Source organism: Centropristis striata, chromosome 13 (genome assembly GCF_030273125.1).
Source record: "Centropristis striata isolate RG_2023a ecotype Rhode Island chromosome 13, C.striata_1.0, whole genome shotgun sequence".
In the NCBI taxonomy this organism is placed as follows: Eukaryota; Metazoa; Chordata; class Actinopteri; order Perciformes; family Serranidae; genus Centropristis; species Centropristis striata.
This window is the reverse complement of record NC_081529.1, coordinates 3,794,058-3,938,236: the sequence shown is the minus strand read 5'-3', so window position 1 is coordinate 3,938,236 and position 144,179 is coordinate 3,794,058. Positions and strand designations below refer to the sequence as shown.

General features: G+C 37.8%; 1 protein-coding gene across 1 annotated transcript; it reads left to right on the top strand.

The window, feature by feature from the left end:
- Positions 1-36,908: 36,908 nt before the first annotated feature.
- LOC131982901 (alpha-1,6-mannosylglycoprotein 6-beta-N-acetylglucosaminyltransferase B) lies at positions 36,909-141,870 on the top strand. The gene is made up of 18 exons (XM_059347494.1): positions 36,909-37,335; positions 39,042-39,154; positions 58,190-58,334; positions 66,615-66,724; positions 70,034-70,107; positions 74,754-74,921; positions 81,020-81,184; positions 89,116-89,285; positions 108,653-108,784; positions 112,588-112,721; positions 114,296-114,432; positions 123,881-123,883; positions 125,135-125,290; positions 126,073-126,219; positions 126,362-126,478; positions 130,194-130,268; positions 138,335-138,600; positions 141,396-141,870. Exons 1-18 carry the CDS (start codon positions 37,268-37,270, stop codon positions 141,592-141,594), a joined length of 2,379 nt encoding a protein of 792 aa, XP_059203477.1. The 5' UTR covers positions 36,909-37,267; the 3' UTR covers positions 141,595-141,870.
- Positions 141,871-144,179: the final 2,309 nt, after the last annotated feature.

Below are 144,179 nucleotides of genomic sequence, written 5' to 3'. Positions count from 1 at the left end.
TTAATTATTGTGATAAAGTTTAATAGAATAAGAAACCTAATTTTCACTGTACACCAGACTGAAATTAAATTATGTCCAGAGGTCCAGAAGCTAGTCAAATTAACATTTAGTCTTGCATGGATTTTAAAATGAAACGAGGACTGTCGAATCAGCGTCTTTAACCTTTCTTTTGAGTTTCATCTCTGTCGGTGGACACGCATGAAACAGCGTGATCAGCGCATGCAAATGAAATCAGCACAGAATTAGCATAAAATAGGCTGTTAGGAGGAAAGCTGAAGGTGGGGGAGATAAACGTCTGCTGCTGTGGCATATAGATGACCTACCCCTGCCTGTTTGTGTTGTCTGCTTATCAGGCTCGCACAAATGTTTCACATCCACATGAAAAGAGAGAGAGAGGCAGAGAGTCAAGTATGGTATAGTGTTTATTTGCTGAAAATGTTTTCGTTAAACTCCTATTTTAATGCCTGAATACTAAAAGCTTAATATGTGTTTTACGGAGTCATGTGCACAGCAAGAGGGTCGCTGTCCGACTCCCACTGTCCAAAAACATGCACCTTTAACCCATTGAAGCCTGGATAGCGGATATGTCGTTTTGTAGTATTTGTATAAGCTCTCAAATACTTTTTGAATTTCATTTCTATCTGCTACAGAGGCTGAAAAATCTATTATTTAGTAGAAGCGTTGACACTTCTGTTGAATTTCCAGAAAAACTTCAGGTTTTAGGGGCTTATTTTAAAATCGCCCAGAGGTGTTACAGGCGTTTTAGGCGTCAATGGGTTAAGGTTTAATTGGTGATTCTAAATTGCCCATAGGTGTGAATGAGAGCATGAATGGTTTTCTGTCTCTATTACCCCTTTTCAACCGAACCAAATTCTTTTACTGGGCTGGTGCTGGAGCTGGTTCGCAACTTGTGAACCATCTCAGAACCTGTTTGCTTTTCCACAGGCTTCACCACTTTAACCCTTAATAGGGCATGCATTGAAATACTATTTATAATACTATTAATAATAATTTGAGAAAAAAGTTTACAAGATTAAAGTGGCAAAAAAATGCATAGATTTATGAGATTTAAAGTGGTGAATCTGGCAGAAAAAAGTTGCTTTTTCCCCACTTTTTTCTCGTAAATCTGCAACTTTTTTGCGCACAGATTTGCCACTTTAAATCTCATAAATCTGCAACTTTTTTCTTGTAGATTTGCCACTTTAATCTAGTAAATTTGCAACTTTTTTCTCAAAATATTACCTGAAGTTAGCAAATATAGTTCTTCACCTGATAAAGTGTTAAACAAATACATTAAAATAAATGATACACGTTTTAGTTGATCTCATTGGTCACTATAATCCCGCCCTGCGACAGCCCTGTGACAGTCTGACAGCCTGTCCAGGGTGTTCCCAATCTCTTGCCCAATGTCAACTGGGATCAGCTCCAGCCAGTTCAGATAAGCGGCTTAAGATAATGGATGGATGGTTGACATTGCGTAACAGTCCCAGTTTGGTTAGCTTTAGGATGGGATAGTTTGGTGTAAAACAACTACTGCCAGACATGAGTCAGTTATGGTCAATAAACAACCTGGTCTCACAGGAATCCGTGAAATAGCCACGGATTTGCTTAACTCAAAATCTGTGGAATAGCCACGGAATCACTCAAATTTCCGTGAAACTGACACGGATTTCGCTACAATGCAAGTTAATGACAGTCATATCCCGTGGCTATTCCAACATACAAAGTGATTATGTACATTCACTGAGTGAATATTTAGAAAATAAAACATATATTTCTCGCTAGAAATGTGATCAAAATCCATTTTTATGCAGAAACTACGTCAAAATATTGATTTTTTCACTAAAAATGAGAGAACTGTCCGCCATGTTTTTTGTTCTGACCGCCGGGACCTTAACAGTCACGTGACTTGGAACAAACCAATAGGAACAAATATTAACTTGCATTGTAGCGAAATCCGTGTCAGTTTCACGGAAATTTGAGTGATCCCGTGGCTATTCCACGGATTTTGAGTTAAGCGAATCCGTGGCTATTTCACAGATTCCTGTGAGACCAGGTTCTCAATAAGATAGTTATGTTGATGACGTAAAACAGGACATAGAACGTGTCACAGCTATGTACGCAAGTTAAATTACATACCTAAATTAAAATAAGAATTGTTACACTAATCAACAGGGTGAAAGCCTTATGTGTGTTTGTGGATTTTGTCATTCTTTATACTCGGTGATCTCCCTTTTGTCTTGGCTTTTAGACTCTGTAACCTCATTTCGGACTTATCTTCCATCACAATAACAACTGACACTAATAGTCTAGACGGAATTATCCAAAAAGTGAAAGTGAGGAGCATTTATGGGTACATAAATGTACAAGGTACAATATTTATATATATGCAAAATACCAACTTTTAAGGTGAAATTAAGCATTATTTGTGTGTGTTTTTTTAAGGCCGACATAAATATTCAATCAATATCACTTTTAAATGTTCCAGTTGGTATTTTGCATACATATATATAAATAAAAAAGGCACTGAGCCTCCACTATATCCTTGCTCTGACCCTAGACTATAGATTCAGAAACTTAATTTCCTCATCTTGATTGCCTACTTACAAAAAAACTAAGGGGAAATGGTCCAATGACTGTGCAAGATGGGCAATTGGCCATTTGATATACAAATTAGAGGGTCAAAAACTCAAAATTTCGTTTGGGAACCATTTTTTTTTGGACCCAGCACCCTTGAGATATGTAAGGTAGGCCGGTTCCTGACTTGTACCCATAAATGCTCCTCACTTCTTATAGGAGGCCTTTTTTCTGAAATCCATCTGGACTATAAAGGGCACCACCTAGCAATACACATACATATAGGTCTTAAGGTTGCTGTTGAAACAAGATATGGGGTGGTTTTTCTGCCATGATTGTGTATTCTGTAACAAAGGTGTTATTTGTGATTATAGTTATTCTGGTGTGAATAAGCAGTTTTACCTCACTGAGAGAAAAGCTTTTACAAGGAAATAACACCTCTGCACCTGACTTCCTCTGAGCTTCCTTATCTAAAACAATAACAAGGAAAAAACACTGCCAATATGCATGAAATACTAACTTATTCATGCAGAAAAGCTTGATAATGGAGTTTTCTCTTATTGACATTTTTAACAATAAGAAAAAAATGATCTATTTTTCTTATTTACATTAGAATGTATTCACTGTATCAGTCAAAACATCTTTTGATCTGTAGTGAATCCTTTTTTTTCCTTCTTCTCATACATATTGTACACCTGCCATTCATGAGTAGTAGTTAATAATTCTTCTTTAAGGTCAAGAATCATTTCATCATATACTCAGATCTCACTGTGTTGTATAGGTGTAGGTATGTGAGGTCAGAGCCATGCATCAATTATGATCTCTAATGAGAAATCATCCCTGTTGGGCTGGTTTAATGCTCTTGTTATTCTTGTCACGAATCAAGCTGTCAGCCGCGTTAACAAAGGCTTTCTAAGATTCAGCCATCAGTCGTCTGGATAAGAGAAGATCTGAAAAGTGTGCCAGTGCTTTATTCATCAGTCATAATGGGAAGCTCACCTCTGTGGTACTGTATAGATGTCAGTCTTTGTTAAGAAGACGACAGTATGGATCAGATGGCTGCAAAGAATCGCAATGATAAAAGCTGCCTTTATGTGTTATGAGGCCAAGGACAACTCTTTCAAAGTCAGCATCTACGGCTACGTTCAGGCTGCAGGCAAATGTGACCTAATTCTGATGTTTTGCTGATATGTGACTCAGATCCGACTTTTGTTTTGACGGTCTGAACAGCACAGATCAGATCCAGGCCACAGGTGGTCCTAAATGAACCTTTTATTGTGCAGTCAGATTATGACCTGGATGATCTTTTCTACCGATCTGTGTTTACAACCTGGATCCCAAACATGTTGTACTGAACTGTACGAAGACACTGCACAACAAGTTGCAGTTAACCCTTTATCAGGTAAAGAACTATATTTGCTAACTTCAGGTAATATTTAGAGAAAAAAGTTGCAAATTTACTAGATTAAAGTGGCAAATCTACAAGAAAAAAAGTTGCAGATTTAAGAGATTTAAAGTGGCAAATCTGCACGAAAAAAGTCGCACATTTACGAGAAAAAGTGAAAAAACAACTTTTTTCTCCCAGATTCACCACTTTAACCCTTAATAGGGCATGCATTGGAATACTATTTATAATACTATTAATAATATTTTGAGAAAAAAGTTTACAAGATTAAAGTGGCAAATCTACGAGAAAAAAATGCGTAGATTTATGAGATTTAAAGTGGTGAATCTGGGAGAAAAAAGTTGCTTTTTCCCCACTTTTTTCTCGTAAATCTTGTAAATTTTATATTCAAACTGATAAACTTTTGTTTGTGTAAATATACACTGTGAATTATGAATTTCAGGCATTCTGTTTTAATGAATCTGGAATACTTTGTTTATCCTGCTGCCCCTGCGACCCGGCCTGTTATCAGTGAACGAAAATGGATGGCTGAATGTTTTTCCTCTGTTTGATTAATTTTTGTTTTCTTTTACACGGCACAACATTTCTTTGTTTACTTTGGTCAATATGCTCTTGTTTGATCAAATTCTCATCATTGGTTTTATTTTTACAAGACCCTATAAGGAGTTTAAAACACCAAGCACTCTTCTGAAAACACCCAGGTCAGCTTGTTTCTATGATGCAGAACAACCACAGAATACAACCCAGATGAAGTTGGGATGCTCTGTTAAATGTAAATACAACAGAATGCATCAAATTCAGAACTCAGAATGTATACTTACTGAAACAAAAGTTTATTCGGTTTGAACACATATATTGTCTTTGGGCAGTTCAATTTAATATAATATATGTCACAAAGATCAGCAAATGATTGCCTTCTGTTTTCCTTACTGTACACTTTTATTTCAATTTTTTGTAATTTGTGTGTAGGCTGAGAGAAAGACGAACCTGCAGGCAGTCTTTGTGGCAAATGTCTTCTCCGTTGTTGCATATGACGGTTGGTCTTTGTCTTTCACTGTGATGGAACAGCTGGATGACAGTGATCAGCAGCCACAGATGCATTTCTCCCCCAAATTGTATATTTTGCATCTCTCAACAACCAGAAATAAACACCAAATGTGCAGTGGTGAATAGACGCTCAGGGCAAACACACATAACAGGGCTCCCATGTAAAAAGATTTAAACATGCTGGCTTCATGAAAAACAATGGTAACATCATTTATAAACGGTAAACACATAATTTATTAATGTTTAACTCACTTAATCATGTATAAATGGCAAATAGATGTATATTTAACAATAAACATACATGTAATAAATAAACATGTCTATTAATGTACGTTTATAGTTACTTTACCATTAACAAACAAGTAAATTATAATTAATTCTTTATAAATAGTTTTAGTTGCAACCATTTTAATATTACTACTCCATATTAAGTATGTTAATATGGTATGTAAGTATGTAAGTATGTTAATGATTTTGAAATGATTCATATACCTTTAATAAATTGGTTGAAAACATTTAACGATTAAATATGTAAAGCACTTTGTAAATGGTTAATAATTGGTTTATAAACCATCTATAAACGTTATTTAGTTGGTTATTGTAAAGTGTTACCAAAACAATTTTTGTGGACTGCCAGGTAGTGTGCTCAGTGGCTTATTTAGCTAATCTTGTGATAACGTGCAGATTTGTTCAACCAATCAATTGGTTAAAGAATTTACCTATAAAAGCAAGAAGCGTGTGTGTGTGTGTGTGTGTGTGTGTGTCTATGGCATATCTCACTGTATGTGGATTTTGTATGTGGCTTGCGCATGGCACGAAGGTGTGCATCCTTTATTTTTAAGATTTTCTTAATTCATTTTTCAAAATATCATTATTTACATAGGACGTGTTGCATCATTGCACTGTTTCGCATCGGACACCAACTAAGAACGGCCATGCACCACCACCACCACCCACAGGATCGAGAAAGAGCTATCAATCTGTCAATCCTCTCCGTGTCAGGGCCGGGTGAGGTTTCCAGTGTTGAGTCAAATTAAGCCGCAGGCTCCAATTCACTCTGGATTTCCACCCTGACTCATCTCATCTCTACATCTATTTAGCCTACCTACACTGTAACAAATTGCTGTAAGAAAACAGCCAAATTGTGACAGTAACATACTGTTTTTCATTAAAATTGTATTATACTGTAGAAAACAATGCATTCTGGGCAATATTTGTAGGAGGCTTGCCGTTTGCCATCAAATACATGATATATATATATATATGTGATATTTTCTAATTCTCTTCTTGTCCACATTTTTAATGGCTGTATTTTACTTAACTAACTCATTCAGTATATGATATATTAAAATTACTGAGGTTACAGTGAAGACAGCGCTTAATTAATGATAATTGGCTTTCAGACAGTAATATGATGAATATGATCTATTTTCAAAAATGACTGCATTGTATACTGCAACAATATTGCAACTAGCTTCAGCATTAAACTGTGTTTTAGTCTACTGTAAAAATCAATGAAATGCAGGATTTTACTGTAATTCAGTATGTGGTTTTATCTCAGTAACATACTGTAAAGTAAATAACAGTAGAGGAACTGTAGAATTAACAGTAGAATGCTGGCAACCCTGCTGCCAGTATTTTACTGTTAATTTACAAGACAATTGTTTACAGTGTATCTTTCAGAGTTGTAAAGTGGCTACAAGGTTCGATTTTCCAGTAATATTTGAATAGTTTCCAGCGAATATCAATGTTCAATGTGTATGTTCTGGATGGTGTCGAACCTTATGATAAGTAGGTGTTTTATGGAGTTGCAGACGTTGTAGTGTGGCATGTAATGTATGAATACATACTTCCTATGGGCACTGCACTAGTAGGTATAATTTCAGTTGACCAAGATTCTCTTTGGTGGACTACAGTCCTGCTAACAGGCAGAGGTGCTGGTGCAGGTTTTGGTCAACATGATCTCACAGAAATCCGTGAAATAGCCACGGATTTCGCTTAACTCAAAATCCGTGGAATAGTCACGGATTCGCTCAAATTTCCGTGAAACTGACACGGATTTCGCTACAATGCAAGTTAATGCCAGTCATATCCCGTGGCTATTCCAACATACAAAGTGATTATGTACATTCACTGAGTGAATATTTAGAAAATAAAACATATATTTCTCGCTAGAAATGTGATCAAAATCCATTTTTATGCAGAAACTAAGTCAAAATATTGATTTTTCACAAAAAATGAGAGAACTGTCCGCCATGTTTTTTGTTCTGACCGCCGGGACCTTGAAAGTCACGTGACTTGGAACAAACCAATAGCCACGGGATATGACTGTCATTAACTTGCATTGTAGCCAAATCCGTGTCAGTTTCACGGAAATTTGAGCGATTCCGTGGCTATTCCACGGATTTTGAGTTAAGCGAAATCCGTGGCTATTTCACAGATTTCTGTGAGACCAGTTTGGTTTTGGTACATCATGTTGCAGACCAATAAATGTCATTCTATCAATACAAACATTTTGTTGGACAAATCTAATTTTGTCACATGGAATAATATCGCAGACAGCTTGACAGTCCAAGGAGACGGTTGAGAATAGATGCACTTATTGTAGAATGGAAAAATAACACAAAGACAAGAGATGGCACTTTTGTAATCCAAAATATTTAGTCATCGACAATTTATGCAACATGCTACCTTAGGGAATGTGAGTAATAAATCACATGGGGACTATACAGAGAATTATTCCGTAGACTATTCTTCATCTCTAAGCACATTCTGCCCTGTGCAAGATAAACATGCTCTCTCATCTATTGTTTTGAAGCATCTGAAGATATTTTTCAAGGTTAGAAGCCTCAGGCAGACAGCAACCTTGGTTAAAACTTACATCAGTGGTATTGTTTCATCTTGAAATAGCACTTTTGTCACTGTTATTTGACAAATTGTTAGTTCATATAGCTTATATATATATTTTTTTTTTTAAAACATATTTTGGTAACACTTTACAATAACCATCTAAGTGATGTTTATAGATGGTTTATAAACCAATTATTATTAACCATTTACAAAATTCTATACATATTTAATCTTTAAATGTTTTCAAGCAATTTCTTAAAGGTATACGAATCATTTTGAAATCATTTACATACTTAATATGGTGTTAAAAATGTTATAATGACTGTAAAGCTATTAATAAACTAACAATTATGTTTGTTTATGGTAAAGTAATCTATTTGGCATTTATAAAATATAGTTCAACATTATTACATTTTCTATTCACCATTCTAAATGGCCTATATACGGTTTATAAATGATGATTAAACATTAATAAACTATCTGTTTATCATTTATAAATGGTCTATTTACATCTATAAATGATGGTTATTGTAAAGTGTTACCCATATTTTTATTGCACATTTTGTTAATTTACAAACGGTGAACAACATAGAACAAGAAGGCACATACAAGAAAAATAATAACAATAATGATAGCAATAATTATGATTAAAAAAAAATTAAAATTGATAAATAAATAACTGGGGAAAGAAAGAGAGAGAGAGAAAAAAAAGAGGGGGGGGGGGGTGGGGGTGGGGGGGGGGGGCTATATAACCACAAAATAAATAAATGAAAAAATAAGTAAATAAATATATACATACAGCGAATATATTTTACTCAATAAATCCACGATTATTTTTTCAAATCTTTTTTTTTTATGTGTTTAACACACTGAACCATTGGGGTTCAATAGAGAGAGCTCCACTGTTTGTACACAGAGCTGACACTGTTGAATCAGCAGTGACATGTTCCTCTTCACCAGTCAGTGAGTTCAACTCTGCTGACCTCTCGCCTGATTTCCCAGTGTAGGTCCTATAATGTTAGTGGGCTGCCAGCTGCAGACTGCAAACACACACACACACACACACACACACACTCCAACACACACATAGCACTCCGTCTCCAAGGCGGAAGTGTGAAAACTCTTGAGTGTCATGATCCTCATCAAGAAGGCGCAGTTGGTGGCTTTTTGTGTTTGGGTTCTGCGGCACATGAGCCGAGGCTTTGTTTGACTGTGTAATGCAGCGAGATAATGGATAGTAATGTGATCAGCCAGCTCTGCCAATAGGACGACTGTATTTGACCCAGCACACCTGCCTTTTCTCTGATAGTGGTGCTAGCAGCTTTCTCTCTATTTATAGGTATATTTCAAATAAAGATTAATATAAGTACAGTATGGCAGTTGCTGATTATTTAACTGTACAATGATTGATTGATTGATTGATTGATTGATTGTCTTTATTTCGAGCATGCAAGCAATAAAAAAAAACAAGTGTAAATATTAATAGATGAAAAAATAAAAAACAAAACAAAAAAGCAAAAAAATTGAAAAAAAACAGACACTTTCTGCAAGCTCGAAAGGGGGTAGGATCCCTGAAAAATGTTATTAGTTTGAACATAAATGTATTGTCTGTGTGCAGTTTTCTTTATTGAATATACAGGATGTCACAAGGGAAATTATTGCATCCTTCTGTCCCAAGTTTTCTTGGGACAGGCAAGGCTTGGTGCAACATCTGCCATTCGCTGGAGAAAAACACATATATATGTATATATATATACATATATACACACATATTTGTGGATATATATATATCCACAAATATGTGGACTAATCTGAGGCGGCACCACCTCGAGGCCTAGAACAACATACACATTGTTTGCTATCCAACTGTTTTGTTTGTTTTGTTAATAAATGTTTATTTTTGTTTAAATTGAGACTTGTGTAACATTTGATGTCATTGTGTCATTTTATCATGTAAATGGAGGGAGAAAAGGCAATATCGGCTTCAAGAAACGGCCCCAAAAAATCGGCAGCACATATCGGGGATCGGTTAAGACTGATGTCATAAATCAGTATAAAAACGACCACTAGTTTGTAAACATTGTTTTGAGGAAAACAAACTGTTGTTGAATTAGCCACATGTGGCTCCTATAATTAAATTAATTCAATTGGACTCTAAATAATCTTCCATAAAGGTTATTAGAGAAATTCATCTTGCGTTTTCTTCTTTGTTTTATGACGTATGTCATTACAGCTGTGTTCTTCTGCACAAAATACCTGTTTTAGTTGTTCCCATCTTGAGCAGTGATTGTGATGATTCCATAGAAAGCAGGACTTATATACAGTATTGCAGTAATATACAAGGCCACACTGAGTAAAATGTAAAAAGAGCAAACAAGCTCCTGAAAGAGCTTGGGGTCCATATGGTGTAACACAAAAGCACACTCTAAACTACTTATATCAAGATAATATGATTTGTCTTTTCTTTTCAGCTACTTTCCTCAGCCGGAACACTTTAACCTAGCAGCTGTTTCCTTGAAAATTAAGTTTCATCTGAGTAGACCCTTGAGATGAAATAATGATTACAAGATTACAATGTATTTTTTGTCTTTTTGGATCCCTGAAGGTTGTTACCTAACAACATTTGCTTCCTTGGGTCAATACCAAAATTACAGACGGCATAATTGACGTATGTTTTGTAACAAAGGGACCTATTTTAACCCAAACCATGATCTATTGCTTAACCTAACCAAGTACTTTTGTTTCAGTTCACGTTAACCACATCTAAAAGTTGCCACTGCAATATGGGAAAAAATACATTTCACTCAAAATTTCACTTTAACCCATTGAAGCCTGGAAAGCGGATACGTCGTTTTGTAGTATTTGTATAAGCTCTCAAATACTTATTGAATTTCATTTCTATCTGCTACAGAGGCTGAAAAATCTATTATTTAGTAGAAGCGTTGACACTTGTGTTGAATTTCCAGAAAAACTTCAGGTTTTAGGGGCTTATTTTAAAATCGCCCAGAGGTTTTACAGGAAGTTTTAGGCGTCAATGGGTTAAGAGACAATGTGGTTGTGAGTTTGTGCACAGTCAACCTTGTGTATGATGTGGTGACGGTGCTCAGTGTCCACAGAAAACCAGGGAATCAGAGCAAAGAGGAGGAGCCTGAACCACGACAGTTACATAAAATAATTGGAAGGTTATATAACTGTTCAATGTTTGATGTCGGAGGTTTTTGATGCCGCTCCTGCGGCAGAGCTCCACTTTTACTGTCAATTAAGAGCATTTACTGATTGCAGTTTACAGTTCATCTTCCCACATGGGCATATGTGACTCATAAAATACTGCCTATAATGACTGTCAAATTTATTTCAGGTAGAAGCTGAAGTGAAATGACTTATATTGTTGAGATGCATTAAATGAGCAGGTGCATTAACAAGCACAGCAGGGGTTGACAAAGGGTTTTGTTACGTCAACCACTGGCGTTACTGAAACAGTGTTTTTTTACATGGCTGTTTGACCTCTTAAGAAGAGAAAAAGAGGTTGATCTCCCCCAGAAAACTCTGAGTGTTATTAAGTTCTTTTTCTGCTTTCTGGTAATACTTATATGTGACCAATTTGTAGTGGGAAAATTAGAATTTAGAGTGTGTATATTCAAAAGAAAAGTTAATCATTTTGAACATTTACCTCCTAAAACCAGCCTGAAAGAGTTAGGAATATAATTGATGATTGGGTCAAAGAGCTGTAACTTTTAAATTTGAAAGGTTACATCTAGTGCAGATCTGCTTGTTTAGCATGTAGCTAAAACACAACCAAAATTACCAACATGATCTCACAGAAATCCGTGAAATAGCCACGGATTTCCTTAACTCAAAATCCGTGGAATAGCCACGGAATCACTCATATTTCCGTGAAACTGACACGGATTTCGATACAATGCAAATTACTGACAGTCTTATTTTTCTGGCGAGATCTTCGCCACAAAGTGATTATGTACATTCACTGAGTGAATATTTAGAAAATAAAACATATATTTCCATTTTTATGCAGAAACTAAGTGAAAATATAGATTTTTTCACTAAAAATGAGAGAACTGTCCACCATGTTTTTTGTTCTGACCGCCGGAACCTTGAAAGTCACGTGACGTCGAACAAACCAATAGCCACGGGATATGACTTTCATTAACTTGCATTGTAGAGAAATTTGAGTGATTCCGTGGCTATTCCACGGATTTTGAGTTAAGCGAATCCGTGGCTATTTCACGGATTCCTGTGAGACCAGGTTCAAAACTACAGTACATCATTTGAAAAAGAAAAATAAGGGTTGTTTTTTTTGTCCAACCATACCCCTACCCTTACAGGTGGGTTTTAAGAGGTTAAATATACAGTCTTTGTACAGGTTTTAATAGAATATATGTCACAAAGGATTAGCAAATTATTGCAACTCAGGGTTGTTTGTTATTCTAAGTGGGCAGTTCTTATCATGGAGTCCACACAACTGTTTGGTCTGAAAAAGCCTGGGGTGGCAATTTCTATTGAATAAAGCACAGAGTCAACAAATGTCTTTCTGTCAAGTTTAATGTAAGCTCTGCAGAGAACTCAGAGCACAACACAAAGTATGAGATGTAGGCAAACATGAGCAAAAGATAAGAACGAGTGATTACTTGTTCACAGTCCATAAGAGGAGATTGTAATAGGAAATTACTTCACATGATTAAACAAATTGACAGGACTTGCACCAACTTAAACGTCTTGCAGCATTTGATTAGTCTAATTCACACGTGTATGTTGACCCACAGCCGGTTTCCACAAGGGGACGGGAGTGGTGTGTTTATTGATCTATAGCTCTATTTGTTGTGTACATTTTACGACATCACAATCACAATTCCCAATTTGGCCTTGGGGGCCAGGATGAGATGCATATGTCAACAGTGATGTGTTATAACAGCTGTGTGATCTGGGAGTGACCATGTACTGTGTAAAAGAATGCCACATAAGAGACTCTTTAGACTTGTGTCCTTTTTTATTAATTTTAATAAACCACAAAGACCATTCTCCTGTTGTCAAGTCCTCAGTTCTTCAGAAATTTCCACGAAAAGATCATGTAAAGTGTCATGTGTCAAGTTATTGTGCATAGTCATGATTACATGAGCGTCATGAGATATAGGTCATCACACTTAAGAAACATAACTTCAACTTCAACTTTATTTATATAGCCCTTTAAGACAGCGTTAGCTGATACAAAGTGCAGGACAGGCAGGACAGACCAACAATAAAAAAAATAAAAACAAAGAACAAGCAAAAAAAACAGTAAATAAAAGTGGGTTTTAAAATGAATCTCAATTTTAAAATAAATCTTATTTAAAAAACCCCCACAAAGAACAAATAAAAACAAAAAATAAAACAGAGCAAAGGCTCATGTTGAGTTAAAAGCCAGTGAATAAAAATGGGTTTTAAGATTCCTTTTAAAGCGGACAGTGAGGAGGCCTGTCTGATGTGCAAAGGTAAATGGTTCCAAAGGCTGGGAGCAGCGACAGAGAAAGCCCGGTCCCCTCTGAGCTAACGCCTGGACCTCGGTTCCCTAAGGAGCAGCTGATCGGCCGACCGGAGGAATCGTGCAGGGGCGTAGGGGTGGAGGAGCTCAGAGAGGTAGGGCGGGGCGAGGCCATTTAAAGACTTAAAAACAAATAAAATGAACCCTAAAGTGCACCGGCAGCCAGTGGAAGGAGGCCAGGATCGGTGTGATGTGCTCCCTCTTTCGTACTCCAGTTAGCAGACGGCGGGCAGCATTCTGAACTAACTGGAGATGTGCAAGGACTGGCTAACTCCAAAATAAAGTGCATTGCAGTAATCCAGCCGAGAGGTAACAAAAGCATGGATCACTGTCTCAAAGTGTTTGTGTGCAAGAAAAGATTTCACTTTAGAAAGCTGCCTGAGGTGAAAGAAAGAAGATTTCACTATTGCACTAACTTGGCGGTCCATTTTAAAATCACTGTCCATTTTAAAACCCAGGTTTGTGACTAACTAACCTGTTATTCATCTTGTAAATGCCATTTCAGACATATAAGCAAAACTTTTTTTGAAGTGAGGTTGTATGAGGTACTTACCCACAGTCGATGTATTCTGTGTAGTAGATGATGGTGGTCTGTGTGTTCCCAGTTTGGAGAACCAGACACACGCTCCAGGCAGTAGACAGACTGCAGACGGGGCCTGTAAGAAAAAGTTTTTTAACCAACTCAACAAAGGCGCACCTTAAAAATGTTATACCCATTCATGTGTAGGCTATATTATAGATATGTCAACCGATTTTGTCCACGTTTCACTGGGCATTCATTTTTCTCAACTGTAGAACTTCCATGTTCCTACGTGTAAGCTCTGCAGATTGGCTGTTTTGGTCCAAATCAAACAGAACCAAGTCCCACTCATGGCAGCAGAAGCTCTCCGGGGGTGTATGAATATGTTTACAGTTTACACAGCAGCACCAGCAGGTAGCTGGGGCTCTTTATTCTTCTTCTTGGTGTCCACCTCTCTCTCTTTCATCCCATTCAGTCTCCATCTGCAAAGGTTCTTCTGTATATTCAGATTCATAAACATATCCTTTTGTCTCCATATTTAATGTCATTTCATCGTCGCTGTCATAATCACTCATTTTTATTTTCTCATTGGTTGTCTCTTATCACATAAACGGGTATAACATTTATTTATTGTTGTTTGCACTTAAAAAACATACAATCATTAGAAAGTAACAGTACAAGAAACAGTAAAAGAAAATGCAGGATAGATCAAAAAGCCCAAAGGGCTTATACGCGACCCTCCCTCTTAAACCTATAAGTAACTATACTTTACTTAAATTACATAGCTAGATGAAATTAAAAAAATACAAACAAAATTTAAACAAAACAAATACAAAGGTGTAGAACATCTATAGGGATTTTTTGAGCTTGGTCTTAAAAGTATTTAAAGAGGAACATGATTTTGTTAGATGTTTTATGTCATTCCACAGCACTGCACCTTGATAAACAAATGAGAATTTGGCAACAGAGGTCCTACAGAAAGGAATATGTAATGTCATTTTGTTTAGGTGGTTAAAAAATATGTTTTGTGACTGGCCCCGTCTGCAGGTTCTCCAAACTGGGTACATGCAGACCATCTACTGCAGGTAATACATCAACTGTGGGTAAGTACCTCATACAATCCCACTTAAACAAAACAGAATTATTCCTTTAACCATTTCCTATTCTTTCTGTTCAATATTAGCAACAGATCTACACGCCGTTACACACGACTATTTTTCCTTTACATGTATGAAATAGGAAATCATTGCATATGGCTGATAAACTAAACCAGTGACAAAGATACTGAACTCAATCGCTGTCACTGTTCTATTTTAGTTTATGCTCACATGTCTCTGCCTTTTTCTCTCCACTTCATGTTGCATGGCTTAATTGTTCTGTCAAAGGTTGCCAGCAGATAAAGAAGATCCGACTTTAATGGAACACTCGGCTCATCCTGAGGATGTGGAGAAGAGCATTATTCTGAGAATCCATTTCTACTCACGTGACAATAAAGGCAAACAGGAGCTGTGAACTGAAGTCTGAGTTCACCTTGTCCTGTGACCATTATCATGTCATCAAATCTTCCCACTTAAGCAGCTGGGCACCTGTGCACTGCTGAGCAGCCTGTTTGAGTTGAAATGTCCAACAGAACAAAGGACGTTTCAATACGGGAGTAATAAGAGCTGCACAATTGGTAACATATAGGGTGTTGAATGACTCTCACAAAACAACAAAATATATGTTTTTTACTGAATAAAAGTGTCCTTTCTTATTATTTTCCTTCTCATTAGTAGAGGACAAGATCTGCCACATGATTCTAAACAATATCTGGGATTTGCGTCATTGTGTGAGTCAAGCGCTGCATGGATGCCTATCAGCAGGAGGTGTCTCACATGGCTGAACTGTCGGTTACTAAAGAAGGAAATTGGCCAGGTATTTGTGTCCGTGGGGGCGTGTTCTTCAACATAAGTTTGCATTGTTCAGCTGCACTCTGTTTTCTCTGCAGGGAGTGAAAGTTGACAGTTGTACTGTATACCTTCGCTTAACAACAAGTGTGACAAAATAAGAATTGAACAGAAAACATTAACATAAATAGGGCAATTAGTTGACAGTATGAAACCACTATCCATTTATGCTTTCCATGAACTCATTACATCTTGGCCATTGAACTTATAATATACATGACTACAAATAAAAACAAATGCAACTGATCAATCAGACAAATATCAGACAAATAATACCCACAGATGTACCAGGACATTTGTTTGCTCCAAGCTGGAGTGCCTTTCCAAGCCAATCGTATATTAATTTTTTAGTCTTCTATCAAATTTTCTGCATCAAAAGAAGAGTCCAACACATTAGAAAAGCCAATATATTGTCTTCGCACAAAGGCTTCAGCAGCTTCAGCTCACCATGGCAACAGTGTTTTAATCTAGACGGGAGAACATCAACTCAATCCTGTTGAGTCTTTGCACATCCAAAGGTTGATATACAGCAAAGCCTGGAAACCGCTTGAGGATATTTCACAGTGGAAATGGAAAGTTTCTTTTCTTTCTGTAAGATAATATATGCACTGTGGACTTTCTGTTGGTGGATAATAGTGTTTTGCAAACAAACACCTACACATGGCTCTGGTAATTAATAGAATATCTCATTATTTTGGACACCCCAAGAGGTCAACAACATTCTCCACTGACAAACAGTAATTTGCATATATTACTGATTAGATTTCTTATTTTAAATAATAGTGGGGGAATATTAATTGATCCAATTAAAACAAACTATCCACTACTTTCTGTACGAAACTTTCTAGCAAGAACAAATCAATATTGTTCCTGTTTCAAAAGGCAAAGTTGAACATTTCTGAAATACATATTCAGCTTCTTGCTGAGAGCTAGAAGACAAGATTGATGGCACTCATGTTTGTACGCTAAATGTGAAGCTAGAGCCAGCACCTAGCTTAGCTTAGCTTAGCTTAGCTTAGCATAATGACTGGGAACAGGGGGGGACAGCTAGCTTGGTTTTAGCATCTCTAAAACTCAACAGTTAGCATTGTATATGTTGTTTGAGAAACTCATACAAACACCAGAGTGTAAAAATAACATGTTTGAAGTATTTGTGCTGAGTATTAGCTAATGTTAGCACTAGCTAGCTAGCTTGATTATCAAGGCGCTTCAAAATGAGCAGCTGACAACTTGGAGTTTCTTTTAATGCAACTGAATGCTGAACTTTTCAGTCAACCATATTGCAATGAACTTTCATGAAGTGAAAACAAAGGGTAAGAGTTCGAAGACAAAAACATGGAAATGTACACTGTGCACAATGATAAATGCCCTGAAGCCAACCTTGCTTTATTTATGTTACTCTAAATGTGACCATAATTTACCAAATTAACATTGTACTATATTGAAAAAGACTGTTATGGCACTGTTAGTTTCTGTGTCTCCTTTAATAGTTTACACATTGTCTCTGTTTCAGGTTCCTGCCCTCATGTGTTTTCCCACCTTGTGTGATTACCTGCCCCGCCCCTGACTGTGTTCATGGTACCAATTACCCAGACTTCCTTCTGTATTTAGTCTCTGTCTCCTCTTGGGTCTGTGCCAGTACATTTTGTCTCTCACCAGTAAGTGTTCCAGCCAATTCCTCATGTTCTCATGCATGTATTTAGACTAAATATTTGCATTTTATGGAGTTTTATCTCATCTACTGTTTTTGAACTACTCTTTATTCTGCGTCATGCATTTTGATCTATTTCCTCTTTTATGTTATAGAAAATGGAGATTTAAACCATAATCCCATTAGGGAAATGTTTATTGAGGTAATAAATCAAGTTGGAATCGGAGCAATTTTCTCATACACTTCTTTACAGTCAGACTTCTTACCAACTAGTGGAGTCGCCCTCTGTTGGAATGCAGGTTAAAGGCACCTATGCATTGGTTTCACTTTTCAGACCTGGAAGTTACTGCTTGATTCTGATCTAACTCTTGGCAAAGTACTCTTTTAAGTGTTCATAATGGGACTCTACTCTTATACTAATGAATAAACTATGTGCATTTCCACATTAAGACTTATATAGTATGTAATGAATCCATCATTGACATATTAGGCCTGAATGATTATAGGAACTTGGTCTCACAGAAATCCGTGAAATAGCCACGGATTTCCCTTAACTCAAAATCCGTGGAATAGCCACGGAATCGCTCAAATTTCTGTGAAACTGACACGGATTTCGCTAGATTAAATATGTTGTTCTCTGAGAGGATGTACTACTGATCTGCACTAAATCCAGTTTTGAATTTGTTTTTCTAGAGCCAATAATCCTGTGTGTCTCTCCTCTGTGTTCTGTCCTCAGTAATTAACCTGCAGTGTGTATCTGCTCTCTGCAGGGTCTACTGAGGTCATGTTTTCTTGACTTTCCTGCTTCAGTAGCTTGGTTTACCAACTCCACACCCCTGTGGACGGATGTCTTTTGTCTTTCTGTCTCTGCGATGCAGCAGCAGGTTAGACAAGAGCTTTGCCTCTATTGCCCTGATGCACCGGTCTTTCCATTCTTGAGTTACTCTGATGTTTCTCTTTTGCTCCCGCTTGTGTAAATGTGTTTACTGTGATTAAAACCACACAAAAGAAAGTAACCTGCACATGTCCTCACGTGTTCTCTTGGCATACGGCTTGTTGATTTTAAGGGCAGTCATGTCTCAGCGGCTCATTTATGTTTCTTCCTGCTGAATGTTATCTATTCACTCATGCAAGAGACTTCATCAGGTCTACTGAATGTAGGTGGTACACTTTTATAAAAGAAGAAATGCAAACCAAAAAATGCAAAGAAAAAACTGTTTGCTCTTCATCTGAGGTTAAAACTTTGTTAAAACTAACTCAACAGAAAACCCCCAAACTAAAACAGCAACACATTATGTTGTGCAAAGTGCTGCATTTCTGTGAATTTCTAGCCTGGAGACAGTCTGAGGAGATAGTTACTGCACTTGGCCATACCTCAACATTTCTAAAGCAACTAATTTTGCAGCGAAGTGCATGGAGGAATGTACAGAAACTTGCATTACCAAACAACCTAACCAAGGACTCATAGCCAGACCAAAAATTAGCAAACACATCCGAACAGAACAGAAGGCTTTGCCCCATTCAAAGGAGAAGAAACGTAGCTGGAGGAAAACTGTGTACAAATCCTAAAAAGGGAGGATGTACGGTTTGAACTAAGTTTAAAAGAAGACAAAGAAGAAGATCACTTTACATAATACATTTTCTCAAAGCTTACCTAGATACATTTTTTATATATTTCACAAGTTTATGCATCACAAGTACAAAGCAGATAAAACACCCAAACAATCCTAAATACACAACATCCACCAGATTCTCTCTTGACAAGATTTACATCATCACTACTGAATGTCAATGAAATACACATCTTAAAAAAAAGCACAACAGAAAAAACAATTTCATTCAATCTAATTTCATTGTAATTGCCCGTCAGGTAAGTGCTAAACCATTCACATGAATTATATCTGTTTTAAGGATCTTTGCAAATTTTTTGCCAAGTAGTCTCCTTCAGTGCAATACATTCAGAATACTCAATATTCCCAATATGTGAGAGGTGTGTAGAAGCTGTAATTCAGCTGTCCTCATTCAGTTCAGTTTAGTTACATGGGAAGACTGCCCCCCTGTGGCCACCAGGATGAAGTAAAGGTTTAAAAAAAGTAATGGTATTTGACAAACAAAACACTGCAAACTGTATTTTTTTCCCAAAGCATTTTTCAAAGAAAACTGTACATTGATTACTCTTATTTCCCAGGCACTAGTTTTGAGAGAAAAAAAAAAAAAAAAAAGCTCATAAGAGTTTAATTCATGGTTTTCTTGATAATGATTTTGGTTATTACCAAGAAAACCATGGAAAATGGTGTGTGTAGCTATATATATATATATATATATATATATATATATATACACTACCGGTCAAAAGTTTTAGAACACCCCAATTTTTCCAGTTTTTTATTGAAATTCATGCAGTTCAAGTCAAATGAACAGCTTGAAAGGGTACAAAGGTAAGTGGTGAACTGCCAGAGGTAAATAAAAAAAGGTAAGGTTAACCAAAACTGAAAAATAATGTACATTTCAGAATTATACAAGTAGGCCTTTTTCAGGGAACAAGAAATGGGTTAACAACTTAACTCTATGGAGTCTTGGGCTATTTTGTCCATTTTTTAATTCTTTTCATGTCTTTGTAAGTCATTTTGTGTCTTTTTTAGTCATTTTGTGTCTTTTTTTGGTCATTCTGTGTCTTTTTTTAGTCCTTTAGTCCAACATAAAATGTGATTTTGAATCTTTTTTTTACTTTCAAAACACTATCATGCTCAATAAAGAATTGTAAATGTTGCAAATGTGCATTCACTTCAGAGTACACTGAGACATTAAACTGCATCATTTTCAATTAAATTCTGGAAAAGTTGGTGTGTTCTAAAACTTTTGACCAGTAGTGTATATATATACACACACACTCACTCTCTGGGAGAGCACATATGTACAAGCCTAATTCCCCAAAAGTTTGGTCACTGTGTAAAAGCAAACCTATCTAGTTTTCTGTTTTTATTCTTTTTTGTTTTTTCCACAACATCCCACCATCTATAACTCAGGGCTGTATGACTGAGGATCATTGGACCCTATGAATACAGGACTCTGGTAATGCCGCAGGAAAGTGGACAGTTTGTTGAAACCAAAACTAACCCACTCTGGCAGTATTGTAAAACAATTACAATCATATATATGTCAATACCCATATTCTTAATAACATCTTGCCTCAATCATTGGCTCCATTTATTTTCCTTTTTTCCCTCAAGACCTGAATTCTCTGTTTGTTTCCTTTATGTTGTAAATGTCACCATCATGATTCCCACCATTATACACATCCACTGCAGTGTGACCATGCCTCCTGATGAGTTCAGTCCCGCTTTCAGATATAGATCTTGACTGTGGAGATACTTCCCAGCAGAAGGTATCCACAGTGAGCATGTATAGCTCCCGTTTCTCTTCTGTACCTGTATTGTACTCGAGACATTGTAGCGTCCATGTTGGTCCACCTCTTCCTGTGTGCCGGTACTTTCCGTTAAGTTTTCACCTCCCTGGAACCAGTGGACAACACCAGTGGGGTAAACTCCACCGAACCAGCACTTAGCATGAGTGTCAGTGATGGAGGAGCCATTACTCTTGAGGCAGTCTGCAAAGATCAAGGACTTTTAGAAAGATAACAGATGTCAATGAAAAAAAGAGAATAAGTTATATCTCACCTTGTACTATGACTTCAGTCTTGCTAAACTTTGATCCGTGTTTGGAGCGTAGTTTGCAGGTGCAATTTCCCTCGTCCTTTGGCATCACGTTGAGTAGAGTCGCAGTGAGTGTGTGGTGGTTAGAAGACTGTGCTTCACTTTTACACAAAAGTCGAGGGTCTGTTTGGCTGTTGTCATGTGAACACACACGTCCGTTACACACCCAGGAAAGTTCTATCATATCAAGCATGCCTGATGAGTTGGCATCACATATCAGTGTTACGTTTTCTCCACACTGCGCTGGGTACTGAGGAACGGTCTGCAGCTCCACACCTTGACTGACTGAATTATCAGAGAGAGAGAGAGATGACTTGTTTAAAGAACATAGCATGGTCATAAGCAGGGGTGGGCAATTAATTTTACCAAGGGGCCACATGACCAATACCACGAAGGTCGCAGGGGCCGGACCAAAACTCGGAACTAAATTCTGCTCAATATTAATGTTATCGCTTTATAAAATATAGTAAATTATCTGGTTTTGAGCTGCTACTGATAGGAACACATGTTATGATAAGGTAAGTTAATGTGGAGTAAATCAAATAAAGCAGTAAAAAGTAATAAATACTCCAATCACTATATCACTTTTCCATTTATTTTAAACACAACTGTAAATGACCTTTAGCAAGGTTCATATTTATGTTTTTGTATTATATAGCTTGTTTTTCATGTTTGTACATTTTCAAGGTGTTCTACAATGTTGTGATGCTTTTATTTTGAAAAGGTGCTATCCAGTGTAAAACGGGTGCTTTAATTTTGAAAGGTAGTGACAGGAAATAACTGGTAGAACGGTTAAATGAAAAAACGAACGGTAAATAATAACAAGTGCGTAGTAATTCATATAAAGTTGATATAAAGTATCAAAAGGCTTCTATAGTGGCTGGCTGACAGGAAACAAGGTTTGTTAAAGTTTATTTTATTCTGTCATATATATTAGTGACTATATTTGTTGTCTTAACTATAGTGAAAGTGCTTGTTAGCTCTAGTGCTAATGATAATGTTTGCTATTTTTTTTTCAAAATAAAAGCAACCTCACGCGGGCCGGACAAGGACAGCCAATGGGCCGGATGTGGCCCGCGGGCCGCCCAATGCCCAGGTCTGGTCATAAGAAATTATTTGTGCAAATGATTTATGTCCTTTAGGTACATTTTTACTATATGTATGTCTGCAGCTAACTCTCATACTACTGGATCAGTATCTCATGTGGTCGCAGTGATTCATCATTTTTTAATAAACCTCTTTTGTCGATTGTTTTTAATCAATATTGTTGACTTCTCTTCTTTTAATCAGCTCCTCACTGCTTCGGCTGTTAGGGGTTGCAAATCAACAACTGCAATCTGCTAAGCCCAAAAACAAGCCTTAACTAGTCTGTTGCAGGCCATATTTTGGCTTATGCAGCCCTTGTGTGTATCACTGTTTATGCTTTTAACTTTAACCGCAGGATCACATGTGGCTATTCATGTTACTCACATGAGGCGTGACAGTGTAAATAATGCAGCCATTTATGTTACGGTACTTTCCATCATCAATCGTGACCAAAAAACCCACTACTGCTGCTTTGTTACTGTTGTGGAAGTCCCAGATACCAAATCCTGTTATGGGCATTTGTTTACTCTGCACCTTATGCATGGAATATACGCCAGAAAGAATGGAAATTAACTGAATTTGTTTATTTGAGCACTTTTAAATGCAAACTAAGAGTTATTGAGGCCAATTCCATAACATGCACTTGTTTCTCATGACGTGTTTAAGGTCTGTATGTTATGTAAATATGTAACTGTATTCTGTGTTTGCTGCCTCTTGGCCAGGGCTCCCTTAAAGAAAAAGAGGTTCTTAATCTCAATGGGATATTCCCTGGTTAGTGGCAGTCATCCAGACGTAGTTCCAGCAGAATTCACAGATCTGTGTGTATCTCCAGATGATGCTATGGTTAGTTGGTTTTCTAACATATCTATCCACGTAAAGAAATGGCGCAAAGAAATGTTGGTATCTACGCTCGAACATCTTACACAAGGGCAAACTTTTGCAGCGTATGTTGAACTACATCCAGATAAAATAGATTTAGGATTATAATAAAGGAAGAGTAAGACATTTTGGGAAATGCATGCTACACCAAAAGCTAGACAGAAGGATGGGCAGCTCTCGTCTCTGGAACTCTCTACCCCTTGAGGTCAGACAGGCTACATCACTAGCCTCTTTTAAATCCCTACTGAAAACTTTCTTTAATCGCAAAGCCTTTTTATCTACTTAATCTCTTGGTTGTTGTTTTCTCACCCAGCTTGTGCCACTTTCTATGTTTTGTCATTTGTGATTCCAACTTGTCTGCATTGCACTTTACTTTGCTTTGTTGTTTTATTGTAATTTTATTTTTATTTTTTTCTGTCGTCCACTATGTTTTTATTTCTTGCCTGTAAAGCACTTTGTAACTTTGTTAAGAAAAGTGCTATACAAATTTTATACAAAGTATAAAGTTTATACAAAGTTTATTATTATTATTATAATGTCTGTATAGGCTATAATAAACATGAAGCTACAGCCAGGTAGCTTAATTTAGCACAAAGACTTTACTGCCTACCCGCACCTCTAAAACTCACTACTTAACACATATCATATTTGTTCAATCCATACTAAAACCAAAACATAACAATAGAGAGGTGTTCTTATTATTATTCCTTGAAGTCCCAACGTGAGGTTAAAGATTAGAAGTTTACTGGAAAGGCAAGAGAAACTGAGTGAAAAATCAATGTAAGACTGACTGCTGGAGGTCCCCTGATTGTATTCATCTCTTTATGAACTTGTATTATGTGAAAAGGGTACAACCATTATAATGAGCAGCCTATTGTTCAGTAAAATGCCCTGTATAAGCTTTGAACTTTAAATTCAGTTTTTCACAAAATGTTGAGATAAATGTGTCTTTTCATGCACAAAACAAAGCCTCACCAGCAACGCCGACTGCTGAAGTGAACCAGATGAAGGAAACCCAGCCAAAAACATGCCGTCTGCTCACATCAGAGGAGAAAATCATCTCTTTCATCTAGATTGAAATCAATATTTATCACATTAGATGAAGCAGATAAAAGCCAAACACAGACAGTTAACTGCACAAAACAAGTTTACTCACCATGCACACACACAGCTAAGAAGTGTCTTTCATCCAGTGTAGATTTCTATGGAGTTAAAGTTTAGGTGCTTGTGCTCAAGAGGATTGATTGTGGGGAAAAAACATGCACTGAGTCAACCTCATGTCATGTGGTGTCGGGTTTTTACTCGAGCAGGACTAGACATGCCCTGGAATGAAAGGCTTCTGAGGAACAGAGAGTAGGAGTGAAACTTTTGTTTCCCTTTGGCTTCATATCAACATGATCTCACAGAAATCCGTGCCAGTTAATGACAGTCATATCCCGTGACTATTCCAACATACAAAGTGATTATGTACATTCACTGAGTGAAGATTTAGAAAATAAAACATATATTTCTCGCTAGAAATGTGATCAAAATCCATTTTTATGCAGAAACGAAGTCAAAGTATTATTTTTTTCACTAAAAATGAGAGAACTGTCCGCCATGTTTTTTGTTCTGACCGCCGGGACCTTGAAAGTCACGTGACTTGGAACAAACCAATAGGAAAAAATATCCATGGAATAGTCACGGGACATGACTGTCATTAACTTGCATTGTAGCGAAATCCGTGTCAGTTTCACGGAAATTTGAGCGATTCCGTGGCTATTCCACGGATTTTGAGTTAAGCAAAATCCGTGGCTATTTCACGGATTTCTGTGAGACCAGGTTGCTTCATATACCCCTCAAGACCTTTATTTTGATACTCACAGTCCACTACATGCAGATTTTATTTTGCAAAGTGGCAAAAAAATTTGTTTTTATTATTGATATGTAGATCTTTTCTCAAGTTAACGCTTAATTCTGCCTGAGAACTTTATTATTTTATCATATTATCTTAATAGGTCATAGTCATATTTTAGCAAATATACATGTGTTATTATTCTGTTTTCTTCCCCTTTACTCCAAAGGATAAAAATCATACTTATTTATTCACTGAAAATCATTTGTTTTCCTTCACTTCTAAAACCCAGAGGCCACATGAATATATTTTATGAGGTTTTCTCGGTCAGTGTTGGCGTTTCCATCAGAATCTGACCTTTGCCCCCACTGTGCAGTGTTTGCTATCTGACAGTAGGAGTTCAATTTGGCAGTTTCCATCAGTAAAAATGAGATCATTGTTTTCTCTTCAGAAAGTGTGATTTTAGTGTTCGAGGCGCCTTAAACTCGATGATTCATATATGTCAGAAACACCAGCAAAAATAGCTTCTATATTAGATATTTGTTTGTTTTTTTGGATTTCTTGCTGAAGCTGTCATTTACAATTACCTATTGACATGACTTTTTATGTGCAGATCCTTTATTTGGGTTTTTGGGACTACAATAGTGTAAATGCTTCTTTTTTTAATCACCCATTTATGATTTAAACCTCTCTGAATCTGACTAGAACACGTGCCAAAGATAAAGATTTTACTCTGGATATGAATTTACAGACTACATTAAATAGCATCAGCTGTATGGAAGACCAAGACTGTTTATTTTGGTCTATTAGAATGACATACATCTCTCTTGGCCCTATTGTAAGAGTCGTTCTGTACACCAGTTTATTTATTTAAGATTTATAGAAGATTGTGAAAGTTTATATTATGCCTCGTCTTTGACTCACTTGTGTCTGAGATGCCAAAAAGGTGTGACTCACTGCTGGGAGTGCTGGGAAAACTTCAGATTGACGTAATAGCAGCTTTTGTGCATTTGAGTTTAAATCTCCATTATCTAGATCTATCTATTGTTTGTTCAAGGGCAGGATTTGCTGCGGAATGACTTTTTAGCTGAATGTTGCTGAGTCGTCGCAGTTTGGCCTGGAATTTAGTTTTAATGCCAAAAGAACAAACAGAGTAGGCTGTAATTGAATAAATAAAAGACAAGAATAAGAGGCTGATTTTAACAATCCTGCTGCTCCTGCACACTAGTTACACATTTCTTGGTGCTGTGCGGATAGAAAATCTGATATTTTTGTGCAGTAAATAATTCATATAAATCATTATTATGCCTCTCTATATATCACAGCAACAATTGCTCTAGAGATGTATTGGATTTGACATTACTTTCACCCTCTACATTTTAAAACTACATAGGGCCCACCCACATTGTGAAAGATTGTGAGAAAGAGCTGTACAGCGTGTGGAGAAATGTGATTATATCAGCTAGAAACAGAAAATATATCTGTCCAGGCATCTCCAAATACCTCAGAGGCAAGCATGAAATTACACGTTACTCTTTCCCGCAATGAGAAATACGCATTCTTAACTTGTATTGTTTATTCACGAAGAGGCCAAGTTGGGTCACATTTCAATTTACTTGGTAGATTTTTTTCCCCCGAATGAGTTCACGTTTTAAAGTATAGCTTACATCTGGCATCTGACCATAACTCCCAATGAGCCTATTCATCTGGATAATAACACCTGATCCCTGGGACTTTGTGTGCACACCTGTTATTGAAATTATGATCACAAATACAGTGCATTCACAAACGAGACATTTGCAGTTTGAGACAAGCACATATTCTGTGTCTAGTGCTTTATTAATACCCAGAGGGGAGAATCTTTCTGATGGAGGAAAAATTGGCAGGAATAATCCTAATAACTGCCAGCAGGTTAAAGTAGCTGTAATAGGATATGAGGGAGCAGCAGAAGAGAATCTGGCACTGAGGACACCTGGTGGACAGGTGAGGGATGACCTGACAATTACAGCTGGACAAAGACAGAACCAGGCGGCAACCTCCGGGTCTGAGCAGGGAGGCAAACCAGGAAGTGCTTTAAGCTGCATTCTACCAAAAATACCAATGGGGTTGCAGAAGCATTTCAGTCCTATTTGTCTCAATACAAAATGGGAAAACTTCTCACTTGATTTATTACCTCAGAATTTTTTTCGGACTCTATGGTCTCATTTGCTAGTAAAAATATTCTTCAAGACAATGTAATGTTAATAGTGTAAATAATGGACCCATTAAGGAGGAAATAGATGATAAATGGACCTTTGATTGACAGTTTGATTGACAGTTGGCTAACAAGACGAGCCGTCATCAGGAGAGAAGAAAAGCAATGCGTATCCACGGCAACGTGTCAATAAAGTAAAAAAAAAAAGGGACATTTACCGGTTTTGTCTCATAATTTTGACCCTTTCACACTATATTTTCATTTAATTTGAACATTTTGTTCATTAAAAATGTCTTGTTCGGCCTTTGGTTGGACTAATAGACACTCCAAGGAGTCGCTGTTCATTATTTCAGGTAAGTAACGTACATTTTGTTTTTCTGCTCGCCAAAATGAACATCCCAGTTAATGTTAACATGAATTAGCAGCAACTTCTCTCAGTCAGGTTGCTGGTGTAGAAAGGCGTGTAGTGCAGCGTTGTCAGTGATCAGATCCCTCTCGCTCATCCGTAGTCCAAATATGGTCGGCTCCCATTTCCTGAAAACAAGATGGCAACATATGACAAGAAAGATGGCAATGAGTGTAACCCTGAACTCAATGCTTCAAACGTGCAGTCCACAAACCAAGGGATGACCTCACAGTCACTACGTCCATTACTTATATACAACAGTAGTTCTCAACATTTTTGAGTCGCGACCCCCAATTTAACATGCATGTTGTCCGTGACCCTCGCTCACTGAACACAATCTCACACGCACAGTTCAGATCACCCAAAACAGAAACAAAATGACCAAAAAAAGGAAACAAAATGACCAAAAAAGACACTAAATTATTAAAAAAAGACACAAAATGACTAAAAAAGACACAAAATGACCAAAAAAAGACACAAAATGACCAAAAAAAGACACAAAAAGACAAAAAAACAACACAAAATGACAAAAAAGGAAACAAAATGACCAAAAAAGACACAAAATGACCAAAAAAGACACAAAATTATTTTAAAAAGACACAAAATGACCAAAAAAGACACAAAATTATTTAAAAAAGACACAAAATGACCAAAAAAAGACTAAATTACCATAAAAAGACACAAAATTACCAAAAAAGACAAAAAAACAACAACACAAAATGACAAAAAAGACATTAAATTACCAAAAAGACTAAAACACATGAACACTTTAACACAGTGGAGACAGAGCTGACTTCCAAAATGATTTGGCGACCCCCAGAAATCATCTCGCGACCCCAATTGGGGTCGGGACCCCAAGGTTGAGAATAGCTGATATACAGTATATGAGACAGACAGTGGTGGAAAGTGGTATGATGTGAAAGTGCAATATACAACTCTTAAAAGTTAGAAGACTGTTTTTAGATACGTGTGAGAGTTGAAAGCAGCGCTGCTCAGTGTTGCTCAGCGTGGGATCATTGTCAATGTGTTCCTCTCAGGTGAAAGACCTGATCAGCTCTGAACCTCCAGGAGACGTTTCCTTTGATGTGTCAGGATCTTATCTGTACAAAAGAAATGACTATTTCAGACTGCCAGCACTGATCTGCAAAATGATTGGGGGAAGAAAGAAACTGAAACTGGTTCTATTTCCTCAAGAGTACGGCATGGAGGTTGATCACACAGGTGCAGTCTTACAAACCTTATATTTTTCAAAGTGCTTTTCAGTTATCTATTTAAAAAGTTCAGCATTTTCACTTGACAGGATGCATTTAAACTTGATTATGATATGGTTTAAATCACATTGATACACTCAGATTAATTTAATCCTTACATTTCCTCATCTTATCTTTGAATTAAATGCCATGTGATGTCAGATAAATCCACTTTAAAGAGTTCAGGTGTGTGCAGTGACTTTGAAGGTTTTTCTCCAGACATCTTAGGGACAGATGCTGCACAGCCTGAGGCCTAACCCTCCATCCTAATTGGATATAAGGCTCCAGGTGCTCTCATCTCTCGCCACTTTGCTTCTGGTGACAGTTACCTGCAAGCAGTGTCGTACCATAGGGATGAACTGTGATGTCCTCCAATACACTGAGATTATTCCTCTAAGTCAGGGGTTCCCAAAGTGTGGTGCGTGGACCCCTGGGGGTGCACGGGCTGCTGCTAGGGGGTGCACGAGATGAAAAATATAATGGCGGTCTGATAATTACACAATTAAATTTTTTCCCCCACACAATAAAGAAGTGTAAATACACATTTCCTTTGTAAAATGTAAAATCAAAAACTGTAATATAAATTAATAAATAACTGCAGGCTATTCATAATGCACTTCATCTTAAAATGAAGCGTAGAAGAAGTTATCTTCTTCCATTTTCCCAGCCTGTGTTATGATGACGGGTTGTTTAGCTCCACGCTCATTTAAACTTGCTGCAATTTTTGTTCAACGCGGCTCAAAATATTATAACATTTTCCCAACTTATGTGCTTTCTGCCTCTGATCCTGAGCCTGTCATCATCCTCTTTGCTCTTAAAAGTGGAAGCTTGTGCATCACTTTGTTGCATTATATTGAAACTGTGTTCAGGTTAATTCAAATGTGAGAGCTCATTGTTGTGATCGTGATTATTTTATTATATGTGTTCTCATTTGAGCATGATTAAACATGCCGCCTTCAATATGGCTATAAAAAAGCTTATTGCATTTTGTTTTTTTTGAAGGTGTGGGGGATTGGGGGTGCGTCAACACGGTTGGGACATAGAAGGGGGTGCACGGCTAAAAAAGTTTGGGAACCGCTGCTCTAAGTACTTTAAACATGACATAGTCTTCGCCCATTAAATTCATCATGTGGTTGCATGTTTGGATCCAGATCATGTTTAATTTTGCACTGTTAAAAGCGTCAGTGCTACTTGTGTTTTGCTTTTATCCTCACCGCTAATACTCCAGTGTTAATGATAAATAATCCAGTTTATAGTGTTAAATATAGTACAAATTAAGTATTTATCTCTGAGTAATTAGTAAAAAACTACATGCTGCACTCAAAAAATAACTCATTGGATGAACTCAATTAAATTGTGGGCAGAATTTCCATCCAACAAATATATGTAGCCCAAACTCAAAACAAGTGCATCGATGCAATATAATGTATTTGAGTTAATGTAGCTCACTTTTTTTTTTTTTTTTTTTTACATTTGGTCGAACTCAAATTAAAAACATGTATGTATTGTATTTAAATTGAGTTACCTCAACTTATTTATGTCAAGAAGAGCTAAAATAAGGAAATTGTGTTCGTTCAACCTAAAAACATAGAATTGGAAAACTGAAACTCATTCTTTTTGGGTTGAAGGGAAGGACAGGAGAGTAAATTTATACATTTTAGGTTACACTTCTTAAACTACTTTTGATTTGATTTTAATTGATATATTTTCATTAGATAAACAATACATTAATGTGTGACATCTAAGAAGGGCTTGAATCATTTTTTTGAGTGTGTGACCCCTGGCGAGCAGTCAGACAAAACTCCCCAAAAACTTGAACTGGGATTTTTTCGAAAATATCCAAATTATATATGTCTCCAGCTTTTCTGCAAAGTTTGCCTGTAACGCTAAGATCTGTCACAAAAAGTGATCTCATACCTGTATTTATAAGTCCTCCATTTTGACAGATGCACCTGATTTTGTGCAGGCTGGTGTGAAGATGGCGAAGAAAATCTCAGAAACTCTGAAAGTTACTTGTGAGGTGTTGCTCTGCAGGTACAGTCCCTGATGCACACACATCTTCATACCCTGGCTGTGTCACTGTGTTGATTGAAGAGGACATTTTAAATATTAATCAATCTTATATATAGTATGGCAGTTCATATTCTGATAAATTATTATGTAAGTGTGAAAGCCTCTGCAGAGGGAGACATAAAGCTGCACTTTAGTCTCTAATGCATCCCAATCTTGATGGAGGTTTATAAATGAACATTAAGACGATCGCTACATTTTCAGCACATTAGAGCGTCACAAGTGCTGTGCCATCACATTAATGGTGCTGGACACTTATGGCAGTGTAAAGCAGGTTATCTATCTTATGTACGGTCAAAAGTCAGCTGAGATAACTCATCATGTGCAGCTGGTGAGTGCAGCAGGCGTAAGAGAGGAAAAATTAAGGAATTTAAATCAAATCATATCTTTTTATGTTTCCATTGTTGGAGTCAGTCAGCCAGAAATCAGTGCAGCTCAGTTGGAGACTGGCATTTAATTGCAGTTTTTAAAAAAATGGCAGCTGGTTTCTCTACTTGTAACATGTTGAATGATGTGGTTTGACAGCTATTTAGAAGAGTGAAATACGACTTAATGTGGAAGTTAAAGAAATGTACCATAATTTAACCACCTTGCTATGAACTATGATCTAATGCTACAGCAGTGTGGTAAAGCTAGCTACTCTGAGATATGCTACTTCTGTAATTACCAGGGGGTAGCTGGGAAGACTGTGGGGTCAGCTAGCTAATTTTAGTTAAATAAAGACTTAATCTGATAACTAAGACAAGATAAGATTTTTCAAACTAGTAGCTGCTACTAGTAACACAGTAGCCTAGTTGACACAGTTGGCACTAACTGCTAGCTATAAATAATAAATAAACAATGCAAATAGGTAACTAGCAAGAAAATTATTGAAATAGTTAAAGGTAATGGCTAAGCAAAACAGTTAGCTTAATTATAAGTTAAACTAATTATTAAATGGTTGAAATAGTTAGCTAAAAGTAATGGATACATTGTTTAATTTGATTAATGAATTGTTTAATTTAAACATACTGCATAAGTTGTTTAAATTGTCAGTTAAAAGTAATGGATAAATGGTTTAAATTGCCAGTTAAAAGTAATGGATAAATGGTTTGAATTGTCAGTTAAAAGTAATGGATAAATGGTTTAAATTGTCAGTTAAAAGTAATGGATAAATAGTTTAAATTGCCAGTTAAAAGTAATGGATAAATGGTTTAAATTGTCAGTTAAAAGTAATGGATAAATGGTTTAAATTGCCAGTTAAAAGTAATGGTTAAATGGTTTGAATTGTCAGTTAAAAGTAATGGATAAATGGTTTAAATTGTCAGTTAAAAGTAATGGTTAAATGGTTTGAATTGTCAGTTAAAAGTAATGGATAAATGGTTTGAATTGTCAGTTAAAAGTAATGGATAAATGGTTTAAATTGTCAGTTAAAAGTAATGGATAAATAGTTTAAATTGCCAGTTAAAAGTAATGGATAAATGGTTTAAATTGTCAGTTAAAAGTAATGGATAAATGGTTTAAATTGCCAGTTAAAAGTAATGGATAAATGGTTTAAATTGTCAGTTAAAAGTAATGGATAAATAGTTTAAATTGCCAGTTAAAAGTAATGGATAAATGGTTTAAATTGTCAGTTAAAAGTAATGGATAAATGGTTTAAATTGCCAGTTAAAAGTAATGGTTAAATGGTTTGAATTGTCAGTTAAAAGTAATGGTTAAATGGTTTAAATTGTCAGTTAAAAGTAATCGATAAATGGATAAACCTTTAGCTTATGCCATGGTAGTAGCTAGAAAAAAATTACCAAATTAACCTAGTTAAAGAGTAACAATTAAGTTGTTTAAAAATAAATGTACCTCACAATAAAAGTTTGATATAATCAGCAGTCTTTCTGGATGTAACGAACCTAGTTAAATGGAACATAAAGTGGCACTTGAGTTATTCAGTAAGAGGCTATGAGGGTAATGATACATCAGAAGAGATTGGGAACCACTAAACACCAGAATATCAACTCTGTGAAAATATTTTATGTTAGTAATGTTACCCCAGGAGATAACTGTTTTACTGTTTGTCTTCTGATGGTCCCCTATCAAGCCAAACATGCTGGTATTTCCACCTGCTCTATTTTTACTTGCAGTTTTCAGGTTTTTAGACAATATTTCTTAAGCAAACTACTGTAAAATATTTCTTTTAGTTGACTTTGGGCGGTGGAGTCCAGAGAAAGACACTGGAGACAGGAAGATGTTTCTTTCTTCTAAAACTACTTCTCATTTGCCTTTCAGCTGCTTTGAGTGAAGTTCAGCAGAGAAGGAAAAGTTATGTGGGCTGAAGTATTGTGAAATGTCCTGCTTAGGATTCAGTTGCAGTATTTCTCCAGTGTTCCTGGCAGACAAACACTTCTACAAACACTCGATGTTCTACAGATTCAGTATAACTGGGTTTTACTTCTACTGTGATCAAAGCTACGATGCTTAGAGCTTTTGATTTTCCACCCAATTTGTAGCACATAAGCCTGCATTTTCCACTTCCTTTTCCCAGATGTACATTTCCCTGTTAGATGCAAATACAGTTTAGTATAAAGAGGATGCTTTTAAGAGTTGAGTTCTTTGTCCTTGGGCGTCTGCTTCTGAGAGTCCTCAGTAAAGCAGAGGGAGTCCAAACCAAACAGTGGGAGGGAGAAAGAAACTGCAGTGAGAGGAGATACTCGAGAGACAAGAAGATAGACAGAGACAATAGAGAGACTCCGACAGAGGCAGTCAGGAAGATAACAAATATCCGGGAGAGTGTAGTGGTGAAGAGGTCAACATGAAACAGGAAGATGGGAAGAGGAAGAACAAGAAGAAAAATAAAAACATCTCAAGACTGGAGGAAAGGCAGGAAAAGTACAGGGAAGGAGATGAAAAAGAGGACATGAAAGAGAAAAGTGTGAGAGGTATTCTGACAGGATGTTGCTCACAGTGTCCTTGGTCTCTTTAGGTGCCTTTTATATTAGTGATTCATCTTCTGATGGTTTGATTGCTTATCTACAGTGTTTTGCTCATTTGTGGGGGAAAAAAACTCCACACACATTCTTGTACTTCTGTCGTTGTGAGGACACTCAACAAAATGCATTTTGTAGCCCCTTACCCTAACCATCACAACTAAATGCCTAACACTAAGTGTAACAGTAAACTTAACACCAAGGCTTAACCCTCAATCAGGTCTTTGAAGAAGTGGGGACCAGCCAAAATGTCCTCACTTTCCAAGAATGTCCCCATTCTGGTGGTTAAAAATGTGTTACGGTCCTCACTATGTAGGCAGAACAAGAACACACACCTACACACACTGCTCTCAATTCAATTCAATTCAATTCAATTGGCTTTATTGGCATGACGTAACAATGTATATATTGCCAAAGCAAGCATCAGAAAAAAAGATAACAAGATAAGGAAAGCAATATTTACAATAAATTATTATATTTAAAAGAAAAGAAAAACTAATAACAATAAAAGAAAGCAATATTTGCAATCACTGAATTACAATCAACATATAATTTATACAATCTAACTGCTAGCTCTCTCTCTCTCTCTCTCTCTCTCTCAATTCAATTAAATTCAATTAAATTCAATTGGCTTTATTGGCATGACGTAACAATGTATATATTGCCAAAGCAAGCATCAGAAAAAAAGAAAACAAGATAAGGAAAGTAATATTTACATTACATTTCTCTCTCTCTCTCTCTCTCTCTCTCTCTCTCTCTCTCTCTCTCTCTCTCTCTCTCTCTCTCTCTCTCCAGTCCTGTAATGAGGCCCTGCAGATATAGTCAGATGAACCGGTCATGTTGTCATTTTACAGTAAGTGAATGTGAGCTGACCAGAGAAGCATTTTAAATCTCAGCCTGGGCTCGTAGTGTCGGCAGAGGAAGTCTCTCTGGGCTGCAGGCCAAAAGGCAAAAGTGGCAAGAAACAGAACCAAGGCCTGCCATAGTGAGAGTGAAAACTGTTTCCATGGCAGCAGAGGATGCTGCTGCTCGCTGTCCATTAGGCCAAAACTGGTTTGGCCCTGAACTGCTTTTTGGGTCAGTTGATTCCCACTCATTCCTTGATGGTTTTAATGTGGTACACCAGGTAACCAGAGGTCAAGCAACAAACAGTGAAACCAGTAATAACTGAGGGACTAAAAGAGAATGCACACATTTCATTAAATTGTTGTTGAGATATCCATAATAGCAACTGTGTTTTCAATTTCACAATCTTATAGGCATAATATGCAGGAGTTATCACTTCACTCACTGTTTTTAAACACAACATTCAAAGTTGGATGAAAGAAAGAGAAAGCAAACCCCAGAGTCACTCTTGGTTTGGAACAAGCTTTGTCTACTTGGTGTTTTGACTTATTATTTGCATTTTTACTAATTTTTTTGACACTTTGTCCACTATTTTTGGTGATGCCCCAGGAATGTCCCAAAATGAAAGGAAAATAGAAAATACAGGGAGGGAGCAGGGTCTCTGCAATAAATGGTCAAACACTTTAAGTGATGATTGAGAGGGATCATTTTGTGTGAGTCTATACATCCTTTAAAAACATTTTTTTTTTTTAAGGAAAATCTTTTATGGTGTACCTTTTTACTTTTCAATATTGCAATGAAATTCTCTTTTAAATGAAGTCAAAACTGATCAAGCCAACGTTTTAGTTATTTTCTCCACGGCAGACGTCTTTAATAGATCATGAAGTGTGACAAAATTACCTTTTTCCCTCGAGAGACATTTATCTATGAATAAAGATTAAAGACATTTTTTTCCCCCACGAAAATAGATGACTACCTTTAAATTCAGCAGAGCAGTCAGTGTATTCTGTGTTCAGTCCGCTGGGTGTCGCTGCTGAGCTGCTGTCTGCATGAAGAGTCCCGGCAGAGCTGTCCACGGTGCTGAAATGTGTCCCTGTGACCTAACAGGGAACAAAATACTGTACCATTTTAAACATGGTGCTGAATTTTACAAAACTGCACGTCACTGATGAGGATTATGTATTGATCTGTTTTGCTGACTCAATATGCCATTGGATCAGATCAGTTCATGTCATAATGAATAGTTCAGTGGCATTAATCTAGTACTGAGGAGGACTTATTGTATATTAGGTCTGTTATTACCCATTACCATATCCTGCTAACGCTGACATTAACTTCACTTGTCGCTAATATAATAAACTGATGTTTTTTTCTTGTTCTTGTGTGTAGGGGTTTGTCTAAACACAAAGCTGAAGAAATTTCACTCAGTCCAATAATATGGCTGAAAAGTGAGTATTTTTTAAAATAATATATCTAAATCATGTTTCTATTATTTCTTCTCATATATATATGTAAATGATATTTATAGTGTTTTTATCATATGTAAATTATACTTCTAGCTTTTCTTATCATATATCTTAATCATATTTCTATTTTTTTCCACATGGGAATACTGTTTTTGCAACTGCCTCCATTATAAGAAAGAAAACGAAAGAAAAACGTGGTCTAATGCGCCCAAATACTAAATATTGATAAGAAAATGTCTCAGAAATGACACGGAGCAGAATCAATTTGCAATCTATGGACTCATAACAAGTTGGAATTCAAATATATGCACACATACCCATTCAAATAAATATGGAAAACATTTAATAACACAGTGTTAGCAGGTTCTTATTCAAATATCCTGACATTGACTATTGTTATTTTCATGTGATCTTAAAATGTCTGGGCCTACTGTTAGATATCTGCTCAAAGTATGTCCGTTCCAAATTTCAAGCCTTTCAACCAATCAGAGCTCAATCAATGTTTTTATTATATAATTTTCCTTATCATTTAAAATGTAGTCTTTGGGCTCAAACGGGTTAAACACAGAGAATAATTGTTAGCTTTTAGTTTACGGTAAGAATCGTTAGATGGCGCTATCAGGAAACGAGCCACAGCGAAAGATCTCTTCACAATAAGAGACGAGTCAGTCAGAGCTTCATCCACTCAGAGGATTTCAGAGAACTCAGCAGTCATGTTTTAATGCACCTGGTGCATCTCCAACAGTGTTCGGGATACAATCAGAACTGATTAAAGTACAGTCACAGTTTTTATTTTAAATATTTTTCTTGTGCAGAACCGGAAAGCAGGTCTAAAAAGAGCCGCAGCTGCTGCAGGACGCACCGGCGGGATTCCCGCTGAAGTTGTTCAGCACAACACGGACAGCTGCCGGGCTGGGAAGTTGTCACGCACTGACTGTGTCAAACCTCGGGACTCTGGTGGTTGAAGTTATGGTTGTGACCAAACAGACTCGCACAATGTTAAGGAGACCCGGCGCTTTGTACGTGAGTGGAAAATGATTGCAGCCAGCAACGATCTTTTCATTATGGTGAGGAGATGTCTTCTCACTTTCAAACCATTCAGGTAAGAACATTTTCATCTTAAAACCCTTTCTGTCATCACTGACATATTAAATGAACCACACTGTCTGGCTGATTAGGCTACATGCTGCATTGTGTTTTTAAAAAAAATATTATTCTGCACCATAAAAATGAAAATAATCATCATGTAATTGAAATGAAAACAAGAAAAAGGTTGTTCTTTGATTGCCATGTCAATGTAAACATTTTATGCATTTTTTCTTTCTCTGCAAGACTTTGCAAGTTGAGGCTATTGGCTTTAATTGGAACATCAGGATGCCTGCTGTGCCATAATTAACGTTTGCTTACACAGCTAAAACTTTCACCAGCAGCAGCAGCTGGAGAGGAGTGAAAGCAACTCAACCATATATAAACTCATTAGAACTTCCCCGTTTGACCAGATAGGTTGTACACAAGCTCGAGGGCTCATTAGCATGAAGAAATTAGGAATCACCACAGTAGTGATGGTGTCCAAGCCAGTATGGTGAGTCAGTCTTTGAGGCGTAAAGTTCCCTGATGTTTTACAGCTTTCTGAGTGAATACAGCGGTGTTACACATTATTCTCTCCAGATCTGATTTAACATGCCAGTGCTCACATGCTGTACAGTTCAGTGGATGGTCTCACTGAAAAATCATTTACTTGTGTTTCTCACACAGCGTGCATGCTCCCCTGAACACCAAATTCCTGTTTTTTTCACATATTGGTTAGTAATATGGCACTATCACTCACTGGCTCTGGCTGAGTGACTACAGCCTCTGAGTTGTCAGTTTTCTGCCTTATAAAAATTCAAGCAAGCAAGCTGTGGTGTACAGAATAGAAGTGCGACAATCTGTCCTGCAGTTCCCCGCTATAAAAAAAGGATTGTTTCCAAACATTTTCTCAGCACGACTCCTGGAGCGAGCCAGAGGAGCCAGTTTTCAGCTAATCGCTCCAAAGCATTTGTTTTTCCAGAGCTTGAGAAACTTGTTTTGCTGTGTGTTCACTGTTCTCGCCAAAATGCAACCATTGGCCTGTAATTTAATGCTTTTATTTTGGATGCTAGCTCACTGAGCACAGTGTGATGCACAAAACTCATTCATGGAATGGTTCATTTGAGATGACACAGTCAAGCAAGTACACAATGCTTTTCTGTGGGTTGATTGCTACAATATGAACAAATATGGAACACACTCCACGAAGCCTAACAAAGGACTTAGAGCAGGGGTCTCAAACTCAAATTACCTGGGGGCCGCTGGAGACAGTATCAAAATGACAAAAAAAAAGACACAAAATGACCAAAAAAAGACACAAAATTATTTTTAAAAAGACACAAAATTATTTTTAAAAAGACACAAACTGACAGAAAAAGACACAAAATGACAGAAAAAAACTAACTTACTTAAAAAAGAAACAACATGACCAAAAAGAGACACAAAATGACCAAAAAAAGGACACAAAATTACTAAAAAAGTAATTAAAGGGACCTTCCACACACAACACGGTAGTGTGCCATTCATATAAAACTCATATTAAACTTTCATATCAAGGTGGGGGCCACAAAATATCGTCACAAGGGCCGCAATTGGCCCGCGGGCCGCGAGTTTGAGACCCCTGACTTAGAGTGATGTTGTCCCAAATGTCTTCTACTTTCACATCCTGGTCTTCTCTTTTCTCTTCTCACTAAGCTTGTGCCACTTCACCACCGTCTTGTCTCTGTCTATCTCCTGCAGGATCTTTGTGGTGGGGATTGGCTTCTTCAGCCTGTGTTTTCTAATGACGTCCCTCGGGGGCCAGTTCTCGGCCAAGAGACCAGGAGATTCCCCCTTCACGGTGCGCGCCGAAGGTAAGCCTGCAGTTACTGTACACGTCAGTTCTGCTTGGTTGCCTCTCACTACAGTGGCTGTGCCCCTGCGCTGGTAATGAACAGGCTGTGAACATGCTGAGAGCTTCGTGGGGTTTCCTTGATTGCAGCCAGGGGGCTGACAGACCGGCTCATCATGGATGCGTCGGGGGGTTCATGTCGCCCAGAGAGGCTCCATCTTCTTTTACTCCCGCTTTCATCTCTGCTCAGTGCTCACATGACCATGTTCCGACCCTCAGGAACTCTTTTTTTAGTAGTAGCACTGGTGGCTGAACATTAGTGGAGGCTGAGGTTATCGTTATTGTGAATCTTTATATGTTGGTTATGTTGACCTTGTGTATTTTCATGTAGTGCAGACACACTAAATGTATCATGTGGAGGAAGAAATTCCCCAGTGGTTTCCTCTTGTAAGCGCACTAAAGAAAAGTTATTACAAACGTGAAATACTCTGGCAAGGAAGATTTAAACCTTATCACAAGATGTATTCTGTTCATTTTCAACTTCATATTTGTGTTTCCAGGTTCTACTAGAAAATGTTTACATGCTTAAATGTTCAAAAAACACATTGTTTTTCTTATACTCTCTGTTAGGATATACCTCTATTCACCCTCACCCGAAGCGCTCTGTTTTCACGCCTGTCTCTTTAAATCTTCCTCCAAACAAAGCACAGTCTGCCCTAATTGGTCAGTGATTTCTGTTCTTCCACATCTGGGCTTTAATGACTTGGTGGGAGCAGCAGAGGCCCCACAATACTATTTTTTCCCGATACTTGAGTCACGATACAATATTATTGCGATTTTAAGCATTTTGCGATATGTTGAGCATTGCGATACAACATCTACTACTTCAGTCAGATACTTCAGTCTTTTTATTTCTCCACAATGAGAGTCAAACCCACAGACTGACCAACAAAGTATTCAGTCAAACTGAAATGAACTGATATCAGACATGTATGGGATTAGAACACTGACATAAATCGTGCACTCGCGAGCTATTTTGTATCCTGCATCTCTGCTCCCTAGAGCAATATTGCAGCCCGCGAGGAGGAAAACGCGATTTGCACGCGTGCGGATCCGCTCTCCTCCTTTCACTTTGTCCTAGTGGAGCTGCCGTACCTTGCTGTCTAATCAGCGAAGTCTAATCAGTGAAGTCTAATCAGCGAAGTCGCTCAACCAATCATATTCGGTACAATGGTGATTGGCATGTCGGCCCTGGCCCGCCCCCTTACTGACAAAAAACGCCCACTAAAAAAACACACGTGCAAAGCGTGTTTTTCTCCTCGCAGGCTGCAATATTGCTCGAGGGAGCAGAGATGCAGGATACAAAATAGCTTGCGAGTGATTTGCAAGTGCTCGAAAAAAATAATATGCGCGTGCGGATGTCTGATTTGCGCGTGCAAGGGTCTCATTACAAGTGCACGATTTATGTCAGCGTTCTAATCCCATAGACATGTATGGACGACAGCATTTTATCAAACTTTCCTCAACTTTAATCTTCACTGCTCTGAATTTTTTTTGAATGAAACATAAGTGGGCCCAATACGGCGTCTGGACAAACAAAAACGGCTAAAATACTGACGTATATAACATTATTTGGCGGCCATGAATCAATATAATATTGCCACGCAAAATATCACAATACTATGCTGTATCGATTTTTCCCCCACCTCTAGTAACTGCACTGTAGCAGCACTTGGTACCTATTTATAAACAGGACTATAGTTGTGACGTCACAAACTAACATATGTCCTGATGGCTCGTTAAAAGGCACAGTGACTGAATTACGGGTTGTGTGCATTTCTCATTGGATTGACCATTTCGATACTTTCAAAGTATTTATATAGCACCTAGATAGACACGACAGATATATCAGTTGACAGATATTATCCGCCGATATTGGCCTAACAAAGGCCTATCAGTATTAATGTATATGCTGTCCAATATGTGCCGTTATGGAAACTGTTTTTCCACAATATATAATGCAGTGATTTTTTAAAATTGAATGGTCAACAATTGAGTGACGCTGGACAGTAATGGTGTGTATTTAGCTATTTATTTTATTCCTGTTTATTCTTTGTTTTCTCAGTTATCATTTATTCAACTGGCTGACAATGTAATACATTTTTTGAAAAATTTATAATTTGCAGAGCGGGGAAAAATCGGTGCACAATCCACATAAAAAGGTTTGTTTTAATTCCAATTACATTTTTTATTATATTGGCCATGGTTATCGATTCATTTTTCCCTCTAAAATCAGTATCGGCATCGGTCTCAAAAATCCCATATCAGTCAGGCTCTCCACCTAGAACTGCTTTATGATAAAAAAAGATGTGGAAATCTCACTTTTTAAAATATAGGGCCTTTAAAAGGGAATGTATTGTACTAATACTATTAATATTATATGCAATATGTATAAGTAAAACCGTTCTAGAGCTGTTAAATGTGAAAGTGGTGCATTTTTCCTTAGTGACAGCTGTATGTTTCAGTTGGTCATCACAAAGCACAAGTGATCATGTTTTGGATATAGAACAGCATCTTTGATAACCAACTTTTTTTTTTTTTTTATAGATATATCTCATTTTAAAGCTCCAAATGGCCACTCAGATGTAGCCACCATCATTGACCGTGTCTTCCCATAGATCAAACAAATCAAAGCCATGAAATCAAAGCCAGAAAAAACAAATCCAAACAATTTGAGAGACAGCATCCCTGAGAGGAACTTGTTATCTTTCTCAGCACGTTCTCTGTGTTTGCGCTATGTGCCTCTGCATATAAACCACTACAGCACAAGCCATTTGGGAGAGTCAGTGTTAGCTTTTGGACTTTTGTCTCTCACCTTTTTTATCGCGCCTGGCACAATGTTGACACTGCATGTCATGCTCCGTGACGGATACCAGCTGGCACGGGGAAGAAGCAATGCAAATGAGGCGAGAGTAATTATTTCATCCCTCCTGAATAATACAGTCCATCTTTGAGCCAATCAGGGAACAGAGTGTTGTTTGTTGTGCAAGATGTGAAGTGTTGAGGATTTTTTTGACGGACTCACTTGAGTGATTGTACTTAGTTATTAAAATACTGGCTCACAGTTGAATCACTTCTTTGGCAGAATTAGAATGATTTTGAATAAAGTGTGGTAATGCAGGAGATGTTGTGGGGAGCTCTATCAGGTGTACTCATGGGAAACAATTTCAAGGCTCTCACCCATAAAATAGTATATGCAGAGCTGGTTTGGGGTGAAGGAGTGAGAAACAGAGGGGGGTGGAAGACAGAAGCGCTGTCTGATTAATTAACCACTCACAGTCAAGGGAAGGCATTCGGCCTCTACCTCATTAAACAAGCCTTGCTGCTAACCAGAGAATCCAGCTATGTAAATCATCAACCTGTATGTGTGTGTGTGTATTTGTGCACACGTGCACGTTTTAGGGATGAGGATTAGCTGCACGGGGAGTTATTGTAATGAATGAACTGTGAGGAATTGTTCAGTGGAGCAACAACTTGATAATGCTTTGGGTACACACACCAGCCCAGCTTATACTGGATTTTGTGGCTGATGCCAATACAGATATTCATGAGTAAGATAACCTTGTGAATTATTTGTATTCAGGTAGAGGACCTGAAGTAGGCGCATGTCACTTTAAATGGAACAGAAGTAGTATTTTCAAACCTTGTATTCTTTGGCATGTAATTGCACTGCCTTCAAAGCATCACATTGATTTAATATTGGCATACAATTATTGATGAAATATATTCCACATCCTCATGCTATATCTTTAATTTATCTCTTTTTCTCTCTCTGTGCCTCTCTCTACTTACTTTAATTTTTAACTAAACCATGTTTTATGAACCGTCTGAACCCCACCCCCCATTTAACTGAGGGACGCGGAACAATCACAAACTAAAAGTTTCATAAATGGTAAGATTCTGCTTTGCATTGAAAATAGGCACTATTTACAATTAGGTTGTATCGAAAAATGTTCTTCAATTTTCAATGCTAATGATGCATTTATTTATTGACAATTGTATATTTATAGACAATTTAAGTGGTTATGACTACACATGCCCCATTGATATTGATTGTTTTTGTTGTGGTTTGATGAATGAGGAGAACAATCGTTGAGGTGGTTGTTCAATGCACGTTTAATCCACACGACGTCGCATTCAGACTGGCGTGAAGAATCAAATTGACCCAAAATTACATAAAATTAAGCAAGAAAGGACACAAAATGGCCAAAAAAGGACACAAAATCACAAAAAAGACACAAAATTACCAAAAAAGACAAAAATCGTTGTCCCCCCCCACAAAATTACCAAAAAAAGTCATTGGATGACCAAAAAGACTAAAACACTTCAACACAGTGGAGACAGAGCTGACTTCCAAAATGATTTGGCGACCCCCAGAAATCATCTTGCGACCCCAATTGGGGTCGGGACCCCAAGGTTGAGAATTCATCCTAACATATATGGTTCACTAATCCACTCAAAGTCAGTTGTTGAATTTGAAAAACAAATATTAACAAATATATTATTTCTTGTGTTATAGCAGGTAAATTCACATACAAAAAACAGCACAGGACATAATGAAAACCATGCGACTACACAGCTAGTAAAGGCTCCACTGCCTCCTCAGTTCTTATGTTTTTTACAAGCAAAATACATGAAGGTGCACTCTCTCAAAGTGACAGCATGCCATTTTCAAACAATTAACAAAATAGCCTTCTTAACATTCTTAAAGTTAAATGCATTGACGAAGCGAATAGAATTAGAAAACATCTCGAACATATGTTGACTGGGCTTTTTTTTAATTGGAACTCATAAAGGCTACAGCCAAAAACTGCATGTTCTAAGCTTCATTTCATGTATAGGTTGCAGGGATTTGAAAGCAATCCAGCAGCCACACCAGTGTTTTGTCTTGCTACTCCTGCACAGGATGCCTCCTCATCCTCGCTGCGGGAGTTTCGACCCACAATAGTCCAGCAGGTTCTGCAGGTGGGTCAAAACGTGATAAAACAGAGACCTGGGCGGACCTGCTTAATGAATAACTAACAGAAACATTGCATGCCGCAGTCCACCTTCTCTCCGCCTCTCTGTTAGTCACTCTCTTTCAGACACACACACACACACACATGGCCCTACCAGGCAGCCTTGGACAGGCTGCAGCAGTCACTCCAGTGGTGACTGGGGTGACTACACAATGAGCGTGATGCACAGACATATCAATCATGTTTTTTTTTTTATTTCCCAAATAATTAATGGCAAGCCCAGGTAGAATCAATATTCGTTTCCATCACTTTGTTTGTGCTTTTCCGAAAAATGTACTGCTACATCCCTAATATACACTCACCAGCCACACACTGGCTGGTCTGAGTATTTCACAAACTGCTGATCTAACAATCATCTCTAGGGTTTACAGAGAATATTCAGAAAAAGAGAAAATATCAAGTGAGCCTTGATGCCTTGTTGATGCCAGAGGAGGAGAATGGCCAGACTGGTTGGAGATGATAGAAAGGTAACGGTAACCCACTCATTATAACCAAGGTCTGCAGGAGAACATCTCTGAACATTTGTTAGGTACACCTTGCTCACTAATTAAGTGACCGGTGAGGGTATATTTACAGTTTTAGGCTACGTTTACACGAGGGCGGTCTGAACAGAAGACGCAAAAGTGGCGTCGCGTCTTCACTTTTTATTCCTCGTTTAGACGAGCATTTTCGGGAGGAAATCTGCTGCATACGGTGACGCAAAAGTGTGTGAAATTCGATTGTATGCAGCCAGGCAGCATCACTTAAAGCCATAAGAGCATCTTTGGGTATGTGGAAGTTTTCACGCCACACATTTTCATCAGCTACTCCTTCCACAAAGTTCCACAAAGCCTCCGACGAATTGCTGCATCCAAAATGTGATAGAGGTAATTAAGATCCTTCTCTGTTCACTAATACTATCTGTACATATCCTGTACATTTGGTGGAAAGACTGTCAGAGCAGCTTGAAGGTCCGACGCATGGAAATAATACCACATGTTTGTTGTAAACACATACGTGACGTGAGCTAGTTTACCACAGTGACTCAGTGTTCGGTAACACTTTACAATAACCAACTAAATAATGTTTATAGATGGTTTATAAACCAATTATTAACATTTACAAAGTGCTATACATATTTAATCTTAAAAAAATTTCAACCAATTTCTTAAAGGTATATGAATCATTTAAAAAAATCATTAACATACTTAATATGGTGTTAAAAATGCTATAATGAGTGCAACTAAAACTATTAATAAACTTAATTATAATTGAATTGTTTGTTAATGGCTAGTAGTTAGTTAAACATTAATAAATGATGTATTTACCATTATAAATGGCCTATATATGGTTTATAAATAATGATTAAACATTAACAAACTATCTGTTTACCATTTATAAATGATGGTTATTGTAAAGTGTTACCCAGTGTTCTTGTCCTCTGTGACATCGAAAACTACCTCTGAAATGCAAGCTTTGATGGGTAAACTGTGTTATTGCACCATTTTAAAGTTACACTGTCAAATATATTCCGGACTCATGTATGCATATTTAGATATATCACCAATCTTTCTCTGAAAGGGCTTTGGCTGACATATTATTGACTTGGATTTTGGCTTCAGTTTGCATCCATCCAGCTTCTGCTGTGGAGAGCCACAGACATTTACACACACACACACCCATGTTGTCAATGTGTGTGTGAGTCATACATTCATGAAGGAAATGTACAAATCTCACAAAAGCATGGCAAAAGCAAAAGCACCTTAAATATGCACAGTGTTTTTAATCTGAAAGGGTAAACAAAAAGGCCATTCTGAGCCGAGAGAACCACCTACCATGTTTATTGCTCGTCTTGTGAATGGCAACGATTGCCTGAAGAGCAAAAGGTGTGAAGAAAAATATGTAATTATCGTCGTGCCACCTTCTGTTTCTCTCTCTCCGCTCTCTGACGTCCTGCCTCTCTCTACCTCTTTCTTTTTATGTTCCTCTGCAGCTCAGTCTCTCTCATCTGTTTTTGTCTTACCTCAGATGCACCAAGACTTTTATACCTGCTTTTCAGGTTTGCACACGAAGAAAAGCAGCCTTTGTTTCCTCACAGATACCCATGTATAAAATAGTGTTGCAATCTTTGACACTCTAAAGCCAGAGAATACCAGTGAGTTGCTTTTGGAAACTGAGTAATGTATCCAGTTTTAAAATGCATGCATTTCCTTCATTACTTCCTTTTGAAGGTACAGGAAGCTAATGATGTGGAGAAGAAGTAAGAGGGGGGACAGAGGGAAGGGATTTCTAGCAGAGTGGGAAGCATGAAAGTCGGTAGCGTTTGATCCTAGATATCTTAAAGGCTCCAGAGGTCTACTGGTGCTTTCTAATAAGCTCTTTGAAGACCACCTTCACAGTGTGTCCTTTTACCACAGGGGTCTTATTGCGGCTTTGCCACAAAGGGAGAAATGGGCCTAGGATGCTTTCAGGTTTTACCTCGGTCAGAGGAAGACTAAATGGTTCAGATGTTAACGCATCCTTTATTCCTACCTGCAAGCTCCATTACCGGAGTAGTTTTTATGTGTGATTTGCTGCAGGCAAACAGATTGTTGTTTCAGATTGTGCCTATATTTATCCCCAAAATGTGTTAAAATTGGTCCGGAAAGAATAATAAAGCATCTACTTTCAACTACATTTTGGTGGTTGTACTACTGAAACTCTAAAGTATGAAATATAAAAGAAGCCCTGCCTTTTCCACAAAGTTTTAATCCATCACTGAGTCACGTAGCAGAGCGTCAGAGGTGTGGAAGGAGCATCATGTTCAGTATCCTGTTCACTGCGATCCTTTCACAGACTCTGACAGAACTTTTTTTTTATTTCATGGCTCAGCGATCCTCACGATGTGATGCATGAAAATGAGTCTTCCCTGACATCGCTCCGTGTGAGGGTGTGGCATTTGCAGGTCTATCAAAGCTGTGAACTGCAGTACTTTGTTTGAATGAAAAATGGGATAAGTAATCTGCTTGAAATAGAAGTGCTCCCCTGCAGAGTCTGTAGATGTTATGAATAAAACAAACTGACCTTTGCTACTGATGCAACTTCCCCGGTAGTTAAAAGGAACTGGCAATGAATGCGAAGCTGACTGCCTGCCTCTGTGCTTGACAGAAAAAAGAGGTGTGAATAAAAGATGGCTGATCATTGTTCACTTCTTCACAAGCTCCTGTCACCTGGTGGAAATAGCAGTGATTTTCTCTTGGATTGTGAGGCAGGCACGACAACAGGGGCTTTACTGATTGCTTGTATTTGCCAAGATGAGCACTTACCAGATTTAACTGCAAACATGTTTTCTGTCTCAGATTGCTCTATTGTTTACAGCTTTGTGGCATTCCAAGCGTGAATTGATAGTGATTTAAGACTGAGACTTATTCATAACACGGCACCTTTTTCTGGGTTTGGGTGCTATTGTTTTGCATAAAAGGGGACACATTTTAGATAGAGATTGTTTTCAGTACTGCTTTCAACAGCCTGACCAATATGGGATTTTTGAGACAGATGCAAATACTGATTTTAGAAGGGGGAAATTCATTGATCACAGATATGGTGGCTGATATAGTAATTATTTGCCATTTTTCACCATTCTGCAAATCTACTGAGAGAGCTACTTTCCCAAACATAAAACTTTATAAATAAAAGTGTATATTGTTAAACATATGGAAACAGTATATAACATTGTCAATCTATCTATAAAAGCAAGAAGGCTCTGTGTGTGTGTGTGTGTGTCTAGGGCATATCTTGCTGACCGTTAGTCAGACTGACCTCAAATTTCGTATACGGCTTGTGCGTGGCACAAAGGTGTGCGTCCTCAATTTTGAAGATTTTTTAATTCATTTTTCAAAATATCATTATTTACGTAGGACGTGTTGGCACTGTTTCCGATCGGACGCCTTTTAGGGGAGCTCCGCCCCATTGTGTGATAGCATTGGCTTTTTAGCCTAATTATCTTTCAGAGTTTTAAAGTGCGCTACAAGGTTTGATTTTCCAATAATATTCTAATAGTTTCCAGCGAATATCAATGTTCAATGTGTATGTGCTGGATGGTGTGCATACCTTATGAAAAGTAAGTGTTTTATCTGCTTAATCTTCCACTATATGAATACATACTTCCTACGGGCACTGCACTAGTTCTGTAAATGATAACAGAGAAAATAAAGAATAAATAAGAATAAAATATATAGCATTATAAACATCTTTACAAAAGGATTCTGAAATGCTCCCAGAGTGATATAAAGCCAAGCAGTGGACAGAAGTAAAACAACAGTCTGCATTTTGTTTCAACCACTCATGAGGACCAGGATTTGGGTTTTGCCGTGTTATTATGGATTCCACTGCAGTTACGAACAAGACCTGCCCTGTAATGATATGATTGGTCTGGGCCGTACCTTACGTCCTTGTGGCTTAATATTGATGTTAAAAAGTGTATGGGAGGATGTTTTTGCCACTGGCTGGCTAGCTCAAGTCGGAAAGCATGGTGACCATGGATTCCACATCCTATCGTGGTAAAGGTTGTTGATTGATTGGTTGTTTGTTGTCCGCGACCCCCGCTCACTGAACAGAATCTCGCACTCACAGTTCCGATCACCCAAAAAAGAAACAAAATGACCAGAAAAAGGAAACAAAATGACCAAAAAAGACACAAAATGACCAGAAAAGGAAACAAAATGACCAAAAAAGACACAAATTGACCACAAAATGATAAAAAAAAAAGACACAAAATCATCAAAAAAAGACACAAAATGGCCCAAAAAGATACAAAATGACCAAAAAAATACACAAAATGACCAGAAAAGACAGAAAATGACCAAAAAGGAAACAAAATTTACACTTTAACACAGTGAAGACAGAGCTGACTTGGCGACCCCCAGAAATCATTTCGCGACCCCAATTGGGGTCCCGACCCCAAGGTTGAGAATAGCTGGGTTAGTTAGCAAAATATCACAAGGTGTGACTTTTTTGTAACTGCAAATAATAACTTGGTTTCGACTTGTCCTCCAGTTTCTGTCTTGCTGTTACAGTCCCTTCTACTTGGTAGCTTTTCTATTATCTACCATGAACAGGAGCAGCTCTTTAATTAAAAACAAACAAACAAACAAACATAAAAAGCATTCAAACACTGATTTGGACGCCGGTAACTATGGCGACAGTCCACGCTTTGAAGCATTCGGGTCAGCCCTAAAATTGACTGTTGGGAAAAAACTGTGTGTGTTGATTTGATTTGATTTGGTGTGTGGAAGTGCTGGTGCAGACCTCAGTTGATTAAATTGTCTCCTGGGGGGGAAGCTGTGAGAAATTAAGTACTACAGTTCTGATTGTTTGTGTAAATTAGCTGCTGCAACGTTATTACCTTTATCTGAGTGTGGCCATGGAGTGTGTATGGACACGCTATACACAAAAACACACTCATTTTCAAAGTAATTTCTTAAAAAGTGACAACACCCTGTGCGCTATCACTGTATTATATTATTATATTAGCTTTGAGTGAATTTGGTATGCAGGGAGTTTCTGTATGTTGATCAGGCTTTGCCAGCTGTGTAGGGTGAGCTGCAAACTGGGTCAGGAAGTTCACTTCCAGACTCGGTTTACTGTAGGTAGCATTTTCTATTCTTGTTGTTTCTTTTGCATTCATGCAAGATTTTTTCTGTGTGAAAACAGGAAATATGTTTATGCAAATGCTCATCACATTTTTATGCTCCGGTGCAATCTGAATATTGGGAGCATAAAAGAGAATAAAACTAAACTCCCGTCCTGGAAAATGATTGCATGCTGTGACACTTGTGTGTTCCTGGGTGAATTTCTGATGTGTGTGTTTTTAATATTATTAGCAGACCGTGGGCTCTGTGTCTGAGTTTGCCTTTATAAATGACCAGGTTTGCTTGTATCAAACACCAAATGATTGGTGGAAACACTGTGGTAAATCAATAAATGTAAGGCTGCTGTGTTTTTTTTAAGTGTTCAGTATAAAAAAACATCACCATGCTTTCAGCTGTAGTTTGCTCCATGTTAGTCTAAGTCTGCATACTATAGAATATATAGGTCTTTATTTGTCATTGTCACATGTACAACGAAATTCAAAGTGCTCTCCAGTAAGTGCAACATTTAAGAGTGTCTAAAAATATAAATATAAAAAGAAAAAAAAATATGTACAATTCAAAATACCCAGTTTAGACAAACACATAAACACACCCAGACATACATGCATAGTCGCACAGGAAAAAAATAAATAAATAAATAAATAAATACTGTGAGGAAAGTCATGGGCGGTAACTCAGGAAAGAGACAGATTCAGGTTTTAATTGAAGCTACAGAGAACCACTTGAAAAAAAAAAGAGCATGAAGCTTCCTCTCTTCCAGACTGTCGGGTACAATAAGAGGCTGTAACTGCACAGAGGATAAGTGACAGAGTTTTTCTGCTCTAATAGCATCAGGACCTGCCAGTTGCCCCCGTGCCAAAAGGAAGAGGGAAACTCAATCTCAATCAGACTTTCCTGGAATGAATATTTGAATTGAGGGTGAGAGGACATCTGTGCATGTGTGTGTAAGAGTGCGGAGCAGGTGGAAATACATGATACATGAATATATCCTGACAGGTGAGATGGAGAGGTCGGACCCTGGGGCCCCTCACTGCAGCCAGCATGCATATCAGGCATGTCACATTGTATTTATTCCCCTCTGAATGTGGACGAGAACTATATATATATATTTAAATATATATAAAATATATATCAGACATGACAGAAAGGCAGCTCTAATCAATTGTTTTGTTGATGAATAAATTAGACGTAGAAACACTATTTCCATTTTATTGAGCTTGTTGTAAAATAAAATGTTATATGAGATGTTTTAAAGCTGTGTCTTTTACTGGATTGTCAGTAGCCATTGGACAAAATATTTCTATTACGACAACAATAAAAAACAAGAATAGACTCCAACATTGGCCACAATGTTAATTATCAGTTAATTTGAATATGGGAGCTTTTTGTTCTGGGAATGTTGGTCACTTTCCTGCAGTAGAAGGTGAGATTAGTGTCACTGCAGCAGCTTTATTGCTTCTTTCTTGCAACTATCATTTTGCTATATCGTGGCATTTTGCATAGGCTTTTATTGTATATAGGCATAGTGTGTACCTCGGTGTGGTGTGTCTATGTTTGTTTGAAGTACCACTCCTTGTTGAAAGAAAATGTTAATTAACCCATTGAAGCCTGGAAAGGGAATACGTCGTTTTGTAGTATTTGTACAAGCTCTCAAATACTTTTTGAATTTCATTTCTACCTGCTACAGAGGCTGAAAAATCTATTATTTAGTAGAAACGTTGACACTTCTGTTGAATTTCCAGAAAAACTTCAGGTTTTAGGGGGTTATTTTAAAATCGCCCAGAGGTTTTACAGACGTTTTAGGCGTCAATGGGTTAAAGCAAAATGCTAATTCAGTGGGCTTGGGCAGTATCATGTTATTATGGTTACTTTACCACATTATTTAGAAAACCCAATGGTATGACTTTCAATACTGTCAAAATACAGATAATTCTTGTTGATTGTGAGATGCTGTATTTCAGTGATGTATTGTAGTTTACAAAACACACCACCAGAGGTCAGTCTCTACTGATGGAACAGGCATCTTCTATCGTTTTTACAACCTGCTTTAGCTAAAACCAAGCCCGATTCAACATGATGAATGTCTTGATGCAGCATCAACAGCTGCATAGATGAATTTACTGTTAATTAGCTAGTACGCTAGTTTGTCTTCTGTCGACTCTACTCCCTGTAGAGTCGTCTCCTGACAACAGGTTAAACCCAGCTAGCCACCCCGCTGTTTGTCTAAAGTTCTGTCAGCAGTGTAGCATTAAACATAGATACTTTAACTAGCAAAAAGCTGAATAGCTAACTTGCTAACGTCATCATGTTTTCATGCTACACTAGTTGGAAAAAATTAGCTAAACTAAATTGTCAATAATCTGGCGTGAGTAGTGTGCTGTACGCTTTGTAAGAGTGTGAGGATGAAACAATCAAATTGTTGTATTTTACTAATTTTTAGCAAAGAACTCATTTAGCGGCTGGCTTGTTAGCACGCTAACTTGCTGATTCCATCATGTTTTTCATGCTATTCTGGATGACTCGGAGCTCCGGGCTCCATTCGTCTGCATTCGTCAGTGACACACAGATGGTTGAAAATCTGATAAGTTTCCCTTCAAGTATTTTAACACAACAAGACTTGTCTAAGTAGGCTAATTGCAGATTAGACACACAGCATTTTAGGCTCGACACATGCTCGAGTGATTACTATCATCAGCGGCTCAGCTTATATGTTGTTGTTTTTTATGCACCTTCCGTTTAAGTGATAAAATAAATTTGTTGTGAGATTAAACCCATCATCAGGATTTTCAAGTTGCTGCTGGTGTTGTGAGACACTATTCAGAGCCTCACTCTGAGATAAGGTCAAGCAGCATCACAAGGTGGTGAGATGCTCTGTGACTCTTCCTTGTAAATAGGATTTTGTTCGTGGCTCTCTATAAATCAATCGAGTGCCACTATTGAAGCATCTAAATCAAAGCCTCCAACTGCAAGACTTACTGACTGGTGGGGGATTTTAATGAAATATACTCAACCACAGAATCTGATGAAAGATACTGTGAATGCAGTGTTGAGAGGCCAAATCTAAATGAACTGTTGACTGACAGATCAATAAAAGCACAGGCACCTCTCACTGTTTGACTTGGACCTATAACACTTTTATGTAAACCGATGTAGTCTGGGGAACTTATGATAGCTGATCAAAATATTAATCTGTCAGACATGGTTCGGGTGAGGACTCAAAAGCACAACCCATGGACAGAACTGCTAAGGTCATTCATCAGAGCAAAATTCAGCAGAATAACAAGAAAAAAGACTGGAACTAACATTTCCACTTCAACAAACCCATTTGTTGCCATCCTCTATCTGTCTGCCAGATGCCCTCTGACTTTCCCTCCAATCCAAGGCTGCAGTCGAATAGTCCCCTTTGCGTAGAAAGGTTGCTAAGTGAGTGAAAGGACCTGGTAGTATCTAAGTGGCAGCCATGGTAAGAGTTGGTCAAATTTTCTAAATGGTAAGAAAAGGTTCTTCAGTGCTTCTTTCATATCTCCATTAGGAGTAAATCAATACATCCCTGCCTGGACTTGGTGCATTTGGCCCCTTCACTTGTTGCCTTACACTCTGGCTTCTATTGCTCGAGGGCAGGTGCAAACTTTCCTGTTGAGCTGGAACTTAGGAGCAGGTGTGACAGTGTGAGGATCAGGTGATGGAAAATGAGGGTAAGACCGTGAGAGAATCAGCTGAACTGACGGACAAATAAAAGTATTAAAAGACTGTGACCATGACATAGCCAGAGTGATCTGAAAGTAGTCATAAAAGCAGCTTAAAAGCATCTTCAGTTTTTAGTAGCCTGTTAAAGTTAAAAAATGTTTCTGTGTGATGTTTTATACAATCTCTGGTGATAACATGTAGCCAGGCAGTCTCTCCTAGGGAACTTGTTTACAGCTACTCGGCCAGTGCTTCGCCGTGCACACAGCAGGCTACAGTACAAATGGCGATCTAATTGGAATTTGTTCATAATATCGATTGTGCTGTGGCACTTCCGAAATTGAGTCGTTAAAGGAGATTAGCTGCTGCTAAATCGGCCCTTTATTAACCAGCAGATGAGGAATGACACAGTGGAGGCTCTACATTAGCACACAGATACTATCAGCCCCAGCTACACCACTGTCAGCATGCAGGACTGTGCACTGGGGGAAAAAAAAACACATTATCCAATGTTTCCCAAGAGGCAGCAGAAAGCAAGAGTAAAAAGCAGCCTGATGAACACTTGATTGCAAACATATATAAGGTTCAGTTCTAAAAATGTACTGCGTAGGAAGGGTGTTGGGTCTTGGTAATGGTGATTTACGAGCACAATGTGTGCGAGGAGCATTACCGTGAAGATATGTGAGTTCTTCCTACACTTTCGCCCAGAGGCCTTGTTTAGATTTAGTGCGGCAAGTACACTGGAGCTGAAAGAGGAACCTCTAAAGTAAGCAAATAGTCTGAGGCCAACAGAAGAAAGGTATAATCATTGTTTTGGTGATTTTGGTGTCCAAGGTTTGATACTACAGTTACATGTAAGAATTCAGACAGTTGGTGGGCAACAGTGGGCAGACTGTATTTACTTGGACAATTGACATATCCTACTTTTTTTTGCTATCCTACTTTTGCTGTAGGACCAAGTTACCACCACTGGGGCCTGAAAAGTGAAGCCAAAGCGGAAGTGACTTTCAATTGCATTCTTTCTATTTGCCAGCAGGGGGCGACTCCACTGGTTTGGAAAAATGAAGTCAAATTGTATGTCAATGGGAAAATGACCCTAATTCTCACTTTTGAATATTGCCCTATGCTAACCAAACTGTCTACCTAGCATGAGGTAGACAGAATTGGAGTCCACAAACCAATGTATGACTTTACTGTGACTGTGTCTATTATTTTGATATAGTATATGGGTTGGACAAGCTTGACAAAAAGAAACATGGCGACACGGATGCCATTTAACAAGGTGCCGCCATGTGTATTAGTTTATGGGGGTCAGGATTGAAGATTGAACAGTAAGGACTGCTTCACCTGTTGGGATGCTATTTGTCGGGTTTGTCCAAATAAATAACACAAAGTTACTTTGCGTGACTCATTGCCCTACAAAGGTAAACAAAAGAACATTGCCTCATCTTTAAATCTTCTTCAATTATTTTTTCTTTTCATCATAAGTGTAACAGGTTATGCAAAGTTCTTTCTCTACTCTTATAGAAGCGCCGAGTGTAAAAGGGGCAGGACTTAGGATTCATTAGCGTAGTAATATATTACCCTGCAGTGGTTTCCTAGATCTCATCTTCATTCCTATCCTGTGCCATTCTTCTTTTAAAATGTTGTTAAACTGCTGCCATAAAGCTGCAAATCTGAACAGGAATTAATATAGTCTCTTTCTGTCTGTGGAAAGAAAAACTGTTGTGTAACTGCTGAATTATTCAAAGCGAGACGTCTTTAGGCCAGTTTGACTGAGGATATTCTAGAAATGAGGGAAACAGAGCTAAGCCAAAGAAGAAATACAGCACAGGCAATAAAGATAAGAGATTTAGTGGGAATATCTTGGCTCTGGACTTGTTTCTGATGCCAGGTGCTTCTCTTCCTTTTTTAAAAAATCTGATCAACACACACATAGACACACATGCACACTGACGGATAGAGGTGGGTGGTTTTTCCTTTGGTTCTTATTTCATTTACTGGTGATGTAATACAATTTCTTTTCAGAGAAAGGTGACTTTCTCTTGGGCAATGATAAATGAACTCTGACAGGAGAAGTGAGTCCCACACATTGCAGTTTCAAAAGCCTAATGCAATTGATGAGGGAACACTGAAAGGTGAGACTTTATTTTCACTCACAGTCTCTGAGAACAATATGAGGCTTTTTTTTGTATTTTCCACAGGAGGCTCAAACCACAAATAATACACTCCCAAGTCCCAAAAATGTCATTATTCATCCTGATTCTTTTGATTTTGGTCTGTGCACATGAACCTTTTGGTGATTTTGAACTCTGCTGATAATTACGCTCGGCATTGAGTGTAGAGCTTAAAGTGATCAAAGAAAAGGAGTCCGGGTCAGGACCTTGAATGATAAGTGGTGCAGTCTGCTGACCTGCTTTGCCCTTATTGTCTGTAGCTGCAGGCTCATTAACTGACTAGCAGTTCGTTCAACGCATCATTCTGGTTTACCACCTGTCAGGTCTTTAATAATTTGAGCCAAGCAGGAAGGCAAAACCAATACTGTCAGACTAATTTGCCTGTTCCTGTGTTTTTGCTGGAAAGCTTGCTCCTGGCGAGCTGCTGCTGCTGCTTTAGTAACCAAGGACAAAAGAATGCAGGATCTAGAAAGTGGTGTTTCAGACTTATTAAGTAAATTAAGTAAATGGATTTCAAATGTGGCCCTGAGTGAGTCCGTGCTGCATTAGTGGATTAAGACTGCAGTACACTGAATAATTTCGGAGAAGAAAATATATTGTAAAAAAAAAAAAAAAAAGCTTTGTTTTTCTCATGACCTTGTTTTGTACATTACAAGAAGCCAAATGTGGTTATATAAAATGTGACTTAAAATAGAAACAAACTTTACCATGTAGGGCTGGTACTTAATATCTTTAAGGCATCAACCAAAATACCCCAGAACCACGTAGTATTGAAACTTACTGGATTGAATCCTTTATTGTACCCAAATCAAGAAACAAATTTGTTCATTTGATTAGATTTGCTCGCAGCCAATCACAGCGAGTGTTCTTTGATTTAATACAATTTGTTATTGGCCAACTACTGCAGGAGCTCCAACCCATCCAGTCTTTGGTGGTGTGATGTCATGTGTGGTGAATTTAGCAGAACTGGCAGTTCAGTGTGTAATGTAGGAAAAAGTTAGCCTGGCTAACGCCAGACGATATCACAAATGAGATATAGTCTGGAGACCACCTATTCATTTTTCCGTAGAGGAGGCGTGGTTTACGATCATTCAGATCCGTTTATTGGGCGATACGAATGTCTATCATAAGCGTCTGTATGTAGCTCTTAGCCAATCGTATTATCGACCGGGGTCTCGCTAAACCCCATTAGTTTAGCCACTTACAGGGCTAGTTGGTAGATTTAATCTAGACGGATTTCAGAAAAAAGGCCTTCTATAAGAAGTGAGGAGCATTTAATGGTTCCCAAGCGAAATTTTGAGTTTTTGACCTTCTAATTTGTATATCAAATGGCCAATTGCCCATCTTGCACAGTGATTGGACCATTTCCCCTTAGTTTTTTTGTAAGTAGGCAATCAAGATGAGGAAATTAAGTTTCTGGATCTATAGTCTAGGGTCAGAGCAAGGATATAGTGGAGGCTCAGTGTCTTTTTTATGTATATATATGTATGCAAAATACCAACTGGAACATTTAAAAGCAATATTGATTGGATATTTATGTCGGCCTTAAAAAAAACACACAAATAATGCTTAATTTCACCTTAAAAGTTGGTATTTTGCATATATATAAATATACATAAAAAAGACACTGAGCCTCCACTATATCCTTACTTTGACCCTAAACTATAGATCTAGAAACTTAATTTCCTCATCTTTGATTGCCTACTTACAAAAAATGGTGGGGAAAGGGTAAAATGGTCCAACAACTGAGCAAGATGGGCAATTTGGCCGCTATATTGATATGCAAATGAGAAGGTCAAAAACTCAAAATTTCGCTTGGGAACCATTTTACCCATAAATGCTCCTCACTTTCACTTTTTGGACAATTCCATCTAGACTAATTAGGCTTTTGCCAAATCCTGTTGGACGCAAGGCTAAAACATCCTTTTTGGTGGTGATAAAGGAGTGTAAAGCCAAATGTTGTTCTTCTTTTAAAATAAACTTTCACTCTAAACTATCTAGAACACTGTCTACAGCTAGATTGAAAGAGTGCTTCACGTCTGCTGCAGCCATGTTGGATCTGTAAGCAAACTGCAGGCTTCCGTCTGTCCAATAGTACGCGTCATCGTCTTGCCGTCCCTCCCCGTTCTGTGATTGGATACCAAAGCAGGGCTAAGAATCACCATGGACACCATGCCGCCTTGCAGTTGCACTCAGAAATTGAGTGTGCAAGGCAGCATGGGTATACCCAGGCTAGGAAAAAGTAGGAAAAAAAAAAATAAAATAAAGTGCTATATTGGTATCAGTATCACATTAAGGGTACTGGTATTGTATTTTTTAATGAAACCCAGCTCTAGTACCAAGCCATAAAATTATATCTAATTTATTTTCTAACTTATCACTACTCTGTCCACTTTTCTGTAAAATGACTTTCTGGCCACTTTATTCCTCATCCTCACTCTCCTATCTCTTTGATTTACTTTGGTAATATTTCTCTCACACTATCTGTTTGTGTCTGTTGGTTTTTCAGTGCTCGGTGGCCAAGAATCTCGCGGGGTGCTGAGGAAAATCAGTGACATGCTGGAGGTCATTATGAAGAGGATGGATGCTCTGTCTAAACTGGGCAACACCACAGACACCCACAGGCTGGATGAGCTCAGCTCGGCCCTGGACAGGTACAGCTTCTTGGTTTCTCAAGCCTTTCTCATGTGTTACACATTAAATATAGATAATCTAAGAGGTGACCTGCTGTCCGTGCATGTTTTTGAGCAGGACAGCACACCAAGGTTATTATAGTTAACGAAAACTAACGAAATAACGAAAACTAGAATTGAAAAAACATTTTTGTTAACTGAAATAAAAATAAAAACGAGAGTTTTTTAGAAAACGATAACTAACTGAAACTGTATTGTATGGTCACAAAACTAACTAAAATTAGAATGAAAATGTCCTTAGTTTTCGTCTTTGTCAACTTTTTTCATACATAATCCAGTGTTTTTATTTGAACATGCAACACATGGTAAATATGTTTATGTTTGTATGGGTTAATAACCTTATTGGGGCTGAGATGGATAAACCAAAGGAAATAAAGGCCAAATTTATTATGACCTCTTTGAATCTTGCACCCAACACATAGCCCATTACAAAAAAAACTAAAACTAACACTAAAACTAATAAAAACTAAACTAAAACTAAGCATTTTCAAAAACTAAAAATTAAGCTAAAAATAGCAAACTCACTCTAATAACTAATGAAAACTAACTGAATTTGAAAACAAAAATTCTCAACGAAATTAAAACTAAAACTAATGAAAAATCCAAAACTATTATAACCTTGCAGCACACCTCATGCAAAAAATCACTGCAGGTCCTATGTTCTTGTAATTCCTTACGTGTAACATTTGGCTTTCACTTTCTCAGCTTATCTCTGCCTGAGGAGCATTTTTCAAAACCTGTATATCGGGCATAGACACAAGAGGAATGGAGTGCAGTGGAGGGTGGTGTGTATTTGGATCTTTAATGTCAGTGTGTAAGCCCCACTTGAAGGGGTCACTGAGTACAATCCCTCCACCAGAAATGATTGTGTTGCTTCAAAGTTCATTCTTGACCTTGAAAACAACAGTTGACTTTACAAAACAATCTCACCACAAGGTTCATTTTCTCGCAGTTCAGAAACTTTGCATCACCTCACACATCAGCAGACTCTGCACAGTTGTCTTTTATTTTTCAAAGCATTTTATTATCTACAATTTACACATCTACAATTTTTACTTTTTTTTTTTTATCGGTACAATAAAACTTTAAAAGAAGTCAAAGGTCAATCTGACAGTGTGAAAACATATAGACCGATTTGTGATGCGACATGTAAGATTAGGTGACCTCACCATCTGGAGGCAAACTCCAAATGTTGATGAGGATTTATGTGTTACGAGCGAAAGATCCCGAGCAGCTTCTTAATACTTAATTAATACTTTTAGGCATTTATATTATTAATTTAATTATCTTTTTGGGGAAAAGATTTAATTTTAAAGCTGTCAATGCAGATTCTTTGAATATTAATCAATTTAGGATGCTTATTAAACGTTATTTTGTTTTGGAAGGTTATATTGCTTATAGGAATGGTGATGTTGGACGGTATTTGGAAAGGTGGGAAAGATTTATTGAAGTGGAAGGCTGGCATTTAATTTAACTTAACCCTTTTTTATTTTCTCTTAGTTAGAAGTTAACTGATATACTGTGTGTTTTATGTGGTAATTATGTTTGATGTATTTTTGTGTGTGTTTGTGTGTCTTGTTTTAGTTTTGATGTGTTAAGGTTCTTGTCTATTATTGTGGTTTTATTTATTTATTTGGGTTGGTTTTGTGATTTTGTTGTTGTTGTGTTTTTTGTTTTGTTCTTGTTTTTCTCTGTTTGTTCATTGGTGATTTGTGTTGTGTTTTGTCTAAATTAATAAAAAAAAAAAAAAAATACTTTTAGACAGTCAGTCAATCAGACAGAGCTCTGAGCACCAAAGTCCTGACCCTATCTGTAATTTAAAAATAATTACCCTAAATCTTGAGTACCGCACTAACTTGCCTCCAGGCCAGCCTGCTGTTTTCTGTTCAGTTTATGGTAACTTTGGTAGCTCCAGGGTCCACGAACAGCTGCTACTAGTTTGTTGTCCACTTGTTGTTGTCCCTTCCACAGAAAGCTCGACTCTCAGTGTAGCCAGTTGGTCAATTGGAAAAACTGAAGTTAAAGTTTTTGTTGTTCAGAAAATCATGAGGGCCTCAGCATTGCAAAAGCAGCAATTCTCATTTAAAACAATAGCTGGAAAAAACAAACAAACCATGTTTATGTGATCTGAAATATCTTCTGGTGTTAAAGTAGCTTCCTTAATCATGACTTAAGTATTCAGTTTGCAGTACATGCTGAACAGCTGTATGAAGATTATAAATATTCAGGTGTTATGGCTTGTACAGTGTTGTGTATGTGATCCAATTATTATGACAGCCTGCCAAAAAATAACTCTCCTTTAACTGGCCTAGGAAAATTCAGTTTTGCTAATATAAAAAAGTTAAAATGCATTTTTTTTCCAGTTTTGGAGGTGGTCACAGTGTTAGAAAGATGCAAGAAATAGTAATGCTGGGAAAGAACAGCAGCTCAAATCTGTCAAGGTTAAACTTGAGGTGGTCTGCAGAACATTCTGGCCAGAGGTGAATGTAATGGTAAGATAAAAACATGGATGCTGAGGACGACCTGAGAGATACCATGTGAAGAAAGAAAGAAGGCCAAGTATGGAGCCCTGAGGCATCCCAGTAGAACAGGTCCGTGCTGTGAAAAGAGCCTCGTGCTGCGGAAACCTGGTGTTGAAAAAGATGATATGCGTTAGAACAAACACCATCCCTCTCCCTGTGGTGAAAGAGACTGAGTCTGCGGTTGCCTTGGCAACAGACCTTTCCTCATGCCCACACCTGCTCAGGGTTAGAGGAGAGGAAGCTCCATACTGTGCTCTGCCTTTGCTGTGCGTTTCGCTCCTGGACATCACCTCCCTCTTCCTCACATCAGGGCAAATATCTTGTCTGAAATCCACTTCAATGCATTTCACTCTTGCTCACACTATAATGTGCAGTAACCATTTGATAATAACTTAAAAAAAGGTATTCAACATTTAATATCTACTACTGATGAGTGCAAGTGATGACAGAAGAGGTGCGACGTCTCACCTGACCTGCTTTTTATAAGCCTGGGGGGGTGATATCTACTGGCCAAAATGCTGCAGACATTTTTTTTTATCTGCAGTTTTATATTACATTTACAGAATTTATTTTTCTACAAAATGCCCAGTGGATTAACTTTCTGTCATATAGTTTTAACAATCATTTAATTGGCCTCTCAGGGACTAAACTGGGAAAATGTTACAGCGACAAAGGCCAAACAGTTTTAAAAAGGACTTGGTGGTAAAATATGTATCTCAAACTGATATGTCTCAGCTTCATTGTTACCTCATTCAGGTGATTAAAAAACTGTGCATGGCTCAAGGTCAGGGGTTGACCCTGGAGATTAGTGTGAGATCTTCAGGAAGGAAAAACTTTGCCCACCTGGTATATCGTTAAAAAAGTAATTAGGTTGTCCTCTTGCTCTTCAACAGCCGATAGCCCCTCCTGGGTCAGAGTCACTTCAGGATCTGAGTGTCACTACAAAATTCTGTTCGCACCAGTGAAAGCCTCTGTGCCACTGCATAGAAATCATAACTCTGTATGTGTGTGTACTTTACCGTACTGTATGTCAGTGTGTCTGTGTAATTGCCAATTAATTTGTGCTGACCTGCTCGTGTAAAGTACAGAAAAGATGGTTTGACTACCACTTGCCTCGGAGGGAACACATGGAAAGAATGAAATTGGAGTTTAGGATTATGTTAAGTTATGCATATAAGCACTGTTAGACTGCTTTCCCCATGGTGCACACACAGAAGTACATGCTGCCTCAATGAAATCTATGTTTTATTGCTTGATCTGCACCCAGCACACTACTTTTCCATTATTTTTTTGTGCGTTTCCATGTTCACAGCTCTGTAATGAGCAATGCAAATTCAAATAAATTCTGCAACATAGCAAGAGAGCTCATTAAAATAATCCATTAATGTGTTTGTTTTCATGTAAAACAGGGCAATGATACAGTAGTTCTGAATGTTGGTTCATTGTATCGCATGCAGCATACATTTTTAAAGTCGTGTGCTAATGTGCAATAGTTTGAAGTTAAGATTTACTTTTACTTCAGATTTATCAATAGTTTAATGAGATCCACTAGTAACTGTAAACATCAAGTATTTAGAAGCTTTGCCTTCTACAAAATACTCTCTCCAGAGCACGTACAGTTAGAAAACAAGATGATCAGTATGTGTTCCCTCTAATCACCAAACATTTACAAAATACTCCAACTCTAGCAATGCGCTAGCGGTCCAACTCACAGCAATATAACTTGTAATGCAATATTAAAACTTAAAACCCGCCTGCCCCACCTGCCCGGGTATGTTTAGGGGTAGGGTAAGGGTTAGGATTACATCACAAACAATGTTAAGCTAAAGCTTAAACATAACAAATGTAAGGTCAAAATACTGTACATGTTTAAAGCCTCATCTTAAAGGTAACATATTCTAATGTTTGAAGTTGTGCTGTTTAGCATTTGGCTAAAACACAACTGAAACTACATCACCTACTGTCAGGCAGGTGGGTTTTGAGAATAGAAAAGTTTTATCTGTCATTGCACAGAAGTGCAGAGAAATTATAAAGAGTAGCTCTCATTTATTATTCTCTTATTATTCTTTTTTATTCTCTAATTTGTTTTCTCATAGTGCAACAGAATACAATAATTTAAACATAATAAAGAAAATATGAGAAAACCTATTAAGGAAGAAAGAAGAAGAAGGGGGAGCAGCAGGCGGGGATAATTATAGGCACATAATGAGTTATTGCACATAAAATAAATAATCTGTATGTATGCACATGTGTGGGCATGTATGTGAATGTATATTGTATGCTCTATTGTTGTAATGTGAATATACCTATATATATATATATATATATATATATATATATATATATATATATATATATATATATATATATATATATATTGCATTGTTGTTCCACAGTATCAAGATGTTTTTTATTTATTTATTTTTTATTTCTTGGAAGTGTTCAGGGCAATGACAGCTCTCAGGTCGAAACTGTTCCTGTATCAGTTTGTTTTAGTCTTTATTGCCCTAAAACACCGTCCTGAGGGTAAGAGTTGGAATAGGTGGTGACAGGGGTGGGAGGAGTTGCTGCAGGAGCTCCGAGCTCCCCTGAGGCAGCGAGTCTTGTAAATGTCCTCCAGAGATGGCAGAGTGCAGCCGACCTTTAACCGCCCAGTCTCTGCCCAAGTCTCTGGGCGATTAAAAGTGGTTAAATATGTTGTCTTTGCACAGTATTCAACAGAATTTATGGCACAAAGGATTTGCAAATTGTTGCATTTTGTTTTATTTGCATATCAGACAACATCCCAAATAAAAGTCTCCACCGAGCAGCAACCTCTTGGTCTGAAAAATGAAGCCCATGCTGAAATACCCTTAAACATGCATTCTTTCTAATGGCCAGCAGGGGGAGACTCCTTCCAAAAAGAAGCCTGATTGTATAATAATGACCCTACCTCTCACTTGATGAGAAGTAGGGTGTGTATTGAAGTCTTCTTCAATACAGCAACATGTTAAATTAATAAATGATGTTCCCTTTTAGAGTAAAATAGACGATAAAGCAGGCTATGCTTTACAGGGTGACTACTTTGTGATTGACAGGTCAACAAGATGACAACATCTACATATGCACCTTGCTAACCAAGCTATTTACTATTTCCTGACATAAAAAATTTGACATATTAATTGATAATTGAAGTGGTTGAAGGAATTGATGTGGCTACAGCTACAATAAATGTATTAATTGGTTGATCAACAGAATATTAATCAGCAACAAATTTGATAATCTATTAATCATTTTAGTTACTTTTTAGTAGTATTTCAAGCAAAAATGGCAGAATATGAACCAGTTCCAGGTTCTTAAATGTTAACATTAGTCTTTTATGGGAGCAAACTGAAGATAAGAATATGAGTTTTTACTATTTGCTGATTTTACAATTTTCTATTTATTTTTCTTTCGGACATCAGTAGGAATATATTTCTTTCTCTGAGGTCTTTCTCAAGAATATTCAATAATTCATTGCATAGATTCATTAACCATTCATGGAGGTAGTTGCAGTGCATTCCTAAGGTGTTGCAGCAAATGCTTAAACATTTGGCTTATTTCCTTTGAAGGTTACACAGGAAGATAACATTTTTATGATGTCTCTTTTTATTCGGCCTGTAGAGCAGATATAGTTTTGGATTATATTTTGAAACACTTATTTTCAATTTCAGATTTTCAGTTTGTGTAAAAGTACTTGAGCTAAGGTTGCTCTTAAAGTTTAATCTAAGATGGCTTAGAAATAAACAAATAGGAATCTTAAGGGAAGACACTTTGATATTTAAGTACTTCCTAAAAGTTGCTAGAATGTCCTTAGTGATCATTACCCTCAGAAGATGTTAAGGGTCCCATACTAGTCTTTAAACTAGACTTAAACATGATGTAATTTGATGAGGCAGTGACGGAATTTATGGGGACTGAGGAGAAAGAGGAGATACCAGCACATTTTCTGGGACATGGAAAACTATTAGCTATATTATTATTTATTATTATTATTTACATATTTCTAAACCCCTTCTGCTTCTATGTATGAATTATGGTTGGGTTAAGATTACTTTATATTATGTGTGTGCTCTTTCCATATTCTTCAAGGAGACATTCACATTCTCATCTTCTGCCCAGGTTGTCTTTACTTTTGTTTTTGTATTTCCTGTGTTTTTGGAGAAACTAAGCATTTAACATTAGAGCCCGACAGATCTATCAGTGGACAGATATTATCGGCCTATCAGTATCTGTGTATATACTGTCCCATATGTGCTGTTATGACAACTTTTTTTTACACAATATATATTGCAGAAAACCTAGTTTGGGGCAACCTGGTCTCACAGAAATCCGTGAAATAGCCACGGATTTCGCTTAACTCAAAATCCGTGGAATAGCCACGGATTCGCTCAAATTTCCGTGAAACTGACACGGATTTCGCTAGAATGCAAGTTAATGACAGTCATATCCCGTGGCTATTGGTTTGTTCCAAGTCACGTGACTTTCAAGGTCCCAGCGGTCAGAACTTAGTTTCTGCATAAAAATGGATTTTGATCACATTTGTGGCGAGAAATATATGTTTTATTTTCTAAATATTCACTCAGTGAATGTACATAATCACTTTGTATGTTGGAATAGCCACAGGATATGACTATGTCATTAACTTGCATTGTAGCGAAATCCGTGTCAGTTTCACGGAAATTTGAGCGAATCCGTGGCTATTCCACGGATTTTGAGTTAAGCGAAATCCGTGGCTATTTCACGGATTTCTGTGAGATCATGTTGTTTGGGGTGATTTAGAAATGGTGTTAGCTATGAATTTTCATTTTATTTTTTAAAATAATCAGCAATTGACTGAAACTGAACGGTAATGATGTCTATTTAGCTATTTATTTTATTGCTGTTTATTCTTTGTTTTTCTCAGTTATTCATAGAATTTGCTGACAGTGTTGTACATTGTAGCTAACATTGACAATACTGCTGTCAAGTTTGATGATGTGAGGGAAAGTTCATGTGTTATATTATGACAGTAACTCCTGTTAAAGCCTTAGTCTAAACACTGAGGCAAGGAGACAACCTAAGAGGCTTTATGTCTTTATTATTAGACATAAACTTGAGCACAGACAGGCCGAGATCATTTGCTATTGCTTCGTTTCTCATAGACATGTTATAGCTTTTTAAAAGCTCTTTGCACTATAGAACTATACATTGCAAAGCCCTCATCTTCTCTTTATTCTCTCTGTGTTTCATTCCCATCCTCATTGTAAATATTGGTCCCTGATTGTTTTGCCAACAGCTTAGAGGCCACAGAGGTCAAGTGCAGTGAAACACATTTGCTAACAACCTAATTGTGTTCTGTTTTTATTTCCCCCCAGGGACACGCTTTAATATGCCAAGTAACTTTTTTTTTTTTAATCTTAACAAATAAATTATCTGTCAGTGATTTAAAAAGCTTTTTCGATTTCATGCCTCAAGTTCTACAGAATTAGCATTTCACGCTCACTGTGAAGGCTGGAAAAACAACAAATACAGCTGGATGGAAGGAAGGAAGGAAGGAAGCTATAAAAGAAATATAGTGTCCTCTTTCTTTTCAAGGCGCCTGATTGCAGTTTGAAGAGAATTCGGGTCAGTACAAGATACTTGTCGCTGGAATAATTTTAGATATTCTCTTTTTTCTTTGCTTTGTGTGTGTGTTGTGTGTATGTATGTGTGTGATCAGGATTCAGCCTATAGGGCTGGTGGAGCGGATTCAGGCCATAGCCCAGAATATGTCTGATATGGCGGTGAGGGTGGAGCAGATCCTACAGCGGAGCCTGGCCAACAACAGAGGTAGGATTTAAAAAACGCACACTTCCCACTCACACACCTGGAGGATACCAGATATAGCCCTCCAGGTTATCCCCTCCCCCCTGTCTATTTCAAATCCATCCAATCTTTTGTACTTAAGTAAAAGTACAAAAGTATCAGTATCAAAATGTACTTAAAGTATCAAAAGTAAAAGTATCAGTATCAAAATGTACTTAAAGTATCAAAAGTAAAAGTACTCATTATGCAAAATGGACCCACTCACATTGTTATATTTACTCCAAATATATTGTTAGATTATTATTATTATTATTATTATTGATGCATTTATGTAAGCGCTTTAATTTTGTAACGACAGGGCTCATTTTAACTACTTAATATACCGTTATGAGGCTTAATTAAAAAAAATGTCTAATCACTTTAAATTGATCATTTTTTTATGTTAAATCTCGACCTGAAAAGTAACTAAAGCTGTCGGCTAAATGTAGTGGAGTAAAAAGTACAATATTTGTCTCTAAATGTAGTGGAGTAGAAAACGCACACTTCCCACTCACACACCTGCAGGATACCAGATATAGCCCTCCAGGTTATCCCCTCCCCCCTGTCTATTTCAAATCCATCCAATCTGAAGACGCTTTTCCCCTTAGCCCACATAAACCCGACAGCCTCACACTTGAATGCACAATCTATGTCTAACGTGCACTTGCTGGTTGATCATATAGAACATGACAGACATTATTCACGGCACATTACACGTCCAAACAGCAAGCCCCCCTGTCTGTGTCAGGGTGTAAGAGCTCCTGTGCGGCACAATACAGCGCTCCATTGTTGCTGCCACATCATAACCAAGCTACAACAGGATGTTTAAATCATGATGATAAATTACAGCCCTGTTAATGGGATCCAAGTCTGTCAGCTTTCTTTATTAGCCTTCACTCTCAATTTCTTTATTGGGCGTAGAATAGAAAATCGGACAGCACGGTTTAATTCACAATTCCACTCTTGTATCCGCTACACTGCACTTTATGACTGAAACTATTCACCTCACTGTCTCATTAAAATGTATCAGATAATTTGCCTGTTGTCATAATGTCTGATATCATTTAAATAAGGCTGGCTCTGAACCTGGCTAAGTTTTGACAACGGCAGGCAGTAGCACTTTTCATCGTGAGAGGTCCGCCGTTATCGTGATAATCAGACAGAATGGCTGGCAATTATTTGTCTGTGATTGTGCTCTTCGACGATTGGCAGGATGCTGGCGCAGGAGCTGCAACCGCTCCTTTAATTAGGCACACTAGCACCGGGCTTCGAGGAGAAGAAAGGAGGGAAGAGGAAGGAGAGGAGAGGCAGAGAGAAAGAGGGAAGAGCGAGAGCAGCGGAAAGAGAGACAGGAAAGATGGGGATGGGGATGAGGAGGAAAAGGGAAAGAAGGGGGGAGATTATGATTTTTATGAATCACACTAATGCCGTCTATCTATAGTAAATCCAGTGAGTGGGATGGAGCAGAGACTTGGCCGTTCAGCAGGGGAGGCCGAGCTTTTACAGGAGCTTGTTAGCTAGCTCTGCTGTCTAATTTATCTCTGTTCATCCCAAAGGCAGCAGGATATATGCGGTAATGCAAAAGGCAAGCAGACCTAAAGCCCAGGGGAAGCACTCTAAAGACCCGTTTGATCAATATAAGCCTTGTTTAAGCATTGGGAGGTCCAAACCAGGGTTCGAGTCATTATCTGAGCTTTGTGGCGGTCTCTAAGATAACTAATGTAAAGGGCGAAGTAAGAGATAATTAAATATATAAATGTGAAAGAGAGGTGGCAGCATAATAATCTATACTACAGCTTTCTATTCGATCTGAAAAGATAATGTTTATACACATGTTGTGTTTTTTTCTAGCGAATAGATGAGAATGGCTGCTCAATATCCCACTGTGCACCATGGTGGCTTGCCATACTGCCTGTTTATCTTCTTCATTTAAATAATATCATTACATTAATAATGTAATGTATAAGCATCCCTCACAGATTAATGATTTATTGCTTTAATGGGAGCTCAGAGTCCTCATAATGGGGGCCCTCATGACTCGAACCCTGGTCCAAACCTTGTGATTATTTATACATGTAAGCAGTGGTGGAAAAAGTATTCAGATCCCTTACTTTAGTAAAAGTATTAATACTACATTGTGAAATTATTCCACTACAAGTAAAGTCCTGCATTCAAAACTTTGATTGATTGATTGATTGATTGATTGATTGTCTTTATTTCGAACATGCAAGCAATAAAAAAAACAAGTTTAAATATTAATAGATGAATAAATAAAAAAACAAAACAAAAAAGCAAAAAAAAATTGAAAGAAACTTCTTGGAAGAAGTAAAAAAACGTATCTAGTCCTACCCTTTAACGGGTCAGTATATACATACATATATGAATAATCAATATAGTCACATACAAATATTATAAATAATTATATATATACATATACTATAAACAATTTATACTACATTGTGAATACCTATACATGTATATTGTAAATTACTATATATATATAATTATTATAAACATAAATACAATTACCATGTATATTACAAAATTACAGTCTACATATGTCCATGTTACAGTTACTTAAGTAAAAGTACCAAAGTATCAGTATCAAAATGTACTTAAAGTATCAAAAGTAAAATGACTCATTATGCAGAATGGACCCACTCACATTGTTATATTTACTCCAAATATATTGTTAGATTATTATTATTATTATTATTATTATTGATGCATTTATGTAAGCACTTTAATTTTGTAACGACAGGGCTCATTTTAACTACTTAATATACCGTTATGAGGTTTAATTTAAAAAAATGTCTAATCACTTTAAATTGATCATGTTTTTATGTTTAATCTCGACCTGAAAAGTAACTAAAGCTGTCGGCTAAATGTAGTGGAGTAGAAGTATAAAGTTACATAAAATGGAAATAGTCAAGTAAAGTCCAAGTACCTCAAAATTATATTTAAGTACAGCACTTGAGTAAATGTACTTACACTCAACCACTGCATGTAAGTTATATGTAGCTATGTATTTCACTGCAAATTAACACTTACTTAAAATCTGATATATTTACAGAATTTAAAAAATGATGATGATTGATGTAAAAAAAAAGAAAAAAAGTATTTTACATCTCCCCAGCATGTTTTTATAACCTTCTTTGTGTTTGACTTTTGTGTCTGTGCACAAAAAAACCCCAAACGATGCAGCTTTTTCTGCTGATCCGTGCCAGTGTGGTCTATTGTTGGAGCGTGTGTGGATATGCTTTGATAAATACCCTGCATTTTTCTTTTCTCCAGTCAGGGATGGAACATTAGGACAATGTGAGATCCCTAAAGATCCCCGTTATCCAGACTGCACCAGCAAGATGGATGTAAGTCTTCATATCTCACTTAAGTCCAAACAATTTCCAACAGAGAGTGAATATCACGTCGTCCTTTCTTGGCGACTCACCTTGGTGCAACATAAATTTTCTGTAATAAGATAAGAGGACGTATAGAGGGCTCCATTGTGATGAACTGGGCTGTCTGAGCAGCAAAGAAAAAAACGGAATACTGAAAAGAATAAAACAAAGTATGGTTCAATAAACAAGCTGCATATACACATTGTATGGATAGCAGCCTGTAGCAGCAGTAGGCAGAGCAGAAAACTGCAGTGTGTACAATAAAAGCATAAATAATGCAGCATGTCAGGAGTGTGCTTCTTTCTGGTGTGAAAAACTAAAAGAAATAAAAAAAATATGCACCTTCTGTTCAATATATAGCTGGAGCTAAGACGTAACATGTATAGAAAAACACATGTGGAAGGTGCACCATTGTCTGTATCACAATCATCTTTATGCATGAAGTAGACCTCTATAAATATGCCAGGCAATTCCACACCACATGAATGCACTGTACACATATAATATACAAATTAGAGACAGTTTGTGTGGGCTGCAGGCCGCCTGCTTTAGTATATTCTCACAGTTTCAAGTGTTTTTGAACACAAAACAGCTCAAAATCCCCCTCCAATGACGTTTAATGTACACTACTGGTCAAAAGGTTTAGAACACACCAACTTTTCCAGAATTTAATTGAAAATGATGCAGTTTAATGTCTCTGTACTCTGTACTCTGAAATTAATGCACATTTGCAACATTTAAAATTCTTTATTGAGCATGATAGTGTTTTGAAAGTAAAAAAAAAGATTCAAAATCACATTTTATGTTGGACAAAATGACCCCAAAAAAAGACACAAAATGACTTACAAAGACATGAAAAGAATTAAAAAATGGACAAAATAGCCCAAGACTCCATAGAGTTAAGTTGTTAACCCACTTCTTGTTCCCTGAAAAAAGGCCTACTTGTATAATTCTGAAATGTACATTATATTTTACCTTTTTTTATTTACCTCTGGCAGTTCACCACTTACCTTTGTACCCTTTCAAGCTGTTGATTTGACTTGAACTGCTTGATTTTCAATAAAAAACTGGAAAAATTGGGGTGTTCTAAAACTTTTGACCGGTAGTGTATGTAAAAACATTCTGCTATGATTAATATTGAGTTTAAAATGATTCCCACACATGAAGGAACTAAAAAAAGTACAACTACTCTATCTCCCTCAATGAGAAATTGTAGATCTGGACTTGCGCCACTAATGCTCACACTAGGTTGACCGGTGAAAGAGCAGTGCAAGCCACTCGTGAGCTACAGGGCAGTTTTGGCATCTGGTGAATTTTCTCTGTTAGAGGAAACATTGGAGAGATTCAGATCGATGTTTGAGCCTCTGCACTCCAAATATGGAGTCTGTTGTGCACAAAAATCAGTAACAGACATGTAAGAAAAGAAGGTGTAGTTTGGGATCTCTTATTTGTTTCAGTTGTTTTTTTGGCTTGTAACTAGCAGCAGCTGACAGTGTGTAAATATAATACAGGCTATTTTTATGAACGGTTCGTATGATTTCTTTTATATTTATAATAGTATTATAATTAATACTAATTTTATGCACTGGAATTCATAGTTATCCTGCAGAATTTTGTTGTGACGTAGAATTAATGCCTGAAATAACAACATGATCTCACAGGAATCCGTGAAATAGCCACGGATTTAGCTTAACTCAAAATCCGTGGAATAGCCACGGAATCACTCAAATTTCCGTGAAACTGACACGGATTTCGGCTGACCGCCGGGACCTTGAAAGTCTCGTGACTTGGAACAAACCAATAGGAACAAATGTCCATGGAATAGCCACGGGATATGACTGTCATTAACTTGCATTGTAGCGAAATCCGTGTCAGTTTCACGGAAATTTGATTCCGTGGCTATTTTGATTTCGATTTTGAGTTAAGTGAATCTGTGGATATTTCACGGATTCCTGTGAGACCAGGTTCCAAATAACCTGAAGGGAAGGTGGGAGGGTCAATGGATGGATCAATCAACCAGAAGACCAGAGTCTGTGTCCTATGTTCATATAAGTGTACGAATGTACTTTTTAATCACCTTATCCCTGTTCATTTCCCCCCTAACCTTACCCAAGTAGTTTTGGTGCCTAAACCTAACAAAATAGTTCAGTTTTACAATATGAACAATGTGATTAAAACAGTTGTCGTCACATTTAAAAGTCCCACTGAAGATATCATACTAATTCCAGTGCATTACTGCTATGATGTCACAGTAAGTTTTCTCTCTGTACTTACAAATCCGCGCTGTGCTGGAGGTTTCAGGTGTCTTGTTGACTTTTTAATTGGCTTCTGAAGTTATGATGTACTGTACCTATAATTAAGCTTGGCTATCTTAGATTGTTAGGTGCACAGAAATCTCCCCCTTCCGTACAGGAATATGAAATCACCTCTCTAGTGACACACTTTGCACAGATACAAGTCGTCAAGGTCAGACATTTTAGGGGACATAATTATGAGAAAAAACACAATTCTGAGTGTTCAGTCAGCAAAAACAGAAGCCATTCTACCCTGGAGGGGAGTAAGATGGATGTTCCTTTTGCTCCCTACAACCTCATGATTAATAATAATGTTAGTTCAGCCTAATAACAGAACCTATCCTGTCTGCTTCCTCTCCTTGGATGCACACTCTTTGCAGCCTACACTGTAAAAAAAACCTGTTGTTTTTACGCTAAAAAAACGGCAGCTGTGGTTGCCAGAATTTTACCGTAATAAATAGGGTAGAACTTTTTTTAATATTACGGTAAAAAGATATTTGCACTGTTGATTTCACGTTTAAGATTTCCATTTTATTCCATTTTTTACTGTATGAATAAGTTTTTCCATCAAAAGAAACGCTGTTCTGCCATATAATTGACAAGAAAATACTTTATAAATGCCACATAAATTAAAGATTTTACCATAAAATATTACAGTATATTTATGTTAGAGATATGGTGTTTCGTATATTTAACATTGAGAAAAAGTATTTTTTTACAAAAGAGAAATGCAGAAATTACAGTGACGCATATATATATATATATATTTAATACATATTACAGTGTATTTAACATTGGAGTAATGTATTTTTCAAAAAATAAAACTGTAAAAAATACTGTTTTGGCTGATATATACATTTACAGTGTTTCATTGTTACTAAAACTGAATTAACCCATTTATCATTTTACGGTCACTGTAAAATCTACAGACATTTTTTTTTACAGTGTACAGTGCATGTTGGAAAAATGAGTTGAGCTGAAAATCTGGAACTGAATCTGCTCTTTCTCTAACTTCTTTATCACGTTAACCTGCTGGATGACCTCGTCATGCTGTTTTTCTGACTCCACCTCGGAGCAAGAAGCTCTCTTGTCAATTATCTGACCCCAGAGCATCAAAGGTCCATGTTGGCAGCTTAACCCAGATCTTATTAATAAAGCCACTGGCTCGTAACTCACATAAAGGACCAGAGGCATCACATTGAAGTTGAAGAATGTGAGAGTGGATGAGAATGACAGCAAAGTGCCCATGGGCTGCTCCACGTCAGTTTCAAATTGACAAGAGGACATAAGGGATGAATTTTAAAGCGGCCTCTGATGACACCTTTACACATCTTTGGTCACGTCAGTGGTTCTCAACCTGGGGGTCGGGATGCCCGAGGGGGTCACAAGATAATTCCTGGTGGTCGCCACATGGTTGTAAAAGAAATAGAACATTAAAATATATATATACACTACTGGTCAAAAGTTTTAGAACACACCAACTTTTCCAGAATTTAATTGAAAATTATGCAGTTTAATGTCTCAGTGTACTCTGAAATTAATGCACATTTGCAACATTTAAAATTCTTTATTGAGCATGATAGCGTTTTTTTTTTTTTTTTAAAGATTATGTTTTTTTGGCATTTTGTTGCTTTATTGATAGTGAGAGATAGAAAGGGGGTCATAGAGGGGAAGACATGCGGCAAAGGGAGCTCAGGCCAGATTTGAACCCGGCTCCGCCGCAGCATACGGCATACATGGTTAGCGCTCTACCGGTGTGAGCCACCGGGACGCCCAGCATGATAGCGTTTTGAAAGTAAAAAAAGATTCAAAATCACATTTTATGTTGGACTAAAGGACTAAAAAAAGACACAAAATGACAAAAAAGACACCAAAGGATACAAAATGACTAAAAAAAGACACAAAATGACCAAAAAATGACACAAAATGACTTACAAAGACATGAAAAGAATTCAAAAATGGACAAAATATCCCAAGACTCCATAGAGTTAAGTTGTTAACCCATTTCTTGTTCCCTGAAAAAGGCCTACTTGTATAATTCTGAAATGTACATTATTTTTCAGTTTTGGTTAAGCTTACCTTTTTTTATTTACCTCTGGCAGTTCACCACTTACCTTTGTACCCTTTCAAGCTGTTCATTTGACTTGAACTGCTTGAATTTCAATAAAAAACTGGAAAAATTGGGGTGTTCTAAAACTTTTGAACACCCCAATTTTGTATATATATATATATATATATATATATATATATTAGACTGTGTGAGTCAGACACATGGCAGAGTGCTTGCTGCTCTAAGAGTATCTTCCTGATCTTTCCCTTCAGTGGATGCGTGCTCGTTGGACCTCAGACCCTTGCTATGCCTTTTATGGTGTGGACGGCTCCGATTGCTCCTTCCTGGTCTACCTGAGTGAGGTAGAGTGGTTCTGCCCCCCACTGGCCTGGAGGAACCAGACTGCTACACCCACCTTGAAGCCTCCTCCCAAGAGACAGGTAATGCTTAGATAATGCTACATGACTTGAGCATTGAATTCCTACATGCATTTGCAACACAGACCAAAGCTGCACCTCGAGGAAACTCTATAAATAGCAAAGACGAGTGAGTTTATTTATTGACAATGTGTGCCAATGACAACATCAACGGGTATGACTACAATCCATTCTTTCACCCATTTTATTTTCTTTTTCTTCTTAGTTTAGTTGCTGCAAATCAGCAAATTAACAACACATATTGCTCGTTTCTGCAAAACATCCACTTTTGGAGCAGAAAATCATGTCTTGTTTACATAGTTTCTAGTGTCACTTCTGTGAATGTTGGCATTGTATGTTTCTGCAAACCACAGGCACGTTGATATGAAACGATTAGGCAGCCTTTAACTTTAGCACATAAGTAGCTTTTCTAACCCAGATTGTTTACATAACCAAGAGGTTTTTGTTGAATTTACAGTATTGGCCATGTTTAAAATGTTAATTTTGCTAATTTTCCCATGGAAGGGAATGAAAACAGGCTGCAGCACTTCAGAAATGCTGAGATTTTACATATCTGTGTATCAAAAAATGCTTCAAATCAACGTATCTATGATTTGCAGAAATGTACAATGCCAACATTTATTCTGGTGAATCTTTATTTTAGCTTATTTAAACATCTCATTTAAGTATATTTGGAAGATACAAATACATTGATTTAAATAATGAGACTTAATGTACACATTCCGGGTTCCTTTTGTGTACAATGAGAAATTGTTTGAACAAAAAAAGGTTAGAATTGTTCCATTGTTCATCGTTATAAATAATTGATCATTTTATTATTAATTTGACACAGGGGCCACAGCAGGGGTCAAAGGTTTCTTCACAACTTAAAGACGATCGATTAGAAGACAACGAGTTGTGTAATGTGAACAGGAACATCTCCTTGTTATTAATTTTAATTCCACAACCACACAGTTAGCTAAAGGTGAAAAAAAGGGCACCGAGCGCAGGGTAAGAGTTTAACTTCCAGGTAAAATAATTACAGCTGAGACTTTAGTCCAAGTTCCTGGAAAGCACAAGCAGCCAGGAACACAGCTGCATGTTTCACACCCCTTTTGTGTGAAGAAGAACCGAGGGAGAAAGTTTGAAACTCTCTTAAAATTAAGCCGGGAGTGAAAAGAGCCAGCTAACAACAGTGGAGGGAGACACATGGGAGTGTTCGCTTTTCACATGCCAGAAAAGGTGTCCTCCATCATTTAGCAGTGACAAGGAATATATAGTGTAAATTGAAACTAAATTGACTAAATTAGTCTACTGAGAATTGAGAATGAAGAAGAAAAATATAAATAGCAGAAAGCTATAAAGTGTCACGGTGCTGCCGCTGTAGATTTGATAGCTTGACACTGATGATGAGTGTTTTTGACTTATTCCCCAAGTTCAAGCAGAGCATTTATTACTTCATATTGTGATCAATAGCTCCTGGGAGAATCCGGATACTAAACTGCACGCTGTCTCTCACAGGGCTGCTGCCTATCATTCCTGCTTTTCATTGCTGTTTGCCTTTCTGCATCATTTGATTTTTATTTTCGGCATCAACACATGATGCATTGTGCTTACAATCACTCCTCAAGGTCTATCCCACCGTTCGCCCCCTCATCCCCTCCCTCTTTCTCCCCAGAGTAATGTACAGCCGGCACGACGTTCCCTGATGCCAATTCATTCTGCAGTTCTACCTTCTGCTCTAATTGCCAGCCTGTATTCACTGAAACTAATCCCAAGGCTTCCCCTGGGTACTCTGCATTTTGCTGTGCCGCACACAAGTTGCTCTTGAGAGCAATAATTCACCTGCACAGTGAGAGTACAGTACTGCAGCTCTGCATATTGATTTTGTCTTTGAGAAGACTCAGTTTCTTTCATAGCGTGAGTGTGTTTGAGAGAAACAGTCTGTGTTTGCGTGCACCAGTTTCTCTCCTGTATATTTTTAAGTCCTCCTTGCTCCCACATGCAGTTACTCCATTGATTAATACTCGCATGATGCAGTGATTATAGTAGGCAGAGGAGGAGATGTGAAATGAGAGCAGACTATTTATGAGGATGATTCAGAAATCCCTCAGGCGACCTGTCTGAGAGGCCTAGCCTCAGGGCATGAGCACATAACAGGATATGACAGGTTATCTGTGCTCCATGCAGACTCCTAATAAAAAGAGTCCCACTTGTAGAAAACAGTGTTATAATGAAGTTTTTTTAGCATCCTACACCTTCTGCTTCAGGCCAAGTTATACATCTGATTGCCAACCTGTTCTTTAGTATGTTTTGATGTAGAACATCTGTGCAATGTCTGCAGAAAGAAACTAGAAAAGAGCAGATCTCTGCCAGGTGTCTTCCTCTACCCTCCCAAACAAAGATGAGTTCAGTTTTAATCAGTTGTCTGGTTAGAAGAGGTGTGATTACCTGGACAGAATTAAAATAATACTTTAACGTGCACTCTTTGGTGGATTGTGCACGACTTGTACAGATACAGTATTGTTGTATAGATTTATGATGATTTTAAACTCTAAGCTATGGTGGTGTAATTGTATATTGGATTTTTATAGTATTGTGATTTTGTATGTAGTTGTAAAAGCCCAACTAGGGACGGGAGTTGAAAATTAGCTGAAGCTATATCTCTGTATGCAGCACATCAGATGCATGTCCTGTATCTATGCTAACTGCATTGTCCCTATCAAATAAAATACATTAAATTAAATTAAATTAAATTAAATTAAAAATGGTGGAACTCATTTTTTCAGTGCATTTGGCTGGTAATTAAAGCTGTGTTGTTATTTTCCTTGTTTTTGTAACAGAGTTCTGCTGATACAGACATGCTTTAATATTCTTTTCACTTCATTTGTTGACTCCATACTTCTGGTTAGTACAATCCTGGAATCTGCAATTTATTTTTTGACCCAAATAGAGGGTTGCCATCAAGCTCTCACCACCTGCTCCCACCCACAGCAAAGTTAAACCTCCTGCTGCCACGAGATTTGTGCTATCCCACGGGATCACTTACAGTCAGGATGGCAGCACAGAAAACAGAAAGCAATTGTATCATGCCTAGCTGAAGTGAATCTGGAAATATAACCATATATGTTATTTGTTCTTACTCTCAAATATGATCCATTGGAGCGTTTCAGACTTAACACCCTCACAGGTGTCAGTAAAGCAATACGTCCCTATACCTAAACATTAACATTGTTGTTATTTATGATGTGAATCAGTAGCAGCTTTCTCAGGTTTACATAACAAAAGTACTTCCTTAATGTTAGAGTAAAAAAGAACATGGTTAGGCATTTCAAAAGATAAATTAAAAGTAAAATAAACAAGTGCTGGAAGTATGATAGTTAGATAGATAGATAGATAGATAGATAGATAGATAGATAGATAGATAGATAGATAGATAGATAGATAGATAGATAGATAGATAGATAGATAGATAGATTGATTGATTACTTTATCCATCCCAGAAGGGAAATTCGGTTGTCACAGCAGTCCGGTATTCAAGTACAATAAAAATAAAATACAGTAGAATAAAATAAAATAAAAAATACGTCCCTATACCTAAGCATTACCATTGTTGTTATTTATGATGTGAATCAGTAGCAGCTTTCTCAGGTTTACATAACAAAAGTACTTCCTTAACGTTAGAGTAAAAAAGAACATGGTTAGGCATTTCAAAAGACATTAAAAGTAAAATAAATGCACACAAGTGCTGGAAGTATGATAGTTAGATAGATAGATAGATAGATAGATAGATAGATAGGTAGGTAGGTAGGTAGGTAGGTAGGTAGGTAGGTAGGTAGGTAGGTAGATAGATAGATAGATAGATAGATAGATAGATAGATAGATAGATAGATAGATTACTTTATTCATCCCCGAAGGGAAATTCGGTTGTCACAGCAGTCCGGTATTCAAGTACAATAAAAATAAAATACAATAGAATAAAATAAAATACTGAGGTAGCATAAATAAAAACAACAATAGAAAAAAACACAGAATAGAACAGAACAAGGACACTTAAGAAGTTAAAAAAAGCAGATCAGTTGGTAGGATGGTTCACAAGATGAAGGTAATTATACTGATGATGTGATGGCAACAATGCTATAGTGACTAGACGGTATATAATAATAATAATACAGTATATAATATATAAAATATAATATAATATAATATGTAATAATAAATAATAAACAATACAAAATAAAATGAAAAATATAAATAAAGTAATTATAAGTAAAATAATATAATTATAAAATAAAATAATATGATATATAATATATAATAATAGTAATAATAATAACAAATAAGTTAACGCTGGTGATGTAAAGCCAGGCACAAGGAAGTTAAGTTGCATTGCTTTAAACAAATTTACTATTAGTTTCACACAGGACACATACGATAACTCTGTGTTTGTTTTATTCATTCACCCTCCTGACCGCCCTCAGTGGAACTTGTCATTTTCTATACTCCATGTCCTCACTTCCCCCTTTCATTTTACACTCTGTTACATCTCTTCTGACTTGGTGTCCTTCATAATTTGTAAGGGGACTAGAGAGTGCGAATTAAAAATATATATATATGGTTGGTAATAAGCTGCTTCAATTGCCACATGTGGTCTTGTTTTTTGGTGGAGAACAGTCTGAATTAATCTGCAGAGGCTCTGGTTCTAAAGGAGTAACTTTACAATAGATGCCAGTTTTTGAGGACAAAAAAAGGTTAAAAAAAAACAAAAACCTGCAGCCTTCACCGTTCAGTTGGGAGGGTTGAGGACTCAGCAGTCAAAGATAGTAGAAAACCCTCAATGAAATAGATTTTTCAAAGACTCTGAGTCACCGAAACCACGAAAGGTCCAAGACAACAACAAAACCATGGCATTTTCATTGTACAGAGTGGAGCAGAGTGTTCTAAAAATGGTGCACACGTCATGATACATACACGTACGGTTCATGGCCTTTAAAAGAAAGGCTGCAGTTTTGTTGAATTTAGCCTCCAGAACCACTGATCTTGGTTTAAGGGGAAAAATCCTGCAAAGGTGTTATAAAAGACAGTTTAAACAGTGAAAAAATGTTCGTAAATGCCTGAAGTGACATAGTTACGTAAAAACATGATTCAAGCAAGTTCTGTGATGTTTAAATTACATCCTTTACTTTTGTTTACACATGGGACATAATCCCCGTTTTCCTGGGTGAAAGTCCAGTCGACTCCCGTCATTTACACTCTGAATCGTGGTCATTCATAGTTATTACGGTCGATAGAGGGCGGGGGAGGCAACATGATCTCACAGGAATCCGTGAAATAGCCACGGATTCGCTTAACTCAAAATCCGTGGAATAGCCACGGAATCACTCAAATTTCCGTGAAACTGACACAGATTTGGCTACAATGCAAGTTAATGCCAGTCATATCCCGTGGCTATTCCAACATACAAAGTGATTATGTACATTCACTGAGTGAATATTTAGAAAATAAAACATATATTTCTCGCTAGAAATGTGATCAAAATCCATTTTTATGCAGAAACTAAGTCAAAATATAGATTTTTTTCACTAAAAATGAGAGAACTGTCCGCCATGTTTTTTGTTCTGACTGCCGAGACCTTAAAAGTCACGTGACTTGGAACAAACTAATAGGAAAAAATATCCATTGAATAGCCACGGGATATGACTGTCATTAACTTGCATTGTAGCGAAATCCGTGTCAGTTTCACGGAAATTCGAGTGATTCCGTGGCTATTCCACGGATTTTGAGTTAAGTGAATCCGTGGCTATTTCACGGATTCCTGTGAGACCAGGTTCGGTGGAGGACAGTCTCAAACGTAAAAGTGAGTCGTATTTTGCTGCCTGTACAAACGACTAATGGGGTCGTTTTTGAGGGGAGACCAGTCTCGTCCTAGAGCGTGTATTCATAAATATGCACAAATAATATTAGGGTGATTGGTCCGGTAGTATGTGAGCTTAACTGTGGACAGACAGACCGACATATACTTACACAAACATGACCAAAAGCATGAGATAATGAAGCAGTGGATCAGAATTTCTCTACACTTGTGATCCTTTCCAGTGACATTTATTGCTCCTGTCATTCAGGCTGTTTTCCAGTCAGACATCGGGGCTTTGCTGGAGCAGGTGGGCACCGGGAAGGAATCACTGAGCTTCATGAAGAGACGAATACGCAGGATGGCAGCACAGTGGGCTTCTGCTGCGCGACGGCTGGATGACAAGCTCCGCAACCACTGGAGAGAGCAGAAAAGGGTGAATATAAGGCTCAAACGAATATGCTTCTGCACACACTGGGGGATAAAAGTGTGGGATAAGAGAACAAGTCTGTGTTGTGGGTTTCATCTTTTCAAAGCATCATGGCTGCAAACAGACTGCAGATGACGAGCCAGCAAAAAGTGCTTCTCAGATATTCAATGGATCTTCTTACTTGTTTCGCTCAGTAACTCTGGATCAGTATCTCAGTATTCCTCAGCTCCTAATTTGATGTAAATCCATCTGTTTAGGCTTTAAAGAGAGGAGAAAAAACTCTTAGCGCAGGATTTTTTGGATCAAACATCAGAAAGGCAGACAGTCCTTTAATGCCCACATGCTAGGCTGCTAAGTTGCCACAACAGCTGTGAGTTTGTTGGACTAACATCTTTTCTTTTATCTTCAGCTCCTGGGTGTGAAACACACAAAAGTAGATAATGATGCAGAGAAACTCCTAGCAGGCATTGATTGGCTTTAGTGCATTGTCATCACTGACATTTAAAGGGACATTTCCACAAAGTGTCACAGAGCACTGGGGAAACATCTGATGATTATATTAGATCCCTTTTGGCGTGTATGTCAAAACCTTAACAAGACACTATAACTTGCAAGGAATTAAGGTAACACTTTACAATAACCATCATTTATAGATGGTAAATAACCATTTATAAATGGTAAACAGATAGTTTATTAATGTTTAATCATCATTTATAAACCGTATATAGGCCATTTAGAATGGTAAATAGAAAATGTATTAATATTGAACTATAATTTATAAATGCCAGATAGATGGTATATTAATGTAAGTTGATAGTTACTTTACCAACACAAGTACATTATAATTATTATATTAGTTTATTAATAGTTTTGCACTCATTATAACATTTTTAACACCATATTAAGTATGTACATGATTTCAAAATTATTCTTATACCTTTAAGAAATTGTTTGAAAACATTTGAAGATTAAAATATGTATAGAATTTTGTAATTGGTTAATAATTGGTTTATAAACCATCTATAAACATCACTTAGATGGTTATTGTAAAGTGTTACCGGAATTAACCCAGAAAAGTGGAAATAATCTGTCAATGTCGATCACTCAGATTTATGTTATTGTGCAGACTTCCCACACTCATTGTTCCAAACTGCTACACTTTCATCCCTTGATTGCGGAGTTATTTTCGTGGCTGTTTGATATGTTGATGATGATGTTGAAATGTTCTTGTCTTGCTGACAGTGGGGTGCCGGCAGTTTCTTTGGCTTTGAGCTCTTTTTTTTTTTAGTCCAAAATATAGCGGTAAAAATAACCTGGTGTTAAAATCTCACACACAATCCATCAGTCCACTGTTTCAGAGCCAAAGAGAATATAAGAGTGGGGAACAGTCTGGAATAAATCGACCACAATGCATGCTGCCTTAAGTGTGTTTTTCTAGCTTTTCTACCATGTATTTACATTTAAACACAACATAAGGTTCCTTATCACTGCCTGACATGTGGAAATATTTCTGCACTGATGAACATATGACTAATACCAGAAAATCCTGGCACACACAACAACATCCTAGGAGCACCACTATTTTAATACCCACGCTATAGTAGAGCAGTAAATGAGAGCATAAAGGAATGTGAAAGATGGAGAGACCTTCATGTGCCCTGTTGAACACATGAAAAGTAATGTTTGTACAAGAGTATTACTTAGAGAATATATATTAATATATACAGCATTTCTATTGTCCGGCAAAAGGCACACTTCACCCGTTTAACACATTCAGCTTCAGCTTTGTGAAGAAAAACCCCTAATGATGTCACAGTGATGTCAGCAGTGTTATCTCAGCATGGGCTTCAACTTTTTTCAACATTTTTACTTTAATAAGTTAACTTAACATTTGGGGTTTTAAAGAAGTGGGCAATCATGGCAGCAAATTCCACTACGTCTTCTCCTTCAGGTTTCCTTAAAATGTTTTCTTAGTTATGTATGGTTTCTTCTCCTTATCATGACCTTATAGTCAGGCGGCTTAGGACCAGATTTAAGAAGAAAGGGGACACGTCAGACAAAAACACCACATTTTTTCTACATGCTCTCTATCACCAGAAGTTTCCATTTTTGGCAGGAGCCACTTCATCAAGATTGTGAATCGGAGAATGGCAGCCATATAAAGTCTATGAGAACCAATCTATCTTCCAAGCCACTTAGAAGGTCAATCTTGGTGTCAAAATCTACATTTTCTGTTGGGAAAAATGTATATACAAGATCTGACATGAGATTAAAGCTTTACCTTGATTTGTTTGAGCAGTGTACATGGCAGCTAATCCGCACTCAACTCAGGATTCCCTGTTGCAGCACTTACCAGACCTACCAGTCTGGGTAAAAACGAACATATCTATTTGATCAAATAATCATCTAGTGATATTCTCAATAGCTTTAAATGATTCCTTGACCCAGAAAATGTAGATTTTGACACCCAGATTGACCTTCTAAGTGGCTTGGAAGATATACTGGTTCTCATAGATTTTATATGGCTGCCATCTCCAATCTGTAATCTTGATGAAGTGGCTCCTACCAAAAATGTAAACCTATGGTGATAGAAAGCATGTGGAAAAAGTTTGGTGCTTTTGTCCGACGTGTCCCCTTTATTTAGCTAAACCGCCTAACTATTATACTTAAGGAATCACGTAAAGTTAAAAAAAACCTTACATGCATAGTGGCTTTTCAAAATAAACTTCCACATTGGCAGGAAATTGGCAATAAAACCGGCTGACTAAGATTAGGGTTATGCTTAAAACAACTACTTCTGCACTTAACTACTAGAAACATTTATGCAGGTTGACTCCAAATAACAACACTGACTCTTGGTTTCCCATGGGACATGAAGACCAATCTCCTGGGTCAAAATCAGGGGTGAGATGACCCATTTTCATCGGTTTAAAAAAAAATCCAACAAGCCAGAAAGTTTTTTCCCCTACAGCAGAATGATAGTGGGTGCAGCCAGACCATCCTCAATCACGACAGTGCTCTCGAGACATAGTCCTTATAGCCCTTACCTGTCTGCTGAGCATTGTAGTGAAGTGGAGTTCCTGTCAAAACAAGCGAAGCATTTGACACTTCATAAATGTTGACATCTTTCCGTGTGCTTAGTGATGAACGCAGGGCAATAATAGATATCACAAGCACAATTGCAAGAAAACAAATAGTTTCCTTGGAAACTGCAGAATATCACCATTATAAAAACCTCTTTCAATGCAGCAAATGCCTTACTTTTTTATTTTTAACTACGGAAACCTTTTGAGGGATTCTTTCCCATCAACATTATGGAGATACATATAAATCATGAATAAAATTTTGACCGAGACATTTGACCTTATAATTTTAATAATTTCTCTTCATTGCATGTTGCTCCACTCCCTTCAATGTTAAATTTGATGTCAAGGTCAGCACCCTACTAAGAACATACTGCATATTCAAAACCTAATGTCGAGCAGAACTGCAGGGTGAAAATGTACAGTATCTATTTCCATATTTATAAAAATGATTCATTATAAAAGCGGAAAGCAACCTTACCTGAGGCACTTCATGTTGCTTTAGCCTGAAGCCCCATTCAGCTTTGACATGTAACATTTTTACATGCACGTTAATGAGCTGAGTCATTATATGAAGTGTTCTTCTCATAGTTAAGAAGCTGGGGATAGGACTGTAGGTCTCAGTTTCACCATTTTGTTTCAGTCAGAACATGTAGACAGCTCTTTACAAATCCCTTTGTAGCTTAAAAGCAGCTTGATACTCTAAAAGCTTAAATGGAACACAAGGAACCAAAGACTTTAATTTGTAGTGTTTTGCTTTTTGTAAACGAGCTGACAGCATCCTGGCGTTCTGCCGTGTGTATGTGGTTTCCTTTTTCATCAGTTTTCAGTTGGACAAATAAAATCCCGTTCTGTTAATAACAATTCACTCTTCCAAAGTGCCTGCTTTTTCCCCAGTGGGGGGAGGGCTTTGTTTATTGTTATGCTGTGTTTGACAATAATAGTTACTGTCCATTAACCAGACCCTGCAGGCTTGGCTTCCATCGCTGAAGCACAGAGTGCTGTAGAGAAAACAGAAATAGACGTTAGAGATGTTTCATGTCCGTGTTTTTCTGCTTCCTGTTCTGTCTTGCTGTTCTTACATAGTTCATGCTGCGCTTTTAGCAATAATGACCCATGTTCTGCTACTACTTTACCCTCTAATTGTGTTTTCTTGGTATCAATATGATTTCTGTTTTATGCATCATCTGAGTTCTGATGGATGTGTCAGGTTGTACAGACAGTGGGCGCACAAAGACTTGAGCATGGTGAGAAGTAGCCGAACAAACATTGTACAGGAAAAAGCGCGCTGCTAATGTCACTTCGTAGGCTAGATAGTTAATTAGCTGCACAGCTTATTAAAAAGCATGTTCTGTAAACAAACCTGAAAATGTCACCTTGGTGCATTTGGATGCTTGTGCCGTTCTACCTCTGCAGTACCACTGCTAACAACATACAGTCTGCCCATGGAGGAAGTTTGTTTACTTTGTCTTTGCTTCTCCTGCTGGTGCTGGTATGGCTAAAATTTTAACAGGAGCGAGACACTATCCAAGAGGGAAAGAGACTTCGACACAAGACTTGTTTTCAGCCTGCCAGCTGCTGTCAATCAACCCCCCACCCCCTTTCCCACTGAGAGCAAAAGAAGCATTTCTAATATTTCCTCAAAAGACTTTTCTTCCCTTCCTTCCAATAATAAAAACCTACTGCAAACAATATAAAAAAGTGGTATTATTTGAGCTACAAAAAGGAAGAATGTTTTTTATTCTTTCAAACAGAGTAGACAAGTACATGAAGTAAACATAATTGTCTATTAAATCAGATATGTGATAATTTAGTCTTTGGTGCTTAGACTCTACAGGTAGATTAGACTCTTAGACTCTATGGGTAGATTAGACTCTGAGACTCTACAGGTAGATTAGACTATGAGACTCTACAGGTAGATTAGACTCTTAGACTCTACATGTAGATTAGACTCTTAGACTCTACGGGTAGATTAGACTCTTAGACTCTACGGGTAGATTAGACTATGAGACTCTACATGTAGGTTAGACTCTTAGACTCTATGGGTAGATTAGACTCTTAGACTCTTCAGGTAGATTAGACTCTTAGACTCTATGGGTAGATTAGACTCTTAGATTCTACAGGTAGATTAGACTCTTAGACTCTACAGGTAGATTAGACTCTTAGACTCTATGGGTAGATTAGACTCTGAGACTCTAAGGGTAGATTAGACTCTTTGACTCTAAAGATAGATTAGACTCTTTGACTCTACAGGTAGATTAGACTCTTAGACTCTATGGGTGGATTAGACTCTGAAACTCTATGGGTAGATTAGACTTTGAAACTCTACAGATAGATTAGACTCTTAGACTCTACAGGTAGATTAGACTCTTAGACTCTCTGGGTAGATTAGACTCTGAGACTCTACAGGTAGATTAGACTCTTAGACGCTACAGGTAGATTAGACTCTTAGACTCTCTGGGTAGATTAGACTCTGAGACTCTACAGTTAGATTAGACTCTTAGACTCTACAGGTAGATTAGACTCTTAGACTCTACGGGTATATTAGACTCTGAGACTCTACAGGTAGAGTAGACTCTTAGACTCTACGGGTATATTAGACTCTGAGACTCTACAGGTAGAGTAGACTCTTAGACTCTACAGACAGAGACTCTTAGACTCAGCGAGACAAATCTCCCCATGGAGTGCAGACACTGGTGGTGGTGGTAGCTCATTATTCTGCTGAGATTGGGCGATGAAAAGGAGGTGAAGCGGCACGCATAAACACAGCATTAATGTACTAACGGCAGAGAGAGAATAATAAGGTTAACTATCTAGGTGTGTCATCATTCACAGCCCTAGAAAATGACAGCAAGAATGCATGAGGAGGGAATGGCAGGATATATAAGTAATACAAAAATATATATATATCACAAGCCTAAGCATGCAAAAGAATAGTCTGCCTGACTGAACTTTAGTTTGAACTTTATTTCCTTTGAAGGAGAAAGAGTCTTCTCATTGGCTTTAGAGCCAAAACATTGGTGCCCTGTGTAATTTCTCTTGATATAAAATTTGCTCTGTGAACTCCGTTCCCCTTCTTAATTTAAATCTTCCCAAAGGGAGATTTCTGCCCAAACACATTTGGAATGGTTTTCCTGGCATTAAGTTTTACATTTAACATATGGGGCTGAAAATACAGTTGGTACAGAGCCATTTCTAGTTATAATCAGAACCCAAGTACGGTTTATTTATCAAGTAGGTTTTTAGTTCAATGCATTTTGTCCTGGTGATTGGTGCCTACAATAAGAATAATCATTAATAATAATATTGAATAGAAATTTACCATAAAAATACTTTGAAATAGGTAGAAACTACTATAACAAATATATCTAATCCAACATTTTTAGAGTGGGTTAAAGCTGGATAGTTATAGCAGAATGTGCAAACAAATTTTATCAAGGAATGTTCAAGAGTTTATGGTCTAGAGCAGTAGTTCTCAACCTTTTTGAGCGACCCCCAATTTAACATGCATGTTGTCCGCGACCCCCGCTCACTGAACAGAATCTCACACGCACAGTTCAGATCACCCAAAAAAGAAACAAAATGACCAAAAAAGACACAAATTGACCACAAAATGATAAAAAAAGACACAAAATGATCAAAAAAGACACAAAATGACAGAAAAAGAAACAAAATGACCAAAAAAGACACAAAATGACCAAAAAAAGAAACAAAATGACCAAAAAAGACACAAAATGACTAAAAAAAGACACAAAATGACCAAAATAAGAAAACAAAATGACCAAAAAAGACACAAATTGACCACAAAATGATAAAAAAAAAAAATAAAAAAAAGCAAAATGACCTAAAAAGACACAAAATGACCAAAAAAAGACATTAAGTGACCCCAATTGGGGTCCCGACCCCAAGGTTGAGAATAGCTGGTGTAGAGGACATGAGCAATGTCCAGGGATAATAGTCAAGATGTGGGTTAATGTTTGTTACCTATAGAGACAGATGCACCCATTTCTGACCAGCCAGTGAAACACTGGGAGAGTGAATATAATTTTGAGCCTCTCAAAACCTCATGACATCCTTTTAATGCAGGCCTTGTTAATATGAAAAGAAACATGAACTTGCAGTGCTGTTCAGAAATTAAAAATGGGGGGGAGAGTTCAAGGGAAATTTGAAAGCATGGTTATTCAGTTTGCCGGTTGGAAAACAAGGACATCATGATGACCGGTTACAGACCACACAGGTGTCAAAGTCGTTATGTTGATAGGTAGCACTAGTAGTCGATGGGGAAAAAGGTTTTTTTTAAGAGAAAAAATAATTGAGAAAAAATGAAATGCTGCCATCTGTTAGAAAAAATCTAATTTCATTACATATTTAACAGCCTGGAAATTCCATCCTTCCCCATCAGCAATTAAACAGCTCGTGTATCGCTCTGCATATCAATTAGCCCTCAGCAGGTCAATTTTCATTTCAACTCCACGCACAGCTAATTGTATTTCTTAGGAGTTGCGTTGGTGTGACTATGCTGTCACTCAGCTTTCTCGCTTTCATTAGATACTCAATTATATTTAAAATTTGACACCACCAATCCATGCCAAATATCTGGATTTATTCATGTGAATTCTTTGAAGGGTTTCTGAAAATCGCTCTCACAAAATCTCTATTATTCACCACGCAGCACTGGAGATTGTATGAATATAAAAATCAAAAGGTGTTGTAAATAATGGCTAGCCCTCTGCAATAAAATTGCAAAATTGGTTCAACAAAAGTGCACACATTGCAGCATTAAAAGCCCACAGTGCTCCAATGCACTGCGCTATTCTCTTGCCTTGACATTTCTCCTTTTCATTCTGCATTCAGATTCTAGTTCATGTGGGCTTTCTGACAGAGGAGTCTGGGGATGTCTTCAGTCCCAAAGTGCTGAAGGGGGGTCCTCTGGGTGAGATGGTGCAATGGGCCGACATCCTCACAGCTCTGTATGTGCTGGGACACGACCTCAAGGTCTCAGTTTCTCTCAAGGAGCTGCACGGGTAAGTTTAGACTCTGATCTTTTTTTTTTCTTGTGTTATTTTCAAGCTGCAGGCAGAACTGTGGCAGTCAATGTTCAATACTTTGTGTTTCCCCCATTCAAATTTAATGTGAGGTTCTGGGGGGCATCGCTGTTGTTTAACCCTCTGAATCCCACATTCAGCAGGTTAGTAAAGTTTCTTTTCTTCTTTTTAATAGCCAAAATTACACCATTTATCATAGCCAGAAACTGTTAAATCATGAATTATGGACAGATAAAAAAAAAAATCTGAAAGTCATTAATAGAATTGTGTGTGATGGAGGTTTTCCTCAGGATAATTAACCACATTTCATCTTAAAATAGTGATATTTCATCAAATGACAACAAATCACTTTCTACATTAACAGATGCTTTTTTATTCAAAGCGACATACATTTCAGAGTTCAGTTTATTTTATTAAACACCCGCTTAAACTAAAGCTTTTGCACTAACCAGATCTAAACATTAAATTCTGCACTCGACAGCACAACTGGGAAGCTATGAGTGACTCTTAAGAGATCGACAGTCATGGGCCAAAAAATCTGTGAAATTTGGACTGAAGTGCAGGTCACAGAGCCGAGAGGAAAGGACCAGAGGGTTGTAAGTAGAAGTAGTAAAAATTTAAATAATGTATTTCGTATAGCATATGGAGCCCCCAATATTGTTTCAAAAGTTGTTGTGTATATAAAGATATATATCTTTTTAATTTTATTTTACATTTTTGTTGAAAAAATTATGAAACAAATGTAACTTGTTTTCTTTTTATTATGATTTCTGGCCATGTTTATACTGCCCAAATTCCCCTGAAGGTTCAGGACTTACATCCCTGTGGAAAAAGAGGCCGCAGTGACTTAAATGTGACAGAAGCCACACTGTAAAAAAATATCTGTTTAATTTACGGTAAAATACCGGCAGCTGTGGTTGCCAGAACTTCACCGTAAGAAATACAGTGAGCGTATGTAAATGTAAATATCAGCAAAAATTTTTTAATTTATACTGAATAATCCCATTACTTTCAGGATAATTGTGTCATCATGGTATTTCTCCATTCATTTTACATGAAAATTGTTTATTTTTACAGCACAACTGTGTGTTTTCTACAGTTTATGACAGTAGAATTTAAAGTTTTATGCTATTCTTTGATTTACAGTAATTAAAAGTATCTACTACGGTGATGTACAATGTTCAATTTTACAACCTATTTCTGATGCAATTTGACAGTGTTTTACTGTAATTTCTACAAACATTTTTTACAGTGCACAAAAAAAAACAAAAAAACCCTGAAACTGCTTGGGCTTCAGAGGGTTAATATTTTATTGTTTTTGGCTCATTTGTTTAATTAAAATGCCTCGTTGTCCAAGTTCTGCCAGCGATCGACAGCCAATCACAGCACCGTTGCGGGCACACTGTTTTCGATCACCTTTGGCCACACACAGATAAGATATCTCTGCTTCCTGCAGAGTGCCGTTTCTGCCTGAGGGCTTGACAGCATCTCTAGTTTGTGCACCTCCTTCCTGCCGCAGCTCACCGACTACAGAGTGATAACGGGCTTGTCGCTCGTCATCACAAACATAAGTGCCAGTGGACACACACACACACACACACACATTCTTGTACTTCTATCTTTGTGAGGACCCTCATTGTAATAGTGAATTCCCTTGAAAAGTTCTAATAGTTTTGGATTTTTCTTTAGCTTTAGTTTTATTTTCATTGTGATTTTTTGTTTTGAAATGCTTTAGTTTTAGTTTAGTTTTTATTAGTTGTAGTTTTATTGTAATGGGGTATTTGTTGGGTGGGAGATTAAAAGAGGTCACAGTAAATTTAGCCTTCATTTCCTTTGTCTTATCCATCTTCATTATGTATGAAAAAAGTTGACAATGACGAAAACGAAGGACATTTTCACTATAATTTTAGTAAGTTTTAGTTATTTTTGTAATCACACAATACAGTTTCATTTAACATTCAAAATGTCCTCACTTTGCAAAAATGTCCCCACTCTGTTGGTTAAAAATGTGTTCTGGTCCTCACTATGTGGGAAGTACAAGAACACACACACACACACACACACACACACACACACTGTGCATATTTACCTAACGTGCCTTCCAGTCAGACAGATGGTTTCATCTAAAAAATATAAGACTATTGATTGTCACACTGGCGAGGTGCAATAACAGCAGCTCAGATGGGTCCAGTCTTGTCTCGGACATTTTCCCTGCTCCGTGATCTCTCAGACCTGCTCCGGCTTCACGCTGGCTGCTCAGGAAAATGACTGTGTACAAGTCGAGATTTGCTGTCGATTCTTTTCTGCCAGTGGGTGGTGTGAAGCCGGAGCAGACAGGCTGATGATAATGTGCGCTTGTTATTGAGCACTGTGTCCATTGCTGTAGGGAAGAGGTAAGGGCATTGATGAGTTAGAGCTGCCCTTTGATCTTAAATTTCTGCTGGTGAAGAAAAGCAGCCTTGATGAGAACAGACTAAGGAGATCAGTGAGGTGGGGAAGATGCCGCAGTGGGAACGCTTCTGCTGGTCTTGCTATTATTTACCCCACTAATTGGTGTCACAGTGTATTGAATCACTGCAGTCTGTCTCCTTTGGGAATACCATCAGAACTGTTAAGAAAGACTCAAAGAAGCATCAGCCAAGGTTAGGGCTAATGCTTTCCATCAGACGAATATAGTCCAGTTCAGCCTATCTGCCAGAGCAGAGAGAGAAGACCTATACTGAGAGATTTTATTGGTATATGTACATTTATATAAGCGTGCAGCGGCTTTCCATTAGGGCAGATATTGGCCTCTATTCATCAGAAAATTCAGCCTTGGAGAAAATATAATGGGCGGCTGAAATTGAAGCCAAGAGGATTTATCAGGCTCAGACCGTATTCCCTCTCCCCCTGAAACACAACCCAGCGCACACTTCCCACTCTTTTTTATCCCCATCTTAAATTGGCCAGTTAATGGCAGATGCTGAACATCCATAAATCCCCTTTCTGTGACTATTAATGAATAGAAAAAGACAACATTTCTCTCCATCCCTTACTCTCCCACACAATATCAAATTGACAGATCGTTATGTGGGTTGTGCTCCCACAGATTCCCTCAGGCTTGTATCTATTTACATTTCCTACCCTTCACTCTCCCACCCAGGCTTTGGAAAGCAGCTTAATATCACTGAATGGCTTGCTGTGTTTCTAACGTGGACAGGATTGTTGATATGTTTAGCGATTTCTCCGACAGACAGATTAGCCACAACGGGAGCTCAGTTACGACGGGGGACAAGCTGTTAGTTTGCATCATATAATTGCCTCTAATTGGCAACATTCATGCTCTCTGGTGGCTTTACTGAATAGTCACTTTGGCTGGCGTCTTCCCTTTGCTGTCCTGCTTAGACAAATCATTTCTACTCACACATCCCTCCTTCAGCCAGAGTCTTTTCTCGACGAGATCCTGCAGATGCTCCACTGAGGTGCCATCTCTGAACAAAGACGTTCTAGTCTTTTTTCTTTCCACACACTGCAGAATGCGTCCCTTATGGGACTATTGTAGTTGTGACTGTTCAGTTAATGTTGATGTAATTTGAATTATTGAGCTGCAACCAGGAGACTAACATTTGGCATTGCAAGTGTGCTCGTGTGTGTGTGAATGTCTGTGTTTGTGTTCATGCCATTTGACTAGAAGGTGCATAACTTGCAAATTGTTTCACAAATCAAAATCAAATCAAAATTAAATTACTTAAATTACCGAAGGGGAAATTAGTCTGGTAACTCTGGAAGAATGAGACAGCCTGATGGCTGTAGGAGCGAAGGATCTTTCGAATCTCTCCGTCTTCAACAGAGAGAGAGGAGCCGTCCACTGCTGTTTTGGTCCATAAAGGTTTTGTGTAGCTGATGATCTGGGTATTTCAGGATGACCTCCAACATGTTGACAGGTCATCTCTCCACCACCTCCTCCAGTGTGTCCAACCTGGCTCCAACCACAGAACCAGCTCTTTAGACCAGTCTGATCATCTCTGTGTGTGATGCTGCCTCCCCAGCAGACTGCAGCATAAAACAACACACTACGACCACACACTGATAAAACATCTGCAGCATCTTACAGATGCCAACAGATCTGAGCTTCAAGAAGAAAAAGAGGCGGCTCTGCCCCTTTTTGTAGAGAGCGTCTGTGTTTAGGGACCAATCCAACTTATTATCCAGGTATACACCTAGATACTTATAACGTGGCACTACCTTGATGTCCACCCCACAGGTATTCACTGGCTGAAGGGGGGGCTTGCACAGATTTGCACAATCATTTTTGGAAAGGTTGTTCATGACAATTGGCAAAAAGGACATGTGGCTTATGACAAAAAGGCACATAACTTCTTGATGGATTCATGTACCATGGCCAAACTCATAAGCCATTTGTCATAGACTCTTTGGGCAGGAGCCATGGGCCTCAGCAGAGTTCTTTTTCATTGATGGTGGCTTGGCCTGCTCCCTTTAATTAAGCCACACCCTCTTTCCAAACAGTTTGACATAAACCGTGTGGGAGGGATCATTGGTCTCAGCAAAGACTTGCTGTTTCAAGTGTGCAAGTTACCGAGTTGGACCTACTAAAGAGTAGTTTTAGCCCGGACCTGCAGCTCTGTAGATCGCTAGCTTGGTTGGTAGGTCCACAAAAATTTCCGCACTCTTTGGTGGCCACAGTTTTCACCCTAGGAGACTGAAGTTGGCATGGAGCAGCTCACTTGCTCTGGAGAGGTTAACTCTAGCTCTCTTGTGCTATCTCTACTTCTTCTACTGTTTACTGATGGATTAGCCTACAGCAATACATTACACTGCCATCTTCTGACCAAAGTACGTTCATGCAGCTTTTTTTATTTTGCTCTAAACCAATTGATGGAAACGTCCCTAATTCGCATTTTCTTTAATGCGACATTTCAAATTTTCGCTTCAAATTCGCTTCGACTTTCATGGAAACACAGCTAGTGTCAAATGGTCACAGTTGGTAAGGTTTAGGCAATAAAACTACTTGGTTAGGCTTAGGAAAAGATAGTTTGGTGTTAAATAACTACTGCCAGAAGTAAGGTGAGTAAGGTGATGTAAAAGGGATGTAACACATGCTCAGAAGTTATAAATAATTAAGGGACTAAATATAACACCTTTGCCCCTGAAATCTGACTTTGTGCCAAGATTATGCAATGTTTAACTAGCACTAGGACCATGGGCTATAGATAGTTTGAACAGGGCCATTAGTCTTGTAATACATAATAGACTGTTAAATTAAAAACACTACTCTGCACTAACTTTGTGACAGTCTTGAAATCTTGTTTTTTCCCATGGTAAGCACATCTTACTTTGAAGTGGGTTATATGCTGAAACAACATTTTTAGATGTAACCACTTTCCATAATCTAATTTTTAAATTATCATTAAACCTCTGTGTAAGTCTTAAACATAGTGTAAGGAGAGAAATTGTAGCAGTGTAGATATTGAGATATGAGTTGTTGACTCAAACCTTCAGTTCAGTCATGAAGAGAAGAAGAAAGATCAATGTAAAGGAAGAATGGTAGTAACAGGAGAACAAGATAAGAAGTACAGTGCAGGGTTTACTGTAATTGAAGTAGCTGTGACATCACTTCTGTCAGTTACACCGGCACTTGTCGCATACTGAGTGGAGGGGGGCCCTACGGCAGTTTGCAGAGCGGCAAAGACAGCTGTCACTTCCGCTTTGGGATCTCATGCCCTCCCAGAGCGACACGGGTAATTAGCTGGCGACAGAGCATGGCAACTCAACACCTGAGGAACAGTGGGTCGGGGGAGGACGGAGTGAGAAAACAGAGGAGGGAGAGATAAAGGAGGGAAGAGGTAGCTGCAGCCTGTCAGGTTTGGGAAGTTCTGTCAGCAGAGTGGAGAAGTAATACACACACACACACACACACACTGGTACAGCTGTGATCCACAGCTAGTTCTCACACTCTCTGCCTTCTCTTCCTTACCTGCTGATGTAATTTCTCTGTTTTTACAGACTGTTTTATTATATCCCTGGCTCAGATTTAACATGCAGGAAGCGCTTCCATGCATAGACGTTTTACCGATGATCGTTCTATATAAATTATGTCGAGTGGGCCTCACTTGACAGAGCACATTAACACAATCGCCAGGTAATTTCACCTCGTTCTCCCTGCAAACATTAAAGCGTGTCTGAATTGTGTGATCAGTGACCCAGGGAAATGATTTATCAAATGTCAAAATCGAGGTCAATTGTGTCTGTTATCTGCCAGCCTGAACAGTGGAAGTCATGACAGGCATGTGCAGGGCATGCTGAAGTGTGAAAAACTAAGAAATCAAAGCTGTCTTTTTCCTCGAAGCTCCAACAAAGAGCCTTATTATGCTGCCAGTCTGAGGTGGTGCCTTTCTATAAGTGCTGATGCTCTCTCACCCTGCAGCCTTCTGATTGATGTGCCTTTGTTTCTATGCTTTGAGATGAAATGCAAAAACAGCAGCATTGATAAAAATAGACAGGCCATCAGTGGGATAGCATCAGAAGTGTTTGCCTTCAGCGCAGTGTTGTACGGCGACTAATTGAGCTTAACAGTGCACTGCTTGTGTGATATTCCTTAATTTGGCTATATATATTTGACTATAACTATAATGTGTGTTTCCATTAGGTACTTTTCTCTCTAGTGAGCCGCTATGGGTGTGGCCTGGGAGAGAGGATCTGCCCAACTTCACTGGTTAGCGGCTCAGAAAGTACCTGCCTCGGGTAGGAACTTTCTGAGCCGCTACTATTACACTTCTTTCGCACATGCATGTATCATTTGCAGACTGCTGCAAACTGGACGCTGAGGGGTTAATATCTCCTGCTCTGCTGACTGCAGCTGGGAGAGACTGCTGCGGGAGGACTGGGCCGCTTGTGAGTGCTTTGGGACGGCGCCTGCTATTCTTTAAGAAGAGTAGGAACGAATATGAATACAAATACGAAAACTTTATTATCCACCGAGTGGAAATTCCTCTTTGGTTTCACCATAGACATGTCTCAAAACAAACAGAATAAATAGTAAAACAATAAAGAAAAACATTTCAAGGATAGAAAAATATAAAATAGCCTACAGCAATAACTGTACTTCACACATCACCCATTCAAGTACAACATTCATAAAAGCACACCACAGTACAAATCAAGTTTACAAATGTAGGTCTAAGACCGGCTTTATTCAGAGAACGAGTCTCCAAAAGTCTCCAATAACACCAGAAAAAGTCCATGATTTGTCACTTGTCGCTTTTTTGAAAAAAGAGTTCCCCTTGAATGCACAGTATGTAATCTCTGCCACTAGGGGTCCCTTAATCAAAACAATAACAGGGTGCATCAATGATCACTGCATTGTTTATGTATTTATTTTTATGATTTTACCTGTGACGTGGAGAGCAGCTCTTCATGTACAATAATAGAATAGTCTGATTAGACAGATTTATAGACAGAGAAATAGCCTTGACTTTGTTGACGTTGGGAAGTAGCTCTGGATCATGGGAGGTATTTTCTTCATTGTTAAACAACAAAAATCTATCAGATGTGACTCACAAATAATGTTCACAGATGAGTTTAAGTTGTATTCATGCTTTGTTTAATCACATTATATAATTTATTTTAATAAAACAGCCAAAAGTAGCTAATGTAATGGAAACTTTTTAAGTTAGATGGGTCGCCTGCTAATACAGCTGCTGTAGCTATCGTTATGTGCTGGATTGAACCATGGTCAAATTAATCACACTAAAAGTAACTTTATGAGCTTGCTGAACATTATTGTCATTTTAAAACGTTACCGTATGCATTACCTTGGTGACTGGCATAATACACTGGTCATAATAGCACATGGTCGTAAGCTGGATCGATATTGACCTATCACACCAATAAATTAGGTCTCTATTGGATTGACAGAAAGAATAAATGCTGTGTTTTATTTCTGTAAGTATAATTCCATATCATTTGGTGTTTCACTGAAAGTCAGTGCAACTAAGGGTTGTGAAGGTTATATGACGCCATTGACAGGCAGCCAAATTAAACAAAACATAACCATGAAAAAAATTTAAAATTGTTACTGTTTGAAAATGATTGGAAACATCTGGGATAATGAAAGTAAGAAAAATATATACACGGTCGCCCATAAAGTTGGAATAATTTAGTTTTCAGACACAATCCTCTGTTAATTGTGGTTTCACTTTCATGTGATATGTTTGGAAGAGATTGATTAATAAAGTTTTGAGAAGATATACACTTTCACTCAATCACATTGTCACAATCATTTCAAAGACAGTTAAAAAAAAAAGTATTCTAACTTTATGGGTGACCATGTAATATAGGTGTTTCTTTTACTACATTTTATCTATTTGTGTCTGTAGATTTTTCTAAAATTCATAGGTCAAAACATAGGTCCTGTTGTTTTTAGACAATTTGATGCAGAAATGTTACATATTATACGTTTAATTTATACCTCAGTGGGTTTTTTTTTTCACATTTCACAAGAAAAACCTGTTTATGCTAATGGTTTAAACCAATTTCCCACAGATTCTTTCCACACCCAAAATTGCTATATTTTTCTGCTACATGAGGACTTTGTTTACCACAGTTAAAGAAAATGAGGTCCTCTTGTGATGCTCACAGCTCAGAAAGTGCATCCAGGATAAAAACTGAAGAGAAAAATGGCGAGAAAACAAATGAGCTGATGATTTTGAAGTCCAGTACCTCTCATTTAGTGAAAAAAGACACAAAAAACCTGAACCCCAGATGTGTTATATGTATTATTGATGTCCCTTTTCTCATAAATGCAGATATATTTCCAGATTTTTTTAAACAATAAGTTTATTGGTTTTCACAACACACAGTGAAAAACAAACAAACACAAAGAACAATCAAACAAATAAAATAGAATATACAAAAATAAAATAAAATAAAAAGAACCCACACTGGGCTATACTACACTACAACTCGGCTCACAGACACAGAGAAAAAAAAAAAAAAACATATCGGCAGATGATTCAGAAATTATATAGATACAAAAATAAATGACAGTTAAGCACCCCACATGTTCCAGTTCTATGTAATTCCTCCCATATTCTATGAAAGATGTCATCTTTACCACGCAGCATACATGTCAGATAGTCAATTTCCAGATTTTTTAATAAAAGCCTAAAATAATAAGCCCTAGTTACTCTGTATATTTTAACACAGCTGTTCAACTGAAAGTAAAAGTGTTGCTTGTGCGCTGTCATAGAGAACATAGAGATTTTTCGTGGGCTGTATTTGAGCCGGATGCTGCACATCAAAGCAGCACATCGGCTGCATCTGATCACAACAGCGTCAACATCTGAGGTTTTCTCTCCTCTTGCTATCCTGCAGGCTCAAGTGGTCGATTAGCATGCCGGTCTCTGTTCCCTCTGGCGGGCCGGCTTCACACACAGTAGCACATCAGCTCTCCCCTCTGCCCGTGTCATTTCTCCCACACTGGGAGCCCTCCCTCCAGCCACCCCGCAACCCCACTAAACCCCCTCGCCCCCGGCCTCATCCCCTCACGTGTGCCTGGAACTCTGCCACAGCCAATTCCCCTCACTGTCAGACATATGCGCTCTTCCTTTAAGAAGCAATGCAGTACAACTATAGAGTCTCTAACACACTTTTGTCTCCCTCTCTTTCCCCCAAACTGGTGTGTTGCCATGGTGCCAGTGGTCGGCTGTGAAACAGAGAAATTGTACCCGATGGTGGTTGTCAAGTGTCAGGAAATATATGCAACTCTTACACCTTTGTTCTTCTTCTTGCAGGCTTTCTCTTCTGCAATCCATCTCTCACAACTTATTTCTCCTCTCTGAAGTCTGAGCAGGTCATTAAAACACAGATATTCTTTTTCCACTGTAGAGCTCACTTTGTTGAATCAAAACAAAAGATAAATTTACCCTACTTACAGTTATTTTCTGCGTTGCCAGAGCCTGATGCCTCTGTGCCAACTCCAGTGTCATCCAAAACCTGTTAAAACCTGATGGGCATAAAGTTGTACAGCGCGGCATAATCTGTCATAATGATGGTCACAGCCAGTGTGATTTATTCTGAAACAACTCTGTAATTGCATTTTAAATATTTGAAGAGCAGCTCTGTCTCGTAGACATCACTGAGCAGGAAAAAGGATGCGTTTAAGCTGTTGAGAGGAATAAACATTTGCTATGTTCGTCACAGTTAAACAAAATGTCACCATTATGCAACAATATGGCTCTTTTATGTGCTTTTAATAGTTTTTTGGATGACAATGGGGCTGTAAATCACGGCTGTATCAGGTTTTTGGCTACACAGACTTGTTAGTCAGATTCATTGTTGGCTGTGGTTTTTTCATGGGATTTGTTGGTAATGATAAGAAGATAAAATAATGCCAGCCCAGGCCTTTAATCTTGCGCACGTGTGCATCCGTGAAGGAGATAAAGAGAGAAGGAGAGATGGAGTTGTCTGTGCCTGCTTTTGCATGCATACTGTATATGTGTGTGTGCTTGTGTGTTACAGTAAATGTGTGTACTCCCATTTCCACACTCCTGGCTCCTTAATGCACTTTAATCCCTTTACTCTTCCCTTAAAGTTTGCCTGGATTTGCATATATCCAATTAAACCTCTGAACAGCAGCAGCTTCAGTGGATCTGTGAGGAGCAGAGTCACGTACGCTTCTGCACTCAGTCACTGTAATACATCTGTTCTCACATTAATGCACGTCAGCATTAAACTATGAGGGGCCATACAGACCAGCATTCAGACCTAAAGTCACACACACACACACACACACACACACACACACACACACACACACACACGCACGAGTGAAACATGTATAATTTAAGCTACAAACTCTACAGGGTAGTGAAACCACATACATGATGAAAAACTCACCATCATACATACATTTGAATGTATTACAACATGCATTCTCACCATGTGCGAGTTAGTTTTACCTGTGTATGTGAGAGCTTTTTCAATGTGATGTGTAAAAGTCAATTTCAGTGTTTTCACCATGCCAGCAGCAGGATTCTCATAGTGTCAGCCAGTCGGTACACAACTCAGATATCTCAAGAAATATTGGATGGGTTGCTGTGTAATTAGGTACAGAAATTAATATCCGCCTCCCAGTGAATTGTAATCTTCAGTGATCCCTTAACCTTTAGTTTGTCCCAACATCAAGTCAAAATGTCAAATCCCTAATACTTTGGTTAATGACCAAATACCATAGAATGTGTGAAAGAAGTGGCATTTTGGCTGTCCCCATCTTGTTTTTTTGAGCCATTTTAGGACGCACGGCTGGGGAGGACTAGGGGGAGATTTGATTGAGGACATGAATGCTAACAGCTAATGCTTGTGCTAACTAGCTAGCTTGGTTAGCGAGGTGCATTTGCTAACCAAGCTGCACAACTGTCACATTAATCAGGATACTTACTTTGGCTAGCAAAAAAAAGTGCACTTTGTGTGAAAAATGAAAAGCCGCTTCATTAGAGTTTCTACTGAATACCCCAAAAAGTTTATCGTTATTTAAATGTACACAGACTTACCTGATTGGTTGCTGTGGTAGCAGCCTGTCAATCTCAAAGTAGCCAGGTCCCAAAGCCTGCTTTTTTGTCTAATTTACTCTTAAAGGGACCATCATTTGAAAAAAAATAACATCCTGCTCTATTCTCTTAAAACCATCAATTTGACAACATAAACCCTTTAGGAAAATGTTTACTGAAGAAATAAAGTGAGAAGTAGTTTAATTTTCTCATAAATTTCTATACAGTCTGACTTCTTTCTGTCTCAGTGGAGCTGCCCCCTGCTGGCCATTAGAAAGAATGCAGGTGGAAGTAGTTTCTGCATTGGCTTCACTTTTCAGACCCGGAGGCCACATCCACTTCTTTTATACAGTATACGCCAAATACCTGCAAATCTAGTGACATCTATCATGCTTGGCTGGACCTTGTATTTAATACTTGAAAATGTAAGTATGCGAACACACTGAAATAAGATGATGAATACTATACCAGCTTAACGTCAGTTAATCAGCATTTTATTGTGAGAAATTGCCCAAAGTAAAAAGTAAAAAAATGGAATATGAGTCATTGTCTGACTTTTAAGTTGTCTGGATCCTTTCTCTCTTCTGTGAAACACTTTGTAAAGTATATTTAAAAAGTTTTCTGCGGTTTGCCTCTATCATGGCCTCGCTGTGGTAAGACCCTGGCAGCTGCGCTGTGTTGTTTCCACCTGGCTGCATACTGCACACACCATACAGAGAAAAGAAATACAGCTCAAGTGAAGAGCACTTTTATTTATATAAGCATTGAATTGCCTAGGTGCATACCTTTGACTGATGAAACCGCAGCTTAAAGCACCGTCGGCTGACACCGTCTTGCTCATTATCCCATCTGCTGTAGGGGAACCGGCCGCCATGCTTGTTTCCACAAGGCTGCAGTGCTGACTGAACATGTTTACTGTCCAAAAAAAGATCGATAGGCTCTTGTTCTTCAGGTACTCTCTGTGTGTGTGTGTGTGTGTGTGTGTGTGTGTGTGTGTGTGTGTGTGTTTGCACGCTGGGTTGTGCAGGATGTGTTTCTGAGCCAGGTAGCGAGAGGAATAGGGAGTATAAGGTCATAGGTCTGTGACTGCTGCTGCAAATACTTTCATGAAGTTGATGCAGTTTGACAACACTAAAAGCTTTCATGTTTTTCACCAAATAGTCTTTTCTTCACTGCTTCCTGTGCAATTTTGATCATCTCTAATATCTAATAACTTTTACAGAGATGCTTTCATTGCTGTTGGTTTGCTCGTCTTTGAAATGTGAGGCTTCAAACAAAAGCCTTGACCGTGCTCTTTTTTAAAAAGCTCCTTTGATCACAGAAAGTTTACATTTTGCAAATCTTATTATATAAATTCAACATCCAGCCCATTTCTTGTGGTTTGGCAGCCCTGTTCATGTGTCAATTACACATTGCATAGCACGGCACAGTCCTCCTGCAGCAGTCTCTCCCAGCTGCAGAGCTGGAGGGGGTGTTAACCCCTTAGCGTCCAGTCTGTAAATTGCTAATAGGCTAACAGTTAGCTCTGTAGCAGTACAGTGTGTATGTGCTAACAGGCTAACAGTTAGCTCTGTAGCAGTACAGTGTGTATGTGCTAACAGGCTAACAGTTAGCTCTGTAGCAGTACAGTGTGTATGTGCTAACAGGCTAACAGTTAGCTCTGTAGCAGTACAGTGTGTATGTGCTAACAGGCTAACAGTTAGCTCTGTAGCAGTACAGTGTGTATGTGCTGCTGCTGCAGGAGGTGTTCACTTAGTGATCTCTGTTTGTTTACAACAAGCACCAGACACTAAAAACTGTTCCTATTGTTTGTTTAAAAGTAGTGCAATAAAAATACAGATCAAGGTCAAGGTCACGTTTATTTCTAGAGCATCTTTTATACAACCAAGGTTGACCAAAGTGCTTTACATAGCTGAATAACAACAACAACAACAAAATCCAATCCAATACAAGATACATAATTGAATAACAATAAACTCACAAATAAAAATAAAAGAATTTGATCTAATAATATATTAAATGAGATGTGCAATACAACATACAGAAACAACTGTCTTCTCACACAGGTTCGAAAGCCTGGGAGAATAAATGAGTCTTAAGAGACGATTTAAAATTGTCCAAAGTTTTCCCTAACGTGATGAATAATCGTGATTAATAATCGTGATTACAATATTGATCAAAATAATCATAATTATAATTTTGGCCATAATCGTGCAGCCCTAAGTTTAGTGGTACTCTGTGTGTCTGTGTGTGTGCAGAGGACCCACAGTACTGTGTTATTGTATTGTATAAAAATGTTTTACCACCTGCCTCATGTCACAATATCTTGACATCCAGTAAACTGCATTTAGTTCAGGTTTTTTTTAACAGATTTGCACATCCACTTACTCTTCCTCTGCTGCACTGTTTTGTACTGTGGCGTGCCTCTTAAGAACTGCTGAGGTTTGACAAAGCAACACTTTCTCTTGTAATGAAAAAAGACACACTTGATTGCGTTTTTCTCCAACAAAGTGCTACCTTGATCCCAACTGAAAGCAAAGCGCTCTGAAGCCGTGCTGTACTTTGTCATAGCAGACAACAAATTTATATCTCCTGTCTTTGCTGGTTTTGGTAACATAAGACTCTTTTGTTATCGCTCCTCGTCTGGTTTTTATTTATGCCTTGTTTCTTCAGGCAGCAGATGCTTTATTGAGGCTGATCAAGCCAGTCTTGGAACGGAGAAGTAACAAGGGCAAAAATATTTCAATACACCACACGCTTGCAATCTCACAAATTTGAATTATATAATACATATACAAGAATATTACTGTCATTCACATACACCTTGTGTTGAAAACAAGATAAAAAAGACACTAAAACTAGGTTACTACATACATACGTTCATTTGTTTTGGCTCTGGCAGATGAGTCTTGTCACTCTCACATTCAGACTGTTTTCCAGCAGCTGTGTTCCCCACCGGGCCAATCAATGGGTTTCATAGGATGACTGACATCCTCATGAAACTCAGATCAAACTGTCAAAACCAGGGAGTGCTGATCAAATAGAAATCTAGATTCTGTTGCTGCTTTGCCTATTCCTTGCTTCAAAAGGTTTTCAGAAACACATTTTAGTGTTCTGTTTACCTGAAATTTGAGAAACTTCCCCAACTGCCCCAAAGTGACATGCTTCGCTGCTCCAGTTAGTTGGTTGTCATGTTTCTCTGCTCCGATTGGCTGGGGGTCATGTTTTGTTGCTCCGACTGGTGAGCAGTCAAGTTTCCATGCTCCAATTAGTTGGGGGTCACTTTTTGTTGCTCTGATTGGTTTGGGGTCTATTCATGGCATTATTGTCTGCACTTGTGAATAAAAAATGATCTGAGATTCAACTCTTTGTTTGGGTAAGAAGAGTAAGACATTCCTGGCAGTGATGTTCTAGTTATACAGGTAGAGAATGACAGTTGTGAACAATTGAAAGAGGTAATGATTTCAGACACAGTCAATGCTTTCATCACTCACACTGATAATGCTGCCATATGGATGTGACACAGTGTATTGTTTACCCTGGTCACCGTGTTGATTAGTGTGTTAGCATGTTAACATTTGCTTGTATACAAAGTACAGCTGAGGATGATGGGTTTAGCAGGTATTTGGTCAAAAAACAACTAATGACAGTTTATTTGAACGTTTTGTTCAGTAAAAATGTCTTGTTCGGCTTTTGGTTGGACTAACAGACACTCCAAGGAGTCGCTGCTCAGTTTTCTGAGGTAAGAAAGATACATTTTGTTTTTGTTTTTTTGCTAGCCAAAACTAACATCCCAGTTAATGCTCCAGTTAATGCTAACATGAATTAGCAGCGACTTCTCTCAGTCAGGTTGAGGTGTAGAGAGGCTGTAGTCAGTGATCAGATCCCTCTCCTCCTCCACAGTCCAGATATGGTCTGCTTCCTGTTCCCCGAAACAAGATGGTGACAAACGTAAAGAAAGATGGCGACGAGCGTAACGCTGAACTCAATGCTTCAAATGGACAAACCAATGGGGACGTCACCTACATCCATTATTTACAGTCTATAGTTTTTACCTGCAAAATAAGAAGTCTGATGATGAAAGTTAGTACACTTCATTCTCTGGAGAACATCAACCAATCAACCAATCAACCAATCAATCAATCAGACTTTATTTGTATAGCACTTTTCATACAAGAGAGATGTAACACAGTGTTTCACATAAAAAAGGAGAAAGTAATAATAATAATAATAACAAAACATAGAAACAAGAAAACACCCTCCGCCCATCCCCAACCCTCCATCCCACCTATCCCATTAAAAACAAAGCACAAACTGAGCAAGCACCATCTCAATGTGGAGCAGTGAGGAAACACTGGGGGCAGGTTAGAAATTAATTAGATAAAATAAAAAATAAATATATGTATAAATAAATAGACTGATAAATACTAGCAAATAAATAAATAAATAAAAGAGAAGATGCATGAGCAGAAAAATCTAAAAATGGTTCAAGTAAAAGCCAAATTAAAAAGATAAGTCTTAAGTTTGCTCTTAAAAATGTGACCCGTCTCTGATGCCCTCAGGTCTTCAGGAGGCTGTTCCACAAACGTGGACCACAGTGAGAAAACGACACCTCACCATGGGTTTTTGTTCTAACTTTTGGTTTTATTAAAAGGCCACTCCCAGAAGACCTCAATGCAACATTAATGTGTGCATCAAACTTAACAGCGATTCATCTAATAGTTAGATTTTTCAATAAGAAGCAAAATAACACCTTTATGATTACAATAGAAGAACAGTCAGCAGGATTCATCCTCTGGGGACCATGCATGACTGGACTGTTTTTTTTGTTTGTTTTGTTTTGTTTTGTTTAGTTTAGTCTCTTTTTTACCTTTGTCAATTCTGTATTTTATTGCACTTCTATGTGAAGCACTTTGGTGCGGCTCAGCCGTCTGTAAATGCGCTATATAAATAAATTTGACTTTGACTTTGACTTTGAATTGTATAATGATCACATGGTTGTTGAGATATTTCAGTCTGGACCAAAGTTGTGGATCATTTACCAAACAGACTGACATTGTCAACCATAGCGACGGAGAAAAAAGACTGTTGACAATGCAAGAAAGAAGAAAAAAGGACTTTTGTGGCACTCTTAAAGCCACTTTCTGCACTAAGTGCTCAGATGGCATCATGACAAAGAAAGATTCAGCACAAGTAATGCTTGAAAGCAACCAACTGTCTGTCTATGTATGTGAAAGACGTGTGGTGAAATGAATCTGCTGCATTTCTCTGGTAATATGTTCCTTTTCACGTGTGAGTTAGAACAAGTTGTGCAGACAAATTGAGCAGCTCCCCGTCGCGAGACATTGCTGCCTGGTAGCGCTGAATTCTGTATTGTTCGGCTGAGTGGCTCAGCTGTCTTGCTGAGAACACAGATATGCTTCACGATGCAACCGGGCTCTTTTATTCTCCCTGTTTTCGACTCTCTCTTTCTCTGTCTGTCTGCAGATCAAACTAAAGACTTACAAGCACCTAACACACGCACACACATTTTTTTATTGGAATGGGAGAAATGGCATAGTCTTTTCAAGGGAAATGATCTACAGTGGTTATCTACTGCTCTGAGGGAGCATCCTTGCCTTTGTCTTCCTTTATTCTATTTCACATACAGTACAGGCCAATTTGGACACACCTTCTCATTCAATGCGTTTCCTTTATTTTCATGACTATTTACATTGTAGATTCATCAAAACTATTAATGAACACATGTGGAATTATGTACTTAACAAAAAAGTGTGAAATAACTGAAAACATGTCTTATATTCTAGTAAGCAAAGGGTGGTTACTTTGAGGAATCTAAAATACAAGACATGTTTTCAGTTATTTCACACTTGTTAAGTACATAATTCCATATGTGTTCATTAATAGTTTTGATGCCTTCAGTGAGAATCTACAATGTAAACAGTCATGAAAATAAAGAAAATGCATTGAATGAGAAGGTGTGTGTCCAAACTTTTGGCCTGTACTGAAAGTTTATTTGTTTATTTATTAAGGATCCCCATTAGCTGGTACCTTAGTAACCGGCTAGTCTTCCTGGGGTCCACAGGAACAGCACAGAAATACAGAAAAAACATATTCTCAATTTATCAAACATTTACAGGTAAGGTCAATCACAATAAACCTAAAAAGGGTAAGAAAAGGAAAGGTAAGAACAACATTTAAAAATGTACAGCTTGTATAAAATAAAATTTCACTTTCTTTTTAAATACCTGTTTACTTTCAGTGCAACAGAGGTAGTGAGGCAGATTATTCCACAGAGTAATTGCTCTATAGATAAAAGATCGCGATAAGGCCTGTAGGGGTATCTGGTTCAGATACACATTGCCTCCAGCAGGGGTACCAAAATATTTAGAGGTAAAGCTAATTTAGATCAATTTTGCTATCAGAAATTGACTAAATTTATATTTAATACTTTAAATGAATTAAAGTTACTCAGGGGCACCACCTATTCACTTAGGAATAGGAAAAGATAGCAAATCATAGTTAATCAGTCTCATAAAGTTAACAAATTATCAATTTGGAACATGGATTATTAATTATGAATATAATTATAATCAAATTACCTTATTAATATTTAGTAACGGTTGAAGGAATTTTGAGTTCTTTCCATAGCAGAGGTTAGCAAATCACTCATTCATGTGCAACATTAAAGGGAGAAGCATATTAATCCAAAAACATATTTATTCTAAATAAAGCAAAGCAAACAGAACACACAATAACTAATCTAAAAGACTATTTACAGTGGAAATGTGGATGAGAAAGATTGTGTAACAAAATGGCTGCCGAAAGGCGGTCATTTAAATGAATCAAAATGGCGGAAGCCCTTTTGTTCTTGAAGAACAATAGACCATGCGGTCTTGAAGGTCTATGTGTTGTTGGAAGCCAGATTAAAAGTATATTTCATGTGGATTAGTGTGTGAGCAAATCAAATGAGTTATAGTTAGTTTACATGTACAACTTGAGATATGTAGAGCAACATTAATCATACAACTTCAAGTGATCTAACTACACAAAATATCCCAACAAATATACTTAAACACACAACGGATCAACACCATTGATTAAAGCTTAACAAACTTGTTCTTGCTTACTAACTGCCCAGTACTGTACCACAGAGTCCAGAGTTGAAAGGGAAAGCAGAAATCCTTTTGGAGAAGAATCTGGTTCCTGGTTGGGTTTTGGTGGTTGTAGTGCTGGTTGCTGTTGGCTCCAGAAGCTTGGTGAGGGTCTCTGTGATTATGTCCAGTATAGATCACAGGCAGGAAACTTAGAAGCGTTGTGGTGGGCCCACTTGGTTTGGGTTTTCACCGGCCTTCCCTTAGAGCTGGAGACAGAGGGAAGATGTCTGATCTTCCTCCTGGAAGATCAGACCAGGACAGCAGGCATGCTGTTCTTCAGGGAGTCGAGAAGAGAAGAGAGAGGGGTGGCTGCAGGACACTTTTGTGTCTCAACCTGGAAGTTGTATTTCCTGTTGGTATCAGCCAATGAGACGCCTTTAGGTATCTCCAGATACCTGTGGGGGTGGGGGTCGTTTGTCTTTGTTTGGAGGGGGACAAAGAACGACCTCCATCTTGAAGCATGGAGAGAATTTGTTGACAATTCTCACTGAATTCAGTCTTTAATCCAAATGAATCTTCTGGAGTAGCTGTGAGCCCTACAGGCCTTTGTTCTGCTATGTGCTTCATCAGTGATTGTTTGTGTGCCACTGTACACACTTTTTGGCTCAGTTTGATGCTGAAAGTATATCTGACTTGTTTGCAGGTTTCTGGGGGTCCCTCCAGGAAGAGGAAGCTGCCCTCTGACAGGACCTCTGCCCTTTGACCTCATCTACACAGACTACCACGGCTTGCAGCAGATGAAACAGCACATGGGTCTGTCACTGAGGAAGCACAAGTCAGTGCAAGTTTGCTCTTTCTTACACACTAATTGCAATTTATATAGCCTTTGTTTACCAAGTTCAGTGTTTTGTTGCATCCATTTTTGTTTCCAGTAATTGCCTTTCTGATGAGATACTTCACTATCGGCTTATTGACTGGCTGGTGTAACAGGCTGGTAGACACTGGGCCGGTAACTTCACCGTGCATCAGCAAAACTCTTCCTCCGGGAGGATCCAATTTGGCCTCTTTACACAGCGATCTATCAATCACAAACTCTTTATATGTATCACTTAGGAACGTTGGAGTTAGTTGTCTGCTTATAATAAATGAGTTAGCCTGCACACAAGTGTATAGTTATGTACTACAATAAAACAAGCTCATGTTTTTGTAAATGCTAAAACAAACGAACCACAATTGCCGTTCCAGGCTCTTTTCTTTCCCTAAATTCAGTTTTTGTTCTTTTGTTTCCAGCTCGGCAGCAGCGGAGCAGTCACAGTGTAAAAGCAAATCCTTTGTTTTATTCAACCAAAGGCAAACAATGCAACTCTGGGAAGAAAATGTATTCATGAAAATGGAAAAGAGTCAAAGAAAACAATGAGAAACAGTGTGAAAATAATGATAATCATGTTTTATTACCGTGGTTCGATTATATTGTGCAGCTGTGTTTTTATTCAGCATTTTACTCTCAATTCATGAGGTGAGAAAGGTGCTGCATTCCTTAAATAACACATTTCACAATATTTGACCCTCATTCCCCTACGCTTTGACTTCTCTCAGATAAGGTTGCGGCAGGGCGGCCGTGAAAACCTCCGCTGATTCCAATCAGCGTCAGTCCAAGGTCAGCTGATCGACCAGCGCTCCTCAGCTGTCACAGAGTGAAAGACCAATACTTTAATTTCCTCCCTTGCCCTGACACTGATTAGAGTCAAGGCATTGATAAATCTCAGATTGGATTACATCAATTGATTTTTGACTTCCCGGTGTGAATATTCGCTGCTGATAAAGTGCTGATCTAATTCTTCTCTCGTTGTAAACTAATCGCAGAACGTCTCCTCTGCTCCGACCTGTTTCCTTCTCTTTGAGTTTGATCTGAGAGGAAACATATTTTAAGACGTTTCAGTGTTGATGCAGTCCAAGGAGTGTAATGTATTCCCTGCTGAAGAGTTGCCTTCACATTTATCAGAGAGAATTTTAAACATTTTCAAGTTTATCCAAACAGACTCGCTCACACAGTGAGAGTTTTGCATCTCCCTAACCCATAAGAACCCAGACCCAGTTATCCTTAAAGGATGTGTTCTATAAGTAGACCACATAGAACAGATTTCTGATGGTTTTTAAAAAAAAAAATACTACCCCTAAATGTCAAAGATCTGTGATGATACATATATGTTACATTGAGCGTTTATGGTATTTATGTTTATAATATTTCTTATTTTAAAATAGAAAAAACTCGACACATTTTCTGCTTACAGAGACACAAATTTGCCTTTTTCTTTGCATCTCCATAACATTTATCAAATTTGTGACTTTAATTTGTTCAAGAATTTTTGTCAGAACAAGTTATTAACGGATTAGGATTGTTAAATGGGTTTAAACTTAGCCTCGTAAAAATAAAAAAATAAAATTAGCTACTTTTTCACATTTCTGTTTCCAGTCACACCCACATTTTGGAGAAGTCACTTCCTGTCACATGACTGTCACCACACCAGGGTGTTGTGTATACGTCACTCAGGGATTTAATGAGTTAAGGTGAAGCAAAAAGCTGAATATGGGAGATTATAGAAGATTTAAAGTGTTTGTTACACAGGTGTCACCATGGGTTCTTATGGGTTAAAATCAGTTTCAGGGCTTTGACTTGTCCAGCTTGTGTCATGATGTGTTCCAGCAGAGGGCCCTGTGGTGGCTGTGAAACAAGGCTGTGATTTAAGCTTCAGACGTCTCACCTTGAGGCCTGTGTAAGCTCTGCTCAGTGAGGGGGGACTGGCAGGGGACATGGATATCCATCACCACTGACAGCTTTACAAACCAAGACTCTGACAACAAGACAGTTATAGCGTTGAGATAAACTCTCATAGCTCAAAATGAGGAAAGTGTTATATGAATGTCAGGTTTTTGACAGATGTCAGCATAAATGTAGCCTCACAAGACCAAAACACAAATACGAAATTAGTCTGGAACCTCTCAGTTCATTTTCGATTATCAACAAGTGAATGTAGTGCTGGGAGAAAAGTGACCAGGCCCACCTGATGTAGATGACTAATCATAACACAGTAGTACCAGCCAATCACAGCACACTAGGGCAGGGCTTGGCGGTGTGGAAATAAATCAAGGCAAAATGAGCTGGTATGAGGAAGTTGACCAAATCCTGTCTGAAGAACAGTAAACACATCTTTCTTTTGAAGAAATGTGCATTTTTTTCTTTTATTTAACAAACATATACCACTCAACAAGAAACTTTTAGGCAACCAAAAGTGAAAACACACTGTGAAAGGGTCAAAGTCCAAAGAGGGAAACACAAAGTGCACCTTGGTCCTAAAGCATATCCTGCTTTATCATCTATTTTACTCTAAATGGAACCATCATTTGCTAAATTAGCATCATGCTGCATTAAATAAGACATTAAACTAGCGACTGAGACCAAAAAATTAATTAAGAAAATGTTTACTGAGGGAATAAATCAAGTGAGAAGTAAGGTCATTTTCTCATAGACTCTTATACAATTTACCTCTTTTTGGAACCGGTGGAGTCTCCCCCTGCTGGCCAGTAGAAAGAATGGAGGTTGTCGCTTGAGTCCAGTTTTTTCACTACTGACACTTACTTTGATACTTTGGAGTTTTCCAAATCAACTGCGGCCATCTTGGTTGTTTTCCAAAATACCTCTTGTTGTTCTTCTTTACAGTCTTTGTCTAAAACACATTAAATTAAATAAACTGTTGTGATTGGCCTGGTATGTCTCAGGCTGCTGGAAGTCTGTCTGTAGTGGAGGGGGGCCTCTAAAATGTAAATTGGCCCTAGCATGATCTAGTCATAAAATACAGATTTATGACAACATTTCTGCATCTGAAATTAATCTTCTGGTTTCCAGCTTTCAGATGATGTGTAGCACTTTATTATTATTATTACTATTATTATACATTATATATCATATTATTTTATTTTATAATTATATTATTTTACTTATAATTACTTTATTTATATTTTTCATTTTATTTTATATTGTTTATTATTTATTATAACATATTATATTATATTATATATATTATATATTATATACTGTACTATTATTATTATTATATACCATCTCGTCACTATAGCATTGTTGCCATCACATCATCAGTATAATTACCTTCATCTTGTCAACCATCCTACCAACTGATCTGCTTTTTTTAACTTCTTAAGTGTCCTTGTTCTGTTCTATTCTGTGGTTTTTTCTATTGTTGTTTTTATTTATGCTACCTCAGTATTTTATTCTATTGTATTTTATTGTACTTGAATACCGGACTGCTGTGACAACCAAATTTCCCTTCGGGGATGAATACAGTAATCTATGTATGTATGTATCTATGTATCTATCTATCTATCTATCTATCTATCTATCTATCTATTATGTGACAATACTGTTGAGCTGATAATTTCCTTAAAAAGACAAAAAAATGGGTCTATGTGGGTCTCCAAAGGTTGAAATCAACCAATCTAGGTGGAATTGTTTTTCTTTCTTTTTTTGCTGTTTGTCTCTCAATCGGGGGAGACTGTATCATTTGAAAGCAAGAGATAACTTTGATCTAATTCTAGCTCAGCCTGTTTCTTATTTCGTCCCAGGTGCCACATCCGAGTGATTGACACCTTTGGCACTGAGCCTGCTTACAACCATGAGGAGTACGCCACTCTGCACGGCTACAGGACCAACTGGGGCTACTGGAACCTTCACGGCCAGCAGTACATGACCATGTTCCGTACGTAGGCTTTCATTTCTCTAACACAGAAGTTGTCAACCTGATCTCACAGAAATCCGTGAAATAGCCACGGATTTCGCTTAACTCAAAATCCGTGGAATAGCCACGGAATCGCTCAAATTTCCGTGAAACTGACACGGATTTCGCTACATTGCAAGTTAATGACAGTCATATCCCGTGGCTATTCCATGGATATTTTTTCCTATTGGTTTGTTCCAAGTCACGTGACTTTCAAGGTCCCAGCAGTCAGAACAAAAAACATGGCGGACAGTTCTCTCATTTTTAGTGAAAAATCAATATTTTGACTTAGTTTCTGCATAAAAATGGATTTTGATCACATTTCTTTTTTTATATATATATCTTTATTGGGTTGTCAGGACATAATACATATTCAATCAGAAAAGGTACAATTCACCCATTTTTCCCCCTTTTAGAACAACCCCCCGCCCCCCGAACCAGAGAGTTACATTCACATAAAATAAGCAAAAAACAATAAATAGTAATGATAATGAGAAAATACAACTTTTGATCACATTTCTAGTGAGAAATATATGTTTTATTTTCTAAATCTTCACTCAGTGAATGTACACAATCACTTTGTGTGTTGGAATAGCCACAGGATATGACATTAACTTGCATTGTAGCGAAATCCGTGTCAGTTTCACGGAAATTTGAGTGATTCTGTGGCTATTCCACGGATTTTGAGTTAAGCGAAATCCGTGGCTATTTCACGGATTCCTGTGAGACCATGTTGGTTTTGATTCACGTTGGTCTGTTTTCATCTGACTGAGAGTGCGAGCAGACTGTGCGAGTTTACAAAATCCTCAGACCAGAACGGACGAAGCTTCGGGCCACGAGCAGGTCAGAGAACTCGTTCGGAGCAGCTGCGGCCCCAAACAGATGCCTAAAGCCACCTGCTGTGACTGAGCACGTACACACACAGAAATGTACAAAACACAAGCATTCATGCCACTTTTGGTTAAATTGGTGACAGAAGAAACTGTGTAGTCTCGGATTAATTCAGCGTCAATCGGCAGCCCGCTGTTTCCAAAATACTTGCCGTTATCACAAAGCCCGACGCTGTGAAAGATGTCAGCTTTCATCTCGGGTTTGAAAAGTGACTGCAAATACTCTTTCTTTCTCCCGACCACTTGACGTCTCCCTGCTGTAGTATATTTCCTTTGTGTGTGCTACCATTCACACCGTTTTGTGTCCTGAAAATTGAAAGCTGCGGCACATTAAGCTGCAAAATCTTTGAAGGTTCAAACTTTAGCAGAAGAAGAAAGTCATTCTGTCTCATTGTTGCTGTCCAATGAAAGTCAACCAATCAGAGGATTTGAATGCAAATAGACTTTTCAACTGATGAACTTAGCTGTGGCAGCGTTTTACCACACTACAACAGTATTTCATAATAAAACATTATGCATTTCAGCTTTACAGCACCCCCAAGGTTCCTCTTTTGTTCTGTATTCTCTACATGCACAGCAGCCTGGATCTCCTTAATCACATTTTGTTGAGACATGGAATTGGACTTGTAACATTGCATTGCCAATTGCTTTGTTTGTCCTTGACAGCCCACACTCCAGATAACTCTTTTATGGGTTTTGTTGCGGAGGAGCTGAATGAGACGGAGCGGCTGAACATTCAGCGGAACAAGGTTAACAATATGGCTGTCGTCTACGGCAAAGAAGCCAGCATGTGGAAGGTCAGTGTGACAGAAAAGCCCCTGCATGAAACTGTTGATAAAGGCAGTTTTTGTAGCATGTTTCTGATTTGTGGGAGGGAAAGAAAGTTCAGTTTCAACGATACCAACTGAAGAACCTCTGATCTATAATGTGTCTGTGTCATATTAAAGAGAAATCAGAGTCAAAGTAACAAAGAACCCGACATGATCCTGTAAAATGTAATGCTGCCTTGTGCTACTATGGGTTTAAATCAAACCAACCGAGGGTGTCTAGGCATGTCTCCAGCGCCCGGGGCTGGTCGGGGGCGGCAAAAGGGCCTTTCTGTGTGGAGTTCGCATGTTCTCCCCTTGTCCCCCGAGGTTCCCCTTACAGGGACCTCTCACAAAAACATGCAATGAAAAAAAAAAGCTCTTATTCTTTTCTCTTCTTTTCTTCTTTAACATATAGCACTCCTTTAGCGATGACAGTTAGCTGTTAAAGTTATGTACTTACTTGATTCCTATGGTCTGTGTAGTACCATCAGGTTGAATGCACTTATTGTAAGTCGCTTTGGACAAAAGCGTCAGCTAAATGACATGTAATGTAATGGTCGCTATGGCTCCTCCCTCTGGTCGGTCGGGTATAAATGGTTGCTTACAAAAATCATGGGATAAAAATTAAATTAAATGAATAAATAAACCAAACCAACCTAAACGATAGAATAGACTGTATGTTATTACCACCCATAACAACACAAATATTGTATTTTTTACTCCATTACATTTAGCTTACAGCTTTTGTTACTTTTGACATGAAAATCATGAAAAATTCAAAGTGATAAGATGTTGGGCTTTTTATTTAAACATCCTAACAGTATATTAAGTCGTTAAAATGAGCCGAATCTTGAGGAAATTAAAATGCTGTTTACATAAATACACAAATACAAATAATCTGATAATATATTTGGACTAAATATAACAATGTGAGTGGGTCCATTCTGCATAACGAGTACTTTTTCTTTTGATACTTTAAGTACATTTTTATGCTGATACTTTTCTAGTTTTACTTAAGTAAGTTTTAAATGCAGGACTTAGTTGTAGTGGAGTAATTTCACAGTGTGGTATTAGTACTTTTACTGAAGTAAGGGAGCTGAATACTTCAACCATTGCCAATGAAGACAGAGCCGTAGTAAGTTTGATCGTTTACTGTCACACTTCTTCATTAACATGTTGGTGAAAACGGTGTATTTTAACTTAAACATTACAACAAACACTGTAAACATGATACACATTGCTGCCTGCTTGTATATAATTGTAAATGAAAACACTTTTAACTTAATTTATCAAATACATTAATTTATGAAATCACTGCTTATATATAAACATGTCAAATGCAAATCAAACTTACGGCATTGCCTCTATGATGCTTCAGAGTGGATGTGCAGATTCATGCAACACACGTCTGCCTTCCTTTGTTCCAGTCAAACAGGAAGTAACTAAACAGGAAGTGACTAAATAGGAATTGATCCCAGAGGAAGTGACTAAACAGGATATGACATCATAATATTAAGTAAACAAATAATACAGTTACAAAATCATCCACCTCTTGTTTCTAACTGAAATTAAATACCAATAAATTATCTAAAGTAAACATTACAAAAAGCCTTAAAGGCGACACAGGTGGGATTCACTATTTAAACTCCACATCGCCATCAATCATTACTACTACATCAGCAAGATTGTGACAGAGGACAGTCCAAAACGTAAATATGAGTCGTATATTCGTGCCTGTTCAAACGCCCTATATTGTCATTTTTGAGAGGAGACCAGTCTTTTTTTTTTCAACAGTATTTTTTATTGAAGTTTCAAGTGCATCTCAAACTTTATGTCGAATATACAAACATTTTCATTTATATCCCCTCGAACATACATTCATTCACACAGACAAAGAAAATGAGTAAATAAAATGGACAGTGACAACATACATCAAACTAATGCAAAATAAGTACTAAAATGAAATAAATAAGACTAAAGTGGAGCAAAATAAAAAATAAAAATGAAATAAAATAAAAGGCAGGATCATTTCATAACCTGTTGTTCAGTCAGTGTTATCCGTTTCATTGGTCAAGAATGACATAAATGATTCCCAAATCCAAGCGAACTCCTCCTGTTTACCTTTAACAATGTATGTCAATCTCTCCAGTCATCAACTCCTTCTTCCATATTGCCATTGATGGTGGTTCTACATTTTTTCAATATAGTGCAATCACTCTCCTTGCATGGAGAAGTCCAAAGTCGATCATTTTTTATTTCCTCGTATTCCGAGTATACAGTCTGTTGACGTCAATGGAATGCTGCACTTAACCATCTGTGACAAACATTTAACAACATTTCCCCAAAATACCAAAATCTTAGGGCATTGAGAGGAGACCAGTCCTGTTTAAATCTGTTATCAGAGAGCAACAGGACATTTCACATCTCTTACGAGAAGCTTTCTCTTGAATGGTTTCCATGCGGCTCTAGGGAAGATGTCCTCTTTCCACACTTCACTAAGAACACACTAAGCCTCTGAAATAACAGATTTTCAAGAGATAATGAGTCCCATTCCTCATGCTGTATGTCATGCACCCTAGGGAGTAACCATACATCATATTTATCATATTGTATAATTCCTTACACTGCTATTATGAGGTGAAGTGTAGGGCCAATGTTATGTCTTCAACATCCTGCTTAGAGTTTAAATTCAGTACTTGTATACAAAATTAGTGAAAATTGCACTGTAAAAATTACTTAGGATGAACTAAAGGTATAAAAGTATGGTGGGACACCTTCACTTTCACATTCACATTATTCACTCATATCATTGGTTTATGACATTACCAATGTATCCATTACTCACCCCGTGTTATCTTGGATTCTTGAAGAAAACTTTGTTTTTCACACATGCCTCCACTCTCACACAACTCCTGCAGCATAATACAAATCATATTTATGCAAGCATGTGCTCAATAAACAAACATGCACTGTAAAATGTAATTGATCTAACTTTTTTTTTGAAAGTAACCTTAACTTATTTCCTCTTACTTTCTTAATTTTCCTGAATTAAACTTAGTTGAGAGTTTTTTCTGGTGAGGAATGTAATTAAACTCATCTGCTTTCAGTAAACTTTAATTAAAAGTGTGGAGGAACATAAATAAAACCCAGAGTTTTCCTATAATTGTCATATTGTAGCCACGGCATGCATTTCCCATCATGCCTTGTGCTCGAGAGAGTGTTTTTGTTGTTTTATTGTACAAAATACAAGTGTTTGTTAGTGTTAGTTCAGTAAAATGTCATTTTTGTGTTGCTTTATATAGTTGTAACCATTAGTGAGGTGGCTGTTACATTTCTTGTCTCCAGCTGTATTTGGCTGCTGTTTTTGAAGTCTTGTCCTCTGTTCTGAGTGTCATTAAAAAGGTTGACATCACTGAGAGCAGCTTTGTGTCTCTCCGTCTGCGCGGCTCGCCACATCAATGGGACCGACACTCTTCCCTTCAAACTGTTGTCTCTTCTACTGAAGTGAAATTGTTACGGCTATTTCTTTCTTGATATTTTCCTGGTAAAGTGAATGCTTCGACATGTTAGGATTACCTTTTGTATAATGAGTACTGTTTACTTGATGTAACTCAGATCTTTAAGTTGACATTTTGTAGTCAACCTAGTTCAGGGGGCTGCAAACTTTACTAACAAAAGAGCCATTGTTTGCCAAAAAAGGAGAAAAAATGTCGGGATGGAGCCGCAAACCTTATTTTGAGCCTTACAATGAAGTTAAAATAGCCTACTCAGTCTAAATTAGCCTTACAACATTACTAATAGCTCATAACAAGCATTTATTAATGTTTTCATGAGAAATATCTCAGGAGATTCGGAATTGAAATCTCGCCTAGCTAGAAAAACTCAAAACAAAACTTTTTTTTTTTTATTTTAAAAAAGGCCTAAAAACCTTTCTTTTTAGAAAAGCCTTTTATTAAATGTAACATTGTGCTTTGGCCTTTTAACCTGTTTTTAATCTTGTTGTACTCTGTAGCACCTTGAGATTGCTTTTAACAATGAAAAGTGCTTTACGAATAAAATCTATTATTATTATTAGAAAATGTAGAGGTTAAGGCGCCAGGCTGTAGACTGAAGTCTTGTAAGCCAGTAGTTCTCAACCTTTTTGAGTCGCGACCCCCGCTCACTTAACAGAGTCTCACACGCACAGTTCAGATCACCCAAAAAAGAAACAAAATTACCAAAAAAAGACACAAAATGACTAAAAAAAAGGAAACAAAATGACCAAAAAAAGACCCCAAATGACTAAAAAAAGACACAAAAAGACCAAAAAAAAGAGGACACAAAATGACAACAATAAAAAGAATTAAAAAAAACAAAATGACCAAAAATGTTGTGTTCAAATGATTTGGCGACCCCCAGAAATCATCTCGCGACCCCAATTGGGGTCCCGACCCCAAGGTTGAGACTAGCTGTTGTAAGCTACGATGCACATTTTAGTTGATTTTTTAATGATATACATTAGCCTCACATTTTTACAATTAAAGAATACAAATTCCAATGGGCTGACGCCAATGATAAATAAATATAAAAATGTAAAGAAAAGTGTAATTTATTTGTCACGGCCACTGCAAATGGCCTGAAGAGCCCCATGTGGCCCCGGAGCCTCAGGTTGCCCACCCCTGACCTAGTTAATGATTCTGAGTTAACTGAACACAGTTCTTTAAGTTTTAACAACTTAAAATGGATTATGAACTTGGAAATTTTGAAGGAATTGATGTCTTCAGTTCTTGTAAAAGTAAAAGTTTACAGTTTATGCATTTTCGCTAAAATCGTACAATTTAAGATACACCACCACTGTTTCATGCTTGTGTAGGCACACTTCTGTGCTGGGTAATACTGCTCAAGTTATGTGAGAGTTTGTAAACAGATGTTTTCAATCAATCAATCAAACTTTATTTATATAGCGCTTTTCATACATATAAATGCAACTCAAAGTGCTTTTGTTTTGATCTGTTATCTGTTTTGATATAGTCTTGCTTTGCTTAAATGCTGCCTCCATTTAGTTTAGTTCATCGAGGATGAATATGTTTTTTTAATTTTTCAGTCACTGTGGAGGCATGCAAGAAAAACAAAACAAAGAGTTCAGAGTAACACAGAATAAATAACTGATATACAAGTGGTAATTTATTTAACTCTGTAAACTTTAGATTCAGTGTGACACCTGAGTGTCCATCACAAATATACATCTATAAATATGCTTAGAAATCATAGAAAAAAGGAACTCTGTAACTCTAACTCTTTTCTCATAAATCTGATACTTTTTTTCTCGTAGATTTGCTACTTTTTTCTCATGAATCTGCGACTTTTATCTAGCATATTTGCCACTTTTAATCTCGTAAATCTGCAACTTTTTTCTTGCAGAATTGCCACTTTAAATCTCGTTAATCTGCGACTCAAAATATTACCCCCTCCCCTGGATTAGTATTTTTATTTTTTTTCATACTTTGCCCTAATACGCCGCCATAAGAACCTGCCTGAGAATCATTGTGATTTTAAGTTTTATTCAGCATGGAAGTTATCCTGTGATAGTTGTCTGTACACCCATGGGTTCATTGCAAACAGGAGCTGCTAGTTGCTCATTCTGCATACTTTTAAATCTGCCAATTTCCCAAAATATTACCAAATATAGGCGAAAAGCAGAGCTCAAGTTGTAGCCCATACAGGTAAAATTATACTTCCTGTTTAGTATCACACTTTGAAAACATGTGACTCAAACAACGGATTGATAGAATGATTGTTATAATGGTTGCATTCATGAGGTTCTTTCAGTCCGATAAAATCAGAATCAGTGGAAAGTTTGCAGAACTTTTCAATATCACTGAGCAAATCTTCACAACATGCACGACGCCCACTAGTTGTTAAGTTTCCTCCAAACCAGATCGTCCTCCAGGACTCTAGCCCGGATATATGCTGGTAGAGGAACAATCATTTATGTTTAGAGTAAATTCTCCCTTCGAGCTACTGGCATGATTTCCCGTTCTAAGTGTAACTTTGAAGTGTTTTGCAGCCTCCCACAAGGTTTAGTTCACTTCACTGACTGCAGCTTTGTTCCTACACCGACATAACATTCCCTGTTTCTCAGAACGACTCGAGCTGCAGCGTAACATTTGTGTATCTGACAGATTGTGAGTTTGTAAAAGCTGGTAGTGTTTGGGTCTCTCCAGACAATGAATCCCCGCTCATTGAGTGCGGTCTCTTCCTTCACCATTTGAGGCTCACATGAGAGAGTTGGGGCATGTTGAGGTCCTCTGAGAGGAAAATGACTAATACTTTATGTCATATTTTCTTTTTCCCTCTGCACCGCTCTACTACACTTCCCTCCTCTCCATACTTGTGTTCTTACCGTGTACTATCCTGTATGATGCATCTTTGATGGATCCACACAGCTTCAAGTAAGTTCACCTGCTTATCACAGGTATCATTGATTCTCCGAATATCCCAAAAAGATTTTTCCTACACTTTTTGTTGCATGAAAATGTTTATTCAACTTCAGTTGTGGGTGACATGGTGTTTTAGTCTTTTTGGTCATTTTGTGTCTTTTTTGGTCAATTTGTGTCTTTTTTTGGGTCATTTTGTGTCTTTTTTAATGATTTTGTGGTCAATTTGGGCATTTTTTGGTCATTTCGTGTCTTTTTTTGGTCATTTTGTCTTTTTTGGTCATTTTGTGTCTTTTTTGGTCATTTTGTGTCTTTTTTGGTCAATTTGTGTCTTTATTTCGTTATTTTGTGTCTTTTTTATCATTTTGTGGTCAATTTGTGCCTTTTTTGGCCATTTTGTGTCTTTTTTGGTCATTTTGTGTCTTTTTTGGTCATTTTGTGTATATTTTTAGTCATTTTGTGTCTTTTTTTGGTAATTTTGTTTCTTTTTTGGGTGATCTGAACTGTGTGTGTGAGATTGTGTTCAATGAGCGGGGGTCGCGGACAACATGCATGTTAAATTGGGGGTCGCGACTCAAAAAGGTTGAGAACTACTGATATAGATGGACATACTTTTCAGAGGCCAACATTTCCATATTAAGCATACTTTTTTAAATTGGTCTTTGTAATATGCAGAAAAATTTTGAGATACTGAATTTTAGGTCCTCATTAAATGCAAGCCATAATCATTATAATTAGAGAAATTAAATAAATTAAGACATGAAATGTTTCATTGTGTGTGTAATGGATCTATATACTGTGTTATTTCAACTTTTTGAAATTAATTACTAACATAAATAAACTTTTCTATGATATTCTAATTTATTGAGATGCACCTAATGAAAAAGTGGAGGAAAAGTGATGCATGCTAACAGACGCTATTTTATGTAAAATTTTATTTTATGGCCCTTTTTTACTTGGAAACGTATGCAGAACAGGCTTACTATATAATAGAATGTTAATTGAATACAGGCATATATATTTTACGTTGCCTTTTATAAGAAGGAACTCCAACTTTAAATGGCAATTCGGAAATTTTACAGTTCCAAGTCGTCTGAAATGCAGCATATGGGCCAAGCGGGAACTTGTAGCGAGAGAATCACTGCTGAAAATATTTAGTGGGTGACATAATATGGGACATTTTACTTTTTTGCCAAAAGAGTGCCAGCCGAGCGATTCTCATTGAAAAACTTATCCATGCATTTATTTTTAGTAGGTTGGATTACTGCAATGGCATCTTCACAGGTCTTAACAAAAAATCAATCAGGCAGCTGCAGCTGATCCAGAACGCTGCCGCCAGAGTCCTCACAAACACAAGGAAACTGGACCATATTACACCGGTCCTTAAATCACTACACTGGCTTCCTGTGAGTCAGAGGATAGATTTTAAAATCTTACTGCTGGTCTACAAAGCTCTGAATGGTCTCGGACCAAATTACATGCTTGATCTGCTCCCTCTCTATGAAGCATCCAGACCCCTTAGGTCATCTGGAGCTGGCTTGTTGCGTGTCCCAAAAACAAGAACTAAGCGGGGTGAGGCAGCTTTCAGTTATTATGCTCCTCACCTGTGGAACAAACTACCTGTAGATCTGAGGTCTGCCCAAACGGTCAGCTCCTTTAAATCAGGACTAAAAACACTATTGTTTACTGAAGCGTACTCTTAACTTTAACACTTATCTGCTCTACTCTACTGCCCTTACTTTTTAACTACACAATGTTTGACTTGTGCTTTTTATTATTTTATCTTTTTTTTATCCTGCTGTATCTTCCCTGTTTCAATTGACTGTTTTTACTGTTTTCAATTGTGTCTTACTGTTTTTAATATGTATGTAAAGCACTTTGAATTACCTTGTGTTGAATTGTGCTATACAAATAAACTTGCCTTGCCTTGCCTTGCCTCATTGGACTGAATAGATGCTATCATTACGTCCGGTATCCAAAGCCAAAGTTTGTCCTGTAGCAAACAGATTCTTTATTCAGTTGAGTTATCTGTTCATAGAAATGAATCAGTGCCTAACTTTTGAATGTCAAGTCAGGAAAAATATGTTTAAAAATATCAGACTTGTTTACAGTGACTTCAAATAATTAAAATATCTCCCAACATCTAGATCTATTACTAAAATATGAACCGCTTCTTTAATGTAGCAGAGAGGAGCATCATATGAAATAAATAACCTTCAAACAGATTTAGATGAATGAATGAATGAAGTCTGGAAGGTTTGCCACTTCTTCTTTTCACTATAAAACTGGTCACAACTGTAATTTGTTGAAACTCACATGAATCAAAAAAACATTTGAGTTTCAAAAGATTTTGGGAGAAATATTACTTGAAGTAGAAGAAAGTGTCTTTTCATCTCGATGTTGCTCGAAGATATTAAAACGGCCCAAGATGAAAAATGAGGAATAACACTCAAATGACATTTATAAATGATTTATGCCTGGAAGACATGGCATTAGTGAATAATTTATCAAATTCCTCCAGAAACGCTTTTTAAGATAAACTAATTCAGTTTTGCGTCAGTGAAATGATTCAAGCAAATTGTGTCCATGGGCCAACACACAATATATACATTGATTTAAGTCTGTGTAACTTCACAGGTAGGACAGTCACCAGTTACTAAGATAATGACGTCAGTGTTAACAAGAGCACACTCAGCTCATTAGATTTCCTCAACTTATTACTATTCACCAATACTCGCCCTCTACAACACCTCTGGGTTTTTCTCCTCTGCCCTTTAAGAGTGGTTGTGTGTCATACTGATGGATCTATTCAAATCATTTCACTGGTCATAGTGGTGTCAGTGCTGCAGAACAGACTTCACAGTGAGTAAAGTAAATATAGGATGATGCATAACAAGAAAATGAAAAAAATAAAAACACAGCTGGCATCAGATATTCTGTCTGTGCAGTCCAATGAGGCAGTTGGCTCAATGTTAATGCAATCAATTAATAAATACTGTCTTTAACTTTAAACTAAATCACCATAGCAAGTGCTGCTTCAAAGATTTCCCACTCTGGTTTGAATTAGTAGTGTTTTGTTTTTTTGTTTTTTTGAAAACTTTTATAGACATCTGCTCTTTGTTTTCAAAGCAACAGAGGATGGATAACAGCTCTATAAAGTTGCCAAATAATCCGTCCAAACTTTCATATGTCAAGGGCAACAGTCTTAGCACGGCAACCACATGCCAACACAAAGTGAGCAGTCAAAAGGCTCAAGCGACACCATACACTGCAAAAAAGCCAACTTGTATTTTTTGGCCTAAAACAGTGATTTAACTTGGTAAAACTTGGAAATATAAATTACTGACATTCAGGGCAACAAAGGAAGCCAGTTGTCTGCTCAAAAACAAGTTGGTGAGTTGTTGTTACTTATATCTTTAAGTTGGGGTTCAAAACAAGGGACAATAGTTCTGCTAACTCTTATTTCTTTGTTGTAAAATTTGGTCATTAGCGAAAGCTAGCGGCTAACTGATGCTATCGGCACTACTTGTTACAGCTACAAGAGTAGCCATTAGCGTATCAATGCTAACTCAAAATTGTGGTCACAACATTAGCTGACATTCATATCAGAGTACTATATAATACTAATCAGAGTTGAGCAAACTCAAAAACAAAACTTAAAATATTTAGTTTAATTGTCCAACTTAAAATTTGATCGAAGTTTGTTGCCTTGAAATTTTGAGTTCACCCAACTTTTCTTTTTTTGCAGTGTAGGGATCTGTTGCTCTGAGGAAAAATGACATAGTCCCACCTTTGTAGTGGTTACTTTACATTGCCCATTTTTAAAGGACCTGTATTGTAAAAAGTGATATTTGTCATACGTCTGTTTTGATTATAGTGCAGGTCTAGGTACATACAAATACTGTGAAAGTATCAAAATGCTCAGTACATGGACAAATGCACTCAGCCGATATTAGAAACTGTGCCTTTAAATGACTCTGGAAGGTTGAAATGTCACAACAATACAATATATAGGCAGACATTGCAGATGCAAAAGACTATGAAACACTGACCAATCAGAGCAGACTGGCTTTGCGGAGGGTGGCTTAAAGAGACAGGCACTAAAACAGAGCATTTCAGACAGAGTGAAAACAGGTATGGACAGTAGGGGAAAAATATATATATTTCAAAGCATGTGAACATGAACTACTAGAAAAAAAATATACAAATATAAACCTGAAAATTAGAAAAATGTGTCCCCTTTAAGTGTCTAACTTATTTTGCACCTGTACGTCTCAAAGGGAAAGGAAAAGTTTCTGGCCATTCTGCATCGCTACATGGAGATCCATGGGACAGTTTACTATGAGACGCAGCGTCCCCCAGAGGTGCCCGCCTTCGTCAAGAACCACGGTCTGCTGCCTCAGCAGGAGCTGCAGCAGCTCCTCAGAAAGGCAAAGGTGAGAACATCACTGAGGCTTTCATCAGCGTACATACACTACTGGTCAAAAGTTTTAGAACACCCCAATTTTTCCAGAATTTAATTGAAAATTATGCAGTTTAATGTCTCAGTGTACTCTGAAATTAATGCACATTTGCACATTTAAAATTCTTTATTAATCTTTATTTAAAAGATTCAAAATCACATTTTATGTTGGACTAAAGGACAAAAAAAAGACACAAAATGACAAAAAAAGACACCAAAAGACACAAAATTACTAAAAAAAAAGACACAAAATGACTTACAAAGACATGAAAAGAATTAAAAAATGGACAAAATAGCCCAAGACTCCATAGAGTTAAGTTGTTAACCCATTTCTTGTTCCCTGAAAAAGGCCTACTTGTATAATTCTGAAATGTACATTATTTTTCAGTTTTGGTTAACCTTACCTTTTTTTATTTACCTCTGGCAGTTCACCACTTACCTTTGGACCCTTTCAAGCTGTTCATTTGACTTGAACTGCTTGAATTTCAATAAAAAACTGGAAAAATTGGGGTGTTCTAAAACTTTTGACCGGTAGTGTACATAATACATAAACTCATAGTAGTGCTGCAGACCCAGAATTGAGTTCATGTTGTTGCACTTCCAGTTCTCTTATCTCAAAGCCAATGGATAAAACAATTTGTTAATGTTTATGTGCTTTTTGGATTGAGTTAAGACTTGGACAAGTTTTGACTGGGATATAAGCAGCTCAATGGATAAAGTCATGATCTCCCCCTCCTTTTTTATTTCCCTGTCAAGCTGTTCATTGGGTTCGGCTTCCCCTACGAAGGTCCCGCCCCTTTGGAGGCCATAGCCAATGGCTGCATCTTCCTACAACCCAAGTTTAATCCCCCTCACAGCTCTCTCAATCATGACTTCTTCAGAGGGAAGCCCACCTCCAGGAAGGTAGATGCACTTGTCTTTATCTCAGCCATGAGGATGATCGACGGCACTAATAATAGCAAACAAATATGCACTGAGTACACATGCTTTGACTTCAATTGCTGTTTTAATGTGATTGTGAATATTTCCCATTTATTCCCCCCAGGTGTCCTCTCAGCATCCCTATGCAGAGCAGTATATTGGCAGGCCGCACGTCATCACCATTGACTTCAATAACTCTGAAGAGTTTGATGCGACCATCCGTGAGATCATGAGGATCAATGTATGTTAATTTATTGGTCTTTACCATCCAAACTCAGCGGCACTCATTCAACAAAATAATGGGCTTTTAATATTATAGCCTTCCACAGTAGACTTTACACTGCTGCATAATGATGATAATAATAATAGTTTGCTCTTGCACGGCTTATAGTCTGCTCTGACCCAGTTTCAAAGACCTCAGCCTTTAATAGAGCTCTTAATCATGGCTTCCTGCATAACAGCAAAATGCTTAGCTGGCTCTCTCTCCGCTCTCCGCGCTGCTAATTGCTTGAGATATTGAGCGGCTCAGTAGGTAAACTGTGCCCACACCTGGGTTTTACATGGCAGCCTTCCAGAGGCCAGCCCCGCAGACAGAAAGCATTGCCTGCAGCAGATCATATTAATCAATCACGCTGTGCTCAATCTGTCACCAGAACAGCACCAAGCCACAGCCAAGCCTCTCACAGTGCCAAGACGCATGTGTGTCGCTACCTGCCAGGTGTGTTAAATAGACCCTGTGTTTCCTGCTGATAGAGGCAGAATGAAGTACCAGTTGTGGCCCTGGTAAGTGTTTAAAAAGTGGATCCCATGGAAGGAGAAACAGTACCAATCACAAAGGTTGACTGGGCAAATTTAACCTTCCAACACAAAGATTAAAATAGACAGAAGTTTAATTTATGTGATTTAGACACAGAAACCTGATGAGTGTATGTGCATTTGATTCAGACACAACTGAATAAAAGTGTGCGTTTTTCTTTGTAACCTAACGATAAATTCTCACTAGTATAGATAAAATGCTTTTAAATACTTTAAACACATTAAAAAGTGTGCTATTTTTGGAGATACACCAAGAAGATTGGTACCACTGTCATATATCTGTCTTTAAGTGAGAATGAAACATATACTCTAAAAACAAGTCAGTGAGTGGACTACCACTTTTAAGCCTCAATGTTGGCATTTTTGCTGTCGCCATCTTGGTCTTCGGCTGTTGCCATCTTGTTGGTCTGGGGGTCAGAGGTCATAATAAAGTGATAATTAGGGTAATTTTCTCATAGACTTCTGTAAAGTTGGACTTCTTTTTACAACCTGTGCAGTCTCCCCCTGCCATCACCAGCAGACAGTGACATTTATTGGTGCTAGTAGGTGGATTTGGTTACCCTGAGACAGAGCCATGCTAGCTATTTTCTTCTGCTTCCAGTCTTTATGCTAAGCTAAGCTAACAGACTGCTGAATGTTGTTGATTTTCTCAAACAAGCTCTAGGTAAGACGGATAGGGTTCAACTGTCACCTAACCCTAAAAGCAGTATATAGTTTAAAGAGACAGAGTGCACTTAAGCCCCGCCCCCATCAGGAAGAAAACAATTCCTCGCTTTCCATTTACTTTGTATTGACTTAAAGAGCTTCCTTGTCAAATCCGTCTGTTAGCAAAAAAGGGAAAAACGTCTAAAAGCTGGTAACAGGGTAAAGAATTCTGACAAACCGGAAAAGACACATAAGCTGTTAAAATGTGAAAACTGTGTGAACCTGAAACTCAGTATATTTAACGTTAACTTACGTAAGCAGTCATACTGTATTGAAAGTCAGTTTTAGGCTAAATACATTTCCGTAAGATAAAGCATTTGACAAGATGTAACTCGTGTTGTAGTAGAATGTAGATAATTCAGAAAGCGTTGCAGTATTAAGTACCTAAGCTTGCTAACACATAGAACTTGCTAACACATAGCTAACATTAGCTTGCTAACACATAGCTAACATTAACTTGCTAACACATAGCTAACATTAGCTTGCTAACACATAGCTAACATTAGCTTGCTAACACATAGCTAACATTAGCTTGCTAACACATAGCTAACATCAACTTACCCTCTCTGTTTGACATAGAGTGCCAAAAAATGTTGATGTTTAAATCTAATAGTTTTAGCTAGAAACAGGCATTTTGTAAGCATTTCAGGCCATGGTTTTGTATTGTGGAACCGACAGTTTTCCCCTCTGGTAAGCATGGTTTTCAGAGTATAACGCTTGTGCTCTCTCTATACCAGCTATTCTCAACCTTGGGGTCGGGACCCCAGTTGGGGTCGCGAGATGATTTCTGGGGGTCGCCAAATCATTTTGGAAGTCATCTCTGTCTCCACTGTGTTAAAGTATTCATGTGTTTTAGTCTTTTTGGTCATTTTGTGTCTTTTTTTGGTCAATTTGTGTCTTTTTTTGTCATTTTGTGTCTTTTTTTAGTCATTTTGTGTCTTTTTTTAAAGTGAAATTCTGTTCAGTGAGCGGGGGTCGCGGACAACATGCATGTTAAATTGGGGGTCGCGACTCAAAAAGGTTGAGAACTACTGCTCTATACATTTAATGAGATACATCAAAGTTTACTTACTTGATGGTATGCTTTTAAAGTTTAGAACATAAACCTCACTGCTGACACATCGTTGGATAGTTTGTTCGTCGCGCTGCTGCTCATGTTGTTTATGTTTGATAGCTTCTTCTGTCAGTGAGCTCAAGAGCTGCCTGCCCATCTGACACACTCTTGATTTTAATGGCACCATGGCAATAGGGCATGATGGAAATGAGGAGCGAGTCAGCTGATAAAGAAGCACTAAAAAGTCTGAGACACCTGGCTGATCTCAGCCACCAGCTGGGCCTTTTTCTGGACGCGGCTGCTCCCAGCATAACTCACCTCGGGAACAGAGTGGAAGTTTCATTTTATCATCATTGGTGCTGGCATGAAATAATAACTGCTGGTCACAATTTTTTGTGGCCGAGCAATGCAATCAGTTTGTGTACATAAAATGCACAGTCATTTTGAAAATGTTTTTCGCTGCTGAATTCAAATCACCCTCTATGTTGCGTTTTTTTCTCCCCCTCTCTCAGATTCTATTATATAAAGATGCCCAAAAGGCAAATTGCATTGCAGAATATCTGATGAAGTGCCAGATACATTTCATTAAACTCAGATGAAATAAAGTAATAAGAGAGTGCTAAAAGGAACACAACACTAAAGGGAACCATTTATCAATTTAAAAGCCTGAGTGCTTTAGTGGCCTGATGGTAAACAATGAGATCTCACTTTAGCCACCATGGGAGACATTCACTGCACATTCACAGAGTGCACCAAGAACCCTGACCTGCATCCTGATATATTTCACATTTATTGATATCATCAAAACACAACAGATTTAAAATGCAGTTATTACCGTAATAGAAGCCTCCTTAAGATACCAAACTGCAGTCATTTATAAATAAATATTGTGTGTCACTGCTCCCTCTCCACGACACATGGCATAAAAATATTGACCAGTGTTCTCTTCGTGAATTTGAATCCATTTCCTGCCATCAAAAGTCAGACTAAGAATGACAGGCTGTAACAGCGACACTGATAACGGCACCCAAAGGACCCAGAATGCACAAAAACATCAGCCTCCTGCGTGCTGGATGACCTGTGGTCTGCTGTCAGTTTAATCCATTGTTTGACAAAGTGATGTAGTCGTCGCTAAAAAATAATGAAATCAATTTTCAAAGCTGTCACCTGTGATGCATTAGGTCATTGATTTTAATGTGTGGCTCGTGGCATGATATAAGCCTCTCACAATTACGCTAATGAATATGTCAGCTTTGATTAACTATCAGATGCTCGGTTCCTGTAATTACAATGGCATGGTTCTGAGGACACCACACACACACACACACACACACACGCTCCCCTACTGTTTCTTCATCTGTGTGCACATCTGTGTTTGCAGGTGGAGCCCTTCCTGCCCTATGAGTACACCTGTGAGGGGATGCTGGAAAGAGTTCACGCCTACATTCAGAACCAGGTGGGTCTCAAAGCTCAACTAAAGCAGCAGGCATGCTGGGCAAGGTCTGAAGCATGCAATAGAAGTTATTTGTAGGTGCAAATGTTGCCTCCCAGAAGATTAGGCAGGTTGCAGTTGTGTGGTGTGAGTAGAACACAGAAATAGAAATAAGATTAATCGTCCAGCTGCTTCTGTCTGACTCTGAGAGAACAGCGCAGTCATTTATTAGTGGAAATATTATAGTAATTACACAGTGCCCATAAAGTTGCAATTATTATTGTTTTCATACACAATCCTCTGCTAATTGTGGTTGAGAGATTAATTAATAAAGTTTTGAGAAGATAGAGACAGAGCCGGAGGGGATGTTAACCCCTTAGCGTCCAGTCTGCAAATTTGCTAATATGCTAACAGTTAGCTCTGTAGCAGTACAGTGTGTATGTGCTGGTGCTCCTGCAGGAGGTGTTCACTTAGCAAAGTTTGTTTACAACAAGCACCGGACATTTTGTGCACAGTTAGCGATGCCAGTTAATTCACGATCACTTTGTTTATGATCAGAGGAGATGCTGTGCATAATTATCCATGCTGCTTTGTTTATGATCAGCTGCTGACGTTGTGCACAGTTAGCGACGGCGGCCACAGTTGCATCTCCCGTGTTTAAACCGTCGCGTATGTGATCACGGATCACGGTCAAAACTGTCACTAAGCAATTACGCAACGTTCGAAAACCAAACGTCACCTCCAGAGTCTCCTAAATCCCTCTGGGGGCCTTTTTGTAATGGAGACACGCAGAGTGAGCGGACATTTGAGAGGCCTGAGACTTTCCCGGTGGCCACTCTTCCCCCTAAAGGAAACACGGCTATGATGCTCCTGGAAGTTTTATGACAACATGAGGCCGAAGAGGAGTGTCACATTTTTAGCTTCGACCAGCAGCTCTGTATCTTGTTCTGTTTGTCCATCGCTTCACTGGTCCATAAATCTGTTCCAACCCTAAAGCAACTGCAGTTTTCTCTCTATGAGGCTGAAATTTGCCACAGAGTCAAGTGTTTGTGAGTTTGTGTGTGTGAATGCATATGTGGTTGCAGCTTTTGTGAATTCCACCTCGTTTTCTCAAGTGTTTGTGAAGCATTTTAGTCATTTGTCATGTGTCATTACCTGGGAACAGATACACAGCAAACCTTTTGTCCCCCTGCTTACCTCGACGGTTGCTTTTTTCAGGCGTGTGCAGGTGATGCCTGTATTCATACCAGCCTGTGTGTTTGGAGGAATTCAAACACAACTACCAAGAAATGTTGCATGTACATTTCACTCATAAAAACTTAAAAACTGAATCAGCAATTGGGTTTTTACAACTGCACAGGGTTTCCTCTCATTAAAACATTAATATGTTCATTAATTTCAGCCAACAAATTGAGATTATATTTAAGAAGTTCCCTTTCTGGGGTTTCTTAGTTGCTTAGCCACAGTATTTACTTCACAACTCCGCTGCCTGGGTCAGCTAATAAATTCTTTGCAGCTGCAAGCTTAATAGACGAGCACAGTGACTAATTTTTCTCAATGGCGGTCCTCGAGGACGGTGATGAAAGACGAAAGTGATGCTCATGCATTTAAAAAAAAAAGAGAGAGCTTGTTATCCAACCTTTTATGTACATCAAAATGGGAATTCATTAACAACCAAGACATAATTTTGTTGTCCCTTTTAGTGAAATCCAGGGTGAGTGCTAATAGACGGAAGAATAAAACACACAGACAACCATATACCCACACACACATTTCTATAATGCTTTTTTGTAGATGTTGGTGCATCTGTCATGTTGTGATGGTTGGTATCGTGTCTGGAAGTGGCAGGTTAAAGAAATGTGTTAGCCTCTGCTCTGACACCATCTCTTCCCAAGCTGACACACACACACACACACACACACACACACACACACACACACACACACACTCAACCTGCCGTGACTGACTGAGAGTGTGACTGCCTGTCTGACTCGTACATTGTCAGACTTCCAATCAGTCTCTCCTCTCTCTCTTTTCTTCCACTTTTCTTAACCTTCTCTTCCACCATTTCTGACTTTTCCAATTTCATTTCTAACTTTTCAAGTCTCACAACTCTCCCTCTTGTTTTTTCACCGTCTGACTGAACCTCTCGCCCTTGTTATCTCCCACAATGACTTCCCCTCACCTCCAGCCACTGGCAGAGCTCCAGTCCCACTCTGACCCTGATACAGTGTTCTCTTCTGGCAGCTCTGTCTCTTCCCCTGTAACCACTGTCTGAACCAAGTCTGTACCTGTCCTAAGAGTTTTGTTTCTTGTATCCTTAAAACTGTGGAGAAAACAATTCAACGTGATCGACATTTCTAAATCAGCCGGTGAAGGTCAAACGTGCACATTTAGAGAGGGGAGACGGGTGTTTTTGAGTGGTTACCATGTGGAGGAGTGCAGTTACTGTCAGAATTAAAAAACAATTAAAAACAGTTAGTGAGGAGATCAGAGATACCTGACTGTCGGAGGAGGATTAGGGCCAGGTAGGAGAAAAAAATAATGAGATGGAGAAAAAAAAAAGTCATTAAGCACTTTGAGAATGAAGCCGAAATGTCAAGAATAAAATTGAAATACAATATCAGAAAAAAGTTAAAATGTTAATAAAGTAGTATAAAGTATACAGTACTGTGCAAAAGTCTTAGGCAGTGTGAAAAAATGCTAAAATTTTTTTTAAAGCATTCTTATTTTACAGCATTTTTCACACCTGCCTAAAGCTTTTGCACAATACTGTATATCTAAAACATTCACATAAATTACATAAAAGCAGATTTTCCCTAAACAATCATAGAAGCCTACTACTAAGAATATCCCATTTATGTGTAGGGGGATTTTAGTACTAATACACCCTTAAATACTGTGGTTATGTCTCCTTTTATGACAGTGATGAAAACCAGTTTGTAGCTTGCAGTCTACCTTACTGTTTGGTTAGATGCAATTTCTTCAAAACAATGTTCCTCTGATGACTTATTGCCAAGGAGAACAACCAATCTGTGAATATCTTTACAACTTTAGAGAACTAAAAAAGTTGCCTTTTTCCCGACATTTTGACTTTTTTTCTCCAAAGCATATTTCAACTTTATTCTCACATTTTCACCTTTTTCTGGTAATTTCGACTTTTTTCTCAAACTGCATATTGAAAAAACATTTCCTCTCATTATTTCTTTTCTCCTACCTGATCCTAATCCTCTTCTTTAAAACTGAGGTACCCTCTCAAATTGAAACGACTTGGCAAGAAAATTTTAGAAAAGTGATCATTAAACCTGATAACATGTCAGCTAAAGCAATATTTATATATCAACCATGAGCAAAAAAGGATAACACATCTTATTGGTGACGCAATTGTTATCACATTACTTTAAAGGTCATTAACAAACTGAAGTCTAAAGGACTTCATGTGACTTCTCCACTCTGTAAATGGACCATTAATGCAGTTTATGGATTAACACTAATGAATGGTGCGTCCGGTGAAATGGGATAAATGCTAATATAAAAGCTTGATTGATCCATGAAATGGATGTTTGTTTGTATGGACCTACTCACCAGAGTCATAGTGTCACTGATGGGGAAGCTCAGGTGTGAATAATAAGATTAATAATAGCTGAATTCCATTTAGCTGCTTCAATGTCAGGGTCCTGGTGTAATGCATGCTGGCTCATTAGCTGTTTCAATTCATGTATTTTATGCACATTTTGATGCAGTGCATTAGAAAGCCTCAATGGAAACGGGCACATTTGGTAAAACTTACTTAATTGCGCAAATTATGGTTTTTGCCTTTTTCAGAAGAAGATGCACTAAATGAGATATGTAAATGATCCCATTGTAGGCATATGACATAGCAAACATGTTACTTACATGATCAGCTGTTTCCACTGTCAGCATCTTCCTGCCCAGTATAGTCATTTGTTTTCTTTTCAGGACAGCATGAAACACGGCTAATAGCTGACATTTCAGATTGTGCTTTCTATTGTAGATACTGTTTAATGGTAGCCTGGCTAACACCAGTCTAATCACAAATGAGATTAGTCTGGAAACCAGCCACTCATTTCTCCGTAGAGGAGGTGTGGTTTACGATCCTCCGGAGCCGTTTATTGGGCGCTTAGAATGTCTATCAAAGCGTCTGTAGGTAGCTCTTAGCCAATCAGATCAGTTATACCAGATGACGTAGTAGAGCAACAGAAATTGATGTTTGTTGTGTGTGTGTCTGTGAGAGAGTGTTGCTGCTGCTTTGCTTCTCCAGTTCTCGCTTTCTGCAAGATTATTTATTTTCACGCCTTATTCCCCCTTATGTCATTCAGCCACACACATCCACTGATTTTATGGGCAATTTATGGGCTCCGCTGTCCCCAGCTCGTAGCGAGATCACCGGTGTTATGGTAGCGGGGCTAGTAGCAGGGCTAGTAGCAGGGCTAGTAGCGGCGCTAGTTGTGAGGCTAGTTGCAGGGCTAGTAGCGGCGCTAGTAGCGGCGCTAGTTGTGGCGCTAGTTGCACGGCTAGTAGATAGCTAGTTGGTAGATTAGTAGATTAGACTTTTCCCAAATCCAGTCGGAAGCAAGGCTAAAACATCCTTTTTGGTGGTGAAACAGGAGTGTAAAGTCAAACGTTGTTCTTCTTTTAAAATCAACTTTCGCTCTAAACTATTTAAAACACCATCTACAGCTAAAGAGAGTTTCGCGTCTGCTGCAGCCATGTTGGATCCGTAAGAAAACTACAAAACTACAAGCTTCCGTCTGCCGAGTAGTACGCGTCATCGTCTTGCCGTCCCTCCCCGTTCTGTGATTGGATCCCTAAAACAGGGCTAAGAAACTGCCCTGGTTGCCAGACTGCCTGGAGGTTCGAAATGAAATTCGAGCGCGCAAGGCAGTATGGGTATACCCAGGCTAGTTTAATGGATGATTACATGTGTAGTTTATAGCTAACTATCTTATAGAAGCATAGTGACGACAACACATGCAAGCTGTGGCAGTGCTTTGACTGTTTTTATTGCAGCTGCCTGGTCACAAACATTCTCAAATTGCAGCTGAACAGTTACTAAAATGTGTTTCTGAAGACATTTGAGGTGAGAAGTAGGCAGGTTAGCTGCTGCCTAGTGTGACAGTTTGATCTAAGTTGTGCTGGATGTCAGTCATCATATCAAACCTGCCCCGCATGACATAAAATGAGCAACAAGATCTCGAGCCTAAACGACAGGAATGACCAGCAACCATCCTGACACATATGAGCGTTTGACAAAAGTGGATCGCGGTACATTATAGCATTAAAAAAAAATAGTACACAAGTCATTTTAAGTACACGTATGGTTCGTTGTGTTAAAAAATGCTGCAGGACCAGACACATATATATAATAAAATATGGGCTTTGCAGGACTTGTCTAGTTTCCAGGTTGTCCTGAAGCAGCAATTTATTTAGTCTTCATTTGCATTTCTTTTTTTGCAATATTTCATACATAGCTGCTGTCATGGCTTGAATATAACAGAGCAATCATTAATGTTATCTGTGCTTTTTGACTACAAAAATCATGTTGAGTTCAGTATAAAATGGTACATACAAGTGTGCAGAGCTATAAGTAGTTACATGTCAGAATAACAAGGTCTCCTGTATGATAAAAACAGACAGATTAGTTAATGACTCCCCTGCATGTTCTTTTCTAATTAAGGACATAATATGCACAGAACATGACACGGTTAAACAACCTGTTCCAATCAACAAATTGCTTCTCCAGACCTCACCAGCTGATCTTTTGAGTCATACACCTTAAAATCTAGAAAAATAAGACCCCGGTTGTTTCGGATGTTGTTTTACAGTTTGCGTAGGATCGGACATTTTCTGGCTTTGATGACTCATAGTGGTAGTATCAAAAAGACAGCATTCTCTCCTTGTTATAATAGCATACGCTTGTACCTTTTTGGTGATTACTTGGGAAAATAAAACCTAAGACACACATAGTTGATGAATAAGACAAAACATGATATTATTACAAACACAAGCAATCTCAGCCAACCCCTCCGATCCATCTCTGTCTCTTAACCTTGCCCCTTTCCATGCCTCGTTACATTCTTGATGAGCTGCGGGAGTGTGTGTTAGTGTGTGTGCGTGCGTCACAGATGTTGTCTGTGTTTAGAAGTGGAAGTGCAGCAGAGATGGAGAGATTGGTAGCCTAGTTATTGCCTGTGGGCACTGGGAGCCGGTTTAATAAACGGGTCTGGAGGCCAGTGGGACATGTCAGAGAAATGTTATTACCTGGGTCTTATGAATAGCCCCAGCTGGAGGGGGAATCTAATCAGGGCTCTCACCAGAGCCTAATTCTGCCTCCAAATCTCATTTGTTATTGGGTGGCATGACTGTGTTCATATCATTTCCTGGAAGATTGACGAGGACCTGTCAGCTCTGATAAGCACCTTTGTATCATAACAGTTCTTTATATTTCAGCTGTCCACATGTATGTATTGCAGAGCTGAATGCATAATGTGTCACTGCTCTGTAGTGGAGTGTGTTTTAGCCGACAGGTCAAAGTGCTGCAATAGAACACTGAATATACGTACGTACGTCCAGACTCTGTACTCATGGGGACAGAGCCTTCTCTGTGGCGGCCCCAAAGCTGTGGAACAGCCTACCTCTCCAGGTCAGAGCTGCACAGTCTGTTGAGCACTTTAAAACATTATTAACCCTATAAAGCCTGAACCATGAAATAATTGCCAGAAATTCATTTTTTTTAAAAACTGAGTGCTTATTAACCTGCTGACGAATTTTTAAAAAATTAATAAATTGCATATATGAATTCTAATTTGTATCATATTTGATACATCAGGTCTTTTTGTGCAATTTGTTGCTCACAGTTTGTTTTTCTCGAACTAACAAAAACATATAAACCCTAACATTTTTAACCTATTAAGACTTTGACTTTTCCTTTTTCCTCAAACATGCAAAATACATATTTTTTCCATATAACACAACATCATACATCTGCTGATATGAAGTTTTTTAATGCAGCAATGACTGATCCACTCGTGGAACCTGCATATCATTTTTGCTACATCTGGTATTTTTGTGCAATTTGTTGCTCAGTTTGTTTATCTTCAACACATGTATACATCAGGTTTTTGATGATGTAGGTCTCAAAAATGACTGTATCTAATATGATACACTTGGCTTTATAGGGTTAAAAACCTATTTATTCTCCTTGGCGTTCAGTCCCAGCTAGGCAAGAATCCTTGGCTTTCTTTTTACTTTTTACCCTTTTATTTGTCTTTTGTATCTCTAACTCTGTTTTGGATTGAGCTTTTATTACTATTTTACTCTATTTTATTTTATTGTTTTACTGTTTTTAGTATTTTATTGTTTTTCCTATTTGTGTATGATGTATTCTATTTTAATAACTGTACAGCACTTTGGTCAACTGAGGTTGTTTTTAAACCCATAAGAACCCACAGTGACACCCATGTAACAAACACTTTAAATATTCTAGAGCAGGGGTCTCAAACTCAAATTACCTGGGGGCCGCTGGAGGCAGTATCAAAATGACCAAAAAAATCTAAATTACTTAAAAAAGACACAAAAAAGACAGACAAAATGACTTAAAAAGACACAAAATGACCAAAAAAGACACAAAACTACAAAAAAAGGACACAAAATGAGAGAAAAAAAACTAAATTACTTAAAAAAGACACAAAAAAGACACAAAATTAATTAAAAAGAGACATAAAATGACCAAAAAAGACACAAAATGACTGAAAAAACACTAAATTACTTAAAAAGACACAAAATGACCAAAAAAAGACACAAAATGATAGAAAAAAACTAAATTACTTAAAAAAGACACAACCCCCCCCCCCACAAAATTACTAAAAAAAAGACACAGAATGACCAAAACAAACCACATCATAAATATGTTCTGCGTGGTTCACTGGGTCTGTGATATATCCCCCATAACTTTCCTTTATGGATAACTGGGTCTGGGTTCTTATGGGTTAAATGTGCTCTATAAATAAACTTTGACTTGACTTGACTTGACTTAACTGAATATGGCCACTTTATCTTTTTATCTGCAGGATTTTTGTTCTCCTGAAGCTCCGTTTCCTCCTGTGAACTCGTCCTGGCTGAGCAGCCCTCCCAGTCCTTTCATCCTCCTGCCCAACTCCAGCATCCTAACCTGGGCCTCCAACGCCAGCTCCTGCCCGTCCTGGCCGCCCCTCAGCGCTCTGCGCCTTTTGGCTTCGCTGGAGGGTCAGTCGTGCGTGAAGGCGTGCCAGAGCGCGGGACTCATCTGCGAACCTGCCTTGTATCGTTTCATCAACATTAAGGAGGCCTTCAACGCGTAAGACGTTTCTTCATTCATTTACTATGCACAATTTGGCCTCAGAACTGTTTTTATCATTACATTTGGTCCAATTTGTGCATGGCTATCACAAGATAGTCATGTTTTTGCATTCCTAATATCAGTTTTAAGGGGAGACACAGGAAGAAAACAGTTTTGAGATTGTCTTCTTTTGGAACCTGGTCTCACAGGAATCCGTGAAATTTCCGGATCACTCAGATTTCCGTGAAACTGACACGGATTTCGCTACAATGCAAGTTAATGTCATATCCCGTGGATATCCCATGGATATTTTTTCCTATTGGTTTGTTCCAAGTCACGTGACTTTTAAGGTTCCGGCGGTCAGAACAAAAAACATGGCGGACAGTTCTCTCATTTTTAGTGAAAAAAACAATATTTTGACTTAGTTTCTGCATAAAAATGGATTTTGATCACATTTCTAGCGAGAAATATATGTTTTATTTTCTAAATATTCACTCAGTGAATGTACATAATCACTTTGTATGTTGGAATAGCCACGGGATATGACTGTCATTAACTTGAATTGTAGCGAAATCCGTGTCAATTTCACAGAAATTTGAGTGATTCCGTGGCTATTCTACGGATTTTGAGTTAAGCAAATCCGTGGCTATTTCACGGATTCCTGTGAGACCAGGTTGTCTTTTGAGACATGTCTTCTTTAAGATTGGTGGAAAGAAAACATCCAAAATACAAATTAAGTTGTTTCCTTTCGTACATTTTATCTCCACGGTCGCCCATAAAGCTGGAATAATTTTGTCTTCAGACACAATCCTCTGTTAATTGTGATTTCATTGTGATATGTTTGGAAGATATTGATTAATAAAGTTTTTGAGAAGATATACACTTTAACTCTTTCATTGTCAATAATAAATCACATTTATTTCACAATTATTGCATAGACAGAGGTAAAAAAATATATATTTTATTCTAACTTTTTTACGGGTGACCGTGTAATTTAGGTGTTTTTTTTTACTACATTTTATCTATTTGTGTCTGTAGATTTCTCTAAAATTCACCAAAAGTAATCATAAGATAATGGCTCATTTGCATTTAAACATAAACTTTCAGAAAACTTATGATATGAAAACTAATTATCATAATGTGAGTTTCATAGTGATATCTATTAATTAAAAACTAAAACAGGAATTTTGAACCTGTCTTTATCTAGTGTTTCTGTTCTAGATGCAAATTAGCACACATTTAATAAGATAATGAATAATTTGCATATTATACATAATTTCCAGAATATATCACACAACATAATGATTTTCTTTACATACTTAATCATTTAGGGGGCAGTTTCATGGTGATATCTAGTAATTAAAATGTTTACCAGTGTTTACTCCCTTTAAATCATCAGTATGTATTAAAGTAAAAATCTCAGCCTGTTCTCCTGTCAAAAACCTTTATTTATGCTGTGTGTACAGTCAGCAGAAAACAAGCTATGCCTCCGTATTTCACCGTCCGCTGCAATGCGTCCGCCACCATCTTGCTGACGTAAATAGTGATTGACAGCCAAGAAAAGTTTAAAAGGGCGGATTCCCACACTGTGAAACAAGAGTAAACCATTTTTAACTTAGATTACGTTGTTTACGTAAGTTATGTGAATCACATTTTTTAATGAAACTTGTGGTTGTCACGTGACCCTTGTCACTACTTCACTTCCGGCATTTATGTACATTTATTTACAGATTAAACCAGTGGCGGACTCAGACTATTTGAAGGGCAGGGGCGAAAAAATAAAAAGGGCACATTCTGCACAACATGGAGCCCCACCAGCACGCCAAATTATGATGCATCATGAAAATGTTTACATTTTTAAGTAAAATGCATCTATTTTGTGCACTTTGAGAGCTAAATGAGAGCAAACATCTCACATAACATTATTCATATTCGTGATACCGTATTGTAATTTATAACGCCTTACTGGGGATTTCCTCTGCGCGTAATGGTAGCGTAGCGAACCAGCCGTATACACGCGAGATAACGGGAACATAGAATAATCCTGAACATACGGGAGACCTCGAGATCCCGTGATAAACTGTGTGTATAAAGTAAACAACAACAACAAACAGCTTTGTTTGCTTCTCCAACGTGGAAGATCTGTTGATCTGACCATCTATCCTTATAAAAAGAGTGTCTTATGGCATAAATGATTGTATGCTGTTCCATTTCAACAATCAGACTCTTGTAGTCCATGTCGTGATTGATTGATTGATTGATTGATTGATTGATTGATTGATTGATTGATTGATTGATTGATTGATTGATTGATTGATTGATTGATTGATTGATTGATTGCTGATCTGGTGCCCCAGTCAAGACGTAATGTTGATGTGAAGTAGTTTTAGGCTGCATGAACTGCGTATTGTGTTTTATTTTGAAAGGGGGCGGAAGTGTATTTCGTTGATTCTTTGTCGGATTTCCTGTCTGGTGCAATCTGCTCTGTTGAGCTTGACCATGAGCCATGAGCTTCTAAACCTAAGGTCAATGGTTTTACAACATAAATCCATTGAAACTGGATTCTTTTGTTATAACTGTGGACCTTACGTGTGTGCTATTTTTAGAACGTGCTTTTGTACCGCGAGCCACGTTTGTATTTATGTGCTGAAAAGCGAGTCACAATACGTACTTAGTGGCGTAATTTGTAGTACCGACACACAACCTCCTGTGCTGTTTATGTAGGAGAACTTGTTGAAAAATCTGCACCTATAGACCAAAAAAGTTCAGGTTTTATTTGCACCCTCCACATTATTGATTTCTTCCGTGGGCAGGCTGGACCTCCAGTGTGACGGCGTGGAGTCTGAGATGAACCACCTCTTCCCTGCCTTCTCAGCAGAGCACGCTGAATGTGGCCTGCAGCAGGACCCGCTGCTGTTCAGCTGTGCCGGCTCCAGTGCCAAATACCAGCGCCTCTGCCCCTGCAGGGACTATCGTATCGGCCAGGTGGCGCTGTGCAGAGACTGCCTATGACCAGAGGAGGACCTGTGGATGGAGACTCTTTTCTAACACTTTGGCGAGATCTCTTTAAAAGAAGAGAGTCGGTGGTGAAATGCTGTAACACATAAACTCTACTCTGTTACCTCTGAACAAGGACGGGCGGCCACAATTGTAAGACGGTATCACCTCTCAGGGAACTGCATGATTGTACTTTGAATCTGGTGGGTTTGAAGCCTCGGCTGCATTAGGACCAGTGTCACAAAAGTCACAAGTAAATGTGTCGTTCGATGGATCAGTTAGATTTGTAAAGAAACCATGAGCAATCAAAAGGAAAGCTTTGATTTGTAAAAAAAAAAAAAAAAAAAAAAACATTGCAAATGCTTGAAATTCACAAGTGTGTTTACTCAGTGTTGTGTGAAAACCTACAGTATCATAGTGGAGTTTGAATATTTGTACTAGATGCACCCAAAGCCATTTACACCATGTTGAGATGTACTATTTTACATGTCCTGTAATGAATATATTTGTACATAAGTGTTGTTTAATAAAAAAATTACAGGGGGAAATGTTTGTGCTGTTATTTATAATAGGATATAATGATAAGGAATTGTATTATAGAGTAATTTTCATAGTTAGAGATATTTACAACTGTTATAATGATCAATGGGCGAACATTTTTATAATTAATTTTCTTTCAGATTCTTTCTAAATTATAAGATATCATCAATCTTTTATGGTCAATTTCACAAAGCAAAGATTGGGGAAATGTGCTAATTACTCTTTCAGATTGTGATTTATATGCAATGCTGGCTCACACTAATTAGTTTATAAAGCAGTCTTTGGATACAAGGTGACAAAAGTGTTTCGGTTTCCTGTGTCAATGTGTTTTGGATGAGTTTTGGCTCGAACTGAAGCAGATATTTGCATATAATTTATTATTCTGCAGCACAGTTTTACTCTAGCCCACACTAAATTATTATTGTGTTTACTTTGATATATGAAGGCATACTTTCTTTCATCAATCAATTGGGAATCAGACAATATAGAATCTATTCCATGTCCATTTTTATTATTATAACCTTTATTTAACCAGGAATATCCCATTGAGATTAACAACCTCTTTTTCAAGGGAGACCTGGCCAAGATAGGCAGCAGCAAATACAAAATACAGTTACAAAATAACACAGTTAAAACACAAACCAAAGACAAACAAAAAAAAGAAATAGAGTACTTGAGTCGGCCTCAAGTTTTTTTTTCTGATTATTTTCTTTAAAAAAAATTTTTTTACCAACTCCAGGAAAGTGTTTCGTGTAGCTGCAATTACCATGATGTTTCTAAATTGACAGTTTAAAGTGTCATTTATTTATTTTTTTATTTAGTGGGACACAAATGGACACAAAATGATGATGAAAAAGCATTAAAGTTAATCTACTATATGGCATTTATTTTTAAAATTCTAAACATTTAATTAAAAATGCAATTTTTCTCAATTGAGTTTCATATTTGAATGAAATAAATAGTTCAGTTAATTAAGACCCACCAAAAATCCTTTTTTAATAAGTTCTCAAAGAATTTAACAGAACACCCCCTGCATCTAAAAAGTGGTTTGTTCCAAAACCATGTGACCAGCATTACAGGATGGCTTTTCTCTCATCGGAGGCCATTTTTATTACATTCTGGTGAGTGTCCAAACATTTTTTTAAATATTTAATCAATGATAAGGCATTGTCAAGGCATATATCCATTCACCTTCAACTAAGCTGGTTACTATTATTAGGTTACTATTATTATGATTTACAATTTTTTATTATTGTCATTCACATATCGTTAGCCTCATAGCATAATTTCCTAAGTAATTTTTTGGCCAAATTGTGATATCTGCCTAACTTTACTCTCCTACCACTGCTGCATCTTTCTGCCTTATTGCCTATGTTCTCAGCCTATCAGAACACTTGTTAGAGTCCAAAATCACTTTCTGCCTTAGTCATGTCCTTGATTTAGGCATTTTTGCCGCTACATACAAGCCAAACTACATTATTTATATGTAAGAGAAAAAATGCCTTAGTCAGGGCATATTCTGCCTAAGTCACTTTTATCTGTTATGAAATCGATGTGTTTAATTTTTTATGCAAACTTGTTCACACTTCTATTTGAACTTACTGTTACAATATCAATTAAAAATACCAATGGGCTTACTAAAAATTGTGGGGGGTTTTTGTTCCCCGAGAATGTTCAAATATGACTTAGGCAAATATGCTATGAGGCTAACGATATATGTTGACATTCAAGGTTAATCTCATAAAGAAAACACCATTAAGATTAAGTGATTCAATTAAGGAAATTGTCAAATATGTTATTTGTCCAAGTTATCCAGCAGGGCCAACTCATAATGAGTAAGCTTTGCTGAAGAAATATTTTAATTTAAACCACTCTGACTGTTTTATTCAGTCAAGCAGATTACTTTTCCATTTTTTGTTTGTGTGAAGCATACCCTGTAGCAGCATGGCTGTACAGTCACTGATACAATCACTAGTAGGTAGATATAGGGGCACAGTGTTTATCATGTAGGTGCACATTGGTCTTAAAACACTGCTCACATGTCCATATGCACACTGAAG

Excerpts from the sequence above, each read along its gene's own strand:
- LOC131982901 (XM_059347494.1), top strand. The coding sequence starts at position 37,268 with ATGATTGCAGCCAGCAACGATCTTTTCATTATGGTGAGGAGATGTCTT. Across the intron at positions 66,725-70,033 it reads GAGCCTGGCCAACAACAGAG|TCAGGGATGGAACATTAGGA; the intron begins GTAGGATTTAAA and ends TCTTTTCTCCAG. Across the intron at positions 126,220-126,361 it reads GGAAGCCCACCTCCAGGAAG|GTGTCCTCTCAGCATCCCTA; the intron begins GTAGATGCACTT and ends TATTCCCCCCAG.